Raw genomic sequence first — 138,422 nt, 5'->3', positions numbered from 1 at the left:
TCTTTGGTTCCTGATAGCAGGCTTAGGAAGGCACAGGCTTAGTCACTGAAATGCTACTAAGCTGACAGTGGCTGCTGCTGTGTCAGAGCCACAGTGCAGAATGTCCTACTGCTGCTTAAGGGAGATTTTGGAGAGAAGATTTGGGTTTTATACTCAGAGCCTTCTTCCATACCACACAAGACTGGTAGCACACTGCTCTCTTCGGTACTGGGAAGACAGGCTCAGTCTTTTTCCATAAAGACAGCAGGGCAGAGGAAACAGAGCACAGCTCCAAACTTCCATGCTGGCTACCACTGCACACGGCAGGACAGCACAAGGTGCCAGAGTTAAAACTAAGCAAGAAGCTGATGCTTCCCTATGCATCATTAGAAGTGCATATACTTAAGATCTAGGACAATCTTCCCAGATCTTCAACAATTCAATGTCTTTTAAATTGGGTCTTCCCAAGAGAAAAACAAATCTTATATCAGAAGGTTGTGGTTTGATAAATCTCATACTGTGCTTTTAGTACACCAAGTCTAATGTTTTGGTCATAATGACTTTAAGCTGTCATCAATCTGTAACAAAATGTGTGAAAGCAAATGTCATGTGATAACTACTGAATGTATGACATTCTTTCTGGACAGATCCAAGCAGGGAGATCAGACTGAACACATGCACTTGACTGAAACCGAACTGCGCAGTAAGTGAGCTTAGTATAGACAAACAAAGTCCTGTGCTACCCAGAAAGGGCAACGGCCAAGGTCACTTTGTGCGAGACCATGAGAAAACTTTGGTTAAATGAGAACATTTGGGATGTTGTTCTTGGTTGATGGAGTGCACAGCTGGGATCCTGTAATAATCCATAGCAACAAAATTCTATAAGCTTAACAGAGTAATATGTGTTGCTAACAGGAATTATACTTACATTAACCCATGTGGCAATGAAATGCTAAAAGAAAGTCAGCAATAACCCATTTTATTAAAGCACTTGGCTATTCAGAGTTCTCCCACACCTCATACTGCCAGACCCCACTTCACTCTGCTCAAGGCTGCAAGGTAAAGTAATAGTTTTCATTTTAAAAAGTAAGGAGAATAGCCCTATCTCCTGGCATCTGATTAAATAGAACTGTTTTGCTGTACTAATTTTACTTTAAGAGATAAGAAATGAGCCCAGCATAGATAAGGCAGTAATAGTTTCTATTTAATCTCAGCCTAATTTGCCATTCAACTCAAGTCTATTACACATCAAAATAAAAGTTGTTTGAAGCATTAATTTATTTTATGTCAACAAAAGGAAGGCTTATCTCCAAAAACTTGCTTCCAATTCTTTTCTCTTCCAAATAAAAATACACTCCCAGCTCACGGGAGGAGCAAAAGTACCTGAAGTAAGACAAACAGAATATTTAATACTCAACAAACCCTGCACTTCTCTGTGTTTCAGAGAATAAGTTGTATGAAAACAGCCCTCTGATGTGTTCTCAAGGGATGGGAGCAGAAACGCTAACTTAAATCTCATATTCTTCAGTCACAAAACAGTCAGATCCAGACAGCACTTCCCTGCTTTGATCATGCATACACAAACACACAGCTGATCTGATGTCAGCTGCAGTAACAATAGGTAATACTCCCTTTTATTTTTGCCACCTCTCCAGCTTTGTGCCGTGCAGCTTTTCAATAGCCTCCCAACCCCCTGACCGCTGTACTCCAGAACAGGACAAAACAAAGACAACATACCAAGTCAGTTCTTCCACGTGTCTCTAACAGTGACACTGAAAAACAGCCCCAAAAGGCTTAAGCTTGTCACAAAGCGTAGTTTAATTCGACAGTCATCGTAAGGCATCCATGTAAATTAAAAATTCCCACCAGGGTCACATACATTCTCCCACAAAACAAAACGTGCTAAAACAAGAGGCCTGGGATTCCAGAGGATGCTTGTGCACTGCCCACTGCCTGGGCCAGGCTGCCACTACCCACAGGGGCTCCAGGAAACACAGCACCAGCAGTGCAACTCAGGAACTGGAAAGTCAGCTCGCACAAATTTCTTTCAAGAGAGCAACAAACAAAAGCAGGAAAGAGATCTGTACAGAAAACGTCATTCTCTGTCCCTTCTGGGAGAACAAGACAGAAAGAAAAAGGTGAGCCATTTACCAAGCATAGAGGAGAGCTCGGAGTTCAGAAGCCCAGCCATGCTGATGGCCTGTTCTGAAAACTAATGAAGCACTATGGAGGCCTGAGTTCGTTATTGCTTCGTCCCAGTTCAGCCCAGGCTAAGGCCTATGGTGAAGTCAAATTAACTTAAAGCCAGAGAACGCAGATCCAGTAACAGCACCTAAGTCCCCATCCACACATGGGTGTAAACAGATTCTTTTGGTGAAAAGAAGTCTCCCAAATTTCCCCTCTCCCTGTGCTATGCAGATCCCCATAGCAGTGCTAGAATTTATATAACAGATTCTCTGTCACGTCTCCTTTAGCTGAGCATCTGCAGAGCGTTTCATTCTGCATTCACACTCATCCACTACCCTGCTGACACATCAGCTCAGAGAAGTTCACCGGGAGCTCACCGAGAGGCACACGGTTGGCCACATCTAAAGGACCTTGCACAGCGTCTAAGAATCATCACCTGCTCTGTGTAACAGCAATACCCAGCCCCCCTCCGCCCTCAGCTTCGGGGGCCAAACGGCGCAGACAAGAGCTGCTCTCCATCCTGAGTGCCTGGGCAGCGATCAAGAGAAACGGCGCGCTGTGTAAACAAAATGGCATCTTGCCACCACCACGAGTCAGAAAACAGACTCAAGTCAAGTGGGGCTTCATATCAAGAAACAGTGCTTCCCTTGGATTATCGTATGATGGGGCAACTTTTAGAGGCAATTATTATTTTCAAGGCAGTAGAATTTGAGCGTGGGTATCTCTGGGGCTGACTTACAGGCCCACCATATGCTAGGGATCTTTTAAAACAATTAAAGGTCCTGTTAATTCTTCCGAAAAGGACAGAACAGAGAAAACACAGTGTATCTGATGAACGCACACGCTAAGACACTACCAAAGCTTGCAGTTAGGCTTGTCAAAACAGTTTAAAAGGTTTAGGCATCCAGTTTGTACCAGAATGAATGGCATTTGGGCACCTAATTTAACTTTGTGAAAATTCGAGCCTGAACTTTTCTTTATTGCTTGTCCCATTGAGTGCAAAGGGAAAAGCGAGGGGTTAACCACAGAAGGATTTCAAATCCATCTTAAGGTTTCCCTGCTCTTCTGTATATATATAAAGGAATATATATATATATATAAAGCATTATTATTCTTAAGCCACCTGGAGTAGGGGGATGAGGGAAACAGGAGCTATTTCATTTCTTAGTTATCTGAGCATCAGACCCTGCTTCCCACATGATGATACCTCTGACACAGTAAGAGCATGACATGAAAACGTGTCTGCTGCCACTGAGAATTCCGAGTCTGCAAAATTTCAGCCCAACTATCAGGATAACGGCAGATTGACACGCACACACTCCTCAGCAACGTACACACAGCAAGTAGGACATGCCTCAGTGAGTGCAGATGGAAAGAAAACAAACAAGGAACCTCGGAGAAACCAACCAAAAGAGCCTCAGGAAAGAGAACTACCCACATTCCCTGCAAAGGCAGCTGCCCAGGAGTCCACGCGCAGCACAAACCGAATCCAAATATCCATCCCACAGCTGAAGATCTGTGAAGCCTGGCAGCGTCACACACTGGATACTTGAAGGCACATTTCCTATGTGTTTTGGAAGAGAAATCCAGTTACAACAACACACTGCAGCTGCAGGGCTGAGGGAAAGGAGGCGACACTTGGCATCTCTGATCCTGTCCCCGCATTCAAGCTCTGTGGCTGGTGTGAGCTGGTGATCTAAGCAGACACGTTAACATCCCTGAGTGAAATGGCACCGTTTGTGGCCTCTGAGACTTTGTCCTCAAGCACCATTGCTGGTGTGTCTGCAGTGCCTGCTGTAGTGTCTATGGCAGGAAGTGGATTTAAGCCCTGTGATAAAATCTGTTGGATGGTTTTCCTCAAGTTGGGGTGCAGCTGGTTTTGGGTCTGGTAAAAAATTTCTAAGGCAAAAGACTTGAGCGTGCCAGTGCAAAGGTCCTCATAAAGTGGAATTGTGTACATCCGAGACATCTGCAAAGAAGGAAAACGGAATAATATCATTCCAGTAAAAGCCAAGAGGTTCAGCTCTCCTGTAAGTACATTCCAAGAGACCTCAATGAATCCAAGCAACACACTTCTTCAATAGATGAGAAGCTTCTAACTAAGTTTAATGCAAAGTTTCATGTGAATGATAATCAAAACCCACTTGCTCTCTACGACTGAGCTACTTCCCCACAAATAACAGAGCTATTTACAAGGCCAGGGAGAAGAGGCCACAGAGAACACATGCATTAACCTTTTGCTCCCGCATAATAAAAAACACTGAAAGGAATCTCTTGAGCGCTAGCTTTGTCTGAAGGGTGCATATTCCAACAATCACATCATTTAGTATCGTAACAAACTCTTCTCTGAAAACGCTGGGGCTGCCATAAAGCAATGCAAAAACGCACTGGGCAGAGCTGAGACAAGGACATGGAGTTAGGCTGGAAAAGCACAGACTGTCTGTAGGCATTTCAAATTCCATCTGCCCATTCCTCCCCACCGCTAGCAGGTGAGCCGTGCTCGGCCCCTTCGCTACACACCTGGTCTACACTTGGCCAGGAAGCAGAAGTTCCAAGGTCTTTCACGTCGCATGTCTCATGCACATGTCTCATGCACTGAGAGGTGCAGTGATTTTAATCCAGCAGTTAGTACCTGGTTTTCCAAGAAGCGACGGACTTTGTAAAGGTCTGGGTAGTAGTCATTGCGGACTACAATCTGCAACCAGCGGATGCGGATTTCTGCGTTCATGGAGTCCAGCTGAGAGGAGTAACATTCCGAAAGCCTTTTTATCACCTCTGAAAAGAGCGTATACACAGAGGGAAAAACAAAACAAAACACAAGTGTGACCTGTTTTGTCAAGTTTGGAGGTCATCAGAAAATGAGTGATAGCACCAAGGCTGAGCAGGGCTATTTAGAATTCAATCTGCCATTCCAGGAATACTTTTCTACTCTCCTTACAGAGCACTCACCATGGCGCAGCGGTGACCCATCCAGCAACCTGTCCAAGAAGAGCACGGTTTGGAACGTTCTCCATTTAGTGAGGTCAGCACTGCTGGCAGCAGCATCAAAATCCAGAGGCTCAGCGGTCCAGAGTTTGAAGAGCGTCTCCACCGGTCTGGTCAGGCTGGATCCCTGAGATAAATCTGGCTCAGCTAACGGAGGTCCTGTAGCATTGAGCCAACGTTCAAACTCCAGTCCTGGAATGAGGAGCACCAAAAATGTCGAGCAGGAGTCTCTGCAGAAGGCTTGGCTGTCTCAAGGTTCGGGACTGCTTCTAGCACAGTTAAGAGAGGTTCTAACGATAGCAAATCAGACCAACCCATAGTTACAGTGATACAACAGTGTTAGTTTCATCAAGCCTGCGCTCCATCTGGAACAGGGACAGCAACATCTCTGCCAAATTTAACCATGATTCTTCTGGAGCTCAGCATTACAGTGAGTAAATAAAGAAAAACACACGTGCTCATTGGGCAGACCAGCTAAAAGGTATCTATGATCAAATCAGGTTCTAACATCAGATTTGGCACATTTCTCTTTTGTTGAATTTTGAGGAACACTGGAAAACGTGAAGCGTGTTTTCCCCAATAGAAATAAAAAAGAGGTGAGAGGACTGCCTAAACCCATCGTCATTCATGTGTTTATAGAATTGGTAACTAAATCCAAGACAAGCTTTAGCAGGATTTGGTTTCCAAATACAGTGATCACTCTGCAGTGTGAAAGGTGAGCTAATGAGAGTTAACCAAGGGCCACTCAGATGATCAATGCCAAAACGGTCAGCAACTTACAACGTTCTCATTCTCCACGACAGAGGGGGTAACTAAGATAAGAAAACCATTTGTACCATGGATGTATGGCTGTTGCCAAAGTGTTTTGTTTCCCTCGACCTTAGGATTTGCTTATGCATCTCCTAAGCCAAGTACAAAATTTATCAGCCAGACTTCCTAGTTCTGACAGCTAACTAAGTAAACTGCATCTTACCTGCTTTGCTCTCAACACATTGCTCTTTCAAATCTGGAAAAAAATTCAGGAAGGAATCCAGAAGATCCTGAGCCACAACACTGGTAAATTTGTACTTCTCAATGTAGGCCTGTAACAGTGAAAGGGATAAATGACAGTTAGGAGGAAGGTGGCTTCTTTTTGATGAAGAACTGTACATACAATTAAAAAATAGAGATGGAAAAGTGAGGACCAGTACTCAGAAAGGTGAAAGACAGTTTAAAAATATATATGTATTTATATATAAAAAACAATAAATCAAGAAAAATATTCTCCTCCTCCCTCTCAAATAAGGAAAGTGACAACTCTCAATCTCCAGCAGAACGTATGTGTATGCACACTAACTCTGAGGAAGGAGTCAAAGCGTCCTGGGTCACCACACAGCTGAGACAGGTAGTAAACAAAGCAGTAGCCTTTCTCATAGGTGAAGAGGTTCATTAAATTACTAGGATTTACACCTGGAAGGAAAAGATAATGTTATAAGACACTGTGCAACAAGAACACTGATTTCCAACCAGTCTAATTGCAAAGATACCCTAGAGATCTCAGATGTCAAGATGCAGTGACGTAAAAACAGAACAAGCCTGTGTCAGTACATATAATTTACAGCAGTAAAGTAACAGGAGCAACCTAAGCATCAAACTCACACTGCACGTTTTCAAATATAAGAACAGCAAGCAAGCAATACTATGCTCCTTTTCTGAGACCTCCAACAGTCTTCCATCCTGCTTCAATATCTCCACATGCATTTGGGGTTTATACATCATCTAAACTGAAGACTGCTTCACACCTCCAGTGGTGATGACAAAACTAGAGAACCATCAAGCCTGTATCTTGCTCAAGGGACAATCAAGCAGCCTTCACCAGCACGCAGCTCACTCAAGGGGAGACCACGTACACATCTGTACATGTATTCATAGTTAGACCATTTTGAAGAGAAATTCAGTGCCAGTTTCCTTGCTTACTATTAGACCAGTTTACACACAAGTATTTTGTTTTTCCTTATTTTATAAAGGACATTTTAAATTACATCATTTCAGTCTGCAATCCAACAGTGATGTGCAGATGTTTTGTACAACGGCTTTAGCCAAAAGAAATACCTGGCTCCAGTTTAACCTGAAGCTTGCTGACTGGGTTGTCCTCTCCAAGGAGCTTCATCTGTCTGTGGAGAGCATCGAGGCGGAACGCCGTCTCCAAGCACGTGAAAGCAGCCCCTGCCCAAGGAACAACATGGTAGTTGTGAGACTGTGGCTGGAGAACTAGCACAGGTACAAAGAAAAGATGACTGAAGACATGAAACAGCAACAGCAAGAGAGGATCTCAGTAATGTACTGTCATCACAATTTGAGTACAAGTTCCTTGCAACTCCTTGCAGTTCATCTCACAGGTTTCACCTCCACTCAGTAGGAGCTCTCTTACAGCTGCAGCTGGGTGTGCTGCTCTTCTAACTGCAATGCAGAACTGTGCTTCATGCCGAACTAGCTGCACTACACTGGCAATTCAAGTCGTCTTTCCTGTGCCTTTGCAGATGTGTTACACTGTGGAAAAGACATTCCCAGATGCAGCAGGTAAGTATCTAGGATTGTTATGGTTTTGGTTTTCTTCAGCAAGTCTTCAAGAATAGGGCTTGTTACATTGATACAAGCACAGAGTCTTACTGTATACAGAGGAATCTGATACAAACTGAATGAGAATTAAGGACCAGGACGCATCTGGAAGGTAGAAGAATCTGTACTGGCAGAAAAATGGGTAGATGAAACAAAAAGAAAACAAGAACACTGCAGAATAACTAGTGCTTAGGGCAATTACTTCAAGCTGTAAGCAGGGAAGGGGATTAAGCAAGATCCAAGAGGTGCAGTGGTCACTGGGCTCCAATTTCTGTAAACAATGTCATTACAAAAATGCCTTTTTATTAACTGCAGAAGATATGCCAGAAATGATGTCAGAAATGGCAAGATTTAGATCAGAAGTTTGTCCTTGGAACAAAACTGAATGCAAAAAGAGCTTGTTAGAGAATGGCATGGAGAAAAGCACTGCTTAGCTTCCTGAAGTGAAACAGCCAGTCCTGAATTCCAAGAGGACACAAATGAGGACCTTCCTTGCCTTATGTCAGAGACGCAGCCTGAGATGGGACAGAAAACAGTTCAGAATCTTCTGAACTATTCATATTGTTGCCATATAGAATACAACGTGAGGTACAGAAAAGCCCGAACCACTGAGAATTACTCAGCATGAAGCAGCTCACATAGAACAGAGCAAGATCTCCATAGCTGCTACGAGCACTTCTTTCTCTAAATTTCATTCTCATCATCTCCAAAAACAACGTACATGACTAAAAAGTAACACACTCTCCTAAGCATGCTTGCTGCCAGCATTTCCCAGAAGATGAAATAGAACAAAATCATTGACACAACACATGAAAATACACAGTGCAAGCTTTTCATGGGACAAACTAGAGAAACAAGCATTTCTATCATTCATCTCAGTTAAAAAAACAAAAAGCAATAGGAATGATTTACTCCTTCTAGTTGCTACAGATGGTGCCCATACAGTTGACCTATTAATTTCACTGATGCAAACAGCTAAAGCAGAGCTCTACAATTCTACAAGAAGCCTCTGGTAGCTCAGCAGACAGACACGTAGTTGTGCATATTGCATCTGATGGCTGTTACCAGCATTCCTTCCCACAGCAGCTAACTACCAAGTGCCCAGGTGTAGACAAACTGCAAGCATCCCCATGTTCAAAGCAGAGTTTGGGACTGCTCACATTCCAGAACAACAACAACAACAACAACAAAACAGCTCCCAACACATTTTCAGCTCCCAGGGAAGCAGCTCTCAGCTGCTGGTTGGACGCATCAGAAGGAAAACCCTCTCTTACCATAGGTCTCAGTGGTGATGCGGCGCTGCGCGTACGTGGCCAGCCCTTCGCTCAGCCACATCTCCTCCCACGTGGCGTTGGTGACCGCGTTTCCAAACCAGCTGTGGGCAACTTCATGAATGACGTCAATGATTAAAAACTCATCGCTCTCCAGAATGGAAGAAATGATGAAAGTCAGGCATGGGTTTTCCATGGCAACAATAGGGAAGGATGGAGGAAGAAAAACAATGTCATATCTAAAATTAAAGGGAGAGAAAGAGTACAGTGGTAAATTACACCTACTTCAAAAGACCTACATAGAAATACACGTGTATTTTTCCTCCTTTCAGAAAGTTCTTCTAGGAGTTCTTGAAACTTCAGGAACAACTTTCTAGACCACTGGTTGGGAACTACAGTTTGTTCCCTTGGCCAAATTGCTGCTCACATTTGCACATAAGGCTGGAAGCCTTCAGCTGTAGCATGCCCTGCCCTTCCCAGAAGCATCACACTCTGTTCACACATGCAAACTCACCACAAGTTGAGTATCTGACCACCAGAACCACGAACTTTACATACACTGCCCACACACACATGCAGATCAGGCCCCCAGGAAACAGAGGCCGGGAAGCAAGGAGGGAATGAATTGGTGCCTGTAGTGTCAGCAAAATGGCACTGGAACATGACTGTACTATTTCTTTGTTTTTCTGAATTTCTCCACCAATGATCAGCACTGGCACTTCGTACCAGGCCTCGTTCTCAGAGCATTTCAAACAACATTAAAAGGGTAACAGCCACACTTTTCCTGCTTACCTTTAGCAAATAAGTGTGGGAAGCCTTTGCAAACATTTGCTCCAATTTGAAGAATGAAAATACTTTCAAAAGCATTCTCTTTTAAGACAAAGTCAAGCTTAACTACAGAAACTATTAGTGTTGGTGCTAAGATTCTAAGTCCATAATGAATCATTTTAGCATTTTCAGGCACAATGCAGTAAAACAAGACAGCACTGCTGATTCTCAGGGAAGGCCAACTGTTCAGAACCCACAGTGCCGCTTACCATAGCAGCAAGATACCTCCATGCTCCTCGTTCTCATTATTTTGTTCCCATCACACGTTCCTAGGAGACTTATGAAACTCACCTTCCCCAAATATATGGGCCATACAGGCTCTCTGCAGCAGTCAGCCAGCGCTCGACCATGCCAGAAAGCTTGCTGATGGCGGTTGGCAGCAGGCAAGGCTCTGCCCACACTCTGCTCCTGTCAGAAAGCAGAAAACATCAGGTGATACTTCAACAAACGCAGTTATCTCTCCAAAATAATAGCCTGCATCCTCAGCACGTGGCCGCAATGGTCACAGCACTAAAAGATCTGGCATCAGGCTTCTGCCTTCTTTAGGCCAAGCTGCAAACCTTACCTTGGACCTATGTCTGCATGTATAAGGTCTCCTGCCACCAGGGCCACGAGGTAGGCAGGAACTGGATATTCCATGTAGAACTGATACACTCCTTTGTCTTCTAAGAAGGTGCTTTGAGTGGCGCTCATCAACACCTGCATGCCTGCTGGAGCCTGGAAGAGCGACATCAGAACACCAGCTAATGGGATGAGCAAGGCTGAAGGGCTGCAGCACAGATCTGTTCTGACGTATGGTAATGCATGTAGTTTTTTATACTGCTAAATATCCTAAGGAACGCTTTATATTAAACATAACTACACACAGACAACGTAGCCACGCTTTCACAATTAAGCTGAGCTCTCCATGCCCACACCATTTGTCACTGACCTTGACGGTGGCTGAATAGGTGCATTTCACTGCTGGTGTGTCAAAGCAGGGGAAGAAGGAGCGGTTACACACCGAGTGGCCCTGCGTGAAGACAAACGGCTTGGCGTTGCCGTACGTCAGCTCTGGGTCCAGCCACCAGATCTGTTGAAGCATCGAGAGAAGAAGCGAGGGAAAAGGATCGAGTTTGAACCGTCAGAGAGCAGAACCCCAACATCAAGAGGATCCAACACGAACAGGAATAGCAGGGGTCACGGAGCGCAAGCAAAAACCAACGCAAAACAAACGCAGGCTGAACAGTGTACACACTGTTATCTCCGACCCTGACTCTGCCCTCCCAGCTGCAGCACCAGCGATTCTGACACTACACAAAATGAGTCAGCGTATGTCAGGATATCTCTGGTCAGTGGCACCAAGGCTGCTTCGTATGGAGCAGATAAGGAGGTTCTGAGTGGTCACAGAAAAACCCACAGCACTGAGTGTGTCAACTTTCAGTATCAAGCAGTAAATAAATCGTGAGTCAGAGCCTCAGTAGATCATCAGAACTCACTAGGAATCATAGGAAGAAGGGCAGTTATTTGCCAGTTGGGTTTTCCCCGTTCCGAGTGCCATGCTTATGCTTTCAAACGCTCCCTGCCTCTAACTCTGAAGCACAGAAACAACCTCAAATCGCAGAAACAATTTCAAAGAAGTATTTTCTTGTAATCCTAGAGTTCTCAGGCTGAACTTGTACAGAAAATACCAAGCATTGCAAAATTTGCAATAAAGTCAGAACCGCCTGAAGTCCTGGGAACAGTCGGGCACACAGAATAAAGCTTCTGAGTCCATTGCCTTCTCAGATCAAAGCAGCCAATAAAACTGAACTTGGGGAATAGCAGTTAGTGCCCGCACTCAAGAGAAAGACATGAAGAGCTCACAGAGAGAAGCCAGGGTACTATCTCTGCTCTTATTTTAATGGCATATTACAGTTCTACTTCCTACTAGTCTCTCTGTGTTTTGGAAGGCAAAGCTTCCCCTTTCTCCCTTTGCCCTGTAAGGTTACTCTTTACCTTCTTCCCTTGCCTTTAGACCCTTCTCCTCTGATGCCAATGCGTTCCTCTCCCACATCACCCACTTCAGCAGAACCCCTGGGGATGGGGGCAAGGGACAGAAAGGAAACATACAGCTGCTTCTGAAGGGAATTAGGGACAAATGCCTCATTAAAACTCGGTTTGAAGACAAAGCTTCTCACCAGAACACACATTCACATAAATACACAAGTGCTGTGCTTTCACCCAGGTAACAGCATTCTAACCGCCCAGGAAGGAGGCCCAGGAAGTGACTCCTTCAGGATGTGCCCCAGTGTCAACATTGAAAAGCACTCCTCCCGGCAGCGCTCTGTGCTGGTAGCACAGGTGGGACCAACAACCTGTCACGTCAGCCTTGGAGCAGAGACTCACCTTCAGAAAGCCCCATTCCCTTCATTTTCTGAGCAACATTAAGGCCAACAAAGTGCACAGGGAGATAAGACATCGCCAGAACTAAGCCACAACCCCAGAATAGGGTGGAAAAAAGGTTGACAGCAAGGTCTGCAGAGCAGAGAGATAAGGGGAAGCACCCCGACCAGCACAGGAAGAAAACATAAGCAGGAAGCAAAGGAGAGCTAAGAAACGAATGCTTGCTTACAAGAAGCTCCAAGAATTTACGACACTTTCTCTTCAACGTGCTTCCCCTTCTGTGACATTTGGTTGAGGTTAAATGAAGCAGAGGCCTCACAGGCCAAAAGGAAAAAGTCTGCCGAGAGTGAAGTATTTTTTTCCCCTGTTTCCCAATGTCTGCAGCTATGCTGCAATCCTCCGCCTCTCTTTCCAGATGCACTTGGAACAATGATTAAAGTTATCCTGAAACAATATAAATAGACCTGCAATATAAATAGAGCGGCCATGCTGCTGGACGGGGCTGGGGATGAGGAGCAGAGGCTGCAGCCCAGAAAGGAGTGCAGTCAGCAGCCTGTGGGGGCAGGGAGCTGGGCCACTATGGGGCAGAGCAGCACATGGGTGCATCACCAGATCCCAACCGTGCTCCGCTGAGGAAACACGTGTGACAGCATCGCAATCTGGCAAGTGACAAAAGTAAACAGCTGAACCTCTTCCAAGTTTAAAGTCTTTCCATGTCTCCACCTGCATTATTGATGGAGGAGAGCAGCGGTGCCACAGTGGCGGTTCCAGTGGCTAGCAGTGACTGCCCACAGAGTGCGCTGTGCAGGCAGGACGTGGGGGATGTGATGGGGCAGGGAGCCCAACTGCAAGTCACGAGGGACTGGGAAAACTCAAATGAATTGCCAGGGAAGTTCCCAGCTCTGACCTTTTTGCTAAATCATAGGGACAAGGAAGTTCTCTCACTTTTACAGCAGGAGGGTTTGCACTGAAGGCTGTCATGGAAAGAAAACAGCACTGCATGGAGATGAGTGCTGCCAAATTGGAGGTGCAGCAAAGCGGGTCAGAAACGGGTGTGTGTTTCTCCCTCCGGGACAGGAGAGCAAAAATACTGTGAAAGAGCCTCTGCAGGGCCAAGAGGTCAGCATGAGGGGCAGCTGCTGCTTTCCCTTCACACCTGCACCATGGGATGCACAACGCTCAGCAAAGCCTCGCTCCTGAACAGAGGATGCCATGCATGAATGCATGGTTCCCTGCACGCGGGCAGCCCAAACCCTCTGCAGAAGGCAGGTTTAAGCTCCCCTCTGTCTCCCGGGATCCATCACACGACCAAAACCATCAGCTCCTCACTCCATAGGAACGAGGAACAGAAGTTTTGTAAGAGAGGCGTGACGCCGCGAAGTTGCTTCACCCACAGAGAGAAAAGGGACCGCACAGAAACGCGGAGGTCAGGCGTGTGCATGAGGTCACCGTCCCACATTTGGGGTTACTCATCACTGTTAACACAGTGCCAGGCTGGAAGGGCGCTGGCAGGCAGCATGACAATAGCAGCGCATGACCCTGGAGCTCAAAAGATAGCCCAGCGAGCCCCGAGCAGCATGAAGGGCTGGAGCAGGTGCAGGGACAAGTATTCTGCCAGCCAAAACCTGCAGTCCTGGGCAGGCTGTGAGATGCAGTCCTATGTCGGAGCGTGCCTGCTCCTGCTTCCCAGCACCACTCAGAAAGGGCAGCGTGTGGCCCTGCTCCATAACCAGCAACAATTCCACCAGCAGGCCTCGGAGCTTCGTTTCAGCCAAGCACTACATGCTATGAAAGCTACAGAAAAGACGCAGGAAAGAATGAGGATCGGCTCGAAATGGATCAAAGAGCAGCGAGGTGAACTGTAGGAATGGAAAAAAGGGTTCAGCTCCCAGCATCCTCACATACACGTGCATAGGACGGATGGTGAGGCAGTGGCAGGACTCCCTCTGCACACAGCAGGGCAGGCCGCCGCCTGGCATCAGCGCTGGGGAATCCCTGCAGGAGCCCAAAATAAAGCCACTCGTTCAAGAGGAGCAAAGAGCGTTATCGCGCACTGAGGGAGCTGCGGCTCGGCCAGGCTGAGGGCGATTACAGAGCACGGCAACAGCCAATGAGCTTCAAAGCCTTCCTGCCATAAATAAAGCGCCCGGCAGACAAAATACACCGGTTCCTTCATGAAACTTTCAGGGTTTCAAAGACCATCGACCCTTCCCCACTGACCGCGGCCCTCAGCGCCACATCTCCACCGCTCTACAACAGAGACAGCGACCCCCTCCCCTCCGCGCCCCTGGGCAGCCCCTGCCAGTGCAGCACCGCTCTTACGGAGAAGAAACTGTTGCTGACATCCAAGCCGAACCCGCCCCGGCGCAACTTGAGCCCCTCTGCCCCAGGCTGCGGGGCTCCCCCAAACCACTCCTTTTGCCCCGACCGGAGCGCTGCCTCCCCGCCTCCCCGCGGGGGATCCCCGTACTCACGGCGGGGCCGTCGGCCGTGGTGTAGCGGACGATGACCTGGAAGGGCTGGTGCGGCTGCAGGGCGGCGGGCAGCGACAGCGTCAGGGCCGAGCCGTAGTCGGTGAAGGGGTCCACGCGGAAGCCCAGCGGGCAGGAGGCGGCGGGCGGCCGGGCGAACAGCGGCAGCGGCGGCTCCGCCAGCGGCGGGGGCCCGGCGGGCGGCTCCGCGGGAGGCGCGGCGATGCAGGGAGCCGAGAGGAAGGTGGCGGTGGAGGGCGCGGCGGCGGCGGAGCACGGCGGCGGCGGAGGAGCGCAGGGCGGCGGCGGGGGCGGAGGGGGCGGCGGGTCCGGGGCGGCAGAGGAGGAGGAAGAGGAGGAGGAGGAGGCGGCGGCTTCGGCGGGGGAGAAGGCGAAGGAGCAGGGGGCTTCCCCCGGCGGGGCGCGGCGGTAGGCGGCCGAGAGGACGCGCAGAGCCGGGTGCACGTCCAGCACCAAAGCGCAGGGCTGCGGGCGCAGCGCGCACAGTTCCAGCACCAGGCAGCCCGCCAGCGCCCGCGCCTCGGGCCGCAGCTCCAGCCCCAGGTGCAGGTGTCGGAGGGCGAAGAGCTGCGAGCTGGAGGCCGACGCCACGTCCGGAGGCGGCGGTAGATCGGGAGGAGGAGGCGGAGGGACCGGCGGAGCCTCCGGGCCGCCCGCGGAGCCCTTGCGGCAGCAGCACAGGCCGGGCGGCCGCGGGGCCGGAGCCGCCATGGAGCGGCGGAGGAGGAGAGGAGGCGGCCGCTATGTGAAATCCATGGGCGGGCGGGGAGGAGGGAGGCCCCGGCGGCCGGAGCGGCCGGGGCGGGGAGCAGAAGGGGCCGAAGGGAGCGCGGGGCCCGGCCCGGAACAGGCCGGGGGGGAAGGGGCTGCGTGGGTTGGGCTGGGCTGCCCCGCCCCGCTCTGCGCCGCCCGCCGCCTGCGCGCGCAGACGCTCCGAGCCCCGGCACAGCCGCCGTGCCAGTCGTTGGGTCGCCAAGGCAGCTCCTCAGTGACACGCGAATGTTTATGATGTGGCTGTGGGTTTGACCAGTCCACAGCGTACGTTCCCAAGGGCCCCCAAACCTCACACCTCTGACAGCGGAGTCGCATCGTTTCCCATCGCACCGACGCGCCCGGGCGGCACGGCGCGGCACGGCAGGCTCAGCTGCAGGCAGCGCCGAACGGCCCGCAGAGTGAGCCCGGCCCGGCTTGACGCTGCGGACGCCCGCAGCACCTGGGGTGACTGCTCATAGCCAAACGCCATGCGGCCCCAGCACAAAACAACGTTCAGGAAAGCTGCTTGCCTGGCACGGGTACTGCAGCTGCCCGGCACTTTCTCATCGTATTCTTTGGACGCATCTTCAGGAAGCAATTCTGTCCTCACTCCATTCTAACTCAGAGGAACTTTTTGTCCTCCCCTCATTTTTCTCTACGCATTCTTCTTGTAAGTCTCATTTACTGCACCCATCCTTTCCTCCCAAAACCTTTCCCCGTGTCTCAGTCATCCCATTCACCTCTAGAAATAAATGTCCTTTCTCAGTTTATGTTTCTAGCACTGTTCTAAGGCTGCCCACTCTCCCTCTGGGTTTCCTGGAGGGCTGAGCAGCAGAGCACAGCCCCAGCGCTCTGCATCTGTCCACATATCTATCAATCTTCACCAGAGGTACCAGCGATGTCCCCACAGGCACTCAGACTGGCACAGCTTCAGGGCCCGACCTCAGATGTCATTACGCCCATCACACTGCAGAGCAATGTCGCTGGGTGGTTTTAGAAGCCTCCAGCCTCCATTTTGTTTGGTGTCCCAAGCGAGCAGTAACGCTGCACCAACCAGACAAGAGCAGACAAGCAGGAACACGTCCTTAGAATTTCCAACCTTAGGACAATCAGGACCTGTTGCACTCGGTGCCCAGAATGGATGAAATTCCCAAGGTCCATACAGCACACCTGAAAGCTATCTTAGGTACGTTCCTCTCAAATTGTGCATCTGTTGCTCTTGGACCACGTTCACCAATTCAGAAGAGCACAACTGGTGTAATGAATCCTGAGTGCAGCTCCCTCTCACAGCTATGCTAGTGTTAGCACCTACTGAAAAGAGCAGTCTCACTTTGCCTCCCCTCAGGTGTGCCTTCCTGTCTCCTTTGTACAGCATTCTGATTTTGGAGGGTGGACTTTCTGCAAGTTAGCTTTCTGGGTCACTGCTGGCAAGAGCCAGGGCTGGCATCGGGAAAGCTGAAGGAACTCCCAGCCTGGAAGAAGAAGGAGGACAAGGTCAGTGGCAGCCTTAGGCCACTTCATGTTCTCTCTCTCCCTTAAAAAGTATTCAGACCTCAACCAATGACGCTTTATGTGCTGCTGCCTTCAGGCCACAGTCTAAGCCCTGTGAATGGTATGGTTTACCTACCGTAGTGGTCAGAATGCTCACTGCTGTGACCCTGCAGTTGTGTTACTTTATAAACAGTAACACACGTAGGTAAAGAACATGAAAATATCCCAGCCTAAAAGATTTTCTGTATTCCACCTGGCCTCCCCATTGCTATGACTTGAGCACTAGTATTATAAATCGTTACTCTCTGTCCTGCTCAGCACAGACACGCACTGCCAGCCTCCTCCACACTGGAGGGCACAAGTTACCCACTGCATTTGCTTGAAGAAAAAAACCCCACTCTGAAGGAAAAAAAATGAGGCCGTGGTGCAGAGAGGAGAAGAAAGCCAGGCTGCAACAACTGACACAGGGCTCAGAAAGGTGAGAAGTGATTTACACGCTCAAAACAAACGGCTGAAGCCAATACAATTTACAAAACCCAAAATAGTTTTATTTACTTTTCAGATTTTTGCCTCGGCGAGACATTCTGCAAACATGCTAAGGCTACAAAATGCCCAAGTTGACAAAGACATGCAACGCTGACCATTCCATAAGTCACGGCTATTAGAGGAGCGACCGTGCCCAGCGGGCCGCAGGTCCCGTCGGACAGGGATGGCGTACAGTGATCATGGCAACGCACTACACAGGACCTAGTAACCTGAGGTAGGTCTCTTCACAGTAAGAAAACAACATCCTACACCAGTGTTACATCCTGATCAGCAGGAACCCGTCGGAAGTTCCCGGAGACGTGGAGTGGGGGACTGTTTCCTTAACAAGTGTGCAATAAAGAAACAGGAAACATTGGTGTTGTTTGACCTTAGTATACGTGAGCGGAACAAAGAGTTAGTGTTACTCATGCCAGTGAAAGCCAACCTAAACCTCTGAGGGGTGTTAGCAGCTTCAAGATAAAGGAGTCAGTCAGTTGGAGCAACTTGGAAAAGGCTTTCCTGCCAGCATACAGGGTAATGGTTTGAACCTTACGATTAATTTGTTACACATCATTCCATAAACAGTTACATTCTGGTTGTGTTAGATCAGCGAAGCAGAAAGAGCATAAACCCTGCTGACACAGTCAGAAATACTGCATCGAGACACTGAGAAAATGAGGCCTTAACGTGACCCAGGAGTGGTTCTCCAGTCAGGAGATCACTAAAAACCCTGCTTTGGGAAAGCATTATGGCAAGCAGCAGCCGCTGCCGTGTGAACATGAGCGATGCTCCAAACAGCTTTGATAAATTACAATGCTATAGAGTTACACCACAGTGCTCTTCTCCCCTGTGCTAGACAACAATGTGACAATAAAGGACACTATTGCAAAGCTTCACTTCCACTCAGACACGCAGAAAATCTGGCACTAGGAAAAGACGCCGTAGGAGACAAAATGGTGTCTGATACAGCCTGATAACAAAGCCAGATCTCGGGTACCATAAACTGTACAAAAATGATAGAAAAGAATATGCACTGTTATTAATACAGTGCTTATTTTAATATAAAATAAACAGCTTACATTTCCACTGTAAATATAGGCTATATACAGAATTATGTATAGATATAGCTACATGTATAAAGCTTCATTATAGGCCTCTGATACATTTATAACTATGGCTCCCTGAGCCATTCGTAGAGTGCATTTAATAACCAAAAAATTAGTAATATGATTATGGAATAAATACAATAATAAAAACATGAAGAATTCTTCTGACACGGGTTTAAAAACTCTCTGGCTTGACATACTGTGCTAAAAAATAAAAGATGAAAAGGCAATAATCTGCTTGGAGGAGGAGGGAGAGCTGGCCTGCCACAGGCAGGGAGTGTAGCTCTCCCAAATTAAAGTGACTTTGCCCTGAATTTTAGCCCTTGACAGCGACCTTGTTCTCTGCAGCAGCAAACATAGCATAGAAGCGCGAGTTCTCATTGGCCAGGAGGGCAGACGGCGTGTCGAATTCCACCACCTAAAAACAAACAAGGCAGGTAAAGCACGTCAGGAGGAGCAGCAGAAGATGGATTCCCACCCACGCCCCCTTGGACCTGTCACATGGCAGTGAGGAAGACGAAACTTGGCAGCCTTTAGGTGAGACAACAGTGAAAGCATCTGCCTTCATGCTCTGACGCTACAACCAGGGATGTTTAAACTACACTACACAGATGCTGGGAGAACCCAGCAGGCAGCAACCTCTGGTGGCTCTGGCAAGCAAACTGAGGCAGATGCTCTGGTTTTTACTTTCTTTACATTCAAGAGTGTTCTCAAGTGTTCCTACGTTTCCCTTTAAGTGTTTATAGCCTAAAAAGTGCTTATCTGTCACATGTCAGTTCGGTATCAGAATGCTTTGCAAACTGCTGCTGAGCTCCAGCAGAGGTGCTTACATCGTTACCCACACCAAAATTAAACCTACAAAGGACAATCAGAAACACTTTAAGGAGTTTGTTACTCTGTGGTATTTTCTTGGAATGTAAAAGAGATTTTTCCATCTTTGATCTTGTCATGTTGAGGCAATTACTGACGTCGTTGGAGAATTACAACCAAGGATGTGAAGGAACACACAGGATTTTCTACAGCAATGCCAGCTGTTCCTTCAGTTTAGCCCATACACGTGGCACCACCAGACTGCAACAGGAACTGAAGCCACAGAAGTCTTTCTGCTCACCTGTCCTTGTGTTAGCACCATGATCCGATCGGAACCCAGTACCGTATGCAGGCGATGAGCAATTGTTAACATCGTGCAGTCTGCAAATGCCTCTCTGATGGTCTCCTGAATCAGCAAGTCAGTCTCTGTGTCCATAGCAGCTGTTGCTTCATCCAGTATCAAAATCTGAAAGCAGTGCATAATCCTGGCTGTTACTTCACAGTGACTCTGTCCCTTTCTGAATATTGAAATATGCAGAACGGGCTGAATTGCCAGCTGTGGCAACTCCTGGTCACAGCAATCTTTACAGAGTTGTGGTCACAAAGGCAGTTTTGACAAGCACATTTCACCCTACACCAGTATCTGTTGGTGCAACACCTGTACCAGCTTGAATAAATTTGAATGAAAAAGAAAGCCATCTCTCAATGCTACCAATCTGATATCACCAGCTTTCTCCCATCAATCAGCTCACCTTGCAGCGACGCAGCAGAGCTCGAGCTATGCACAGTAACTGCCTCTCTCCAACTGAAAAGTTTTCCCCATTTTCCATTACTTCTGAGTCGAGTTTCATAGGCAGCTGGGCAACCTGCGTGGGAAAGGAGAGAGAAAAAAGCCTCAGAGCTGAACAGGCCTCTTGTGTCTCTAAGGCACGACTGCCACAGCATGGAGACTTGCTGCAGAAAGCCTCACAAAGGACAGATTTTAACTTCTGTATGAATATGCATGTGTGACATTTACACTTAAAAATGTAAATGCAGAATGCACATCTACCTAAGGCACACAGAACAGCATCACTTTTGAAATTCTGTAGATCCTGAAGAGTCTCTGTGATGGAGCAATGCTCTGCTGTGCTATGTACTAAAGAGTAGCTTTTGAAAGGTGGCATTCTCCAAACATTCCATCTCATCTTTAGAAATAAAGCACTGCAAAGGGAAAAAACTGCAGAGAAATACCTCTACAGGAGGGTCTCTGAATTAGCCACTAGTAGAATGTGTAGCTTGGAAAGCAAAACACAAACAGCTATCCCACAGACACCATAATACTTACACACTCCTTCATGTGAGTCCTCTCCAAAGCAACCCAGATTTGTTCCTCACTGTATTGATTGAAAGGATCCAAGTTTGATCTGGAGGGGGAAGCAGAAAGTGTAATCAGAATTTGTTTTTCAGCAATGAATGGCAAAACAGCAGTGCAGTAATCTGTCCAGATGGACAATTCCCATCTAACATCCACTGAGAGAATTTCCTTGCCAAGGAAATCAGATGTTCCCACTATATAAGTAGCCAAGAAATTACAGAGTAAAAACAGAAGACAAAGATGCAAAAATTTCAAGCAAATCTAAAGGAGAAGCAAGAGATCCACAAAGGATGATCACTGAGATGATTCCACATGGAGTCACCTAAGCCCATTTACCTGAGCTTTTTGCTCTGTTGTAAAAACAGAACAGAAGCCAGGATGCCTTTGGTCTAGTCACAACCATCTCATTCAGTGTGAGCTGGCAGCTGCCTTGTCCTTCCTGACTTATTATGGTGCACTGACCTTACAGTGCCACTGAACAGCACCGGTTCCTGAGGGATTATTGAGAGTTTGCTGCGAAGATCTGCCAAACCAATGTCGTTTATTTTCACTCCATCAATTTTAATGCAGCCTCCAGACAGTTCAACCAAACGAAAGAGTGCCATTCCAAGGGAAGACTTCCCTAAAAACGAGACAGGAAAACATACCAGTGTAGAAACTAGTATCAGAATCACAGCAGATTTGAGACGAGACAGCATTTCAAAACTTGTCCTTTAGTAGGAGTGGTGATTTAAAATAACCTGAAGTAAACAATGGTGTAAGTGCTGAGGTTCAGCATTTAAACTTGTAAGCAGCAACAACTGCATATTTAAAAATCCCAATTTGGAGCTGGTGTAAATCAAACTCCTGAGACAGCGTAGAGCCAAATCTACCTGCAGCACCAGCACAAACATCTTCCATGACACTCAAATAAGCTACAATGAGTAGGCAGCCTCCTGTGCTGCTCAGTGGCTTGGGGTGTTAAACACTGTAAGCATATTGGGGCTCAGGCACAGTAGGATACGCCTCTGTTTTAAAAGGAAGCTTGTTTTTATTGTTTAGGGATCCCACTCACGTGTGTGTGTGTGTGAACAGATGGCAGCTTACTGGACCACTCTTAGGCAATCCACTTATTCAAACACAGAAACCAGACCCACCAACCGTCCTGTAGCTGCAGTATGTTAGCTCTGCCTGGTGTTCCTCCTTACCCGAGCCCGTCCTTCCCACAATGCCAATCTTTTCCTTGGGTTTGATGGTAAAGGACACTTTTTTAAGCACCAGAGGGAGATTTTCTCGGTACCGCATCTCCGCGTTTTCAAAAACAACTTCACCTTCCTGCGGCCAGTCCAGAGGGGGAGCTTTGTTCTTAATTCGAGCAGGAGCTTCCAGGGACAGAGTCTTTAAAAAGAAAAGGAAAGTTCAGTTTCCAGTAAACAAAGCACTAAAAAGGAAAGCTGCAGCTTTCAGTAGCTCTCTGCAGACTCAGCCCACATCGGTGTGCAGCAGCTTTCAGATGAACGGTGTGGCTGGATACAGGACCAGTTCTCAGAAGCAGTTTCTCAGTCTCTCACTGCCACACTAGAATTCCCTGCTGCTGCCTCAATAATGACACTGGACCTTCTTCCCAGCAGCGTTTTTCATCAATAGAATTAAAGATGTATTTTAGGCCTATTTTTTATGTCCACAATCTTATTGAGTTTTCTGATCTTCCAAAAATTAGATGTGACATCTGCTATATTTCTGTGTCTCTTTGGCTGTGCTGTGCCAGGGTCTCCTCTGTTGATTCTGACACAGAAGAAAACACCTACGTGAACTATTGTACAAATATTATTCTCCTATTCCTCATTCTTTCCTGTTTTGTTAAATCATTGAGCCAGTCAGGCCCCTTCCAGCTCACTTTCACTGTTACAGCCCTCAGCAACAGTCCCTCATTTAAGCAGTTCACACCTTATGAAAAGCAGAACTTCTAAAAATCAAAAGGATATTTAACATGTTTAAAACAAGGATCACTTTCTCATAGTTGCACAACCAGCCTCAGAGAATGGCAGAAATCCTGTCAGGAGATAAATGTCACACAGCTTTAAGCACCTAAATGCAAACATCTCCACTGAATCACAACCCATCGACTCCTTCATGGTAACTACAAAGAAGTCAATATTTCTACAGTGTGATTTCTCTGCATTTTAATTAAAAACATTCAGAATGGTTAATAATTGGCCTGTGGAGAGACCCTTTTTCTTACACTGCCTATAGAGAGATCCCACGAGGATTTTGTCAGTTGTGGACACCTGCAGTAACCTAAGCCAGAGGCAGATTAGTTGCACCCTCAAGGGTTTGAGAAAAACAATGGTCTTCTGCCAAAGAACAGGCTATCTCTGAGTTTGGTGCTCAAAAAACAACCTCAGTGCTTACACTGAAAGAAGCCAAGCCTCAAATTTGGTAAGACACCCAGCCTTCCACTTTAGCTTCACAGTAGTTTCAGAGTTTCATAATAAAATGTCTGTCTGGAGAGATGAGCAAGACAAAGATAATTTCAAAAAGCATAACTTATTTGGGATCTCAAATGATAGCTTATAAAACTTGTAACTGTAGCCTACGACTACAGGCTTTGTCACTGAAGGCCAGGAGTGATAAACCATTTCACTTAGTGCAGTGAGAGGGATCAGGCAGTGCCTGGCACACCACTGTGTGGTACACATTTCATACTAAGGTGGACCATAGCTGGCCTCCTCTTCTCTTACCCTCGTGACAAACGAGAAATTCAGCTGAATGTGCTGCTGCCCTACCTTGATGTAGTGATCGATCCTCTCCACCGACGTGAAGCGAGCTTCTGTTTCTGAAGCAAGTCTGACTGTAAACTGGAATAACCCTGTTAACTGGATGATGGGAGGAAACAGAGAGAAATGTATCTTTTAATTGATTTAATGACTAAGCTAAAGGATACTTGCCGCAAGTACTCTTGTCTTGGACCCCTTACATTTAACTTCAAGATAACCTTCATTTATGAATTGCTTCAAAAGCCAGAAGCTTAGGAAGGTTTCCCACAAGCAACAGCCTTAAGTATTAGCCATCTGGATTCTGTAATGTTGTGTTATTACCACCAGGAGGCAGAACAGGGCAAACAACAGAACCAGTAACCATTCTGAGCCATGATGCTGACCCCCAATTGACTTCCCCCCATCTTTTCCCATTCTTGTATATTTAGGAAGCATTCACTGGTCTGTTACTCTCACTTATTACTGTGAGGTACATTCAATAAGAGAGTAAGTCATGCAGACACACTCACTTGCACAGCATATGAGATAGCCAGTCCAGCATAGGCTGGAGGAATCTGGCCATGCATCAGAACAATCATAAGGCCAGTGGTTGTGATAAGAGCAATGCTGATAATGTCCAGCCGTACAGCCAGCCAGCGCATTGCACAGCTGAACAGGTAAAATGGTGCCTGATTGTCATCAAGGAGCTCCTGATACCTGAAATACAGAAATAAGATGTTAGTATACCTTCCTGAGCTCGCAGTGCTACAGAAAACCTAGCATTCTGCTATCTGATCTTGCAATTCAGTTTCACACCAATCACAGCTGCACAGAAGAGTGCTTTCCTGCTCCATTTCATCTAAGCTGCTATCTAAGCACTGTCTTCCCAAAACCTCTGGGACAATTTTCTCTTGCTCCCACGCTGCTGGTCTCATGACACCTTGCACCTGCAGTATCTGACATCGTTACAGCAGGTTCTCATGGAAGCAAATACCACTCACAGGAGAGAGGTCTCACTTTCCCTCACTATCAGTTATTCTGCAGTTTTAGCTGACACCAGAGAAAACCAAACGTAGTCCATGACAAAGTGGATAATAGTCACTCAAATACTTGATAAATGTTGTCTAGGTATACAGGTGCACAGCTCACCAATAGGCACACAGGGGATTAGTTAACATGCCAAAAAATTGCCTTCACCATTATCATTGCCACCTGCTGCAGAGAAGCCCAGAAGGGGGCACTCATCTGGGACTCCAGCACTGTTCTTCCCAGTTGGCTACCAGACTGTTTTTCCTTCCCATTCTCCTTCTTGCCCTTCCTCATTTTTCCTCCCAAAGAATTAATTTTCACTGTTACACCCAATGTATGTCACCAGCTAAACACCAGTAAAGTCCTTCTGAATGTTAAGCTGTCACACTCTGCTTTTTGCTCCATCACTCTCAGCTAGGTATTCAGACTGACCTGTGCAGGAATTCCTGTCCTTTGTGGTATGCATGGATCGTGGAGAGCCCCTGTATGCTGGATGTAATGTGAGACAGGAACGGAGACTGCGTGATGTTATCCAGACGCTTGAGCTCTCGAATAAAGACTCTGGAAAGAAAGAAGCACTTTCAAGTGCCATGTACAACCACTGTACTGATGCATATTTATTTAAAGATCCCCGTTTCCCTACTAACAGGTCAAAGTATCTCTACTTTTAGTCACAGCAGCTGAAGCACTTACCTAGACACAGCATGCAGAACCATGAACAGGACGATGAGGGGACCCACTGCCACCAGGAACCAAGGGAATACCCCAGAAATCACCCCCACACAGAAGAACACAAGGATAACGTTCTGGATGAACATTTCTGCTTGAAATGGCAAACGAACATCCACTGGAAAAGAACAAGGGAAAAAAATTTGAGTACAGGAGGCTAAAACAACCCGTATAAAGCAATTCAGTCCAGCTGTGCATCATCACTGACAGGAACAGTGGTTTCTCATGGCTTTTTTTGAATGCAAAATGTGTCATCATTAGAGGCACTTTGATCTTCTTAAATGCTAGTTGTTCTTCCAATTATTCCCACTAAGAGAAATAGCACTGATGCAGCTCTGACCGAATTGCCACCTTTTCTGCTCATGAACTTCACTCTGATACTCCAGGTTCTCCTGCATTAACTGCTAAGACTGTCACATGCAGACTGCAGGTGCAAAAGCAGCTATGCATTTTCTTATAAGTGAACAGACAGACCTGAGATATCAGCTGCCTCCTACAAGCACAACCCTGCTATGTCCCAACTCCTGCTGAGTCTATTGCAAGTGACAAGAGAGACAGGGGTGGAATCTACACTGACATACCTTCATCCATGTCTTTGGAAAACCTGTTGAGAATCCGTCCAGTAGGCGTAGTGTCGAAGAACTTCATGGGGCTACGCAGAATCCGCCTGAAGAGCTCATCATGGAGCCTCGAGGATGCTCTGAGAGTTCCCTGACAGTGCAGCAGATGTTAGAGCATTATGAAAAGATGTCTGTCTGTCTGTTACTGACACTGATCTCTCTCTCCAGGCATGAAAAAAAAAATTCTGCCAATTTTCCCTCTTCAATTTTAAGTATAGTTTTTTTCCCCACACACTTTGCACTTTCAGTCAGTGAAAGGAATTAATTCAAGCAAAAATTTAACGGAAAGCATGATACACCTCCAAGAGATGACACAACAGAGATCTTACAATCCATGATCTGACTTTATCTGGCTCCAAAGTGCCTCTCGAAGTCACCAAAATCCCAGACAGCAACGTGCCAAAGCAGGGATGGAGGGGTAGGGATGCATGAGAAAAGCATCAGGCAGCACTGACACTTACCTTCACAAAAACAACACCACGAACAGCTTTCAGAATCAACATCACTGCCATAGACAGTGCATAGATGCCAGCATAGTAGTGCATGTGGGGGTTATCTTTCATGCTGTTACTTATGACGGTGTCATTTCCCAAAGTCACAGTGGTGTTCTGCAGGAAATTCAAGGTTTCAGTGAATAGTTAAGATAAGGATTAAGCACATACTTATTCCACATGGTAGAATTTAACTGACCCCCATCACTGATTGTTTTTGACACTTCTATTCTGAAGAAAGTACTTCAGTAATCTTTGGATACTTCAGAAAGTGGTAGGTGATATGTGCTATTTCTGTAGCATCAGAAACTCCCTAGAAGGTTGCTTCATTTGATTCCTAATCTCCCATTCATACCTATTGTTTCTTGTGCTCTGCAGAACGTCAGATACTTGTACATCACCAGTGCTTTTACAAAGAACTATTCACCTTGGATGCGTGTTCATTGTCTCCTTAAGCACAGTTATTTTCTGCCAGGATGCAGAATTGCTTTAATAACACACTGTCATACATTTTTTTTAAAGTATACGTCAGATCTCATTATTTATTTTAGTACTGCTGGCAATGTGCACTTCAATATCTATTCTCAGAGACCAGGATGTTTAAAGCCTAACCAAAAAAAAACAACCCACAAACCCAACAGTCATATTTGAATTTTTGAAGGCAATAAGACTTGCAATCAAAGCCCCTAGAGTGGAAAAGGCCCAAGCAATCTTCAGTCATTATATCCTTCAAAGCGGCTCCAGGAGTCATTTGACATAAAGCCATAAACCTAACAAGAGTCTCCTGCTGGAGGTAAGGTCACATTCAAACAAAAGGCAGCACTAAAACCAGCAATTCTTCCTGCAGCTTGCTGGGGCCTCTTTCACATTTTCACTTCCTTCTCTTTGACAAACCAAGGCAAGGAACAAGAGGGCAGTATAAAACCCCATGAGCTATTACATCTTTTTCATTACTGGAGTTCTCATTCTTGAGATGGAACTCTCTAGCAAGATCACCTCTTGGGAAGCCTTACAACTTCAGTTAGGAAGCCCCGTTTGGTCTCCTGGGACTGCTTGGGATGAGTCTGAGAGCAACTCCCCTGCTCATTAAGCAAAAGAGAATAGAAATGCTGTTTATCTTACTCCGCTGCCTTGCTTGATCCAGAAACTCAGCCACCAGTTGCTAAAAGCCGTGCTGCCCACATTCAGCACAAACAGTGCCATTATCACAAGGAATGCAAAGGGGCCTCCGGCTGCCTGAATGTAGATGCCATAAACAGACCAGGGGACAGAGCCTTTGCCTTTCTCTTCCAACTGAACCAGTTGGCCTGTGAAACAAGAGGAGGGAGGAGTGAGGAAAGTTGCTCTTTTGTGAGTTTGTGAGCATACACAAAACAAAAAGTGGCTTCCACTCTGTACAGAATGCTTTCAGAAACACTCATTATTTAATATGTGGAAAATAATGGTTGTTTTTCAAAAAGTCACAACTCTTCTGCAGAATCATTCAAGTCTGAAAAAGCTTAATCAGCACAGACTTCAATACTACGAGTCTCACCAAGGCTTCTAAAATCCTGCTAAGGGTCAAAGTTAACATTAAACAGATAACCCCACAACAAAGGTCAGACCTTCAGATTCCTCATACATAAACATCATGTCCTGCCTAGAAATGTGCGAGTGCCAAGCCACACACACTGCCTTCTTCAGATAAGAGGAGAGGTGGTGCTGGAGACAGAGCACTGTGAACTCCTTTGCACCAGTGGCATCTGATCCGTGGCAGACTGACCAAACTTCTCATCACTGTGCTGGCACCAACACTGAATGAATTCCTGAATGCTCTCTGCCCGCTGCCTGAGCCCCATCGACCGCAATGAACCGCCAGGACTTGAGAGAGCTTTCCAAACCTAAGAGGTGCATTCATAATGAAGTTTGAAAGCAAACATTTTGAGCTTATCAGTGTATGAATAACTGCAGTACAAAACTCAACTACGCAGTTACCCTCTTCCTTCTTCACAACCTTCTCCTTCTTCACAGAGCCTGCTTTGGTGCCTTTATCCTGGGGTCTTTTCAGTGAACTGTTTGTGTTCTTCTTTATGTTAATCTGTGGGAAAACAGTGACACAAAACATACAGGAATAATTTTCCTTTACATTTTCACAGCTGAACCAAAAGTTCTTCTTAATAAGCTGCCTCCTAAACATAAAAGCTTTCAAAAGCATAGCACTGATTTCAGGGGAGATATAAATTTCGCTGTTATTATGGATGATTGCCAACTCTGATGGATTCAATTCTCCTTCTCTATTGACCTGAACTGCTACAAATCTGCACTGGTGGTATGCAAGGTTTAGTTTTAAGCCATTTTGGAAATATATGCATACGTAGTAGAACTATACTTCTACTACAGCGAGATACAATCTCCCATGTCCCTTAGAATAATAACTCAATGTTATTAAGAGGCTTTGTTTTCCCCAGATGCTCCCTCTAGCCTTTCTCCCAGGAGAGCTCTTCGTGAAACATCCCTAAGGACTAAGTCAGGCTTCCAGAAATCAGATGGCCAAACACTAAACTGCTCACACAACTGCTGTTCTAAACCTGGCCACATTCCCACAAAATGGAAATGACTGTCTGGTCAGAGGCAGCTCAGTTTAACTGAAACCCCCTACACATCTTCAGGAACATCAGCCACCTCCCTGCACCGTAAGTGACAAGAGACACCTGGCACACATCAAACCACAGAGAATCCAACTCCAATCCCTTTCCTCTTATCCTGCAAGGAATGCAAATCAGTGCTCTCTCTGTGAGCTAGTGTTTATAGAGAGACATTGAAGGTCAGCCAAGCATGCAGGCTGGAGAATCTCATGTTAACTGTCATTGCATTCATCTTGAAACAGCAGTCCTATAATCTTCAAGTCTCACAATGGATATGCAGAGTAGTATGTGACATTCCTTTGCTTCTTTCACTAACATTCCACCGAGCACCTTCTATCTGTTCACTTACCACAATGCTAACTTCTCACAGAACTGCAGGGGTTGGAAGGGGCCTCAAAGATTGACTCAGTAATTCCTTTTTTTTTTAATCCTGAAACTTATGAGTAAGGATTCTTTCATCAATTGAAACAATAGGCTGCTGATACCTTGTGTTTCTTACTCCAAAGAATAACTTCCAGAAACAAACAGAACAAAAGTGGGAAAAATCAAGTAACTGAAAATTTAAACGTATATCCTACTGAATGGAGACAAGAGCACCACCAGAGAAAACAGTTTCTTACATCTTCAATACATGGGCTCACTGGTAGAGTCCCTTCTATTATGCGTTTCTCCAACTAAGAACTGTGATTGCAAATACAATGTGATAAAGCACAGATGATTCCACCACAAGCATACTGGTCAGACCAACACGCAAAGCTATTTTTCACTTTTCCATTTCATTGGGAAAATCAGAATGCTTTAGAATGGACAAACAAGTACCTCAATATGTGGTGTTTCTCCCAGTTGTAGGTTATTAAAAATGGCTGCATAGTCCCCACTTAAATTCATTAATTCCTCGTGACTTCCTCGTTCAGTGATGCAACCTTCTTTCATGAAGATCACTTCATCACAGTCAACAAGATACTGCAGAGAACAACAGCAAGAACAAGTCTTTATCCCTGTGCCTAATGAAGAATTAGATCACGCTCTGCACACACGCAGAAAGCTAGTTTATAAAGCTCAACTACACATTGTATAGAGACAGAGCTTTGCTATAACAAGTTGGGGCACAGCAGTCTGCAGTCCAAAGGTAACTGACCAGACAGCATTACAGGGGAGTCCAAGAAAGCAAGCATGAGAGATGTAGTTAGTACCTGAAGCTGATGAGTGATGAAAAGGACAGTCTTTGACTTCAAGTGCTTCCTTATTGCACTGTTAAAAATGTGATTTCCAACATGAGCATCTAAGGCACTAAGGGGATCATCAAGGATGTAGATGTCCCTGTCACTGTACAGGGCTCGGGCCAGACTGATTCTCTGACGCTGTCCTCCGCTCAGATTCGCCCCTCGTTCCCCGATCTGTGCAGACAAAAGCTTGTTACTTTATTTCTATGGCACTGTGATGCAGATATTCAGAACTCAAGAGATGACCGGAATGAAGCAGACTGCAGTATTTTGCCTCTACACAAACCACACACAGCTGGACACCACAGCATTACACATACATTCTATGTCTACACCTTTCTGAAATGCATTATGCAGTCTAACTCAAGGTTAACATGCTTCAAGTGTTGCAGCACTTTTTTGCTTAGCTATTTTAAATCAAGTTCAAATAGCTCCTGTTTAGGCAGCAAAATACACAGTGAAAACTCCCATAATGGTAACCTCTAAGCCAAAAACATGGACTACCCTCAATAGCTTTGGTGCTCAAGGTGCATCCAGCAGCTCGGCTTATTTGCACAGCATTATTATGGTGTTCCCCCTCACTCCAGTTCAGCAAATTAGAATTCTACTTTTTTTTTTCTGCAACTACTAAGTAGTTTATTAGAAGCAAAGTTTATACCTCTGTCAGGTCCCCATTTGGAAGGATGGCTAGGTCAGGTCTTAGACAGCAACCATTCAACACAGTATTATATCTAAAGAACATGGATTAGATAAGTAATAAGAACACTTTTCTTTCCCAAAGTATCTAACTAGCACAGCATTATTTCACTTTCTACACTAATAGCAGACATTCCATCAGTCTTAAGCAAATGATCTGCCTTCGATTCCCAAGAGAAAAGTTTGGATAATAATTTATTATCAACTTCTCATGTCCTGGAAAGGTGACGAGGCAATTTATTTTCAAGGATTGCTAGCATAGGTCCCAGGGGTGGCCTCCACTAGAAGAAGGTCACATAATGTGCCCAAACATAGCAAAGGGAGTTATTGTACTCAGAGGGCAGGGCCAGGACAGCAAGAGCAAATGTCATTTCAGTGCTGCTCCACAGCAGCTGCTACAAGCAGAGGTCAGATGGCACTTAAGCATGAGGTGCAGCCCTCACCGCAGAGGAGCAGTGACAGCCATCAGCCACAGCGACCACACACAAGAGATTCAGACTCTTAAATGAATCTTAAAGGAGTCTGACAGACAGATCTCCAAAAGCAGGGGTAGGTTTTAACTGCAGCACACTCTGCATTAAGTTTTCCTTCACTTGGGCCAGGAACTCCTAAGCTTTCGTGGAAATGAGCAAACATTTCTGACAAACCTTTCTTCATCGTACTCTCTGCCAAACAGGATGTTGTCCCGAAGCGTGGCATTGAGAATCCAGGCCTGCTGGGCCACATATGCAAATGTTCCACTTACTGCAATGCTACCCTCCAAAAGGGTCATCTGGAATTCAAAACCATGAAATTATGCCAGGCCATATCTATAGACAGTCTCCTACACAGGGTAAATAAGCAAAATGGGAGATAAGAAAGAAGAGCAGAAGTCAAAAGAGAACATCTCACCTGCCCTAAAATTGCTGAAATAAGTGAAGTTTTTCCACTCCCCACACTGCCACAGATTCCAACAAGTCTTCCCTAGACAGAAAAACAACATACGCATGGTAGTCATTACATTCATTAATTACATTCTCCATCCCTTTCAGGACTACCCTTTTATCTCAGAGATTAAAACCAGACAGTAATGACAACTGAAAAAGGACAAAATAGAAATGCAAGTGAGACAGTGTTCTAATTCTCCAAAAATAAACACTGAATACTATTCCACTGTGGACTAAAACCAGAGAGACTCCACAGGTGAAAAGGAATGTATCTTAAGATCAGTTTCCTTCTGACTGAGCCTGACAGAAGCCCAAGCCCACAGAATACTGCATACAGCCAAAGTTCCAAGGTCTGCCTGAACAGAATACACCAAGATGCTCCTGAGAGCCTGGTTTCCAAAGTCCTTTCGCTGTCTTCAGGGGGTGACAGACCAGATTAAGAAAAAAAGAATCTGTATCTTAGCCAGCAAATAAAAAAGGACATGACTGCTGTGAAAAGAGAAAAATCCACAGATCAATGAAAGGTTTCACACAACTGATTTACAACACCTGGTCAGTGTGATAAGAAAAAACAAAGAGGGGAGGACTGAACAAAAAGCAGATTTTCAGAAATACACATCCATTAGAAATCTCAGACTGTAAGATACAATTTGCTAAAAACCACAGACCAAGAAAAAGCTGGAATCCAGTCACTCTGAAGCAGTTATCCACAATAAAATGGGTGGGCTGATATCCACATCTAACAAGGAATACATTCAGCAAAACTGTTCTTCCTTCCATTAAAAAAATGTTAAAGTGGGCAAAAAGGGTACACAGCTGCTTTTATATTTGTAAAAGATACCATGTATTACTTGGAGGATTCTCTTTGAGTTTATACATGCTTTTACCTGTCTTGGAATGAGGACTCCAATTGTTTCTTGAAAATCTTTCTTTGTCCTTCTACCACATTAAAATTCTCAGTGAATTAGTTGTGTATTCTTCAATTAAAATCCACCTTTATATTCTATTGGAACACTTAATCAACTAAAACATTTAGCCAGAATATAACTGAGATGCTATGAAATTGTCAGATGGCTGCTGGAATTAACCATCCACCAATAGCTCACCTACATTTCTCTGCTGATTCTTTAAGCTCAATAGCTCAGATACTGAAAGCTACAGGTAGCAAAACCACGATATGAAGACTGCATATCCTGCAGCGTTCCATAGGCTGTTTGCAAAGATCCAGTTTGCTAAAATGTACAGCTGCTTATATCTAGATCAGACGCTGCATCCTAGATACTACAGTTGCCATGGATTTGAAAGCAGTGCACAAAAGCAATATGCTTCATTTCACATTCTTTATTCCAAAGGACGGCTAAATATGAGGCCTTCTGAGAGCTCACATTTTCTCCTTTCTTTTCTTACCTTTTCTATCTCCAAGTCAATGTTGTACAGAGTCCTCTGAAGCCGAAGGTTAACCAGGTGGATGATTCTGTTCTCCTCCTCGGGGCTAGGATGGTCATCACTGTCCACTAGAAGATGGCCCTTCTGTTCTGCCAGCACAGCTTGCTGTCCCTCATTCTGCAGCTTCATTTTCTCTTTCTTGCCCTTGGTTACTTTCTTGTCTTTTTTCACTTTGGGGGTCAACTTTGGTGAGCTCTGGACGCTGGCGTGGGAGAAGTCCCAAGCCAAGGTAGCATTTTTCACCTCTATCGCGGTGTGAGGATTGGCTGGTTTTTTCTTTATCATATGAACCTCTTCCATTAGAAATAAACTCTGATAGGAGTTGTGAGAGAGGTGTAAAGATGAGACACCTGATCAAGACTGGGAGACAAGCCTACGGCACACTCACGCAGCAAAACACATCAGGCTATATAGTGGGAGAAAGCTGAAGAGCAAAAGGTAGCTCATTAGTGTAAACTAACTCCAGGCGTGCTAAGTGGCTGGGGCATTCCTGGATGTGGTGGAAGGGCTCAGGTACACTAAGACTTTCAGAGAATCACAATGATCTGGGCGCCTTATGAGACAGTCTAATTCTATTCAGACTGCTCACTACTGCAGCTCTGTAATTTCCAGATACAAAACAAATAGAATGCATAGGTTGAAGAGGAGAGGACCATGACAGAAAATGACTGACTTGTCCTGAACACCAGTTCATGACAAAAGGAGATGGAATTACTTTTCTCTTCAGCCTTTATCCTTCATCTCTTCTGCTGGGAGAATGTCATCACTCACAAATTTAGCTGATCTATGCTTGGCTGCTTGACAGCAAGTCATTAAGTCCATTGCATCATGCCTTCCACCACATCCATCAGTACTTACAATCAACACAGATGAAAAAGATTTTTTTACACAGTTTAGTTAAAAATGAAAATCATTTTATCTTATATGACTTCCGTTCTGAACTAAGAAGCCCTAGTGATTAGATTTCTCAACTGCCACACTTCTTTACTTTTGAGGTTGCTCTGCCCAAATCACACGTTATTAGAAAGCCCATACTTCTTACAGAGCCACAACATCACTTACATTTCAAAGTGCTATGAGAGTATCCCTACCTTGTGTTACACTCCTTACACAAGTTAAGCTTCCTCTCTTCTCCTCTTCCCCCCAAAATTCCCTTCAGCACAACTCTACTTAGGAAAACTTGATTTGGGATAAATCAATTAGAAGATTGAATAACAAATGCTCAGAAGTAATGGGATCTCTCAGCCATTCTGTGGATTCCACTCTTTCATGACTATAATTTTCACAACTAAATTTGTTCCATGAATGCATTACACTATAAGCTATATATCATCTTTTAATATTTTTGGAAGCCCGTATGGAAATTTCTGCAATGTGCAATATTACTGTGCACCAGTGTTTACAAGAAGGCACAATAAAGGCTTGTCCTCTGAGCTCATACTGAACTACATGGTGTATTCACAGGGGTTGAAGGATGAGATCAGATTGTTTCTGTTATCTGGGTTTAATTTTCTGCCATAGATTTGTTTTAGTCAGGTCACAACTACATTTATTCCTATAATGGAACTGTTTTTTCAGTCACAATTTGCTCTGGAAATACAAAACCTGTTTTTCATGACTACAAATAAAACTCTAATCACTTGTGCAAAGTGTGCTGATGTACCACGTGACTCTTCCAAAAACAGTTTCACTACAGACAAGTTGCACTGCCTTTTCACATAGATGGCCTTAAAAGAGGCTGCAAGAATTATTATCCTGTGAACCATCTATCTCCATATTCCATCTTTAATGGTGACCAACGTCAAAATCCTGAAATCATTAAATAAGTCTATTTTGCTTCCCACAACAGTACTGTCTTTAGGCTCTAATACCTCCTGACTGGGTTTCTATCCCTTTTGCAGAATAATAATAACCTGGAATGCTAAATATACAGAAAAAAACTCCTCATATAGCAAAACAGCATTGCCTTCAAAGCGTTCTCTTAGCATCCATTGTACACATACAACACTCCACACTTCCAGTTAAAACTGCAAAGCTAAAGGCCTGCTTACCTTAAATCTGTCAACAGAAACAGATGCCTCAGATAGAGACTTCACTGAGAAAGGTGTTACTTTTAGAGCAAAAGTCATCGAATTAAAGACAGTGACCACTGTGAATGCCTGGAAACAAAACAAGTAAGAATCACATTTGGATGCAATGCACTCAACAAACAATTGCAGCCCTCTAAAGGTTGCACTGCCATAGCAGAAAGTTAAAACCATAGGAACGACCTGCAGACCACAAATAACCCTTTAAAGATTGAACATGCTCTGGAATGGTAGAGAACAGAGCTTTGTAACAAATCAAGACATCAACATTTGTAGGTCCACAGAACAAAGCAGATGGCAAAGTCTGCGTCGTTACTTGTGAAGAGCAATGTTCAAATTCTGTCTTAAGTCACAAGGGAGCAGATCTGTGCTGGTTGCATACAAGCACACTGTGAAATGGAAACACCCAGTCATCCCAAGGTTGTATCCAGATAGTGGAAAGGAGTGTTGATTCACACCCATCTTAACACCAGCCCGAGGAAGGTCAGGGCTGAAACAGCATGGAACATTTTCTGTGCAAAATACAAGACTACATCTGCTGCTGCTGCATCCATCGGACGCTCACTTCTGTCAGCCACACTGGCACACAGCAGAGAACTGGCTGAAGAGAAATGGTTTAACAGAAAAGTTACGGTAGCAGTACAATAAGGAACTCAACACTGCAATTAACTAACCACCTACCTGAGCTGCTGTAAGATCATAGCCAAGTATCATATGGACAGAAAAGGTCACCACGCTGGCAATGACTACAACTATGGGAGCCACTCCCACAGTGATGCTCTGGAAGTAGCCCGCACGCTCCAAGATTTTACGTTCTTCCTCACGAATTTCTAGAAATATAAATAGGGGAACTGAGTTTGGAGTATTTTTCAGAGGAGCACATACACAACATGCAAGTGTATATCACCACCTATGGTTCTATGCCAGGGTGATACACCGAGGTACTCAGCAATGGGACATCAGCACAACAGGACACGTTTATAACTTGTGTGAACTCACTTTGAACATTCTGAGAAAATGGTTTGACCCAGGCATACATTTTAATGAACTTTATGTAATTAAGAACTTCGTTCATCTTCTGTACACGTTCATCTGTTGTTGATACACATTTTCTTCTGAAATAAGCAGTGAGGCGTGATACAAACATCTGAAACAAAAAGTAACATGGTACACTATTAGTAAAACTCAGAAAGAGGTTATTTGACAGCAGAACTGGAAGCAGGAACAAGCGAGTGCACACTCCTCCAGGTGCAGCACTTCTCAACACCTTTCACTGAGCTCAACAGCGATACGCTCTAGGCTGAAGCACGTAAAGTTCAGTCCCCATACACAAGATGTCCAACCTCTGCCTGAACACTGCAGTTTAATTTAGCTACAAATACTTACCTGGAAATCCAATCTATTAGCTTTCCTATTTTTGTGGTGTCTTTTTTTTTTTTCTATCATTTTGAGTTTCCTGTTTCCAAATTTCTGTTTCTCACATCATCTTTAGGAACACCTTCAGTAACATGCAGCACCAAAAACAGCCTTAACTTCACACATTTCAACACTTTCTGTTCAGAACCACGCACATGTCCGGCCTGAATGAAGCGGATCTTAACTTTTCAACTTACCATTGCTGGGTAGAAAAGGATGAAGACAGCAGAGCCCAAGAAGCCAGTCGGGCCCAGAATAATTACATTGTAAACCATTCCTAAGATGGCCACGATAGGGCCCCCAGCCAACAAACTGCCAACTGCTGCAGCTTCGAACATCCTTTGGCCGTCATTGGAACACACATTAATGAGCTGAAAAACACACGTGACAGACGATGCGGGTTTCAGGCGCAGTCCATTCTCGAAGGAATACACTGCACTCCCTTTTCCGCCCAGCTGTGTCTCAAACGACACGGCAGCTCACCTCGCCAAGAGACTTCTCCTTGATGTTCTTCAGCTTGAGGATCTTCTTAAATGCCATGGTCAGGACAGCTCCTCGCAGTCTCACCCCCGTGCGGTAGTTCAAGGCCCACGTTAGCGCGAGGGACCAAGACCGCACTACTTCCGTCATAAAGATGCCAAAAACTAAAAACAAGCTGTACTGCAGGTTGGACTCACTCTGTTGGGTGTACTCCAAAAGATGTTTCACAACGAACGCCTACAGGAAGAAATGCAAGCTTGCGTGAACACCCCATCGTCCCAGAGGACCACCAGGCAACAACTTTATGTTAAGTTAGAAATAAGTAGGCTACTTTGCTTTCACAAGAGCCATCTGAAATAGAAAGCGTCTTCTTTCGAGAACTAAAGGATGACAAACAAGGAGCACTGTAACACAGCCCTGCTGAGAGCCAAGTGCTGAGCCAAATTTATTAAGAGAGTTCAATTGGCACCACATTCCTTGCAGCACGCTTCTAATCCCGTGTCTTCTAACTTAACATAAATCTGTCAGTTAGCTGAAAGCAATGCATCGTCACATAGAAGAGTTTTAAAATATAGTCACTACTTATACATCTGAGCACATTAATAAAAACATTCCTTTACGTGACATTAAGACCTTTTTACTTTATCTTTGGTCTGCTTCAAACGTGCTTATTTGATAAAAAGGAACAATGTACCTACAGTTGTGGAGGGGAAGAGTGAGAAGGACATTTGCAAAACATTCCTGGAAATAAACATCAGCAGTTTAATCGTAAAGAAAAAAACAAGCAGAAAGCACAAGGTACGCAATGCCACAAATCATCGGGGCAGGGAAAATAAAAAAGGAAAAGAAAACAAATTAACCACTCAATCCCTCCCCGTACCCTTTCCCCCCCCAAAACATGAACACTTTACCTCAGGAATCACATTGCAAATATGACCTGCAGAAAGAACGCAGCCCCCAGAACCACCAATTCCCACCTCGAGCTCTCTGTGGTCCAACGGCACAATGTAACATCATACAACTCACAATCATCAGCAATATTAAATACTATTGACTGAGAAACAACAGGTTTTTATTTGAAATAAAGCATCATCTTAAACGGTAACATCTCACAAACACGGTACAACAGGTAGAGAATTGTATAAATATACAATCTGCACATACAAGATAATTACGAAGGGTTAATATTTAACAGTTTTAGCCTCTAACATAAACTATAATTGAAACTATACACAATTATAAAATACAAGAACAGCACAGCGTGTTTTCATGAAGTCCAAAGGAAGTCAAATTTGCAGGTGCCAACAGGAGAGGCTTCTGAGGCTGCACAAATTCTGAAATCTGCTTTAAAATGTATGCTACTGTAAGGCTTCGTGGGTAACAAAATGAGCTTTCCTAGACAGCTTTTCAGCAAGATGCTTTAAGATACTGGTGCTTTTGATATGCTACTACAGAGCAGAATTACCTTTGCCCACAAGGGAAAGCAACCCAAAAAAATTTTAGACCAAAGAAAATATGTGAGAAGCCTTTTTCATCACAGTCCTTTGAAGTCCTCTTGACTAAATCACGTTTTGTAAATAAGAGTTCTGCATAGTTTTATAGTTTGAAGAGAGATGGAAAAAAACAAAACCCCACTATTTCAGCAAAGGTATTGAAAGCTATAGCCCAGCACCAAATAACAGGAAAAAAATGGAGATCGAACTCATCTGTTCTGAGGAAAATAATTCTGCGTGTCAGAACCAAGGAAACATGCTGGAAATAATTTTGCTCTTTCGTTTTCACAGGTGTGAATTAAAGCCAGATGTCCATTGGTTTCTAGAATGGCAACTGAGAAAATTTACATATCGATCCCTGCACAAATGTGAGGAGCTCACATTCACAGACCTATCGCACTCCAACTTTCTCCTTACTCGGATTTAGTTTTACATCCACTGTTTGGACGACAACTGCATACAGTTGGTTTGCAGTTACTAAGAAGATTACTGACTTCTTTTTTTCCAGTATTCAATCCAACATATGCAACCGAGTCACTGAGCACTGGGGTGAAAATCCCCCTTTTCCTCACGAGCTGTAACTCAGCATGGTCGCAGACTGCAAGCCTTTTCTCGCACACCACAGCATTGCTGAAGGTCTCCAAGAGAGGATGTATAAAGATAGCAGATGTTTCCTGGGGTCTCATTCCTCCCAAAACTTTTTAGTGCATTTTTTTTCAGCACTGTTTTATAGAATCAGCATCTCCCATGATGAAATAGAGACCAGACATTAAACCCCTTTTTTTTTTTTTTTTTTTTTTTTTTTTCTTCCAGGAGAAAGAAAGAGGAAAGAGCAGATTAAAGAATTTTGAAAAGGGAAAGGAAAGAAGTCACACGGAATTCACATTTACATACAAGCACATACTACTTGAATTCAAGCTAATTTAATGAAAAGAATCCAGCACAAAGTTATTTACAGAACAAGAAAGCTGTAGTACAAACTTAAAACGATCTAATGGAAACAAGGAATTCCTGCGACTATTACTGTAGCAGATGCTACTAGCTGCTCGGCTGTCTAAGCATTCTCATTGAATAAACATTACCTTACCTTCGCTCTTGGCGTTGGCTCTGCCCAGCAGGACTGCCTCATCCTGACGCAGAAAACAGCCATCCTGAAAATTCTAAAGAACAGCTTCTGTCACTGGTCCCACTGCAGCGCGGGCATCCCACCGCAGCCGGCGGGCAGCGGGGCGGGCTGCAGCTGGAGCCAACTGGGAAACGGGAAACTTACCTCCACCAGCTTACCACTCCCCCCTCCAATAACTGACCAAACTGTCAAGCTGTACTCCACTAAGATGGCAAGTTTCCCCATCTCCCAGACAGGAAGAATAGCTCTGAACAGTTGCAAATGGGTGCAACGTTCAGACCCGGAGTTAAACTACGTTCGGTCATAAACAAAACTTCTCTGCTCCTTCATCTCAACGTGAAGTGCTGGCAGCTGATTAAATGGCAGCGAATGTTTCTGGGAGATAAAAGCATCTCACCCATACTCATACATTCCGATGGTTATGACGAGGCAGTCTGACACGTGCAGCTATCTGAGCATCTTACAGATTTAGGTACTGTGTCGGATGAACGAAATAAAATAAAAGCAAGACCCTTGAAGGATCTGGTATCAACTGAAGAAGACAGAGGCCTTTCTGGTTATAACCATCACAATGTTCATTAGCGAAGCCACAGCTGTTGGCTGGCATTTCAAGGTCACAGACACCCCAAGTTTTTGAAGTTTAATATAGTTGTTTAACTCCATTTTGCCAGTTTTCACCAATATATGAAGTCAAGTGCTTTTCCTGATCTCCCTTTTCACCTTCAGGTGACTGAAAGGGCATAACAACACCAGAAAGCACTAATGTACCAGAGGAGACAGCACAGGCATATCCATGAGGCATGCCACTAAAAAAAACAGGGAGGAGGGATGGTAAAGACTCATTTTTCATGCCAAATGTTAGAAGTAAGAGGATATTGCTCCTTATTCAGAGAAATGAATAAGGTTGTCTGCAAACAGGCAATGTCCCCAGATGATTTTAAATTATCCAAATTGAACATCAAATGCAGTCACAGCTCCCAGCCTTGTCAAGTTCGTTTGTTTTTCCCTTTCCCTTCCCACTTTCATTCAGCAGTTTGGCTGAGAGAAATTGAGATGACACTACAGAAATTAGGGAACACCCTGCTGCAAGTTTGTTACTAAGCATAAAAGCAGCTGCAAAAGCCCTGCAGTGAAACAGTGACAGAAGCTCTTCTTGGGGAAAGCTAGTGCTGTGAAAATCTTAATCATGATATATTGTTAATTACCACAGTATGTTTGTACATTTTATAACTAACGTGAGACAAATTATTACCATGAAAACAAGACCACAGAAACATTTGTCATTCATTTTACATAAGAGAAGGCAAACTTTAAAAAGGGATAAAAAGCAGAACAACATTTTGATAAGACATTAAAAGCTGGAAAACATTTTAAAAAAGACATTCCACCTAACAGTGCACCCAGGTGTACTTACCCCAGAAATGAACCTTCAGCTTACCAGCACACTGAAACGTGTACTACTAGCAGTAATACTGCTCCTACTCCTCAAGGGAAATGTGTAGAGAATAAATTTAGTCAAAATTTCAACTGAAAATCTGCACAGCACGTGCAACAAACAGGTGACAAAGATGTTGTGAATGCCAACTCCCATATGTTGTTATCTTCATTACGACCCATAACAACAAACTGCAGCAGCTCCTAGAGGCAATAACATACTCTAACATAAACTCTACACAAAACCTGTCTGACCAGACCTGCTTAATTATTTTTTAAGTAGTGCTCTAACAAAATTGCTTGGTTCCACTTCTCGAAGACTGTGCTATTAATGCCAATAATCTAAAATCAGTGTTTCATTGCAAGATAAATTTACAGAATTTCAAAACAAAAGGAAAAAGCAACACAACACAAAAGACCTGCACATAAGAATTTTATGCAAAGAGATCACGTGTCAGTTAAGGAATAACTTTAAACTACACTGGAAAAAAAAAAAGAGAACAAAGAGGTGTGCATTTCCTCCAAGGTATCTAAAAGTCCCCTCCCTTTTCCAAGAACTTGGCCTCGGTATTCAGCAACTGATCCACAGCTGTAGGAAACCTATCTCGGATTATCGTAACGCTCCGGAATTTCACCCCGAAATTTCTAGCTAGTCCAAACATTTAAATGACTCCGCAATGAAACCTTCACATTTTGCACTTGGCCATGAGATGGAGCCCTCCGGGGTGGTTAAAGAAAGGATGGATATTACTTACTGGTCCACTGAAACCCGCGAGCTGCGTGATCATCAGACACACGATGGAGATGATGAGCCTGGTGCGGCAGAAAATCCACACAACCCTCCGCAGAGAAGCATCGTCGGGCCCGCTTTCTTTCAGCTCTTCCTGCCACAACCTCTCCAGCCTAATAGAAACAGGTGTCTTATGCTACCAACCTTTTGCCATGAAGGCAGGTTCAAGCTCACAGGTACTTCTTTGTGAAAACTCCAAATGCTTTCTAGCTCACAGCAACAATAATTCAGTAATAATTTCAAGTTAAATAAATGCAGGGTATATTCTGTGAGGTACAGGGAAATCTCTGCATCTTGAGATACCTATAGTTAGTACAAACAGTCCTAAAGAGAGGGACAAAAAGCAATGCATCAATGCTTTCTTTTTTTTTGCCAGCACATTTTTCATCCAATGCCTGTAAACTTACAAAAAATGAAACAAACAAACAAAAAAAACAACACAGAGAAGATGTTTCTACCTTCTACAGTTGACATCTGAAGACTCGTGCCTTGACAAAGACCATACATCATCCATGAACAACTCCCCTTTCTTGTATGCTCTGCGGGCCAAAGGAGTGAGCCAGGAGAAGGTCATGCAGGAGAAAAGCCCAGCATTATCAACAGGGTGCTGGTGTCTAAAAGAAAAAAATCAGAAACAAATGAAAAGGCTCTGGGGAACCTGATCCAGTCATGGATAGCCCTGTTCACTGCAGAGGAGCTGGACTAGATGACCTTTAAACGTCCCTTCCAACTCCAAGGATTCTATGACTCTACAAAAAGGAAGAAGAATTGTAAAGCCCTGAGAAAAACAGAGCCTCCTATTCAAAGCACTCAAGAGTTCCAAACGGCCCATGCAGGTCACACTGGCTGAACGCAATGTAACGTTCTCAGTACCAGACCCACAGCTGCAATCCCACTTTGTACAAGGTCTGAGAAGCAAATGCTGCATCAGCTCTCCTGCAGCCTCAGGACTTACTTGGAAGTGGTCCGTATGGGTTTCAGCGCATTCAGGCCATGGTGGTATTTGCCCTTGTGATGCTCTTCGTCCAGCATTCTCAGCTGGGAATGCACGGAGGTATCCAGTGGAAGCCCCTCTGCGCGAGCAGCTGCTTCCAAGGCATCCTGGCATTCAATCTGCTCTCACAAGAAAGACAGAAGAGTCAAAGCTGTGTTTGAAGTCCACAACTCCTGAATCCTGCAACTGTGCGCCTCTTTCTTCTATACGTCACTGCAACATCCTCCAGTGCTACTAAAATGTCGTAGAGGACAGATTTGAAAGTCACAGGAGGCACATACGTCTCAGATCTGCAATGGACTGCTGCATTCGTATAATAATTTAGCATCAGTCCGTGTCTGTGTATTCAAAGGATAAATGGAGAGATTAATCTCGAATACTGTCACAGGATCAGAAGTTTTAAGGAAAGGAAACATGATGGAAGAAATTGCAGAATCAGTTATTACATCAGTTCTCTGTAAATTCAAGGAACCAGTGACTGGCTTCTGCAGTGAGGTTAAGACATACATTCTTAATGAACTTGCCCCCTCTTAGTACAGTTTGGATATTTCTACCCTCAGAAAAGTCAGACTACTTTCAGAATCCTATTAAACTCTCCTCAAAAACACCTTAGGTTGGATCAACGAAAAAGACACATTATGCAGAATAGCACATACTTTATCACACGCCCCATTTTTTCTCATTCTCTCTGAACTAAAGGGAACAAAGACAGTAATTCTATCTGCTCCCAACCATGCTTCTCCACGGCTCAGCAACTTGATTAACAAGCACTTATAACACAAGATTTATCTCAGGAGAGTCTTCCCACAGCCTCAGAAAAATGCAGCCTTTAAAATCTAATCTTACAGGAGAAAGTAAGCAGCAGAGATATGGAGAAGTCAAAACTTTGCAGAGTTCAAACAAATATTTTGAAGTTACATGTGGCAAAAGTAGAAGATAAGCTTGCTATCTTCACTTGCAAAGGGCTCACTACTGGATCTGATGACTTAATGGACCATTTATTGCAGAGCCATGTTATCTGTGTGCTTTCTGGTTCTTTGAAATTTAGATATCCTGTGGACTCTGGTAGAAATCTTCCTGTGTGTCTTGCAAACACAGATACCAGAAAATTGTTACATTCAGGTCGGAAAGGACCTTTAAAGACCAGCCAGTCCTCCCCCCAGCCCTCTGAAGGTACCACGTTTACCCTTATCTGGTGCCTTGCCAGGGCATTTATTTTATTCCTTTGAAACTGCCTTGCAGCCTCCTAAAAACACAATACCCCCGAAGCCTTAAATGGCCATCATTAGCAAGCATTTGATTCCTAACCTTGTGTTACATGATTTGTGCTGGAAGTGCTACTCCTTTAAGTGAGCCTGACTGTATTATATTAACACCTAAGCATGTAACAAATTAACACAATTAGCTCCCATTCACATGAAGGACGAGAACAGGAAATTGATAATGACAGCATAAATCTGCCCTTCGTTTATTTAACCAAGTGCTTAAATGCTGCCTAAGCGTGGTGTCAGCAGCCCATGGTCCCGGCCTCAAAAAGCAATCCAAATCTAGAGCTGTGATTACAAAAACAGACAACAGAATGAGAAAACAAAAGAATGTTACAACACCCCGACACATGGAATAATCCAAAATCTACAGCGCCCCAAGTTGAAAGGCTTCTCAATTCTTACCGAACTACTGACCCACCTCTTACCAAATCCACCCTAACCAGCATTAATATGGGATCTGCCACAGACGTCTGCAAGGACTCTGCAGCAGAGGAAAGTTCTGCACCAATACTTTCAGATACTGCAGAGAAATTCACAGCCACTTTGCCACACCACCCATCTGCAAAAGCCCCAGGCAGCTCTGCCCAAGCATCCCATTTTGCTGACTGTATGCTACGTCGCAGCTATTTGTTTTTCACAGCACACAAGAAGGACCGATGAGTCCAAAACAAGGCTCCCAAAATCAAAAACACACTATTTGCCAGGATAAATGTAATGTTTTTCAGCACTTACACACAAGAACAGCTTTCAATAGGAAAGCACAGTTGCAAGACTGCATTTTTTTTTTAGTATTCTTAAATGCTCACTAAAAAACTAATTATTGAGCACTCACTCTGAAGCTGCTCAACAGAGCTGTCTCAGCAAAAGCAGGAAAAATAAACTAACAGAAGACCAGGGCACTGCCTGACAAAGGCCTGCAGAATCAGGTATATGAGAGGTCCATAGTCATGAATGGCACAAAGAGAACTACAGAATGACCACAGAAGAGCCAGGACTCTTGGAGAAAGTAAAGCTTTCCACACAAGGCACGTGTATAAACGGACTACAAATGGGAGAATTGAACTCACAGAAGTACATCATGGCTCTCTAAATACACGACAACAGAGGGCAACAGAGAACTCTGCCCAATACCTTATTAACAGTTGGTGGTCTGCACATAAAATCCCTGAAAGCACAGGCAGCTTCTAACAGAAGAAATGGCTCTGTGCTTGGCATCTGATGAAGCCATGCCACACCTGGGGGCAGGCTAGTACAGTTCAATAGACAGTGAAGAAAATCAAATGAGGAACGCATTCAGCTTATAATCCCTCTGCTGCATGCTGCTGAGAACACTCTGGAGCAGCATCGCTACACACCTGCCCCTCTCTGACTGCATGCAAACTACAGGCAACAAAACCCTACCAGCAGATGTAATCATCATTTCCTTGTACAAGGTCAACAAACTGCTCACAGTGATGGGAAGCACACACAGTGATGCAAGGCAGAGCCAGAAATAGCAGCTTTTATAGGCATATCCTCCTAAGCAGGGAACAAGGGCATTTATTTTGGCAGGGCTGATGAAGCAGGTGAAGAAAAAGGAGGCAGCTGTGCTGCAGATATGAAAAAAAAACCCAGCAAGGTCACAGCCCTTCACACAGGCAATCTCACGTTTAGCAGAGGCTGTGGCAATTTATTGGTTTGTCAATTGTAGCATCAGATGACAACAGCAAAACCAGACACGTTTAAAGGCCAGAGAAAGCAGATTTTCCATCCATTACTTTTCTTGCAGAAAGAACTGGATTTGTTTGCAGTCAACATGCAAATCAAATCCCACCAGTCAGACAATCACCATCTCCCGCAAGGCAGACCTTCCAGGGCTCAGAACGCTACAGAGAAGGAAGAAAATCTCTTCTTTTACCTAGAGATCTTCTGGCAAACTAGAGACACAAAGTTTTATTCATTAGTGCTTGCAGCTGACACTGAATATTAAAGCTACTGTGGTAATTTAACAGTACAGTTAAAATTGGTTTATTCAAGCAGTAAAGAACCAAGTTGGCAATACAGCAGAACAGCAACTCCCACCCCTCCTATTTACAAGGCAAAGCTCAGCAGGCCTCCTCACTCCTACATTCAAATTCCCAGTAAGATGAGGCAAGTGGGAAGCCAAGCACAGTGCAGCTCAGGACTTGGCCAGCACACCCAGAAGTGCTGAATCCAGTGATTACCAGCCCTGTTCAGTGATGCTTAGAACATTCTCTGTATTAGGACTCTGGGCTGAACAAAAGCTTCATATTTAAGAACCTGCATTAAAGGATCATTGTTTCAAAGCAAGATTAGTCACTACTTTCCATGGGATTGGGAAGAATAGGGCCAATTGATCCCAGTTAGCTTACGAACTGAAGTAAGAGCCTAGGAAGCAACTCTCTGAAGCGTGTCCTTCCCAGCAGTTCTTCTGACTCTCTCCAAGCATATCACAGAATAACAGAATGGCTTGGGTTGGAAGGGATCACCCAGTCCCAACCCCCTGCCACACACAGGGATGCCACCCACAACACGAGGTTTTAACATCCCAGGGAGGAAAGTTCTACAAGGTTTTAATACACCACTTTTACAGGCTGCACAAGCCATTGCTGAAGTACTGTTGCTTTCATCACCAGAACTAAGAGCATTTGGAAGTGAGGTATTAGTGTCAGTGCATGGGACTGCAAAACATTTGCTTTTGTATGGTAAAGCAGCAAGTGCTCTTTTGACTTTGTATTCCATTACTGCAATTGCCCCCTTCTCCTTTCACTGGATCTGATGCAGTGTATGATCTACAGAATTAAGAGGATTTGCAGCATTAGATTCCCAGCCTACTCTAAGTATAATGCTATATAATACGCTGCCTGATGAGAACATGAGCTTTTCAAGACTAGTTTGGTGCACCATTCATCCATGGCATCTCCTGGGAGAAGAAACAGCAATAGGTGTGAGAAAAGAGCCACTGATCCTTCGGACACGTGCATGCACTGATCACACAGCACAGGCAGCAGCAGAAATCACGCAGCACCAACAGGAGGGAGCCATCAGAGAGCTTCCAAGACTGCTTCAGTGAACTAAGGCAAGAAATGAGGGTCTCTATTCTTCTGCCTCCTGACAAGCAGAGGTCTCTGCCTGCTTCTCAGCTTCTGCCATAGAGAAGAACACCTCCTCATAGCACTGGCCATATATCCACACCTAGAAGAGCAGCTGTGCTGTCTTTTCCTTAAGAAAACAAGAACTGTTATGTTCTGACTTCCTACGAAAGCATAGTGATTCAAGAGCTTAAAATCCAGTCATACACTCTAACACTGCAATGTGACATTATACAAGAGCTCCACAGTTGTGTTTGTTTTTTTTTAATGAGCAGAAGCTGCACTAGTACTTGAGTCAGGATTTCAAAGCCAGTCTTGAGCTTATAAATCCTCCAGTTAGAGCAGCAGTCTCTCACTACCTAGACTATAGCCAAACAAGGTCATGGTAGGTATGGTTGTGATGAGTCTGAATAGTGAGTGTTTCCTTGCACAGAGCCCTAGCTGAGGACAAATACATCAGTTTATTCCAAGAACATTATTTATTTGACCTTGCCCTTGAATCCTCAATTAGCATTGAGGCAATACAGTCTAACCTCTGCCTTGGAAAACCCACTTATTTTAACAGTCCAGGAAATACATGGTTGGTCATATGACATTCATTTCAGTTTTTTTTTTTTAAACAGCAGCTGCTGTGTATGCACCTGATTAGCAGCTGTGCCCCTGTTCAGGTTTCTAGTGTACATGAATCCATGTGGTGTTTCGCATTCAGAAGAGCACTCACGATCCTGTAAACAAATGACATGGGATCCACTTGGATCTGAGCCTGTGTATTTCTTACCCAGCACTGGAGCTGCATACATCAACAGCTGAGCAACAGCAGACCCTGTTGAAGGAAAAAATATTGATCTGCCTGAACTCTGAGTTGCTTTACAGAACTAGCACCTCAAGTGTGCTCTGAGCACAAAGCTGGGCAGCCAGCTCCTCAATGAGCAACCACACCAGCACAACCTGAACATTTGGCTCCTGACTTGCTCAGCTGCTGAGATGTTCTTAGACTGTTATCTTCAGTCAGGACACACCTGAGCTGGGTCACAACAGAAGATATGCATGTATCAAGTCAGGAGTAGTCACTGAGTCTTAAACTCAATGTGCTGTGCAGCAAAACCAGCAGGGAATGACAGCACAAGCCCTGACACCATCACGCTTACCAGGCCTTATACAGCATTTACTCTACAATCCTTTCTGTACCAATACATGCTTCCAAACTCAAGGGCACCCTACTCAACTGGCAAATGAACCAGTAAGCTCAGAAATACCTCAGGGCTCCTAACATAAGTTGACTCTGACATCCTTTATCTTAGTCTCAAATCAGACTGAAATACAGACTGCTTGTGAAACAAGCGTGCAGTCCAGACCTCAATTCACCTTAACCCCAGGGTATGAGCACTGACAACCACCTCAGTATCTGAAAGTACCAGAACTCCTTGCAGAAGAGGTTTGACTCATTTCAAGTTAGGTTCTCCAGGTCCATTAGATCATCCTGGCAACTCTCACAGATCCGTATTAATGAGCTTCCATGACAGCCACAGGGCTGTGCCTAGCACTCCACCACCATTTTAGAGACCTATTCACAGAATGTTTCCACACACCATGCTGCATTTGGTCAGATACCACATAAAATGCACTGTAGAACTCCAGTGTATGAGTTACTGATTCTCCATCACACCTTACTGACAGCACATACCCTAGACTCTCCATTTAAAACTTCACCCTTGCTGGGTTTACAGCTGTCCAGCACTTTTTGCAGGCACAGTCCACAAACCTCATCTATTCAAAGCTACCTACATTCCCTGCTACATCAGTTGCTCAGCTACAGCACTACTGAGAAGGCTGTATCAGGTCTGGTGCATCTCTTAGTTAGTCATTAGGAATCACTTTATCAGTGTCTCAGATCTCATTACACATCTGTATCTGTCTCAGGTTTATTGCTTTAAATGCTTTGTGGCAACATTAACTCAGCTTTATGACCTTCTACATAGTTATAATCTGAGAAAATAAGGCATCCAATACTGCACTGGTGTGGGGGCTGCTATTAACAGTTAAGAAATCTTCAAGTATCCAGACAGTATAATGGCAGCTATTATAAGTTTCAGAAATAAGCACATCCAGATCTGCTCTGCTTTTATATGTGCCTACAGCCCAACACCAGTGACACGGACAAGTCCAACATTTTGCCAGCTTGATTCAGCAGTCAAATAGCTTCACCTTTTCATGCAGTGAACACTGGAACAGCCGAAGCTGCTGCAGTTTTAACTGCAACCTGTGAGTCAGTCATACAGCAGTGCCTTCTTGCGCAGAGACCATGAGAGCCTTCAGCCCACAGAAGCCAAATCAGGCAGCAATTCTTAGTTCTGTGTTTATTACATCATGAAAATATGAAGTGCTCCAGAAGATGTAGCCCTAGCTGTTGATTGTCCCTGCAACTAAAAGCTTATATTAAGCTGCCCAGAAGGCCTTCTCCAAGCATGGAGAGCCAAGGCACAAGGACCCAGGCTACATTCACAGCCTTATTTCTGAACATGTTCAGAGCTGTTCAGACACTCCAGACGTTGCAGAGGTTGAAAGTGAGAGATGATTTGACTATTGCACAGCCCAACAGTGATAAATCACTTCAAGGCTATTAGTGCTTGAAGGATTTACATCAACTCCAGCAAGTTCTGATCGCATTCTGCTGTCTGGAAAAAGCTATCAAGGACAAACCTGAAAAACAAGAGACCAAGATGAGGACAGGAACATTAGTAGGGTTTCTCTAAGTTAAAACTGCAATATGTTTTTTCCTGCATGTTTCAAGAGTCTCTGCAGTACAACACTACTCAGTCCTATCAAATTTTGTTAGGAATTTGAACTTTAGGCTTGCCACAGATGCTCTAGATGAAGTTATTATGCCTCAACAGCAAAAGCTAATCCTGAACACAGCCAAATTCAGTATCAGCTTTGAGCACACTTTTTACATTAGTGTCCTAAGATTAACACAGACTAGAGTTTCAAGAATTGAGTTCTTAAGTACTGTGCTTCGTGAGAACATATTTCTCATCCTCTTCTGTTGCTCCAAATGTGATGGGTAGGGGAACAAAGTACTCACTTGCCTGCTAATCCATCAAAAACATGCACAGAAGCCTCCGTTTGAAACTAGCTACTGCAAAACTACTCTCAGAAGAAATTATTTCCCTTCCTTATCTGTCATTTTATACTATATTTTATGGACACAATGAGGTCTCGTCCTGTTCCTCAGGGCACACTACTTCTGTTAGAAGAGCTGCAATTATTTCAGATACAACAAAAGAGCACAAAAGTGTTTGGGAACAATGAGTCCTAAAGGTATAAGAAGAAATCATTATGTGAAAGCATCCCTTGATTGCCATTCACTGGTAGGATAATAGCATCTTACAAGTGATGCCTACTGATTACAGTGCTAGGCAGCAAGCAAACCTAGAAGTTATCTTCATTCCAAAGAATGCCCCAAAGATAAAATAAACCTAATTAGTATGGTATTATGAATTGGGAACATGTAGTTAACACCCCATTTTATAAGCTACATTAATGTCTCCAACAAAGACCTAAAAATCAACTGCTAAGAGCACACTGCAGATGCTTATTCAGGAATAAGAACTGGGTTTTTTGAATTTCAGTTCCAGAGTGCCTAACTATTTCAGAGGCCCACATTTCTATAGCAACATCCTCATTAAGCACCAGGAAATGGGAGATCTACTTATACTGCAGCATAATTTCAATGATTCCAGGAAGCCTGCTTGAAAAGCTCCTGCCTTTCAAAGAAGCGATCTTTAAAGTTGTGACTGAACAGCAGTTGAGCTTCTAAGAAGTGAATTAGAAGTTCTCTTCCATTACAGTCATGAACACCCACTAATAGTCTTCCTTCAGCAGGAAACCTGAACACCACACATGTCAAGACAGAAAGACCTTACATAAGTTGTCTTCAGCTTTATTAAGATAAAGAGCAAGATACACGAAGGGGCCTCAGGACCTTGGCTTGGTAGTCAAATCAGCCTTTCACCTACCAAAGTTTTTTCAGAGAATCAACACATCTTGTTCACTTGTAGTCAGGTCTGCACAGAAATGCTGCAATACAGGCAACAACAGGAAAGCGAAGTCATTTTATCCTTCTTGTACCCCATGAGAGGTGGTCACCTGCAGGGGCCATTAACCAGTGCTTCCTGAGCACGGCCCTGTGTCTACTTCACAGGGGATCATGCAGCTCTACCTTCTGCTATGAGACACATATGCAACATGTTAGTAAGAACTCTATCTTATGCACTACGATACTGCAAAGTAGCCCCAAACCTTCACATCAGATTTTAAGGTAGTGGTGAAATAACTGCCTTAGACTTCTTGCAGCATCAGTTTGTTATTGCTACACAAGTCAAGCTTATGGCCAAGGTAGTTAAAAAAAAAAAAAAAAGCCTACTCTAGAATTTCTACAAGTAAATTAAGAGTACTAAGAGCTCTTTACATGGTGTGCTGGACTCAGCTGCCCCGATGACGGAGTTCCACCACAGCTTAAGCCCTCCATCTGCACTGCTGTGGTCCTACCCCTCCTTCTCATGTCAGCTCTCCAGAGGGTTCTGAGAACAGCACGTAACCAACATGTGCCCAATAAGCCAGCTTAAGCTGACCCAGTCCCAGGCTCATAAGGGATCAAGGACTGGAGGACACCCATTTTCCCCCTGAAGCACTGGTTTGCTTAGTAAGAGCTACGCCACGTACATGTCCAACCCACTAGCTTTATGTTTGCTGCCCTCTTTTTTGAATGTCTCAAAATAAACAGGAGCTGTTACTTACTTACATTATACAGTTTATACAGACAATTCCTCTTCACTCAATGCAGCCCATGCAAGCCAAAGGGTCGGACACTGACAAGCTACAGCATGTACCCTTTGTTACACACCTGGGCTGACTGCACAGGCAGAGGTCAATCCTACAAAAAATTCAGTCTTTGCTTACCTTTGATAAGGAACTATGAAGCACCCTAAAAAGTGGTAAGGCTAAGAACGCAGGAACTAGAACTTATTTCAGTGTGAAAGGAAGAAGCGTGGTGTGTGCTAATGCAAACATGTGATTTGGATGCTGTGTTACGACAACAGTTCCTCAGCCTTAACCTCAGTATTTTGCAAGTAAGCAGGATTTAGTCTCACCGACATTCAGCAACAAATTCAGCACTGTCTGTGTTTATTGATTATAAACATCCAAGCTACAAGCTAGCAGAAGAGAACAAAAGTTGGAGCTCAAAGTTAATTCAATACTTGACAACACTGAACCAGACAACTAGCAAGTGAAGTAACAGAGCCATTTGTAAGAACTTACATTAGTAAGATAACTACGTTCATTCTTCTACCCCAGAAAGAAAAGCTCCAGGTAAGAAATAAGCTATTTTCTTGCATTAGTAATCACAAGTGCTACAGAATCCTTGTTTTACAATCAGTTACCTGAAGCTGTCACCCTGCAGTTATAGGCACCAAGTCTGGTGGAGGTAAAAAAAAAAAAAGCTAACAAGACCACAGCAATCAAGTTAAGCTGATCAGAAGGACCTCCTAATCAGAAATGTTAATGCCACACTGTGCATGTACATAGGACTTGCTCTTTCTCAACTCTCAAAAAATAAAAATGCTGATTTTATTTCATTCATCTTAAAAAAAAAAAAAAAAATCAATTCAAACACATTTGCCAGCTCTCAGGATTCTGTCCATAGAAGTTAAACCAGGAAACAATTAGCTGGTGCAGACCAACAGGGAGAAACACCACACAATTACTGCTTAACCCTCCTCCACTGCCTGGGAAATAAAGCTGCCACCAACAGCATCACCATTGCCATCATTAATTTGACAGAGCAGATTTGCTACTGGATGCTGTTCGCTGGATAGCAAGCCAATGACATTAACATAATGAGCGCAGTTAAGAAGCCACGCTGTGACTCCAGAGGGCTCCCAGTTCTGCATCACTGCCTGCTTTAATGCAATCACTCCACCTTCCTCTGTACATCAGCAGCAAGAGTCTGCTGAGTCATAGAGCCTGTAGGGACACCAGGAGCTGCAGGGCCTGCGACGACAAACAGCCGCGCTCTGCTTTGCTGCAGAGCAAATCACTCCCATCTCAACAGCAGCAGTGCAGCACTACTAGCCTGCATTCAAAACACCTGCCCAAAAGCTTCAAGCCTGGACAAAACAAGGTAATTCTAGTCTGAAACAGACTGCATCTTAGTGTCCTGGACAGTGCAGCAAAATTTCAGCCTTTAAAAAAAAGCAATCTTCACAGTTCTTCCATACAAATACGTTAAGTCTTCCAACTTCCAACCCTTGCAGACTAGAACACTCACAGGTAGCCCGTATGAAACACCTAGAAACATTCACAAACATCCTGTCCTTGTGAAAATCTACACATAGGCAACATTAACCTCAGCTTCAGTCACATATACATTAGCATTACAGTGTTTTTTGAAAGGTTAGGAACAGTGTATGCAAGAAAATATTTCTAAATTTAAACCAGTTAATATCATTAGTTTTCAAGTGCCATCAGTTAATTAGTTCCAGACCATATTTTCCACCAAAGTGGAGTTTTCATTTCAATGAAATGGACATCTGCCCTTCAGCACTGGGGTAGCAGGACATACACTCTCATCAAGCTCCATGCTACATGTTTAAAACACCAACATACAAGCTTTGAGCCGGTGGTTATTTCAAGACTCATTTCTCTATTTAAATTAGAAGTAATTATGACTGCACCACATTAAGTGTACAGATGCATAAGGAACAGTTTTCCATCTGGCTGGAAGTAAGTCATACTGAATAAGAAAGAACCATGTTATTAATGCTTGACATCTGCTTCAGAAAAGTAATCCTTGAGGAAAACATGCCATGATTAAGGTTTTCTCTTCCACTGCCAGCACTAAATGGTGCATGATTTAAGCTGAGCTCTTCACTGTTCTTACTTGGTTGTGATGACTCTCTCAAGTACAAAAGCTTGGATTCACATCAAGATCTCAATGCTAGAAAAAAAAGTTATTCTGTTTATAGTCAGTGACATTTAAGTTAAAAATGCTTACTAAGAACTCGCATTTCTTATAAAGATAACTACAGTACTCCTTGAAATGACCTCTTCCACACAGAACATTCATCGACCTTCAAGGTAGTAAACCTATGGCAGAGCTGGCACAGCAGAAAGGTTGCTGCATGTTGTTTAATAAGCAAAGACAGCAAAACAAACAAGGAAGAAAATAAACCAACCTGGTGTTTAGCATGCTGAAACCTCGACCCCTCTTGCTCATCATGCTGCACTGAGTCAGCCCTCTCCCTCACACTCCTGTACCCAGGACTGGGTATGATGTATTCTTTTCCGATGTCGATGTCTTTCATCTTCTGTAAACGCCAGGGTTTACAGCTGTGTTTGCACCTCAGCAGTCTGGAAAGAATCAAATTGCACTTTGTTAGATGTCACACCCAGCACCTTAAAAATAGTTGAGGCAAAGTAATTAGAAGTAAAGAAAGCAACTGCAGAGCAGTTTTGTTACAATAAGGCTGCAATAACTGACTGTGAAGTCCCATAATCCCAGCTTCTTCTGAACTAGTTCAAACACACCCTGAGGTGCCTATAAATGGCACAGAGGCTCTCAGTGCACTGGAATACAGTCACAGCCCCCCTGAGAACTACCATTATGCGGTCTGACAGGTTAAATAACGGCAGCGTGGTGTTAAAACCTTCAGAAACTATGCTCAGCTCAAACCTGCCCTGAAGTCCTTCATTAACGCCGATAATGGCTCAAACCCCACAGCGCACAGCACCAAGTCCAGAATAACGCATCCCCCTGCAGACACATATTGCACAGTAAGATGAGTCATCCTACGCACCCTGCAGAAAACACTCCTTCCCTATAAAACCACTTGCTCACTCCAGAGGCCTGAGCCACCATTATGCACAGGACCACCCCTGAGCGCTGCCTCACTACGGGCCCCAGTGCGAGGCCGAAGAGGATCGAAGTCCCACACCAACCAACCGCCCCTCCCCGCAGCGCCGCGCTCAGCCCCCGCCACGGGCACGGCCCGCACTGCGGGCGCCGCGGTTCCCCTCACAGGGACGAGGGGCCCAACCCCCTCCACGCAGGGCAGGGAGCGGCCTCCTCACCCGCACCGAGCGCTCCGTCCCGCCGCCGGCAACGAGCGGGGCGGCCCCGCTCACCTCCGCCCGCCGACTGCCCCCACTGCGGCTTTTCCACTCAGCAGCCGCGCAGCCAAACAACATCCCTTATAGCGGTTCCGGCGCCCCCACGGCGCACGCGCGGAGAGAAGGGCGGGGCCGCGGCGGCCGCTCCCGCGCGGCGCCTCACGGGAAATGTAGTCCTCCGCTCGCGTGCTTCCGCCAAGTGTGCCGCGCGCTACGAACTACATTTCCCAGAATCCCTCGAGAGTGCGACGGCTGTCTCGCTCCCCCCTTCCCGCGCCCCGCCCTGGTCCTGCCGCAGCGTGGGGGGTCTGGAACGTTCGCCGCGGGCCGGGGAGGGCGCGCGTGGGGGGCGCGCGCCGCGGGGCTGCAGCGGGCGCGGTGCGATGCGAGGCGGGGCGATGCAGGGCGGCACGGCGCATCCCGCACCATGCCGTGCCCGGTGCCACTGAACGGCCCTGCCTCGCTCTTGGCTTTGTCAGAGGCTGCTAGTTCGGGGGTGATTTACAGCCTTTCAGCCGCGCGAAGGGGAAGTTCCCCGCCGAAAGGCTGTAAATCAGCCCCCCCCCCCCCCGCAGCAGCAGCGGCGGCGGCGGCGGCGGCGGCGGCGGCGGCAGCGGCGGCGTTGGCTGTGCGCTCACACCCCCTGTCCTCGTGTGACACCGCCCGGCCGAAAGGCTTTATGTAACCGCGCCCGGGGCTCGGCCCCTCCTCACGAGCGGTGCTTTTCCACTCCCACCGCTCGGAGCTCGCAGAAATGAATCGGACGGAGGCGTCCCGTGCTGTGGAGCGCTGGTTCGATCTCTCAGGGCCCTATTTCCCGAGAGCCGCCCAACGCTCCAGCAGCCATTGAGGGTGCGATGCCGGGCGGCCGCAGGCTGTGTGCTGTCCCTGCTCCATGCCTGCCGCCCGCGATTGCAGGACAGCGGTGAGCTGGGTTTGTCTCCTGGAAAGCACAGTACGGCTTCCTGCAAACAAAGGCGTGGATAATCAGCAATAATTTCGTTGCATAATTAGCGATAGGATGATTTTAAGAATAAATGGGTTTGGTCGTATTCCACATAAGAGGGGTTATGGGTCTGATGGGTTCTGCTGTGGTTCACACAGGAACAAGAAGTCACAGAGGTTTCCTGCAGGCTCAGCACTGCAGTTCTCCGCAGGGAGAGCAGACGTGATGGGCTCGGACCAAAGAAAAGATTAATCCTCCTCTCTTCTGACCTGCTTGAGGCAGGAGTTCATAAATCATAGGATCATTGAGTCACAGAATTGAGCTAGAAGGGATCTTTAAAGGCCGTCTAGTCCAGCTGCCCTGCCACGCACAGGGACACACACAGCTCGATCTGGTTGTCCTGAGCCTGGTCCAGCCTGACCTTGAGTCAGGGACTGGCAGTGACCCATCCTGCCTTCACATTACTGTTGCTGTGAACAGCGTTTGGGAGAAAAAGCTGTGCCCCTCCTTCCCTCCCCTGCAGCCCAGCTTGGCGCTGAGCCTTCACAGCCCAGCTGACACCGCTTCCCTCATCTCAACACCTTCTCCAAATAGCCATGCCTCTGCAACAAATGCCTTTCAGTGCTACGCTTTGTAGGTGTTGATCGTCCTGCCCTATTTTTGCAGCGTTTCTGCTTGTCAGAGTGCAGGAGAGGTGCAGTGCTGCACCACATGGATTAAATTTGGGCTGTAATTCATCATTCGGGTCGGGAGAGAGCACAGAAAAAGTTCACCATCTTGTTTCATATGCTGTTTATTTTGGGCTTTAGGAGAGTAAAATAGAAATAATGCTCAGCAGCAACCAACATAAACCTGCTTTTTTTTTTCTTACAGGGAGAAGCTTTCAAAGCTGTTGCAACGTTTAAAGCATAATCCAGCACAGAAAATCAGTTCAGGGCAGTTCGTATCTACGCTGATCGATCTTTCTTCCACAAACCTGGTGATTCAGAGGGCAAGATCAATCCAAGGGCAAAGCATTGCCCAGAGAGCAGAAGTTGAGGCAGACCTATGCACGCTAGCAAGTTGTGTGGCTCCTATAGCTTGCTCCACTCCCACAGTTAATGAGTAATTGATGGAAATCAGCAGCATGCGTTGCAGCATAGGTTGTGGCAGAGCCTGTGCGCGCTTGCTGGTGTGGTGAGGAAAAGCCAGGCTCGAGCCTGGGCTGGTTATGTGGCTGCTTACTTGACGAAGTCAGTGGAAAGGCCAAACAGCTCAACAGTAAAAGGCTGGAGCAGTGTCTGGATGAACATTGGAGACTGGGGCTCCAGCACTCAGCTTTGGGATCTGTACCCATACTCTGCTGTTAGCCATCCATGGTCTGCAGATGTGGAGCAGCAGCTTTGGTTGCTCTGCAGCAGTAGGAATGGGAACTCCTCTCACCGGAGAGGTGCAGCATTGGCCCCAGAGGGGAGGACGTGGCCCCTCAGAACACTGAGATCAGATCAGAATGTTAATTCTGGAGATGCCAGGGCTATGCAGCAGCGATGGTGACCAGAATGTGGCCAGTGTGACCTTCCCTTTGGCTCCCAGGATGCAGTCACAGCGTGTCACCAATTGCAGGCAGGCACCACCGCTACCATCACTAGGAGAACAAAGAGCCCACCATCAGCTGGGCTGTGGGACACCCAGAGGTTTGGAACAAATCCTGGGCCTCAGCATGGGTCAGGCGAGGTGAGGCTTGCAGGAACAGGAACCCCTGAGCAGTCTGAAACCTTGGGGCTGTTTGTTAAAGCTACAGAAATCCCAGAATGGGGAAACATATGTCTGGAGCAGGTTTGCTTTGCCAAATGGAGCAGTGTCACATGCCCATCCCACGTTCTGCATACAGGCAGTCCCCAGGCGTTTTGCAGCCTCCGAAAGGAAAATTGCTGCATGTGATCAGGGCTTCGTCAGGTCAGCTGGAAACAAAGCACTGTGCTGCCACGTGCTGCAGGACAAGGATTGGGATGGTGCTCAAGGAGTGGCAATGCTCAGGACAATAAGCCCAGCTTAATGCTGACAACTACAGACTGGCCCAGCTGTGGTCCCAGGACTGAGAGCACAGCACTGAGGGACGTAAGAATGAGAAGCACCAGCACCACGTTCTCCACTGCGTTGTTCCTGGATAGGATGGTGCTCAGCCACCAGCTTGTTCCATCATCCCATGTGTATCACACCTTAATCCCGTGGCTCAGTTTCTCATCTAAAAAACACGACTGCTGGAAACATGTGAGAGAGGCAAAGGAGAGTTGCTGCATATAAAAAGTAGAGCAAAGTCCCAAACCACTGCTGTGAAGAAAAACCTTCCCCATCAGTGAGCAGCACCAGGCTTCCTCTTAAAGGCAGAAGACTGAACCAATGGAAAACTGAAATAAAGGAAAATAACCTGTTGGCATTTTCAAGCAATCAGACCTCATTGTCTGAGGGAGGTAACATCAGCCACCATCTGCTCCTGCTCTGAAATAACAGCAGTTCTTCCTACAAGGGGAAGAATGACCCCAAGTGCTGCCTTGTGAATCCTGGTGCCATTGCTTCTGTCTGTACAAAAAGCCAAGGCCTGCTCCATTTCTCCATGCCTTTGCAGCATTTTACACAGAGGAAAGCAGAGTTGGTTTAAAGCACATTTTGCTTGTGAGCAGACACACATGGACAAGCCAAAGTTCAGATAAAGTTTCTGGCTGAACTCCAGCCTCACCTGTGGATAAGAGGCTCTGTCTGGTACCAGCTGTAGCGGATCTGAGTTGTGCCTGTGCATGCAGGGATCCAGGATCTGGGCTCTTCTTGCATCAGACTTGAGTCAGCTCAGTTGCAGTGCCTTTGGGCTCATCTTATTTCCATACCTACAGCACTGGCTGTGGCCAAGCATGCAGTATCATGTTCCTGCCCTGTGGAGCTCATCTCCTCTCAGGTGACAGCGTCAAGCCAGAAGCAAGTTTGATAACTTCCAGGCACAGGAATCAAGTGTTATGATTGGTGATGTGACCAGTGCTTCACTCCATGTTCAAAGGGTGAAAGGACATAGAAACTGTGCATCTTTTTAGGGAATCAAAGCCAGCATGTGAAGTAGCGCTGCAGCTGTGGAGATGGAGAAGCTGCTCCCAGGGACAATCCAAGAGATTTGATTTCTTTCTGGTTTCCATATATTCTGTTTTCTTTGGTACTACTGCAATTTGAGCCAGCACTTCTGCACTACCAGGAAAAGGTCATCAATCTGCTGCTTCCTTCTGCTTTTCTGCAATGTTATATTTTGAAATATATCCCCGACAAACAAAAAGAAGTGTTGGAGTGATTCCATGGGAAACATCAGTACAGTAACCAGATCTGTAGTGTACAACATCTGTCAAGATAATGTGACCTCTGGCTGGCTTTGATGTGATGGAAGCAGGCTGCACAGCTCTCCCTGAGAAAGTTCCCCTTCGCCTTCACTGGATCTTAAGGCAGCCCCAACACAAAGCTTTTCTAAAACAAAATAAGCAGCGGAATGGAAACACGAAGCCCTTGGATGGGGGGCTCTGATACATACGCCTTTCCTGCAGAGAACCAGCTGTGCAGGGAAGGAAGGGTTACAGGAAACGTGGGCTCTGCTCTGAGCAGCACACAGGGAGCTGTGCCTTGATCAAAGGCTTCTGGCACAGAGCTGCCTGGGAAGTGGGGCTGCCTCCTTCCCAAAGCGATGCATCTGGGGCTGCAGCAGGCAGCAGAGGGATTTCTTCTCCCCTGGCATCCCCTCCAAAGTAGAGCCAGGGCTGAACTCCAAGGGGATGCTGCAGGAGCCTTTTTCCTCCGCTGGAAGAGGTGAGAAATGAGGAAAAACCTTGCCCTCTGCACAGGAGATGGGAAGCAGCCCCAGCTCTGAGCAAGACAGCAAGAACAGAGCAACATCTGCACATGGTGTAGGGTGGGAGGGAGCTGGAGCCAGCCAAGCAGCTCTTCAAGTGAAGTCCTATGTTATCCTCAACCATCTTGGCTCTGTAAATCCAGGGAATTTCCTCTGTGTCCCTGCAGCTCTGACTTAGCACCAAAAATTCCTCTCTCATAATGCAAGTGACACCAGACCCTGCCTCCATAACACTCTGACATTTCCCTGCCAACCCCCCCATTCCCAAGGCTATGGTTGCCAAGCTCCATGTCTTGTTTGGCCCTTTGGCCTTCCAAGTGCATGGTAACTGTTAAGTCATGGCCTGAACCACTGATTGAGCACCTGGGGCTGTGAAGGCAATTCATCTGTGCAACCTGAAGGGGTGGAGTCTGGCTGCACCTCTCTTAGACCTCATTTAAGGGCTGACTGCCTCTGGGGAAAGATCTCTGGTTGAAGATCCCTCCTTTGTAGTGCCTTTCCTCTAAGCCTAGATCTTTGGAGATGAGTGGGCACTTTTGCTTTGTAGCACCATTCCGTCTGTGCCAGTTCTTTTATTGTTACGCTCTTGTATTGTACTTCCACCATTTAATCTTTCCTACTGTAGCTCCAAAGAAAATGCCTTTTTTCTCCCTGGCTCAGCCCCCAGGTTGCTTCCTACCAGCCTTTGCTGTAGTTACAAAGGGTGAGCCTCTCTGAGCTGACTTCACACACTTGCTTGGGAAGAGCTATTCTGCTTTAGGAATCTGCATGGGTCAGAGCTAGAGAAGGGTTAGATGAGAAAACAGGAGGCAGCTCTGCTCCAGTGCCCCATAAAAGCTGGAGGAAGCCCTTCAACTCATGTGGCCTGACCACTTCCCCATGAGATCTCCTGGTGTTGTGCAAAGTCCTCCTCCCTGTGACTGGGAGCACTGTTTCCCATGATGGCTCCAGCTGTGTCCCCTGATGGGAAACCCATCTCATCTTCAGCCTTGAGCAGCCTCTGGGGTCACACAGGGTGGCTGCCTCCAGGAGCACGTGCCAAGCCAGATGGCTGCTGACTCATTTTCCCCAGACAGGGTGTCCTCACTGAGAAGTGAGGAGGAGCCTGTGCCTGCTGTGCCTGGAACACCATCGGTCTTTGAGTGACCAGCAAGGTGAATCAGCAAAGGATGGAGCCAAAGTACAAGCAGCAGTACCAGAAGAACACCAGGTAGAGCATGAGTCTGTCAGCTGGATGTGAGCAATGTCACCCAAAGCTGGTGCTTCTTGGGAAAAGCAGCTGGTGAGGGTTGATGGAAGCAACATCCTGTGGGATGAGGCAGGGCATCCCATCACTTTGCTCAAGAGCCACGTTAGGAGTTTGTTGTCAGCTGGGACTATGTGGAGAAAGCAAGAATGCTGTAAGGTTTGGAGCAATGCTTGTGAAGGATTGGAAACTCAGCTAAAATATGCAGATTTGCAGGGCAATGTACCCTACAGCCCAGCCAAGGTGAGGGCAACTGAGGTGTGGGGAGCTGTGGCAGCAGTAGTGCATCTTGCCCATTGGTAGTATATGATGCCCAGCATCTTGCTAGTGGAAAAAGCTACCAAGCAGTTCTGCAGTCCTATGGCATGTGATAACCCCAGGAGGTGCTGACTGGGTGGCCTGTGGTCTTTCTGTCCACTTTTCAAGGCTGTGAACAAAGCAGCAGCAGGATGCTAAGAGTGGATGAAGCCCAGCAGTTCATCTGGCAGAAACCTGCATCTGAGAAACAGAAGAGAGGGGACAAAAGAGCAAAGAACAAGGCACAGCCTGTGAGTCAATGTTCCTGCTGCCAGCCTGGCTGGAGCCCAGGACGTGGGAGGATAGGGATGCAGAGCAGAGTCAGTCTGGGCTTCACCTCTGCTGACCTACTTGTGGTCTGCAGGTCTCTTTTTACCTGCAAGACTTGGTTTGGTGCTCATGCAAATCCTGAGGCCAGGAACAGAGCTGCTCAGGCACACAGGAGGGCTGGATGCATGTCCCATCACGTTTGGATTTTGCGTTGAGGGACGTGGTTTAATGAGTACTATTGGTGATGGGTGGATGGTTGGACTGGATGATCCTGAAGGTCTTTTACAACCTTGGCAATTCTGTGATCACCTGCTTGTTACTGAAGGGGTAGGAGCGGCTCTGGGCAGCTCACGTAGGTGAGCAAGTATCAGCCACTGTGAGTAAGCCCAGGTTGGCCCTGGTGTCAGACATCCTGTACCAAGCGCCCCATGTCACCTCTGACACGCACTGGCCACCAGGCAGAATGTGCCATCTAGTGAGGGGAAATTTATCCTGTGCTGCATACATGGTTCCTCCATGCAGACCTCCTGTCATCCTCACTGTGAGTCTCACCATCCTTGGGAATCCCTGACGCAGCTCCATCTCTAGATGTGGAGCCTCTAAGATGTCTAAAATAGGACCACATCTGGAGCTGCCTGACAAGGCTTAGCAATACATTGTAGAGCATCCTCTATGCAGAGAGAAAAGCCAAGGAGATACCAAGTGATCAGAGAGGAGGAGAAAAAGAGTTTCCTATGTAAGGGCACAGGCTGGGAGGAGGATCACCAGAAAGCAGGGCATCCCCACCATTCATTATTCCCAGAGCTGCTGGATGCTGCTCCTTGTTGCTCTAAGGGGTGAAGGAGTAGAAAAAATCCCTGCAGTTCATGGCTTCTTCCACATCCTGCCCAACCATTGCAGCATATTGGGCTTGGTGGATGTTCAGTCTAACCCAGTGCAGCCTCATCTCAGATTCCACGAGCTATTTTCAATTTTAAAAGCTCCCCTGCAATTATAATTGCTTTCAAAAAGTGTTTCATGTGAGGGCTACTGGCCTGCAGGTCCTCATGGAAACCGACTGGAAATGTTTCTGCAAAGCCTGAGGAATATTTATCAGGCTGATTTCGAGTTCAGTTCATTAGCAATTACATTGGTTTGCCTTCCTTTGCTCCTGCCAATTTACCAGGGCAATGTTTTGGAAATTTGCCTCATTTGCAGAGAACTGGGATGCAATTATACAGATAATCTGCTGATTGTCCCATCGAGTTCTGTGTGCCCAGTCTTGACATCGGCAGTGGCTGTGCAGGCTGGATGAGACCTGATTTCTGGTGCTGTTTATACCTTTAATGCTACAAAGGCAGGAAGGAAAATGCTGTCCTGCCCTCAGGCAATGACAAATCCACATCTTTGTTAATTCCTCAAGCTGTAACAATCTGAGAGCTTTTTTTGTTATTATTTTTTCAGGGGTTAGCTTCTTTGCTGTGGCAACAGAATTCCCAAGGGGATGCAGACACCTATTTTTGAAAAGAATGGGAACAATTTATTTCTCCGGGGCAGCTCATTTTTATTTTCTTGCTGTGTCCATCCTTGCCGCTTCATTTTAAACCATTGTCTAAGGTCAAGTAACGCAGTCACAAGGTACATAAGGCACAGCAGGAGCTCAGTCACAAGTACCTGGGGGCAGATGGCACCACATTTTAACAGCTAAGGGAAATGCAGGGGATATCCAACACTGCAGAGTCCTTTGGGAGATAGAGAAGAGCTGTTTTCTATTAAATCAGTCCATGATATGCAATTCAACTGGTGGAAAGAGATGCTGTATTTATTACTATCTTTTCCCATTCACAGCCCAGTGAAGACTGCTCAGACACAGGTGTTGCTCAGGCTGATGATAACACAGGGACAGCGCTGTCACTCTGAGTTGTGACTCCATTCCTTTCTCATCAGCAGAATGGGCAGAGCACACTGTGCATGGGCTGATAAGTGCGTGCTGTGTTTCACCCTGGAGACGGGCCCTATCTCAGAGGGAGTGGGTGCAAGTGTCCTGAGCAGACTGGTTTCTGCTGGTCAGTAAGTGGGTGGGTGCAGAGATGCTGTCAGATGAGAGCAGCAAGGAGCAGAGCAGGCAGCTCATCAGAGTGGGTTATAGCAAGTGAGAGAACCAGAAGCCAGGAAAGGCAGGCAAGGAAGAACAGGAGGAGCTGAATGTCCACCCTGGGAGAGCGGCACAAGTGCAGGACAGCAAGCGTGAGGTCCTGCAGCTTCCAGTGCTGGCAAGAGGGACAGAAGTGCTGTAAGTGGGCAGCAGACAGACGTGGAAGAGAATGGATTCAGCTGAGGGTGTGCTTTCCACCCTAAGTGCTGTATGCAGCAATTCACTTCTGAGCATGAGGCTGATGCTGAAGCATTTTAGAAAGGACTTCATAGAACTATAGATCCTCTGGAGTTGGAAGGGACCCTTAAAGGCCATCTAATCCAACTCCGTGCACTGAACAGGGGCATCTACAGCTCCATCAGGTGCTCAGAGCCCCGTGCAGACTGACCTTGGGTGTCTACAGGGGTGGGGAATCCACCACCTCTCTGGGCAACCCATGCCAGTGCCTCATCACACTTATTTTAATTTTCTTCCTGTATATTCAGTTTAAATCTCTCCTCTTTTAGTTTGAGCCCATTTCCCCTTGTCCTATCACAACAGACCCTGCTAAAATGTCTGCCCCTAACTTTCCTATAGCCCCTCTGTTAGATACTGAAAGGCTGCTCTCAGATCTCCCCGGAGCCTTCCCTTCTCCAGGCTGATCAGCCCCAGCCCTCAGCCTGTCCCCGTGGAGGCGTTCCGTCCCTCGTATCGTTTTTGTGGGCCTCCTCTGGACGTGCTCTAAGCCTCTCCTGTACCGAGGCCTCCACATCTGGACGTGCTACTGCAGGTGAGGTCTCACCAGCACAGAGCAGAGGCAGGATCGCGTCCTTCGACCTGCTGGCCGCCTGCGAAGTGCCCGCATACAGCAAATACACCCCACCATTTCCTGCCGTGCTGAGATGCGAGCAGTGCGCATGTGCCGCCCGCCCGCACCTCTCGAGTTCTGAGCCCGCTAAGCTCCCGTCGCTACTTCCGGCGCAGGACCGGAAGCGGAAGGCGGAGCGGTGGCAGCGTGAGGAGATGGCGGCCCGCGGCTCCGCGAAGCGTGGGGCAGGTGCTGGTGCGGCCCGCGGCTCCGAGCCGCAGGAGGAGCCACCGCCGCCGCTCCAGGCCGTGCTGGTCGCCGACAGCTTCAACCGCCGTTTCTTCCCCATCTCCAAAGACCGTCCGCGGGTGAGGAAACCCTCTCCTCCTCTCTGCCCGCTGCCCTGCCGGGAGGGTGCGCGGTACCCGGTGGGACTCGGGCTGCTGTAGGGCCCAGAAGCTTCCGGCAGTTCTCTTCTTTCTGAAGGGACAGGGGCTACATTCGGGAGGCTGCGCTGCGCTGGCGGTGATGGCTTTGCCGTATGTCAGGGAGAGGCGGGTCGCGCAGCGATGTCAAAGAAATAAGCGAAGTATTCGTCGTGGGTGGAATAACACGGACAGCAAAGTGGATGGGGAAAGTACTTTAGTGTCCTGGATCAGAAAGCCGTGTGTTGAAGGAAAGGAGGCTTCCAGAGAGCTTAGGTCTGAACAGTGCCCTTAGCTCAGTACCCTTAATTTGCTAATTAAACGTTTGTGGTAGTCATAATTATTCTCATAGTGTCAAGCCTCGAACAAAGCATCACGAAGAGAGTTAAAGTGTAGTAAGACAGCATTCAGTTGTAAATCAGTGACTTGGTTTAAAGGCATGAACTGAGTCTCAAGACAAGGGAATACTTACTTTGCATCAGACTGGGTCTTTTTTCTTTTTCCTACTGTTTTGTATTCTGCATACGCATAGTCCTGTGGCTTCATCACTCACATCTGACAGGTTTTTCTTGTAACAGTTGAAGCCTGAGTCAGGGAATTGGCATGCTGGGATTTTTTCTTTTTCTAGTCTCATTCAAATCTTCTTAAAGAGCTTTGTATGCGATAACTTTACCTTGTTCATGCCTTCCATTGTGAAGTGAGGATCTGACCCAACAGAACATCGGAAACCAGTTCTCACTGCTTAGGCCCACTCTGAATATTTTGGTTGAAAGGAGATGGTGCAGTTATTCAGGAATTTTTTTAATTCTTTTTGACACTGCTGATAGTCTTATGTCCTGAAGCTGGGAGGTACTTTCTTTTGCTGAGGTACAGTGTTCAGTTCTCTACATGTCTCTTTTTCTCAGGCTCTTTTACCTATGGCAAATGTGGCCATGATCGATTACACCTTGGAGTTCTTAACAGCAACTGGAGTAGAAGAAACCTTTGTTTTCTGCTGTTGGAAGTCAGCTGAGATAAAAGAGCATTTACAGTAAGAATCTCATTTTCTTTTTAGCTTTATCGTGGAACATATTCTTCTTATCCTCCAACAAATCTCAAAGGCTTTATATTACACTAATTCTTCTGCTAAAAACCACGTGCTACAGATTGCCTTTCAAGCAGTGCCTCCTGACACATTGCAAAAAAGACCATTCTTGGTGTAGTTGCTCAGTGTTTTAAAATGGTTGAGTGTTTGGGGACGCATTTAAATGCAGGAGTTGCCTGTCTAGCTGTGTAAATTGCAGTAGCAGCCCTTTCATTACGCCCTGTTTTGATGTGTAATGAAGTTTATGGAAGCAGGTGTGTCTGACAGCACCTTGGCTTTGCTTTCTGCAGCTTTGCATGTGGTCTTTTCTGCACTGTTTTCAGAGAAAAAAACATTGGGCTGTGTAACGTTCTTCATTTCTCCATTGTCAAACTTGGTTTTTAGCAAAGTCCAGTTTCTTAAATTCCCATAAGCTTCAGTCTTGGTCTGATGTCCTTCAGTTCATCTGCTGCACATAAACGGACGTGCCTAAGCGTGTGGATGGAGGGCTCACTGCCATGGGATTCTCTGTACATTCACTTACAGATGTGCCGTGCTCTGGAACTCTGTGTCCTACTGTGTTGTGTATGGGAAATAACGTTTTAATGCCTTTTTGATGTATTTCTGTCCTTCAGAAGGTCCAAGTGGTGCCGCCACACCTCTCCCAACACAGTGCGCTTTGTGACTTCGGACCTGTACCGCTCCCTTGGTGACGTGCTGCGAGATGTTGATGCCAAGTCCCTTGTTCGTTCTGACTTCATTCTTGTCACTGGCGATGTGGTATCCAACCTCAATGTATCCAGAGCCTTGGAAGAGCACAGGTAGGTGCTGGAAGAAGCTCATGCTTGTCTGGGCTCTGGCTGTCTGGAGAGTGATTTTAAAATTGTCCTCGTTTTTTGTTTTTCTTCTTCAGGCTGCGTCGCAAGATGGAAAAGAATGTTTCTGTGATGACGATGATTTTCAAGGAGTCCTCACCTGGTCACCATGCCAGGTGCAAAGAGGATGACATTGTTATTGCTATGGATAGTGCCACAAACCGTGTCCTTCACTATCAGAGAACCCAGGGGCTGAAACGCTTCCGCTTTCCTATGGTGCGTCTGGAAGCCGATGGGTGGAAAAGGGCTGCAGTAGCGAAGCAGCCCACCCCAAGGAAATCCTCCTTGAGTGAGGGCTGGGAAACTGTTCTTGCTGCTTCTTTTGGAGGAGCAGATGATAGGAAGTAACTCTTGGTAAACTGGCTTTTTTTCCTTTAACTTTATTTAAGGCTTGGTGAAATAGTGCTGGGACTCATTTCAGCATTTGAAGATGGGGCAGACATTTCTCAAAATTCAGTTTGAATCCTTTCTGCTATGTGGAATGCAGGAGGTGGATGATCTGTGTTGACAGATGATTTGTTTATGACTAGTGTATGGAGCTCCTATGCTACTGCCATACATAATTCATTTTAAGTGATACTGAGCCTGACACAGGGTGGAATTACAGGAGATGCAAGCTGTAGTACTCACCTCTTCTATCTGTACTGTTTCTTTAGAAAGCTTATGGGCTCTGCTAGTAATGTAGCTAAGTGCTCAGCTAACATCTCAGTTAACATCAACATACCAGTGGAGGTATTTTCCCCAGACAAATAGATGTTTTTCAACTCAGAATTAAGACTATGCATATATGGCACTTTCAAACTCAAGTCAGTGATCAGTGGACTGTTTTTTTTTACCTTCAAATGAACAAATCATTGCCTGAAATGAAAAGGGGAAAAAAAAAAAAAAGCTGTGAAAATCTACAGCAGGTATGAAAGCTATGAATACTGCATTTTGATTTATTAGTGTTCTTTGTATGTTTATAGTTTTTAGCAACTGAAGATAAGGAGCCTCCCGAAAGAAAAGGGGTTGTTTGTTGCACAAGCTGTTTCTTGGAGAAGTGCACTGTGTAAGGCTGAGGGCAGTCCCTGCTGACTGATGCACAGCTGTGTGCACCAGGCTGTGCCTGCTGAGCTTGTGTCTCAGTGTTGATTGTAGACTTGTTTGATCTCCAGAACAGCAACTTATTTAAGAATTCAATCACTGTGATACCTCTGGCCTGTAGAAGACCTCTGGGGTTCAGTACTGAGTGAGACACTCAGATCTTCTGAATTTTTTCCTCTTACAGAGTCTGTTTCAGAACTCTATTGAGAACGTTGAGGTGCGCCACGATTTGCTGGATTGTCACATCAGCATCTGTTCTCCACAGGTGAGTTCTGCCCATCAGAGAATCAGAATTCAATGGGCATTGCTTCCTTGGCTCTGCTGGTAGGTGGGGGGTGCCTTTGTCGTACTGAGTTTGGAAACCAGAACTGCCAGCCATGCTCAATGAGTGAGCCAGGATCTTGTGGAACTGCTGTGCTGACTGCAGGAGTGCCATTCCGCACTCAAGGCGAGCTAACCATATGTGCATCAGTAGATGGGTAACTGTGCACAAAATGAAAACGTGCTGGAAAGAAAGCAGTTTCACTTGGGGTGAAGTCAAGTATGGAGCAGAGTTGATGGCTATGCTGTGAAAGAGATTGTACTTGAGGGCTGGTACCGTGTTAGGCTAAGAGTCAGGGTTATTCCAGATTAGGCTTGGTAGTGTTTCCTCCAAATCTTAGAAGGCTGATTTCAAGGCTTGCTTTAGAAGTAAAACTACAAAGCAAGGCTAGGTGGACGGCTTGGAGGTGCTAAAGATATTTTTTGCCTATTCTAAAAACCAGAATTTGTTCATATCCTAAGATAGGAGGAAGAGATGGGAAGGTCAGCACTCCTACCAGCAAGAATCAAAGCTTTATTCAGGGCAAGAGCATCACTATCCTGTAACACATAGGTCATCTCTCTGAGAACCACTGAATAGCCATCAATTAATTGACTTCCCTGGCCACTGTTTCTGTAACTACATTTGTTCCTTACATTTTACTCCTGACAGGTGGCTGAGCTTTTCACAGACAATTTTGACTACCAGACACGGGATGACTTTGTGCGTGGTCTGTTAGTGAACGAGGAGGTAAGGAGAGGAATGTTACAAGGGAGATCCCGTTGCCTTGGACTAGAGAATCCTCTGACATATCCTGTTTCCAGATCCTGGGGAACCAAATCCATATGCATGTAACGACAGAAGAGTATGGTGCTCACATATGCAACCTACTAATGTATGAAGCTGTGTGCTCTGACATCATCAGGCGCTGGGTTTATCCTTTGACTCCAGAGATGAACTTCAGTGATGACAAGAATCAGAGTTATACCCATTCTAAACACAACGTTTACCGGGGAGTGGACGTTAGCCTTGGTCATGGCAGCATGCTGAAAGAGAACGTGCTCATTGGGCAGGGAACAGTCATTGGCAGCAACTGCTCAATAATGAACAGTGTTATTGGGCAGAACTGTAGGATAGGTGAGTACGAGACTGGGGGGTGTGCATGGCATGCCAGAGCAGGGCACAAGTTGCTGGGATTTTGTTTTTCAAGTGCATGTGGCTCTGGGGAAGGATGCTGGATACTGAAGGACTTCCAATGGGAAGAAAGGAGAAAAGCTTTGTTTTCTCGTGGAGGACAGATTTCAGGGTATGGTAGTGATGCTGAAAGGTGAAAGGCACTGCGTGTGAATAGGTTTTTTTAGCAGTAGAGAATGCTTAATGCAGTAGAGTGTGTTTAATAATGTAGAATTATTACCTGCCCAAATGCTACAAATAAAGGATATCTGTCCCTGTTTTTGTAAACTACACGGTACTCCTGCTTTCATGTTCTGGATCTGTTTTTCTGTGTGTGAGTTGGCTGTGATTGTACAAAACAAAGACGTCAGTTGGTATTGTCAACTTGTTTGCTCTCCACAGAGATCTAACTGATCTTTTAGCTTTGGGTAAGAAGTGGATATGGGCCTATAAGGCTGCTTTTTTTTTATTTTCATCCATCGTCCATTATGCATCAAGGGCATTCAGTCCTAGATTCAGTAAGATGCTTACCAGTGAACTCGATACTGTAGGAGAACAGCAGTCTGTCTTGCTCAAAGTATTTGCACTTGTTGATGTGTAACAGGTAATGAAGTCACGTTGGATGGAGCTTTTCTTTGGGATGGAGTACACATAGCAGATAATGTGCAGATCCAGCATTCTGTTATCTGTGATGAAGCTGAAGTGAAGGAGAAAGTAAAGCTAAAACCTCACTGTGTCCTCTCCTCACAGGTAAGTATGTTTCTGGTTTTCTTTCTACTTTCCTTGGCCATTTCAGAATACAGGCATTTTCTCAGAGGTGGTGTTATGTTGCTGCTCCCACTTCTTCTACCTTCAAGCACATATTGGCTAGGGTAGCTTGATATGTGGTCTAGCAGTGCTGTCTTCATTTATGCTTTTCTGACCCTCCCTTGCAATAGACTTTCTGGAGCTGCTGTCCTCCCTTCTGATGGAGGGATAAAGGAGCAATCAGGGTATTACTTTACTGAGACACATTGCATGTATTTTTCAGGTGGTGGTTGGTCCTGACATCACTCTTTCGGAGGGCACAGTGATCTCTCTACACCCACCAGATGAGGAGGAGGAGGATGACGATCAGTTTAGTGATGATTCTGGTGTGAACAAGGAGGAGAGCAAAGTGAAGCTGAAAGGTACGAGTATTTCTGGTTCCATACTCCATGAAGGACTTTATCCTTCATCTTTTGGGAGTCTTTTCCTTGTTCTATACTCTGCAGTTGCAGGCAGGAACCTAACGCTGCATTCAGCTTGGAACGTGTGCTTTCAGCAAGTCAAGCAAGGATATTTGGTGGAAGTTGGACTGTGGGGTGTTCTGCCTTGTATCCCAGCACTGAAATCTGTGTGGACTTGTCTGTTTTCCATTCTTCCTGAAGTTAAGCTGAAATTGAAAACAATGTTCCATTCAAGGAAGGTGTAAGATGTATGTCCTTGTACCTGGACTGTGTCCGAGGACTTTGTGAGATGCTGTTCCTACCAGTGTCTTGATGTGGGGTGTTTAGGAGCAGTAGAATGCAAATTTTACTAGTGTATTTTGAATACACTGGTATTAGACCTGCTTATGGGTAAACCTTCCTTCTAATTGCTTTTTCAGGCTACAACAAAAAGGATGTGGGCTCAGAAGGCAGAGGCTATCTCTGGAAAGCAGATGACAAAAATGAAGATGATGAAGAGCAGAGACAGAGTCTATGGGGTGAGAAGGAATTTAGTGTGATTAACCTGGGGATGGACAGACAGACTTTCAGTGTCAAGCAAAGTTACTGAGTGGAACACTGATTATAGTTCCCAGAATAAGGCTTGGGCTCCGTGAAGCAGTCTGGCTTCCAGATAATGGATTTGTGTGTGGATATGAGAGGTTACATAGAAGGTGAAGGGCCAGGTTCTCTCTTCCTGTGCTCTGTGAAAGATGGTTCACCTGCATGAATGCACACAGCTGTCTGTTCTCTGAAGGGCACACCATGGGCTACCAGATCTTCCTGTAGAGGGAATGGGCTTTCTCTGCCCTGGGTTCTGGTCTTCTTCCAGCTAGTGAGAGTGCTGACACTGCTCTGTAATGAGTCAGCAGTCTGCATGAGATGCATTTGCTTCTGTCCCTGTCCCTTGCTGTGTGCCTGCAGACTCAAATACAAGTCCCCTTGTCCCAGTGCCAGCTGTAGTGTTTCCTCTGCAGCAATTCGAACCATCTGGACCTGTAAGTAAAATATTCCATGCAAGGACAGATAATTGCTGACTCAATTGTGAATTCTCTGCAACACCTGGTTTTTTACACATGTGACAACTGCAGCTTTTGAGCACTGAATACTGTCTTCTTCATCAGGCCCAGCTATGCTTTCGGAAGAAGAGAGTGAGTCAGACAGCGACCTGAGCATGGGCTCTGAGGAGCCAGACAGTCGGGCAGCGTCCCCTCAGCTAGACGACATCAAAGGTGAGAGATGGGGCTGCTGAGAACAAGCTTACTGCTGCTGTACTCCATAACTTTCTTGTAGTAGCTGCCTCTTTTGGCAGAGATGCTTTTATTTTTTGTTTTGTGAAGTTAATGTGGGTTTGAAATGGGTTCAGACAAAATGGGGAAAGAAAAACTCACCTTTTTCACCTGAAGAAATCTGACCAAAGGAAAGTAATGAATTCTAGCTCTTAATTCATATCTTTAGGTAAGGAAATACAAGGTTTCTCTGAACAGGAAGGAATTGATTGTCGAAGTACAATAGAAACTGCTCTGAAAGATTGCAAAGATAAACAGATTTGTACTGATTTGCATGGTTAGATCAATGGTATCTGTCAGATCTTTTCCTTTATTTGAATTCTACCACTATTTTAAAGTATGTGTGGATTTGTGCAAACTCATGGTGAGCAAATAGGTTCCCAGAAGGCTTCCTTTGTCGAGACCATGCTTTCTTTGGAACAGTGAAGAATCTGTTCTTCCTTGACCTGTCAAACTACCTGTCCTTTCTTCTATTAGTTTTCCAGAATGAGGTTCTGGGTACATTACAGAGGGGTGAAGAAGAAAACATTTCCTGTGACAACTTGGTCCTGGAAATCAACTCTCTCAAGTGAGTGTCCCCTTGTGAAGATACTGTATGTTATCTTGAACAGTTGTGTTTTGCAGTGGATTGAGAAAGAGAACTCGCGTAGATAACTGTATTTGATTGTTACATATTAATTTTGCCAGTGTTGCAGAAGGAGAAATGTAGATCAGAGGTTATGACTGAATGTGGATAGGTGTTAACACACCTATAGCTTCCTCAATCATTAAGCTTTAGTAGCCCTAATTCTGTAACAGAAGGTGGAATTACGTGAAGTAACTAAGGACCGAAAGAGAGCAAGCCAGTTCTTAGCACCAATTTCTTGTAAGCCTGTGCAGGAACTGCAGCTCTTTGCACTGGAGAGCTCAACCAGCTGCCTGCAGCTGAAACTGTGCTGTGGTATGGCTTGTCTGCTGTCTTTATACAGCAGCAAGTCTGGAACATGTAATCAGAGTGCCTTTTACCTAATGTTTCTTAAATGCAAACCTGTTTTCCTTCTTTTGCGCAACAGTATTCATGCAGCACTCTAGTAAACGTCAGGGTGCTGTCCCTGCAACAGCTTGTTCCTCTGTGATAGCAGACTTTCAGGACTTCTGGTCTTACACAGGGTTAGTGCAAGCTGTACATTATGTGAATGTGAGGTAGGTTTTTTGTTTTGGGGGCGGGGGGCGGAGGGGGAGTGAAGAGAAAAAAGAAAAAGAGCAGAAGATTTGATTTATGTCTTCCACTGTATCTCTGTGAGGAACCACAATCCGCACAGATGAGATTCTGTGAAATGTTTAATTTTTTGTGCCTTTCTCCTTGCAGGTATGCATATAACATCAGTCTGAATGAGATGATGCAGGTGCTCAGTAAAGTGATTCTGGAGTTCCCGTTACAGCAGCTGGATGCAAACCTGGACTCCCAGAACTATTTCTCAGCATTACTTCCTGTGAGTGCTGCTCCATTTGACTCTACTTGGGGCTTGTCTTCTGGTGTGTAGGAGTCTGCCTGAGGTACTTCCTGGTTGCTAAGTCTTTTTTTCTTAAGCCTGAAGCCACTTGAACTCCTCGAGTTTGCGAGCCTTTCTGTCTTCTAAAGAAGTAAAAATGAGCTGAAATTTTTGTACCTGCTTGATGGAACTCTGCTCAGACTGCAAGCATGGGGAGCTCTACTTCAGTACCTCTGATTGTTGCCTGTTTTCTGTGTGGTAGTTGAACGTGTAACTTGTAGAAGAGATCAGAAAAGGACTGATAGAGTTGTCTTTATGGGCCTGTGTTCCAGGAACCTGATTCCAATCCATTGTAAGTCCTATCCTTGGGGCAGCAGGGAGCTCTCCTCTCCCAATGGGATCTTTTCCAACGCACTGGAAAAATCAGAAGTAAGGAAGTAGTGTGGGACCATGTCAAAGGCCTTGCATAAGTCCGAATATATGATGTCAGTTGCCCTTCTTTTGTCCATTGATGCCATCACTCCATCATGAGAGGCCACCAGACTGGTCAGGCGTATCAGTCCTTGGTGATGCTGTGCCGGGTGCCTCTGAGCACCTCCACATCTCACATGCTCCTTAATCTCTTCCAGGAGGATGTGCTGCATAATCTTCCTAGCATAGACATGAGGCTCGGTCTCCAAATGCTCCTGTTTAAAAAAACAGCCACCAAGTTTCTTAGAGCAGTGCATAATAAAAATGTAGCTGAAGTTTGTAGCTGTGCAGCTAAAATGGCCTCAGTCAATAGTTGTGTCAGGCTGAGATCTGCTTATAACAGCTTACATATGGCAAAGTGATTTTGTATGGGATGGGAATACTTGAATTTTGAGAGTCTTGAATGTTGGAAGCCTGCTGAACTTTGGAGATGTGTATCACATTTCTTAATCTCCTTGTAGCTCAGTTCTGGTGAGGAGATGCTGAAGGAAGGTGGGTTGTTTGTGCAAGAGCACCAGTGGAGCAGTCTCAGACAGCTCAGATGGGGAAACTGTGGAAATGCCATAGTTATGATGTATGATTTGACTTGAAACCACAGTGTGTGCTCTGAAGTGCTGGCTCCTGAACATGAAGCTCCTAAGTGTTGCAGCAACTTAAGAAATGACCATCTGTAAAGGGATATGCCTGTGGGTATTTTTCAGATGAGATGTAGAGGTCTGAGAAAGAGTTATCCGATTTGAAGTATGCCAGTTGTCTTGTTTGGCTCTTGTACAAGTTGTGAAGCAGAGGTGGTACAGAAAACACAACCCTTCCCAGACTGTAGGCACACCTTGGGTGGATGTGGCTGAAGTTGCTGCGTTTCTGTTGTTACCAAAGCAGTATCAAACAAAGCTATGTAGGTGAGGGTGTCTAAAAAGATCTCAGGGAGGCAATTTTAGCAATTCATCAAGCTAGTGCTTGTGCTTCTCAAATCTAAGTATTAGTAATTGCTAAGCTGGCTAGTGTTTGCACTACTGCCCAGCAGCTGGCATCTGTGGTGCGTCTCTTCGGGTTTCTGGTAGGGATCCTTGCTCTCTGTAATATCATGCAGGAGCACCCAACGTGGGGTTGTGCATTGAGGGAACAAAGGGATCTTTGCTGACTGGAAACTGGTAGTTTTCTTGGCACTCTCTTTTTGTTGTTATTTGCTCTTCTGCTTCAAAAGGAAGTTCCACTAAAATGTTAGCTGCTTTTGGGTGGAAAGTTTGAGACCATGTACATACCCCAGTGTGTCAGTCTGCTGCAAAGTGATGTGAAGGCTCTGTTAAACACATTTATTGTGATAATCCAGTGTTCCAGTAAGGAATCAACACCAAAAACACTAACACGTTCTCAAGGTTGTTTGGTAAAAGCAGGTCTTGTTATTATATCTCATGTGTGCAGGCATCTGTTTAATGGACAGAGGAGGGCAAGTACATTAACTGGTCAGCTGAAGAGTTTTGTGAAATGCTGTTCTGGGTCAGTTTCTCAGTGCAGCACAGCTGAGAAGCGGGGCTGAGCACACACATCTGTCTCACAGCTCAGGAACCCTTCTGTGCTTTCTCCCTGCAGCTGTTGAAGAACTGGACCCCGTTGTTTAAGAACTACATAAAACGTTCGTCAGATCACTTGAATGCCTTATTTGCCATTGAGGAATTCTTCCTGGAACACGACAGTCTTTGCACATCAATAGCTAAAGTGAGTATCCACTCCCAGCTCTGAAGACTTGTTTTTGCTGCAGTTGTGATGAAATCCATCTTGTTCACATCATCAGCTTGTCTGCTTCAGAGGAGGGAAAATTGGGGTCTCAATTGAGAGTGTGTATAGAAAATCTAGCTGTAACAATTGCTTTTTTTTTTTGTCTGCATATGACTCTGAGCACAGCTGAGGGTAATTATTAAATACTGGCATGAAGCCTGAAGTGAGCTGTTACTTTGCAGCTTCTAACCTAGGTGTCCTTGTGTGGTGCTGTGAATGGCCTCTACTCTCCACACCTCTTTATTTGTGGGCCTGAGATCTGACTGCAAATGATTTATGCTACTGTAGAGTGCAAAACAAGCAATGCTAGGAATAAGAAAAGAATTTATTATTGTGGCCAACCAAGTTGTGAAACTGGAAATAAAGAGGAGCTGACATGTGGCTTATTACCTGTCTCCCTGCTTCTAAGAACGTTCAGTATATTCCTACCTACAAATACTTTGTCCATGCATTCTTTCTGCCCTTTCAAACTGAGAGTATTTGATTTAGATTGAAAGTTTTTTCCCCATCCCAGTGTGTCAGGTAGCCCCTGTCTATTCCCTGTCTATATAAGGTTTGCTTAACTCCTGGTTTCCCAAAAAAAAAGTAATCCTAACTTCAGCTACCAGGGTTTCTGGCAAATGGCAAAGCGCTTAGCGTGGATCAGAGCCAAAGCCCTGAGGTTTGGTGAGCCAAAATGTCATTGAATTAGAGCAATTATTTGGCATGTGTCCATTGTTCTAGGAGCCTGGGTTTCCCTGGAGGCTGAGAATTGAAGTGACACTTTATGTTTGGAGCTGGCAGCCAGCTTTGTCAGCGCTCTGCCGCAAGGAGATCAACTGCAAAGTGCCTGCGCTGCCAGAGCACAAAGGCACCCTGAGAAAGAATGGTTGCATCTTACCCTCGCTGCACTGGGCAGGAGTTTGAGCTGTCAAACGACCAATTGCTTTGACACCTGCCATAAGGCACTTTTAAGAGAGAACTGTCAGGAAGAGGGAGCCTGGGGCAGGTCTGACCGGCTTTGTTGGATGGGTTTTTTGGTGCTTTAAAAAGACAGCCAAAGCAACATCTTGAACTGATGACACCCTCTGTGGCCTCTTGTTGCAGGGTATGCTCGAGAGCTGTGGGCAACCACAGAGCTGAAGCTGATGGGACTTGAGCTTTGACTCATCACGTGTCATAGCATCCAGCTATCAGGAGCATAAAGCTTAATAGGGGAAAAACAGTTATTTTTAACATCAAAATCAAATTGAAACAAAAGGATTGTGTTCTGTTAAGGATGGAGCTAGGAGCCATAAGTTACATGCAGGCTTGGAGCTTGGACATGAGCTCATCCCAAAAGAGTTTATAAAGAGCCTTGTTGTGCTTTTCTAATCAATGCAGGTGTTGATGACGTTTTACCAGCTGGAGATTCTGGAAGAAGATGTAATTCTCAACTGGTTCTCTCTGCGGGACACATCTGACAAGGGGAAGCAGCTTCGTAAAAACCAGAGGGTAAGTCCCAGAAGTGTGGAGTCTATTGTGCATGTGTGTTCCAACAGCTGCTAGAAGGAACTGCAGAGTTGAGTTCAATGCCACTGTCACCTTCTGTAGAGCAGCCATTGCACAGTAGGCCAGTAGTGCACCAGTGTATTCTATGCTGAACAGTGCAACTTTGCTGTCCAAAATGGATGTTTGTGTGCATTCTGCTGTAATCATCCTGTTTGATGAAGAATGGAGGTGGGAGAAGAGGAGCATGGTTTTTAGTGGGTTCTGTAGCATGAGGCCTGTGCTTTCTGGAGCAGCAGCACAGTTTCACTAAGTCAGCACCTATCTGAAATAGGCCTTAGGCCAGTGCCCCGTTTGCTGGTCCCATGCAATCCCTTTGAAGCTTTCATTCTTGGCTCACCAGCCCCTTTGCATATGTTTCTAAGCATCTGCAGTAGTGAGTGGTTTCATTTGGCTTACGCTGTGAAGGAGCATGTAACTTCCCCCCTCCATCAGACAGAATTTAATGCTGCAGTTTGGCTGAGCCTTGTTCCAGTCCTCATCCATGGATGGTAAGAGGAGGAAGGGAAGAAAGCAATCTCTGAGAAACTGCAGCTTTGTTTAAAGTCTTTGCAAAGTCAACTCGTGGTATAGGTCAGCAATGCTTTCAGCTGGTGATTCAAGGTAAAAGCAGGCTGCCTTTTTATAGCGTTCTGTGAGGGAGCAGGTTTCTCCTGGCAGAGCTTCCAATGTCCTAGCTAAGGCACTGCTGTCATCTCTCCTGCCTTGAGCTCTGGAAAACTCTCATGGTTTTGTCATCTGACAGAATGTTGTGGGTACTGGTTGGAGGAACCCAATGAACCTGTTCTTATGTGCAGCAGTAGTACTTACAACAGCACAATATAGTTTTTGAGTGTTTCCAGCACCTTGTGACCCAGTTACATTTCATTCTGTCTGCAGCTTCAGAAGTTCATCCAGTGGCTGGAGGAGGCAGAAGAAGAGTCGTCTGATGGCGACCAAGACTGACGTGGTGACTTGGCATGAGAAGAGGCACTCTCACTGCCTTTCTGGGCTGAGTGGGCAGGGCAAGATCAGTGCCAGTGCATGGTGTGTAGTTGTGGGGCCTGACATCAAAGTGACTGACAATCCCATCACTAATTGTGTTGTGCATTCCCAACTTTGCCACTTCCCTCCCTCCCTGCCACCCTTGCTTGCCTAGTGGCACGTTACGTTGGATGGTTGCAGCACAGTGTAAAAACAATATGGGAAAAGCAGGAGGCAATGACATCTAGAATCCCTGTGGGGCCTGGATACGGTGCACTGTAAGCTATCTTTTGGGAACTCCTTGTTACTAATGCAAAGGGAGCAAATAAATGCAAATGCATACAACATCCTTGTAAATCAAACCATTTGGGTCATGGAAGAGTGGTCATACAGCCCAGTTATTGGGAGTCATTGCTTCTGGAGCTAAGAGAACTCCTGCTGAAGAGACACTGGCAAGGTTGGTAAGTAGAAGCATGTGGATTAGGATCTGGAGTGCGGGAGTGGGATTCAAGAGTTCCTGTGCCTTGAGAAGATGCAGTTAGTTGTTTTAGGATGCCCAAGGCACTTTGCAGTCCAGAAGGCGTTTGTGATCTTTACAAAAGGGAGAACCTCTTGCCATCTGCTGTGCCAGTATCTAAAGAAGGGTTGCACGGCAGAGTTGGTAATATCATGTGTGTCCCCTTTCTTTAGAACAGGGGATGGTGTAAACTCAGCTCTCCTAACAGGGGTTGGCTAATAGCAGATGCACGCTGCTCAGTGAAATGCTGTACAGTTTACTACATCTTTGGTGCGATCTGCCTTCTGCATGTCCCCAGCTGAGCAGACACGTTGTTTTAGCAGTGTCTGTTTCTTTGTTGGTTTACTTTTTAACAAAAAGCGAGCAGAGATGCCTAGCTCCTCCTGCTGCACAGCTACGCCTGTGTTTTGCTCTGTGGGCACTGACTGAACCAGCTGCTTTCAGGGGCAGCTTCTGTTCATTAGGTGGATTATAAATTGGGTATTCTGACCTTGCCTCTGCCCCTTCAGGAGGAGCATGGAATAAACCCCGTGAGAGGGAGGGGAAATAAGCACTGGAGCTGCCCGCTCAGGATCTTTACTTGGCCGTTCCATGGTGCCACAAACGTCAGTGAGGGGACAGCAGTGGATGCTGGAGGCTGGGGGTGCTGCCTCTTCCAAACTGATGCTGCAGGGCCATCTTGTGCACTCACACTACCAGTTGCCAGGATTGTGCATAACTGCTTGTTTTCTACAGTGCAAACTCAGCCTTGTAAATGTTGGGGAAATGGTATCTGAGTTTTCTGTATCTGCCGTTATTTAATTCAGGGAGCAAATAAAAACTATGCTGGTGATACTGGCCTGCTTGGTTTGTTTGCATGCGTCTTTGTTGTACAGTTGAGCAAGGCTTACAGGTAAGCTAGGTAACGCATTGCTACTTTTTGCTCAACAGATTTCAAGCACATGTTAAGCAGTTAAAGATGTCAGCACTCTGAACTGGTATAAAGGCTCAATGATTGCTCGTGACCTCATTATTTGAAAGCAGAGAACAGTTTGTCACAACTGCTGAACTTAGAATCCTGACGTGAATGAGGTTTAGTTTTGTGCAGGCTTACGGAAATCCTATGAAATCTGCTTTTTCTTTGCTGTGAGGAGAGCTAGTGTGAATATTGGGTATGTACTGTGCCATGCCCTCCTGATAGTGGAGCGTAGTGGATTGTATTGGAGGTGCCAGTAGAACAGCAAAAAGGACTTGAGGTTCTCCAGCATGGAGTTCTGGCATAGTTCAGCATCCCTAGGGGCAGGTGAGTGCATACTTTTTTACAGAAGCATTAATTGCTTTGCTTAATCAAGGGGGCAGCTTGATGGTTTCTAGTGCTTCCTGTCAAAGCTTGTGTTTGGTTGGAAGGTCAGAAATGCCTTTGAGATCAGGCTTGGCTGTAGAGTTGCTGTGTTACTTTGAGCTGTGTGAGCATTAAGGCCACAGCACTCATCTTGTGTGATGGATGCGTTTCTCCCGGTGTTTCAGCTAACAATAGCACACAGCTTAGAACGAGAAAATAGTTCCCTGCTGCTTATCTTAAGTGGAGAATAGGGCTGATGCTGGGACCCATGCATGGCTGTCAGGGAGGCTGTGAGGCGCAGAGGGGATCGGCGCAGCTGCCCTGCGGTATGGGGGCAGCAGAGAGATGGGGTACGTGCAGCATCACGAAGAGCAGAATACGTCCCGTATTCCGTAAGGTGCAGAAAGAGGGTGCGAGGAGCACGGGAAGGGCGCAGAGTTGCGGCACAATGGTGGCGTGGGGGAGCGCAGAGCCCGTGGGGAGCGGGGATGGCCCTAGGCGTGAAACACCGCCGTGGGGGTCGGGGGGAACAAAGCCGAAAGGGGGGCGGGCGGTTGGAGACTCTGCGCCTGGGGGTGCGCGCGGAGCGCCGATCCTTCGCCGGGCGCCGCGGGACGGGGCCGCGCCGTGAAGCGACCGGGGGCTCGCGGGGTCCCGGGCCGCAGCGCGGCCCCGTGGGGCGCCGGTTCCGCTTCCGGTGGGGCCGGGGCGGCGGGCGGGGGGCGGGGCCGCGGGATCGGAGCGTGCGCGGTGCGTCCGGGCGGCGCTGGGACCCGCAGAACAAGGGGCGAGGGGGGAGCGGCGCGGGCAGGCCGCAGCCGGGCCGGGCCGAAGCGGGAGGGGGCCGGGCCGGGCCGAGCGAGACCGCGGCGGGAGGCGGCCGGGAGGCGGCCGGGGGTCTCGGGCCGGGCCGAGGGCGGAGGAGCGGTGGGCCCGGCGGCCGGGCAGGGGCGCCATGGCGGCGGCCGAGACGAAGATCATCTACCACCTGGACGAGCAGGAGACGCCGTACCTGGTGAAGCTGCCGATCCCGGCCGAGCGCGTCACCCTCGGCGACTTCAAGGGCCTCCTCAACCGCCCCAACTACAAGTTCTACTTCAAGTCCATGGACGACGACTTCGGGTGAGCGCGGCCCCGGGCCGGGCCCTCCGCAGGGCTGGGGCTCAGCCGGCTCCGCCGCGCCCCGCAGCGTGGGGGTGGGACGGGGCGCCGGAGTCCCCGCCGTGCGCATCCCCGCTCGCGTCGCGTGGCGCGGTACCCTGGAGCCCCCCCGGCCTCGGCGGTACCCGGCTGGCCGCCACGGCCCCGCGCTGAGAGCGGTGGTGGCGGCCCCCGAACGTCGCCGTTCCTTTCCCCGAAGGCCGGGAGCCTTCCTTTGTGTGCACCTGGGGAGGGTGCGAGGGCATGGCTCCCTGCGCGGCCCCTGCCCGGGACGGCGTGGCTCTCCTCCCATCCATTTTGGGGAGCACCGTCCATTTTGGCAGTCCCTTCTCCCCTCCCTCGGCTCTGGGATGGGGAATGGGACCAGCCGTCTCCCGCCTTCGTGCAGGGGGATTGAGAGCTCTCCATGTGCTGCCCAGCTCTGGGCAAAGCATACGAGATGTCCCCTGCTCCATCTCTAATCTCTGGTGACTCCAGTGAACGTACAGAGTCCAGGGTCTGTGTGGGAGAGGGGAGCAGCCCTGCTTTGTTGTGTTGTTGTGTCCCCTGTTGGGGCAGCTCTCCTCCAGCACCTGTGTTTTCATGGTTTCTTCCTTGCTCTTTCCATCACGTGTGGTTGTTTGGATGCGAGGCAGTCAGTCCTACCACGGACAGTTGTGTTGACTGATCTGCTCTGGAGCTGCTGCCTCCTGTCTCCCTGAGGTCGTTGACTGACTTGGGGAGCCCTGTCAGATCAGATCTCAGTGAGACCCTTTGTTTGGTCCTCATTTCTTGGTGACACCTCTGGCTTTGTTGTGGAGCTCCCTTCCCTTCACAGCTTCTCTTGGCCTCCACAGCACGTGACCCGTCACCATCCCTAGCGCTTTGCCGTTTGAAAGAGTTGCGTGATCTCCTTCCCTTTGCATTTTTTCCTCCTCTGAAGATTGAGTGTTTACAGTAGGTCTTGTGGATGGAGGCTGGGACTGCAGAGAGCTTTCAGTTTTATAGCCTTCCCAGTGTCTTCGTGCTGTGCCAAAATGCCTCCCTGGGCTGCGATTTTGGCTCCTGCCGTAAGTTACACAGGGCTGGGCCTGTTTGGGGCTTGGATGGAAAGCCGTGTGGCTGCCTCAGCAGGGGGTGCTCTCCACTCTGCAGCCAAGCCATCCCAGTGCCCAGGTTCCCGTTAGCTCGGGTGGTGCCAGCTTTCAGATGAGGCTTGGAAGTTGGAGTCACTCCTATGACCACAGTCTGGGACGCTTCGCCTCCCTGCATTCCTCCAGGCCCAGCAGAGAGCTGCAGCCCTCGACAGCTTCCCCCTTCCCTCCATCCAAATAGAAGTCCTCAGCCCTCATTTTCCATAAATCTCCCCTGTGCTATCAGTTGTTGGCCGATGGTTTCCTGTCCCTCAGCTGTTGGGTGCTACGGAACAGCTGTCTCTCCTCGGCTCTGAGGGGACCGTGACTCAGTGGTGGGAGAAGTGAATTCTCCATTCTCAGCGCACGCTGTTTGTAAACAAATGCTTGGGGATCCTTTGAAATGTTCTTGAAGTGAATTCAAACTTGTCTTGAATGAAATACTGCCATGTGGGTGGGAGAGTGTCTGCGCAGCTATAAACAAAGTTTAGTAATAAGTAGCAGTGTCTTGAGTTGGGAAGAGGGGTCTGGTGGCAGCAGTGTTCTGCCTTGTGCCTTTTCATCCTCCTCTGTGTCTTTAACGCTCCGTGAGAGGAGGCAGATGGTGGATTAATGAAAGTTGAAGATAAAGCACATAGGGTACGAGGAGGGAGAAGGAAGAATGGCTCAGGAAGACCCGGTGAGGTCAGATGCACAGGAATGTGGGAAGATTTCAGCTAGTTCCTCTGGGAAGAAGTGACTTTGGGAAGGAAAGGTGGTTCTGCAGCTGGAAGAGATCCGTTGGGATGTAGGTGAGGTCGTGCCCCATTGTGCCAAAGCACTGCGTGGAATGGAGGGCAGAAACCTCTCCTGGTGACACCAGGGCTGCCCCATCAGGGTAGAGCTGTTTGGGTCTTTCCTCCTTTCCAGACAGCCCAAGGAAGCCAGAGAAGGGTTGGAGCAGTCCAGCTGCAGCATTGTCTCCAAGATGCTGTGGAGCCCCAGGAGGCACTGGAAATATTTTGGGATCCCTGCTAATTGGTGTCCGGGAGAAAGCAATCAGTTGGTCTGCAGGGACAGGCAGGACAGAAGGACAGAAGGAACGTCAGCTGCTCCATATAGGCCTGTAAATATTGGAGCCATTAGTGAAAACCAGCAAGAGATGAATGCTGGCTGTGCTCAGCAGCTGTGTGCCAAAGAAAGGCATTGCAGGGCCGTGCGTTCATCCCTCAGCCCCTTTCATGGAATCACAGTGTGGCTGCTTGGTTGGAATGGACCTTGCAAGGCTTAATTCAATGTTTCCTCTCGCCTCTGGTGCTCAGATTGAATAGGTTTCTCCCTCTTCCTCCTCTTTGGAGGTTGTGCATCTCCAGCCCAGCATTCCCTGCAGCTTGCCCATCCCCAGGGCAGCGTTTCAGCTGCAGTCTTGGTGTGTGGGATTTTTTGTTCTTTTGTTTATCTTGTTAATATTTGTTTGCCCTAAGAATCAGGGCAGTGATGGAGCAGCTTCATTGTTTACATCTCCTTGGAAATGGGAGGCTTTCCAGGGTGGCTGTGCCAGGGGCTCATCCTGGTCAGCCCCAAGTTAAGAATGGTGCCATGCCCAGGTGGGAAAGAGGAGAAACAAGAATTCATCTAATTGAGGGGAGAGCAGTAGGAGAGCTGCAGTGCTTCTTTGCCTCAGCACAGAGAACACAGCCTGAGCGCAGCTGTGCGGAGCAGTGATTTCAGGTGTGGACACTTGTATAGCCATGCTGACTTCATGTTTAGCTAATCCAAGAACTGGAGACAGCAGGAAGAGCTGAGCACCGATGGTGGAAGCTCGGCAGCGCGTAGATGTGGTGTATTCTTCTTGGACCTGAGCTACTTCGTGTGCGTGTGCTTTGCTGTGAAATAGGAGAGTATCCTTTGCCCTGCTCAGACAAGGAAGGTTTTGTCTCTTGGTTTAAGTCTTTTCATCCTGTGCTTTCCAGGTAAGATCTGTGTGCTGGTCAGCAGGAGAGAGGGCAGTGCCGTGCTCTGCCCACTGGTGAGCTCTGTGTTCTCCACCCGCAGCCTTTCAGGGACCTCTGAAGAAGCTGTTTGATTTCTTTGTTCCTGATCCATGCTGCGGATGTGCTTGCAGTGATCGTGTGGCTGGCGCTGTGAGTTCTGCGGGCACGAGAATGTCTGTATGGATCTCAGAGTGTTGGCTGCTACAGCTGAAGATATTCTTATGCTGATTGAATGGTGATATCCCATGGATTGGTTTTTTTCTTGAAACTGATGCTACTCAGTGCTGTCAATAAAGGGGTTTCCATAGGGGCACGCTGAAGTTAAACTTTTCAAAGCAGTTTCAGTTAAAGCAGTGTGATTTATGCATCTCAGTACGTGGCTTTAAGTTCTGTCTCCTTGTCCATAAACCCCAGAGCGTCTGAAAGCCTGAATTTCTCCACTGTGTGGAGAAAGCGCTTGGGAAAGCATCCTTTGTGATGGCTTTGCTTCTCTGTGCCTGGTCAGGCTGAGCTGAAGGGCCACTCCTCCTGCATGGGGATCTCAGCCGTGCGTTGCTGGGAGGACCTGGAGCTTTGGGGCACAGTGTGGGGCGGTGCTGCTCTGCTGCTGCCTTCTCCCTCTTCTCTGCAGGACTCAATTGCAATTTGAGCTTCAGAGCTGCCATGATTTGAGGTCTCAGCTGTCAAGTGGAAATTGGTATTGAACTAATCTCTAGCCCGATGTCTAATCCAGACCTGCTTAATTATCACCTGCCCTGCGAAGCCGGGTACGAAGCAGTGATTAGGGCAGCGTTCTGGAGGCAGAACAAAGCGGGCGCTGCTGGAATTCCCAGCACAGGGGTCAGATGCCGTTGGTATTTGGCGACCTCACCACATGTGCATGGGGAAACGCATTGACGCTCACTGAAGGGCTGAGTGATTTATTTTTATTGCAGGATCTTTTTTTGAGATCGATGCCAGGAGCGACTGTCCTTCTGGCTGGAATCGTTGGGAGCTGGGGAAGGGATCCTGAGCTCAATAAGCAGTGTCAGTCCCGAAGCCTGCTGGCAGGGTGCCCCTGCCTTCCTGCCAGGTCTTTGTAGTGCAAGCCTGGGGGAGTTGCTTCATTTTTACTTTGTTTTTTTTTTTGAATTGGAAACTTTACTGTGTGCAGAAGACCTTTGCCTGTCCCATGCTCCCATGGTGATTCCATGTCAATGTGGGTATCACACAGGGAGGGGATGGCAAGAAGTCTGTGCTGAGACTGTAAGTGAGCTGAAGCTCCTCCAGAACTGTGCGTGACTCTTCTGTATGCTCAGTGCTTCTGTCAGCAGCAGCACTGCCCCACTGCGCTGTGGCCATTGCATCTCAGCACCCAGCCAGTCCTCAGTTCTGTGCATGGTGGGACAGCAATTCGAACCTGAGCCCTTCAAAGGACTTAAGACTGCATCAAAACACCTGTGTTCTCCTGGATCCAGAGATGATGAGAAACATTCCCATACTACTTCAGGGGGAGATGGGGTGACCTGTGCTGGCTGCTCCTTTCTGTCTGTTTGGAATTATGAAGGACTCAGCTTTCAGGTCTGTGCCCACAGTGACTTGCCTTCTGGCGCACAGCGGGTGGAGGTGGCTTCATACCCTGCACGTTTCCTTCCTTGGATTGAAAGGTAGCCTGGAGATCAGACCAGTGAAGCTGCTGTAGAGCAGCACTAAGGCACATGAGCAGCCACAGTAGTTTTCCTCTTTTCTGCTTCAGAGGAACACGGTTCCCTGCCTGCTCATGGAAAGGGCTCTGACCCCATAAGCAAGGCTCTTCTGGAGATGGTTTGGGGCCATTTGTATGAGGTTAATGCAACCCATGCCTCTGTCTCCTGGGCTAGTAAGGGGAGCTTACAAGCAGGAGGAGGACAGATTTTTTGCATGGTCTGATGGTGATAGGACAAGGGGGAATGGCTTTAAACTGAAAAGAAGGGAGATTTAGGTGAAACACTAAGAAAGAAGGACTCAGAGGGCGGTGAGGCACAGGCTGCCCAGAGCTGCGAGTGCCCCATCCCTGTTGGTGCCCAAGGCAAGGTTGGATGGGCCCTGGGCAGCTTGAGCTGCTGGGGGCAACCAGCCCACAGCAGGGGCTGGGGGTGTGGGCTTTAAGGCCCCTTCAGCCCAACCATTCTGCGATTCAGTGATTTTATGATCTGCTCTTTCTGTCCCTGCTCAGACCCAGCTGGGCTCTGGAGGTGGAGGTGCCCGGCTCTGTCTGTTGTGGTTGGGGCTGTGCTCATGAAGGCCACGTTGGATGTCACAGCCTGGTTTCTCTGCCCAGGGGTGGTGTTCTGAGAGCCAAGTTAGCCAAATTGGGCTGCAGACCAATTTCCCTAAGGCCTTGTCTGTACTATGCAAACAATGGAGCTTTACAGCAGCTATTGAACTTGTTTGCAGGCAGAGCTGGTCAGGATTTTTTTTTGTTTTTTAATTGAATGCATTTTTACCAAAATATGGTGTTATGTTGAACCAGCATTTTACTTGGAGAGGTATTGTTTTCAGTTATGTTTTTGATTGAAATGTTTCTTACTTTTGTTCTTGGCCAACTTGGGGAAAAAGGAACTGAGTATTGACAGAGAAAATTGGATTCTGAGGGTCTCTGCCATAATGAACTGCTGCTCCTCCACCCTTGGCTGCATCCAAGTAGATACAACAGTGTTGTGGTTTGGGTTATTTGTGTGAAAGCCCACGGAGAGCTATGCCTGCAGGAAATCGCCTTCATGTTGTCACACAGTTTTGCATCACACCGCACAGCTGATGAGACAGCAGTGAGGGCTGTGTTTCTCTGGTGTTTCCTATGGATTTCCTCCTCCAGCCATCCCCTGTTTGTTGTTTGGAGCCTGCCCTGTGACCCCAGTGGTTTTCCAGGAGGGGATGTGGCACCACGTGGCTGTGTCACTGTTTGTCCCAGCTGTTACACAGCAGAGTGAGCCCTAACTTTGTCTGTATGCTCTAGGAGTATAGGGTGCATGTGAGCTTTTGTGCAGTACTGCTGTCTGCAAAGAGCTGCACTAAAAATCTCACACAGCTGCTGTGCAAGTATCTCCCTGAGCCTCTGATCTGAAGCTCTCAGTACCACTTGTTTCCGTCACTGCTTTTGTTGGGGTGTTTTTTGGTAGCAATAACATTGAGCCCATCTGACAATGGTCGAAATTCTCTGGAGGGTTTGGCAGGCAGAGATGCCTGATGCTGACCTTCCTGTTGTGCAGTCCTGTATCGCGGGGCAGGGTTGGGCTGTCGTTGCTATATTGGTTGTTTATTGAAGATGTGCCAGAGGCATTGTTTCCCCAGGCTGACTACTGAAGGCAGCAGAAGCAGTGGTTGGTACCCTGCCCCACTGAGTATTCTGTTGGTTATCTCCTGGCTCGTCTGCACGTGGCTCTCTCGATAGAACTGGAGGACAAGAAGATGCAGCAAGCAGTGACCAAATCACTGCAGTGGGAGCCCAGTCCTGGCTGAGGACAGGAGCTGTGAGAGAAGGAGAGGTTTGCTTCTGAAGAACTGGCACCAACTGCTGTGCTGAAAGGCTTTCCTCTGTTTGTGACCTGCCCTCAATGTCTAGAGAGGAACTGGTGTGCTGCGTGGCCCCTCTGGTGGTTGGCAGCTGTTTCTGTGATAGCCTTGGAGCTTAGGGTTTGGCTAAAGGAGGCTGGGGTGCTCCTCATTTCCTGGTGGCAGGCTGGGCAGGGTGAAGGCTGCTGTACTGATGGTTGGTTGCTATATTGGCTTCAGGGTGCAGCAGCTTCTTACACTGAAGCTTTTTTTTTTTTTTTTTTTTTTTTTCTTTTCCAGAAGCTGTGATGGATATGCAAACTCCATCCTGCTGTTTGCATGCAGCTAACAAGTTGTCCCAGTTCATTCAGTCCTGCCCAGCCCAGCCAGTATTTTTGGCCATTTATACAGACTTGCCCATGGGCCTGGCTGGGGCTGTGCTGTGCTGGAAACCTGTGCAGGAAGCTTTGCCACTGCACTGCGTTGGGTCATTTGAATGTATTCTTAATGACTCCTGTGGCTCTGAGGAGCTGCATGGCCCTGTGACAGGCCTCCCTGTTGTCTTAGGGAGCTGGTAAATGCACCTGAAGGGGCTCGTGTGAGATAATTTTCCTTCCAGAGTGAGCTGTGGAATGACATGAAACTCTTTAGGTTACATAAATCCAGTTATTCCCTGCCCAGGGATCCTGGAAGGGACAGAGGAAGTTCAGGAGGCAGCACCTGCTTCAGCCTAAGGTACGCTCTGGCTGGGTTTCCTTGGGGCAGCTCAGGTACGTACTGCACAGGTATGTAGTATCCATATGGGGCTGTGTACTGAGTCCCATGTGCCAAGCTGGCTCAGAACCACTGCATGTTCCCCATACATGAGTCTGGGATCCTGCTGCAGCGGTCTTCTTGGATGGGCTGGTATTGCCAGCCTGGGATGCTTCCAAATCTTTTGGTCTCTTCTTACAGCATTACCTTTGGTGCAGTCAGTGCCTGTGCTCTGGTACAGGGAGCTGTGTGGTAGGTGTGTTTTCTGGAGGTGGGGACTGCTTGTGTCACCTGCAGGCTGTGCGAGCTCCGTGTTGGCTGACATGGAGTGCTTTTGGTGACTTCACATGTGAGTGAAGGAGAAGTGCTTTGTGGAAATCTGGTATCGATATCACAGAAATCAGTAAGCTCAAAACCAAGGTCTTGTAACTTGATTTATCAGCAGATCCACCGACCCAGGAAATGGCCCTATTTGCAGTAATGATGCGTGGTGAAGGTGACTGTGTACAGTGACCAGTTAATGGCTGTTACTGAGCTCACAGGATATTTGTAACTGCAGACAGATTGTGCTGCCTTCTGTTACGCTTCTCCATCCTTGCAGGACCTGGTTGCTGGCAGCCTTGGCTCTGAGATTCTCTGGAAGAGCAGTGTTTTGCATCACGTGTGGCAGTGAGTCCTGGAGGCCGCTGGCCACTCTCCAGCCTGCGGTGCAGCTGTTGGGGTGGCAGGTGGGAAGGTTGGCAGTGTTGTGCAGCAGGGTCAGGTCAGGCTCAGGAATGTGCAGTCAGAGAAAAGCAGCTCTGAGTTGTGTTTCTTCCCTCGGAGGTGGGGTATGTTGCTTCTAAATCGCAGGGAAACCTTTCCTCCTGTTGAAGAGGCTTCTTGGTGGGGAGGCAAGTCCCAGCAGGCTCCAGGCTGACTTCTGTCCGTGACACCTTGCTCGGAGTACTGACTAATGCCAGCCATCACTTAGACAGGCGGCTGAATGGCACAAGCTGTGCTGCTCGCAGGAACGCCTTCCTTCCAGATTGTCCCTGCATCCTGTGCCAGGAATGCTCTGCAGCTCCTTTGGAGGAGTCTTTGGCAAACAACCATCTCCTGGCTGCCTGGAGAGTGCTTTATCCAGCAGAACATCCATCCAATGTCAAGAGGAATCCTCTGGGCTTTCATAAAGACTAGAAAGAGAAGTGGGAATTTCCACTGCGGAGAATAAACCAGCAGCAGGGTGGAGACAGCTCGCATTTTCCCTGCTTCTTGGCTAATCAGATTCCTTTCAATTTACAGTAATTGATTGGCTCCTGCTTTACAACTAGCTGTCACCCGATTTCTGGATCTTGAGCTGAGGATTGTGTGCCAGCACACGCTTGGTTAGACTGGAATGGGAGCATCTCATCTTTTCCTTCCAGCAGTTGAACAGAATGTGCCTGTTTGCTGGGTGCTGACTGCAGGACGAGCTCGGCTGGCTGGGGAAATGGAGCTTGGTAGGAGATTGCTCTGCTCAGTGTGTTGCTCATCCCTGTATCTTCAGGGGAAGGTGGTTGGTATTAGCTAAAAGAGGTGATGTGTATGGAAGGCTGCTTAAGTACTTTCCAGTTGCACTCTGGTTGTACAGGGAATACTTGTACCATTCCTTCCATCAAAGGCAGGAGGTCAGGTGAAGCAGCCAGCCTTCCTCTGCCTTGAAATGGTGTCGTGTACCAGTAGGCTGAGCCTTTAAAGCGTGATTTTTATGTTCTGCTTTCCTCCAAGTTCTTTCTGGCCTGCTGACAACTTCCTGAGAGTTAATATTTTGTGTTTTGCCAAAGTTATTCAAGTTCTGGAGGTGAAAGAAAAGGATGCGTGTCCCTGACCTAGTGATGGTCAGAAGTGGTTCTGACCATTCAGGCCCCTTCACACTCTCTCCTTCCTTCAGCATTTCATGACTATAGGGATGTAGTGTCACTGCTTGCCCTTTCTTCATGGTGCTGCAATAACCTGTGATCAGCGACAGCGTTCTGTCTTTGCTACTATGCATCTACCACAGCTTTGAAAGGCTCTTCTTTGCATGAATCTTTTTCGTTGTATTTGGCAAAAGCCTTGTGATAGGATGTCAAGTTTGGAGCTTTAACTCTGTTGTTTTTATAGGGGTTGTCTGTGTGGTAGACCCAGTCAGCAGAGCTGTTGCTGCAGGTATCCCAACTGGGTAGGCAGAGTAGGAGCATCATTATCCATTATTCTTCTCAGTGCCTTCTCCCACCAGCTGGGAGGTTGGGCAGGTCTCCTTGGGACACCCCCAAAGCTGTTTGTGGCAGGAGAGGGTAGGTGTGAGCTGGTCAGCCCTTGAGGGAGGGACGTGAATAGAGGCTGATTTGTCACCTCTTAGAGAAAATGCGTTATTAAATACAAAATAATTGTTAGTACACCAGGAGAAATGAACCTTGCTGTTCCCCACAGAGGTCTGCTGAGGTCTGTGCCTTCCCAGCCCAACTTTAACCAGCAGAAAGGTGCTCCAGAAGCTTGGCAGGGCTGCTGTGTGGGACCTGGGACCAGGGAGGGCTGGCATGCAGGTTGTCATGGGGGCAGCTCCCAGCCTTCCAGGTGGGGAGGTCTGGGTGTTCAGACCTTGTTTCCCACCCTCCCCCTCTTCCCTTTTTTCCCCTCTTCTCCTCTCCTTGCTCTCCCACTGAGTTGATGCTTTTCCAGGAATGAGCTGTACTGCTAGCCCAGCACATTCCACAGCAGCAGCACTTTTTTGGCAGGAGCTTTGCCTGCTGTTAAGAAAAAGCAGGACTGACTTGGCGTCCCTCCGCCAAGGGCCAGGATAGGAAGGAAGGCCCAGTCCCACCTTCCTCGCGGTGCGGGCTGAGTTTCCCCTGAACCATTCCCTGCCCCAGCACCCAGCCTGGGGCTCCTGTTCTCTGCAAGGAAGGTGAGGAACAGCCCACCCAACATTTGAGAGCAAAGCAAGGGGTGTAGGTGACCCTCGTGCTGGACTGTGCAGACAGCTCTTGGAGTTCCTGGGGAGCTGAAATCAGAAGGAAGAGTCTGGCTGGGCTTCTGCAGGCAGGTCCGTTTGTCCTGATTTCCAATTCAAAGGGCTGAGAGTGTCACCCAAGCTTCAGGGCCCTGCAGAATGCTTCCTTTGATGGCGGCTCCCAGCGTCCTTTTGGGATTGAGAGCTCGCTGGGCAGGATGAATTAGTGGAGGTGCCTCCTGCAGCCCCACACAGCTTCCCCCAGGTCAGTGAAGGCTGTCCTGTCGGCCTTGTTGCAGCCAGATGGGCAGAGCAGGAGGGGCTTGTCGGCTCGCTTTGAAATCCAAGGCTTTAACTTCTCTTTGATAAGGAGTGCTGCAGGGCAGGCCTGCAAGGTCAGGCAGCTTGTTCTCAAATGCCATTCCTTTTCCAGTCTTTGGGCTAGGTGAGCACTAAGCCTGTCATCTGCCATCTGGTGAGTGAGCACAAGTCCTGCTGGAGCCAAGCATTTCCTGGTGTATGTCCAGTGGACTGTAAGAGTGGACTGTAAGTGTGTTGGTAGGAGTTCTTGGGGAAAACAGTTGCCATTTCAGATGTCACGGGGGCAGGGACTGCTCGGACTATCGAGGGGATCGCATGGGGATGCTTTGGGAGTGTGGCTGAGGGAGGCTGAAGATGGAAGAAGTTGTTCACGTGTTTTTGCTCTTAGGCACCATGTCCCTGCTCCTGAGTGCAGGCAGTAGCTTGAAATGAGGTGATGTGCCGCCTGAGGAATCCTTGTAAACTGCCCTGTGTTTACAAGGAGAGCAGAGATGGCTTCTCCTGCTCCACGCAGAGCTGTGTGTTGTGTTTTTGAACAGGAGCCCACGTACAGACAGTGCTGTGAGGGGTTTTGTCCTGGCACACGGGGCAGGGGCTGTTAATTGGCAGGAGGAAAACAGCAGCTCCCTGGGAGGGGTCTGATGGAGCTCAAAGACTCACCCATCTGCAATTCCTTTTTACCCTCTGCTGCTATGACATAGAGGCACAGTGGAAAATACTGTGTCGGGGGGGTTGAAATGGGGAATGTTGGTCTTTGTTTACAGAGAAAGACCTTCTCACCCCAGTGTACCACACCTGCACGAGAGATAAAAATACAGTGAGGAAGACCCAAAGAATTCCCCAGCTTATGGAGACAGACACCTCCAATCCTCTAATCCTGTTTGATGCACGCTGCTTGCTGTGAAGCCCAAGGTCTCACTGCTCCACTTACGTATTCCTGGGTAGGACCTGCAGCCCTGGAGGGGATTGTATCCCTGCAGGAAGCGCATGTGCTGTGTCTGGGCTCGACATAACAGGCGAAGAGTTTCCGTCCGACATCTCAACTCGGTTGGAGAATTGCCCTGTCCAATTTTTTCTTCTGGCAGTAGGACTGCAGAGCTCATCCTCACAGCCCCAGTGCTTGATCCTGGAGAAGGGAGGATTTTGCTCCACAACTCAGCAATGCTTGCATTTGGATACTAACACATGAAGGTGTTTCCTTGTGCTGTTCAGCATCATTAATCTATACAATCGTTTGGAGACAAGACATCCCTGCCCTAAGGCGTGTGTGTACTACAGGACTTGAAAATGAGATTGCATTTTTTGGTGTGCAAATGTCTGAAGCTTGTGCTATTAGATAGGAACGTCTCCTGACTTAATTTTTTTTCCTGTGGTTCTGCAGGAGATGGGGGCTGGCAAAGTCAGAGGTGCGATCTGCCTAGACTGCACTTCTGGGGAGTTACAAGAGGGGATTAATGTCAGCATTTAATTTCTTGTCTTTATGATCTTGGAAGAAATATCACTGTTCTGTGAAGGGCTTTCAATAATTGAGCTAAACAAAGGAACAGATCTTTTTTCCTCTGCTCTATTGGTTTTACATCTTCTTTTTGACGTGCAATTGTCAACACTTAATTGTGTTCTCAATGCCTGCGCCTCCCCTAGTGACAAAACTCCTTTTCATCCTCACCATCGAGCTGTCTGACATGGTGAGGGGTTCCCTTCTCTCACGTCTCTTTTCGGTGCTGACCGAAATGCAGCTTTTCTGATCACTGCTAGGTCCTGTGATTGCTGTTATCTGAGCACCCTGCCCTTAGGTTGGCAAACTGGGGGACAGAGCTGCTGGAGAGGAGCAGTGACTGCTGCTGAGCGTGCAAGGCTGAGGCTCAAACCCTCCCGGCCGTGCCTTGGTTTGTGCCTCCGGGCTTCCTTCTCTCCCCAGGCAGTCAGCTGGTGCTACTCCATCTTAGCTCTCTGTCAGACCCACTGTGGTTGGCGGGCCCTGCTCAGGAGAGACCTGCGCTGGCTGCAGCTAGAAACTGCCTTGCATCCGCAGCCCGGGCTGGGCTGGAGGCCACCGAAGGGAGGGGAGAGAGGGAGGTGGAAGACTGGATGGAGCTCAGCAGCTGTGTGCTGGTAACCTCAGCGCGGCTCCTAGCGCAGTGCTCTGCGAGACGGCTTTTACTGCCTCCTCCTCTCCTGTGCGCACTCTCCCTCTTTCCCCACCTTCCCTTCATTCCTAGGACATGACTGCGTGGTATAAAATACCCTCTAATTTCCTGAGCTGCTCTGGGAGTCACCAGAGAAGGCAGCGTCTGCCTGCCCGTCCCCGTGTCCTCATTGCTGGCTGCCAGCAGAGCAGGAGGGAAGCTGGGAGCATGGCACCTTCCCAGCCAGCGGAGAGACAATCTGCTGGCTTTATCCAGAGTGTGGGGATGGGGTGAGGGCCGAAGCTGGGCTTTCTCCCCTCCCTTTTCACCCTTCCCCCAGCTGCATGGGAGCAGATGTGCTGCTTGTGTCAGCCTTGGCAGGCTCCACTCTCCTCTGCAAAACCCGAGCCCAACTCCTGCAGCAACCAGAGCCTCGTCCCCTCCTCCCCCTCGGCCTGGCCCCGCACAGCCGCCCCCGTGTCGCTGGGGATGGAGGCTGAATCATCCGCCCACTCCGCCTGCCTCCCCGTCACCCTGCCTCCTTCTGTCCCTCCTTCTTTCCCTCCCTCCCTCCTGCAGGTCTCTTTGTTGGAAAATTCAATGCAGATGAGCACTTGGGAACGCTGGGCCGGGCGCCCAGTGCATGGTTTGTCCACGGCACATTGGTGTGGAGTGAAGCTTTTGTCGCCCAGGGGAGGTCAGACACAGGCTCGCCTGGGCTGCAGCCTTCCAGCAGGGAGCTTTCGCCATCCCTCACTCCCTGCCGCGTTGCACACACCCCCAGCAGGGCTGCAAACCTGGGAAAATCCCAAATTGGGCTGTCCTGATGGTAAAAATAAAGCAGTCCCTCTGCCATCAGCATGGAGCAGATGTTTTCCCCAGGCTCCTAAATGAGAGAGCTGGAACACCACCCGGGTTTGCCTTTTGGGGATTCCCAAAAGACCCTGCAGTTCAGGGCCGATCCATGGGGAGGTTTCCCTGCATGGCCGCCAAGGAGAGACGTGGCACCGCACACAGCTCCCCCAGAGGCTGCTCGGCCAGCTGTGGTGCTGAGAACGCAGGCAGAAGTACAGCTGTGCAGCTCAGGGTTTGGAGTACAGCATCCCAATAGCTGGGGTTGGTTTGAGGATTGACAGACAGGAGCAGAGCTGCAGGGAGATCCCTGTGCCCTGTCCTCCACTGTCAGCTTTTGCTCTGCGTAGTCTTAAGTGTATAATTCACCTTGCTGTGGTGACAGTAAGGAACGGGGCTGGGAGAGGGGTGCTCTGTGGAGGTGGGCAGGGAGTGCTGACCCCAGGGTGTCTGGGGCTGGAGCGAGGTGATGAAGCGCTGAGCGCTCGGACAGAGGCTGCTTGTTCTGCCCTGCTGAAAGAGGAACAGTTCGTTTGCACCCAGCGGTTGGTCACCTTGACCCCGCAAATATATTGCCCCGTCCCTGCAGCCACAGACCAGACTCTGTGTCCCTGAGCACGCAGCGTGCAGTGCTGGAAGTTGGCTCTGCTTGGAGCTCTCTCTAGGAATTGGATGGGCTCCAGGCTACTGGCGACAGCATGAATGGATGCGAGCGCGGCCAGGCCGGGTGCGTACGCACCGGGAGCAGGGAGAGGCAGCTCGCATGGGTTGGCCTGCGTGCCCAGGGGGCTGTCCCACACTTGTATCCTCATTGTCATGGAGCATAGAGGGAAATCAGCTTGTTGAAGACTGTTTTGCCGTTAAATCATCGAATCATTTGAGTTAGAAAGGACCTTTAAAGGCTATCTAGTCCAACTCCCCTGCAATGAGCAGGAATGTCTACACCTCAGTGTATTTATCAAAGATGGATTCACTATGTTTAACTAATACTACAAGTTGGTTCTGACTGGAGAAAAGCTTTAGGTGCCCAGAGATATTTAACAGAGAAGAAAACGGATGTTTGCACTGTTGGGGGGAAAAGAAATCAGTGCTCCTTCAGTGTGAAGAGTGATAGCAGTGCAGCTGCTTGTGTAATGCAGGAAGATGACATCCCAGCACAGCTACAGAGCTTGATGCCGTGTTGAAATATTGTGTGTGTAATTTAAAAGCAACAGTAACATTTGGGAGGCTGCGTGTTTCATGTATTTTGCTTTCATCTGTTGGATGATTCTGGCACGGGCTGTGATGATTTCAGATCTTTTTAAAAGAGGTATAAATTATGCATTTCTTGAGAAGTAAGCGGAAATGTGTATCTGGGTGGGTTTTTTTTTTTTATTAGTTTGTTTTGTTTTACTTTTTTTTTTTTAACTGAATCCAGAGCAAGACAGCTGGATGTACCCAAAGGGAGTCTGTTCTGCCTTGGTCTTCTCCCTTCCAGCCTGGCTGTTGTGGCTGTGACACAGAGGGGATCACACAGCCCCTCTCTGTCCCCTCCCAAAGCCTGGGCTGTTGGCTGCATGCTCCCCACAAGGAAGGTCACCTTTTCCCTGAGGTTCTGGGTCCCATTCTAACAGTCTGCTCTCCTTCACAGGGTGGTGAAAGAGGAAATCTCAGATGACAATGCCAAGCTTCCCTGTTTCAATGGCCGGGTGGTGTCGTGGGTAAGCATGTCCCTTCGTTATCTGTCTGCTGCCTTCTCTCTCTGAAAGCCACCATTTGATTGCATAGCACCAACTAAATCATGGGGACTGCTCTGTACTGTCGAAGTGCTAACTGCTCATGAAGCTGATAACTGGATTACTGTGCTCCAGACTCTGCTGGAGGCTGCGCTGTGTGGTGCTGGGTCTCCTGTGCCAGGCAAGACGTGGGATACCTCTGCCAAGAGCTGGCTGTAAGGGCTGCTTGGCAGAGGTGGTGGTCCCAGCCTGTAACCCATGTGCCCCTATGGCAGGGTCAGCTTTCCAAGGAAAGTCCTGCTCCGGTGACAAAGGGCTTAAGTGACTCTAGTGCTGGTGAAGCCGACTGGATTGGGCTGCCCTGAAGACTAAAGGTACTGCCTGGGCAGCTGCAGAACAAGCTTCTCGTGCCGTGCCATGCCCATGCTCTGCCCCCTGTCCGCATGCCTGCCTGTGCCCCACGGGGGACCCTCTGTTTGCAGGGGGGAAGAGGGTATTTGGTCTCCACAGGTCATCATCCCTTTTTCCCCTCTGCTGAGCTGCAGTTTGTGCTGATTGGGTTGCGTGAATCCACTCCAGAAATAGAACCAAGACCCAGGTGCTGACACATAGTCCATTAACAGTGGAAGATATCCAGGCTCTTGCAGATCGGGCTGGATAAGACCTAAATTCTTATACCTGCATCAACCAGCGAGGCACAGTGGTGGCACCAAGGAGTGCTGAGCTGCCTGCAAGCTGCAGGACAGGGGGCTCAGGCTCCCACACAGAGCAGCTAGGCTGTGCTGCCCTCCCTCTAGTGGCTGCCCAAGCCCCAGACATCGCCCCACTCCTCCATTTCCAGCGGCCTTTTGTTTTCACGTGCTCTGCCAGGGTAACCCAGAGGTTCTGAGCCCTTTCCATCGCTAATGTTTGGTTTTTTTTAACCCGTTGTGCCTTTTGTTGTGCTTCATATCTCTGTGCAGCCGCAGGCTTTCCTTGCAGTGGCTCTCAAGGGGACTGATGGGTCTCAGCTGCCCATGGAGCATTAGCATGAGCTCTCATCCTGCTGGAATGCTGTGCTGCTGCAGCCTCTGAAATGTTGGCTGTGTGTAGGCATGGTGCCCGGGGTCAGCACCTCCACCAGCACTCCTGCACAGAGGGTAACAGTGATCTTGGAGACCTCTGTGCACATCTGATGAAGACTTTTTCTCTCCTTATTGAGTCTCACTGAGTGGTTTGGGACTGGGAGAGCATTTGCTTTGCTGCTTGTGCTAGACAGACTGGAATGAGGCTATTTTAGGAACTTGGTACTAATTTTAGCTAGAAGAAAAGATAGGGACTGGGATCTGAGTGAATATTTCCTGACAGTGAAGAAGGCAGGAAAAGTGTAGGGTGGTTTTCAGTACCTTCCCTGCAGGAAATCCCAGCCTCAGGAGTAAGGCAGCAGCATTCCCCCTGCTCCCAAACACCCCCTCCCCTCAGGGCTGTTTGACAGCTGCCTGCAGCTGGCTCCTTCTGTCCACATTTATTTGCCTGGTCTTGACTCAAGGCCTTCAAGCACAGAACACTATCAGTTTTCCCTAGGCAGTGTTGACCACTTGTAGCATCTCTTCTCCCATGTGCTTCCAGGAGGTGGCAGCCGGAGCAGGGATGCAGCCCTCAGGCAGTGGGATGTGTCCTGGGAAGATAAGAAGGGGCCAGGAGCAGAGCTGGGCTCTGGGTGTGTGCCTGGGGCATGCTGGAGGCAGGGAGGGCTGAGCTGGGTGTGAGAGAAGAGCTGGTTAGACACTTGTGAGGGCAGGAGCTGTTGGGCTTGTCCCGGGGCCTGTAGGACGGGCTCTGCAGCTTCTGGCACCCCAGGGTGTTCTCTGCCCTGTCTGCTCCCTTGGCTGAGGGTTTTCGGGGTGCTCTGTCTTGGCATCCCTTTCTTTGTTCCCAGTGCCTCCCTGGCAGCAGACTGTTCTCTCCCTGCTCTGATGATGTGCTGCGGGGTCTTTGTCATGACATCCCAAGTCCTCAGAGGGATGGTTTGCACTGAGTGTTACAGTTCAGGTAGCAGCTGTCAGTTCCTTTCCAGCCCATTTGATGATCCTTCTGTCCTGACCCAGACAGGAGCAGATCAGGGTGCAGAGCCCTGCTGCCCCCCCAATACTGGTAGAGAGTCATCCCACTGCTTGCCTCTGCTGTGCAGGGAACATCATGGTGCACACAAATACAAGAAAGAAGAGGTGTTGGAAAGCTCTTAAAGATGGAAATTGATCTTCCCTTGCTGGCAAGCTTTAGCCTTTCCTCAGGAACTCATTCCCTGGATCCTCTCTCGTCTCTGCTTTGAAGGTCCCAGAATGTATCTTGCAAGGAGAAGGCTATTTGTTGCTTTACTGCCCAGTTGGAATTAACCCAGCACAGTGCAGCTCAGAGGTGGGGAGAGGGCAAACCTGCATAGGGAATGATTTTGAGGAAACCACTTTCCTTTGAGCTCAGCTGGGCTTATTGATTTCATTTGATTTCTCACCCATTGGCCATGTCATTCCCCAGGAGAAGCTCCATCTCATTCCCTGAGCCCTGAAATTGGTGATTTATCTTAGATCCAGAGGCAGAGCAGTAGCTGTGCTTGGTCTGCCTCAAAGCATAGTTAGTATGAATAGTTCCTGGGTTTTGACTCTGTCTAGGGAAAGTGCAGCAATTTTGACACCTCATCCCTGAGCTCTGGTACCCCCACCTCCCATTAGTGGGGGATGTGAAACTCCTGCTGGGTCCCACAGCCTGAAGGCCAAGCTGTAGAGGCTGGTTAAAACAGAGGGAAGGAGTGACTGGTAGCTGCCTTCTTCTGACATAAGAATAACTAAGGGGAATCCACTCTTTGCTGCAGGGTATGTGTTAAGGTTACCTGAGCTTAAAAACTGTGCAGTGTGAGTGTGGAGGTGATGTCAGTCTCTAAGCTGGCCATCCAGGCTACCCTGCTGGGTCAGGAATTCGTGAGACACAAATAGCCAGCGTCTGGGAGGGCGTTGAGAGGAACATTGCTACATGCTTGGCCTATTCCATACCCGATCCTGGGCCAGACAGGCTTTTAGCCTACTTGTTTGGCTGCTCTTGCAAGTGTTCTCCTGCTCCCTCAGCCACTTCATCCTCTGTCTCTCATCCCTCCAGCTGGTATCTGCAGAGGGTTCCCATTCAGATGCTGGGTCAGTCTGTGCCGATAACCAAACAGAGCTGCCGCCCTCCATGGAACGCACGGGAGGAATTGGAGATTCCAGGCCACCCTCTTTCCAGTAAGTTACCTGGTTTCTGAGGGAACTGTGGTGGCTTTGCTGTAAGTCAGGGTGGGAAGAGCAAGATTTGGGACACTCCTATCCAAATGGGCAGGAATCATAGCCAGCCATAGAGCAGGATGGTGGGACTGGGAGCAGATTCAAAGTGGGGCTGTGTTATTCAGTAAGCAAAGGCAGGCTGAAAGTAGTGCAGGGAAGTTGGCAAAGAGCTGACATCCTCCCACAGTCCCTTGCCCTTTACTCCTAGATGTGCTGTGATTGCTCTCCACTACCTCTGCTCCTGCCCATCTGAGGAGGGAAACAGTTGATGAGTACAGGCTTATGCTAAGTGGTAGAGAGAGCCTTCTTGGGCTATTTCTGGACCTATTTGTCCCTTTATTTCATTGCAGCCCTAATACTGGGGGCAGTCGGGAAAACTTGGACAATGAGACAGAGACAGACTCAGTGGTGTCATCACAAAGGGAACGACCTCGTCGGAAAGATGGACCCGAGCATGGTGAGTGCTAACAACATGGCAGGAGCTTTGCTGGGCATAGCTGGGGGCACCAGCTGCATATATGGGGTGGGTCTGTCTGTTATTTAGGACCTTCTCAGCACAGAAGGGCTATTCAGTGGTCTGAAGCAATAGCCGTGTTGCATCGGAGCTTGGTGATAAAATCTTTTGGGTAAAAGAGACATCTCCTGTAAGAAGTGCTCCAGAAGCGAGAGAGAGACAGCAGTACCTCACTCCTGAGTTGAAAAGCAGACTGTGCTGTAGCCTTGTCACTTTGTGCTGGTCCATAGTCTACCAAAGAACCAGCTGCAGTGGTTTTATGCAGTTTTAGTAGCCTTGTTCTTAGTGGCCCATCAGCTTTTTCCTCTTTCTCTAGTGCAGTGGAAGAGGTATCCCACAGCGAATGAACCTGATCCTTGTGTGTGCTCAGAGCTGGCCTGTATGAGATGGGATTTTGAGGAGGATTCATTTTGAGAATGTTGCCATGAGCCCTGCAGAGGGGATGGGGCTGTTTCCCTGTTCTTGTCTTAAGCATGCTGAGTCTCGTTGTTTCATAGCACCCAGAGTGAACGGGACAGTGAAGGGAGAGCGGCGCCGAGACCTGGGCGGGTACGAGAGCTCCTCCACGCTCATGAGCAGTGAGCTGGAGACCACCAGCTTCTTCGATTCGGATGAAGATGACTCTACCAGCAGGTATGAGAAATTAGGTCCTGGCAGAACACAGGCTTCCAACCACCTCTCAGCACTGAGATGCCACTGCAGGGCATAGTAATGCTGGGTGCCAGTGTCCTTGCACAGACCTGCTGCTGTCTTGACTCGACCAGCAAGTCCCTGTGCTGTTGTCTGTCTCCCACATACATGCTCTTCTCCATACATGCAATCTTCTATTCCACATACCCTTTTCTGTGACTCTTGCTGCCAGTGCCATCATCCCAGCAGCAGAAGAGCTGACTCATACTTTTGCCTCTAGGTTTAGCAGTTCGACAGAGCAAAGCAGTGCTTCCCGTCTAATGAGGAGGCACAAGCGACGCAGGCGGAAACAGAAGGCTCCACGCATTGAGCGGGTACGCAGGGGCTGGCTGTCCTGGGGAGGGAAATGCAGGGCAAAGTGGGCTGCCTACTGGATCCCTTCTCTTAGTTCTTTGGGGCTGAATGCAAGCAGTGAGATTTCATACGGTGCTGTAAACCCTTCAGTGGAGCCAGTGTAGCACAAAGAGATGGGACCACAGACCTCCTGGCAGTGGAGTGGTTGTAAGGGCTGTGCCTGATGCTCTCTGGCTCTACAAAGCTATCAGCATGAGGCTGGGGTTGTGGGTTGTGACTGTGGTGTCATGGGGGCATGAAAGGAGTACAGGTGAATGGAGTTGGGTCTGGGAATGGTAGCAAGGCACCAGGTGATCTCGTGTTTTCTTTATGTTGCAGTCATCATCCTTCAGCAGCATCACAGACTCTACCATGTCCCTGAACATCATCACTGTCACGCTAAACATGGGTGAGTAGGAGGTGTGCCTGGAACTTGCAGTCTTTGCAGCGCAAGATGGGTGGTGGAGAGGGAACTGGGAAGGGGGCAAAGAGAACACGCAGGAGTAAGTGTGAGGGGATGGATTCCTTAGGAAAATAGCACGTCTTGGAGCATTTGGGTATCTCAAGAGTTTTTCTGCATTCCAGGATTTTAGGAGAGAGGGGTAGAAGTGACTATTAGCATGTGGTTTGTCTCATGCCTGCTGCTTCACTGTGTTTTACTTCTTTCTTTTTCCATCTCCACAGAGAAATATAACTTTCTGGGCATTTCCATTGTGGGACAGAGCAATGAGCGTGGTGATGGAGGCATTTACATTGGCTCCATCATGAAGGGCGGTGCTGTGGCAGCTGATGGCAGGATTGAGCCAGGAGACATGCTCTTGCAGGTACTTCACACCCACATGCCTCCATCTTTGAGACTAGAATAGTAGTAAGAAAAGACCCAGAAGCCTCCCTGTGCACTTAAGCAAGCTAAACTCAGGAAGCTGCTCTTGAAAGAGGGAAGCTGAATCACTGCTGAGCAGAGTGACGAGCTCAGCCTCTGGTCACATCTCTGAGATTCACCCCTTTGTGTTGTTTGCAGGTGAATGACATCAACTTTGAGAACATGAGCAATGATGATGCTGTGCGGGTGCTGAGGGAAATTGTGCACAAGCCGGGGTAGGTACTCAGGTTTCTCCTCACATCCATGAGCGAATGCACAGTGTGTGCTTGGGGTGTGTGTGAATCACGTCTTCCAGCCACTTCTGCCAGCAGATTGGCAGGAACTCAGAACTTAAGATTTGGTTGTTGCTTTGCTTTCTGGGTTTTCATGCCCAGAGCAGGAATTGGAGCCATCACAGTGGTGGTGTGTGTCCCTTTTTCTGGGTATACTGTGTTGTCTTTTTGCTTTGGCTGACTAGCAGTGGGATTATTGCTGCCATGTTGTTCTGTCCGTGCTGTTAAGGAAACCTGTAGCCAAAGTGGAGGGAGCGGGAGGGAGGGAAGGAAGCAAGGGCACTGAGCTGGCAATTTCTCTCTGTCTGTCAGTAGAGAGCCAGCATACAGCAAATGCCATGGATCACACAGAGGTTTGTGCCACCAGGCTCTTGTTCTAACTTATGCCTTTTTTGCTGCAGGCCCATCACCCTGACGGTGGCCAAGTGCTGGGACCCCAGCCCCCGGGGCTGCTTCTCGTTACCCAGGAGTAAGTGGATAGCTGACTCACCCTTAACGCTGGTGCCCAGCTCATGTGAGAGCCCTGCCTTAAGCACTTACTTGGTTGTTGTCTTGTTCCTCCTGTGTGTGTGTGCGTGGCTCCATATGACACTGAATTGGGTTTTGATGGGGTTTCAGCTCTCCTGTAGGGAGGCTGCTATGCATTTCCCAGTCCAAAATGCCCACAGGCCCAGCCCTCATTCCCACATCACGCTGGGGACGCGTTTCACTGGGTCAGGGAGGTCACTTGCTTGGAGCGCCAGAGGAAAGAGAAACCCCTCCCTGAGCCATAGGGGGATCTCTCCCTCTGCACCTCTCCTGCTGACCCTCCCTCTCTTCTTTCTCTCCCAGTTGCTCCCCAGCGGATCTGGGCTGGGCCAGACTCTCCATGCTCCGATCCGGGTGAGTCCCGGCAGATACTGGGGATGGAATGGGCTGTGCTGAGTCCCTGTCCCTCCCGTGAGGTTGAATGAATGAGGAGATAATTTCTTATAGTTGCTAACTGACTTCTTCGCTGCAGGTGAGCCTATCCGGCCCATTGACCCAGCAGCCTGGGTGTCTCACACGGCAGCGATGACTGGCACCTACCCAGCGTACGGTATGAGTCCATCCATGAGCACAATCACTTCCACCAGCTCCTCCATCACCAGCTCCATCCCAGAGACCGAACGTAAGTCCTTGTGCCTCCGTGCTCCTCCCGCTGCACGGCTTCCACACCTTCACTGTGCTCTGAGGGGAGCAATACATCTGCCTGGGGACAGCTGGGCTGGGCACGGTCTGCGCTGCCAAGGAAGAGGGTGGGAGATGGCTCTCATCAGGGAGGTGCTTGGATCAGTGGGAGATCTGGCTGGGTGAATTTAAACCACGTTCTTCAGTCTTCTGCTTAAGGAGAGTAGAAGATCATGGATGCAATCCAGGAGCTGTGGCAGAAGCACAGAGGAGCAGTTGGGGCCTTCCACCTGGCAGTGTGAGGCCTGAGGGATTAACCTTGTCACTGGAGCAAGGCCCTCCCAGAGGGCAAATAGGGCAGGACAGTCTTGTAGTGTGGGAGGGACCTGCAGAATACAGGGCTGTTTTGGTTGCTTTCTCAAGATTTTTGGGTAATTCTAGTCTGCAGAACCCTGAAGCAGGGGTCTAAAGAGCTCAACTGGGCCAAAAAGAAAGAAGTTTAAGTTTATGAGGAGCAGTGAATTCCCGTGCTGGGCTCTGTTGGCAGTTGCTTGGGATCTTAGCTGATCTTAGCTGCTTGGGACTGGCTGGAAGGAAGGAGACTTTTTCTGCACGTTAAGAAATGACTGATTTGTGAAGGATAACATGTGAAAACTGGAAGGGGGTTATGTTGCTGTGCACCACAGGGCTGTCTATGATGTATTGTTCCCTGGCCCATTCCTTCCATGTGTGTGATTCTTCCATTTGGCGCTGTTGTCTTTTCTGTCTTTTCTCATCTCTGCTTCCCTGCCCTTTGTCACAGGCCTCGATGACTTTCACCTGTCCATCCACAGTGACATGGCCACCATTGTCAAAGCCATGGCTTCACCAGAGTCAGGCTTGGAGGTGCGTGATCGCATGTGGCTGAAGATCACCATCCCCAATGCCTTCATTGGTAAGAGACTGTGCTGCTTCCAGCAGAGGCAGGGAGATGGGGGGTGGGTGGTCTGTCTCCCAAGAAAACATGAATGAAGGGAGCATCTCTTCTGTGTAAACTGACTTAACAAAGCCATTGTCACAGGTTGAACCGTTGGCTGTGAAGTCCCTTTTTTATGCTTTTAACCAACTTTGTGGCCATCTGCTTCAAGGGCCACTGCCTTCCTCTTTCTCGTATTTAACTCTGACATTTGGTGGCAGGTTCGGATGTGGTGGACTGGCTGTATCACCACGTGGAAGGCTTTACGGACCGCCGTGAGTCCCGCAAATATGCCAGCAATCTGCTGAAGGCTGGCTACATCCGACACACCGTGAACAAGATCACCTTCTCTGAACAGTGCTATTATATCTTCGGGGACCTCTGCGGAAGTATGACACTTGACTTTTGGCCTGGGTGGGAGGGAAAAGATGAAGGGGGACAAAGCCCTGCAGGGCTCTGCTAACAACATAAGAGCGCACCTACAGTTATTACCACCAGACTGAGCTCCTTGTTTTGCAGACTCTGGTAGGGTGGGATGAAGAATAGCTAGCTCAATTTGTGAGGTTGGAGGCAGCATTGGCAGTGTCACGTGCTTTGTGATCATTTCACCTCCATAATCTTAGTCTTTTCCTACTCTGTTTCAAGGCCCTGTATTGTCAGGGTTGGAAAGGGCTGGTGCTCAGACAGCTGAGATCTACTTAAATGAGACAGGTAGGGGGAATTAATTGGTGAGGTAGAAGATAGCTGTGATGTGGTCCTTTCTGATGTGACAATTCTGTTTTGATCAAACTGTTTTCCAGTCAGGAAGTGCAAATACTTGTATTTCATGGCAGGGAGAGTGCCAAGTTCTTTAATCCCCTTTCGTGCCCCATCATTATCACCTGTGAGGGTGGACATAGAGCTTCAGCATCACACGCGGCTGTCTTTCCATTTGGCTTAGCCTCTCTTCTCTGTTTCTTGCAGACATGGCTAACCTGTCCCTTCACGATCATGATGGCTCCAGCGGTGCTTCAGATCAGGACACTTTGGCTCCGCTCCCACACCCAGGAGCTGCACCCTGGCCCATGGCTTTCCCATATCAGTATCCACCACCTCACCCATACAACCCCCATCCCGGCTTCCCTGACCCAAGCTACAGCTACGGAGGGGGCAGTGCAGGCAGCCAGCACAGTGAAGGTGAGTGGAAAATATCAAAATGTGCCTGTGTGGGCAGATGCAGCAGGAGAAGGCTGCTCCTTTAGGCAGCACCTTATGTTTGGGGGAAGCAAGCGTAAAAGCCTTAATTTTGGTGCAGTCCAGAAGGGTTATGTGACTCAGCATTGAGAGACTGAGAGCATGGAGTGTGCAGACAGATGGCAGTGCTGCAGTGTGCTCAAGTCCTCTCTTGGATAGAGGAGCATCCTTTCTTTCTTCCTGGCTTGTCCCCGCCGATTCCTAACGTCGCCATGTGTACTTTGTAGGGAGCCGGAGCAGTGGTTCCAATCGCAGTGGCAGCGAGAGGAGGAAGGAGAGAGAGAAGACCGGGGAGTCCAAGTCCGGCGGCAGCGGGAGCGAGTCAGACCACACCACGAGGAGCAGCATGCGGCGTGAGCGTGCGGCCAGCGAGCGCTCGGTGCCTGCCAGCCAGCACAGCCAGCGTAGCCAGCACTCTCTGGCTCACAGCATCCGCAGCCACCACAGCCAGCAGTCGTACGGCCCGCCCGGCCTCCCCCCTCTCTTCAGCCCCCCCATGTTGCTGATGCCTCCACCGCCGTCAGCCATGGGGCCCCCTGGGGCGCCACCGGGCCGTGACCTGGCCTCTGTGCCCCCCGAACTGACAGCCAGTAGACAGTCCTTCCGAATGGCCATGGGCAACCCCAGTGAGTTCTTTGTGGATGTAATGTGAAGCGCCCGTCCCCTGTCTGTCTGCTGCCCCTCCTTTCCCCCTCCATCCCCATCGTTTGTCTCCTAGGACCAGCCCTGGCTTCACCCCTTGTTTTTTGGGATTTTTTTTTTTTTTTTTTTTTTTTTTTTTTTGTCTTGATAACTAAAAGAAAAAAAAAAAAGGGAAAAAAAAAATAAATGGAACTAAACCTTGATTCTAATCCCTCCTTAAGTGGGGTGGACAGTCCTGGCAGGCCTGCTGCATACCACCAGCCCATCCCGCCACCAGACTCATGTATTGCTGATGGTTATTCCCTCTGATGGTAATTCCCTCCTGCCATCCTCTCTAACCCCATTAATCCGCATCCATCCCAGCACCCTGTGCTGCTTGCCCGTGTGTCGCTGCTGCCTCACTCCTTCCGCCCTAAACATCTCTTCTTTCTTTTCACCCTTTTGTGTTTCTTCTATCAAGCAGCAAAGAATTACGGGGTGTTTGACTTTCTCTGAGCCTGCCGCCCACAGGGGGGAGAGCTGGAGCGTGGTGTGGCCCGACAGGAGGACACGGAGCTCCAAGGGCGCTGGGCGCGCATGGCGCTGAAGATGGCTGCTTTTCTCCCCCTAGCGGAAGACGCCCTGAGAGGGGAGCCGGGCCCAGCCTTACATGAATTTTAAATCCCTTTGTAGTTGCCTTTCAGCCAATGCTTGAATGTTCCAGGGCTTCAGTGCCTGTGGGGAATGGGGAGATGCTGCCCTTTGCTTCCCCTTTGTGCCCCAGCCTTGGGCCAGGCTTGCCTGGGGCAGAGCCGTCCTTCCCCTTGCCCTGTCCTTGGCACTGGGGCCGTGCCCCCTGCCTTATGGGACTTGTGGGACATAGGGCCATGGGGCGAGTGCTCGCTTGACCTGAAGAAGCCTACAGGGGGCCTCTGCCCTGCTCTTTGCCCCCAGTCACTTGCAGGGGCGGTCCTTTGGGCAGCTGTGGCACCGCCATCGCCTTGCCGCACAGCAGTCAGACCTCTTTGAGAGCTGAGAATGCAGCCAATGAGTGAGGGAAGGCACACCTGGGGAAGCACAGAGGTCCCCTGTGTTTGTCTGCAGAGAGGGACAATGCTGGCCTTACCCTGCTCCATTCCCTGTGTATGATGCCTGGGAGGGATGTGAGCTTTGTGGGCAGGGGCTGCAGCTCTGCTGGGCCACACAGTTGCTCCAACCCTCCTCATCCTTCTTCCTTCTCTCATGGGTGCTCAGAGCCGCTCCTCTCCACTCCTGCTGGGTTATGGGAAGGAGGAGTGTGGCCATGGCTGCCTGCACCCTCAGTGCCCTCCCGTCATCTCCTTCACTCTTTCTGTTTGCGGTTCTTTTATACTCCAGAGATGAAATGTATTTTGCTCCTAGGCTCTGCCTTGTGCCCTCCTGCCCCATGTCCCCCCCCCCCCGCGCCCTCACGCCTGTCCCCGTGCCCATGGGACGCAGTGTGGTGGCACTGCCCCGCTGCCCCCTGCACCCCCCGGTCCCGCTCGCTGCCTTGCCTCACCCTGCCCTGCCCGCTGGGTTTTATAAAAACAGAACCAATCTCCTTGTTTTTATTTATAAACATAGTTTTATTGGACTGCTGCCTTGTGTTTTGTTTTGTACCAGCCTCCTCCTTCCCACTCTCTTTTCTGCCCCTCGCTCTGCAGCCACATCCCTCTGGGTAGGGGTGCTCAGGCCGTTCTCCATTGGGCTGGAAGCAGGCTTGAGCCTGGTGGTCTGTTGACCGTGCATGGGTGCCAGCCCTATAGAGGGCAGTGAGAACCAGCGGGGCTTCAGGCCCGCAGGGTGGAGGGCGGTCTCCCCTTCACCGTCCTACAGCCCCACGCACAGGCCTAACGGCTATCTGCAACCTTCCCCCCCCCCCCCCCCCCCGAACTACAACTCCCAGCGGTTTCCCGCGCCGCAGGACTACAGCTCCCAGCATGCACCGCGCGGCTCAGCCCTTCCCGCGCCCCAGCCGCCAAGCCCCTCCTCCGCTCTTGACGCTTGCGCACTGCTAGCGGGGCGTGGGCGGGGCATGCGCGGCGGCGGCTCTGCAGTGATAGGGGGGGCGCTGAGGGAAGGGGGGGCGGCAGCCGCCATCTTGGGCGCTGGGCGGCGAGCGGCGGCGGGCGGCGGCAGGTGAGGCGTTCCGCGCCGGGGCCGGGCAGCCCGCTTTTCCTCCCCGCGCAGTGGTGGGACTCCGTCCCCGCGCTGGGTTGGGGGCCGGCCGGGGCTCGGCTGGGCGTCGGTTACCTTGGGGCCGGGGGTCCGCGGCCCTCCGCGGTGCGGCTGTGACAGCGCCGGGCCGCCTCCCCTCAGCGCTAGGGGTGACGGCGGGCCGCGCCGCGCGGAACGGCAGGGCTGCGAGCCGGGCTATGCGGCAGGGCTTTTCTCGGCCCTGCGGACGGGGTGCGATGCGCTCTGGGCTCGGCCGTTTGTTTTAGCGGCGGGGCCGAAGCGGTGGCCGCGGGGCCTCGGGTGGGATCGTTGTGGCACGCGGAGCGTGGGGAAGGGCTCCGGCTACGTGCCGGGTCAGCCCGAGCAAAGGTCCTCTAATCGGATCGGCGGGAACTTCCCGGGAATCGTTCATCTGCGCCGCTGCTGGGACGTAAGTTAGCTTGGCCGCGGCTTGTCAGCTTCGGCTTCCCCTATGGGAAACCTGCTGAGACGCAGAGCGGCTCTGCTGATGCTGTGCCGAAGCATAAAGTGGGCCCCTATCCAGCAGCTCCTATGGATGCGTTTCCTCTTCCTTCCTTCCCCGGGCCGGGCTTTGGATCCTGCAGAGCTGCAGGAAACGCAGCCTTGTTTGTTGCTCGGTGCAGCTGACTGCTGTCCCCACTGGGAAACGACTATGCCTATCGGCTGTGTGGTCTCAAGATCTGCTTTCTCCCCACTCCAGGATGACAAAGCTACCCTGAAGATTTAGCCTAAGGCTTCCAGAATCTGAGCCTGGAACTTTCCCAGATAAGCACATCTGAGTGGCTTCAGTGGCTCAGAGCCTGGTTGTGTTAGATTTGTATCCACGCTTAGGCTTATGCGGGTGTGTGAGTCTTGTTGGGCAGCATTAGCGTGAATGCCATCAGAACTGCAGTAACTGCTTTTTTGTTGTAAAAGCTAGACTTGTTCCAGTGAGTTGCTCGCAGGGACAATCTCCAGTCTGATGAGGCGCTGCCAAGCTGCCTACTTCCATATTTTCCCTGTCAGAGCAGGGACATCGTTCCTCTTCTGTAGGCAGTGCCATGTTACTGACGTCTAGTGACAAAGATACCCGGCATTCTTTGGGCTGAAGGTGGGCCATATTTTCTTCCAGCCATTTGTGATGTCTCTGAAGGATATTGTGGCTGGCTTCTCCCCTCTTTTAAGACAGCACATTCCTAGTCTTTGAACAGTTGAGTCTTGAGGGTTCAAAGGATTATACCTGCAGTTTTTTGAAGCAGAGAGAACAGCAGATTCTTTCTGGGGCTTGACAGTATCTCAGGGTTTGTGTGTCCTTTTTGTTTGTTTTTTGATGAAGAGCAAAGCCTTTATTCGTCACTTCACGTGACCCTGGTTAAACTTTTCTTGGCTTCAGTACTTCTTGGTGCAGAGGTAAGATGAAGCTATCTAGTGCAGCGCGGTGTCTTGCATCAGTTTCCTGAGCTTGTACAGTTAAAGGCTGTGAATGTGTTTTAAGGTGGAGGGGGTGCATGGTGCTTGAATAATGGAGCCTGTCGTGTTTCCCTGCATCAGGACTGCTCTCATTCCCCCCTAGGCTGGTGGCGTGCAGCACGGCACGCAGAGGCAGGCTGTAGGAGGGGAGCCTGCTAAGAGTTCAACGTGCTTCTCTTCCTGCCCACTGGCTGTGGGGATTTATGGGATTGGGTTTAAAATAGGAACGGTTCCTCTGAAACCGATGGGCTTATCTCTGGAGCTCTTTAGCTCACGATGTGTGTCTTAATTAAATTACGCAGCCTGTCTTCCCCAGGATTGCAGCTACTCTTCTTTAAAACCAGGTGTGGCCCATGGCCTCCTGGACAGTGGCTAATGCATCACTCTAAGCAAAGCTTAGGTGCTCCGATTAGCTGGTGCGTGATGACATCGAGGTAAGCCTTAAGCCTTTGGGTTTGATAACAGCTAGTGTTAACTTGAAAAGACTAGTTTCCTAAATAGCTTGTTTGCCAGAGCAGCCTGACTAATCTGCCTCCTGCTTCTACTGCTGTCATTTGTCCAAGATCATAGCGACTGCTGGAATGCAGAAACCGTTACAGTGGGTTTGCCCTTGGTCCTGTGAGAGCTGCAGTACCTCTCCTGGCTTCTTCCTGGATGAGAGCTCCAGCGGCTAATGTACCTCAAACTGCTTAGCTGGATAAGCTCATTAATGCACAGAAGTCTTACTTACTGTTAAGTCAGAACCCAAACTTTCTTTTAATAGACTACTAAATGGGTTGGTTGCTCTCTGCCAGCTTATTGACTGATTTGTGGTTGCTGCTTCCAAGATGGACTCTGTACGTAATGAACACTCCTCTTTTCATTCAAGGTGATGTCAGTGCTGCGAGGAAACCTAGCCCTTTAATAGCAGTGATGATCCCAGAGTAGCTGGTTCCTGAGCTTGCTGCTGATCGTTTCACACTATTCATCCACTGTCCTTGATGACACAGGAACCTCCATGATGCTCGCAGCTTATCAGCCACAGCCCTGCTCCAAGACGTGGGCTTGTCTGCAGGTGTGCAGAAGCCCACATAGATCTGTTGGTCAGGCTTCAGTGGTTTGCTCTGTCAGTGGCTGAGTGGAAGGTAATTAAGCAGGCCACGTAGCAAGCTCATTTTCACACCTGTAGTGCTAAGCCTCTTTTTCTGGAGAGATCTCGCTGTAGCAAGAGTGGCAAATTCACAGCTGACTTAGTGAAATACAGCAGTTCCTAAAGCTGTCTTTTAAAATCAGTGGATGAACACACTCGTGTGATCACAGAGCTACCAGGCTTTCCAAATTCTGAGGCTGCTGGTGCTTGGCTGGTAGTGAGAAACTGTAGCTGCAGTATGAGAGCTGTCCTACTGTCAGGCTGCTCCTGAGCACTTACTCTTTGGCTGCAGTTACCTCTGTGCCTTTTCAGAGGGCACTTAAGGGTTTGCTACACAGACCTATGCTGCAGCAGCAGATTGCTGACTGTGCTGGGGGGGCTCTGAGAAGCTGTTTTGGAGGCTTATAGACAACCACATCTTTTCCTGAATGAAAATTGCTCATATTCTCAGTTTTTATGTTTGTTCCACCACTCGTAAGCTGTGCTGTTGGCACATTGCTGTTGATAGGTTTCTTCCAGGCAGTGCCTTGTTCTTTTAGGGCTAGAACAAGCACCTCTTACCTGGGAGAAATATCCTGCTGTAGGAAACTGAGTAGCAGTTTGTTGTTTTTCCTGAGCAATGAGTTTGAGCAGGTCAGCTTTTTTTGTGCTCAGTTCTGTGCACGCACTTTCAGAAGTCAGGTGACAACGTTGTGACGTCTGTCCTGTTGGCTGAAGCTGGTGCTGTTCTAAATGGTGTCGCATGGAAGACTTCAGGCTATGGGACATCAGTTTTGGAGAAAATCACTCGTTTGAATGTCTGTGTGCATCCAGGGTTCAGGCTGAAATTCAGCTTTGTATTTCCTTCCCTAAAGAACAGGCAGCTGCAGAAAGGTGTTTTTCTTCTGGTGCGGATGCTGCAGTTAGTGCCTCGTGTCCATGGGCAGCTCCCAGGCCAGCCATGTGTTGCATCTCAGAATTGAAGCTACTGACAGCCTGGCATCAGGACGCTGCTGCACCGAGCTGCATTCCAGGTGTGTGGCACAATGTAGGTGTGAAAGGGCAAAGTCTGGCTTTTAAAGGAACTCCTGGCATAGGTCTGACATGCATTTAAATCCACATCCCAGTGGTCTGCTTTTGTACTTACTGCTTTTTGTAGCAGGCTTTTAAGATGGTAACTTTGCTACTAAGGTTCCCTTAAGGCATTTCCACACAGCCTTGACTCCGGTGGGTTTGTAAGTGCATGTAAGTATGTGGTCCGGCTCTGATGCTCTTCAGGATGCTTCAGCCTTCTATTTATGGTCTGGAATAGAAACGTATTGGAATGTGAGCACTTGGCAGCAGGGCAGGAAGCAAACTGGCCGTAGGTATTTGTAGGAACAGCATTCAGTCAGATCTCCAGCCCCAGCCGTTAGCTGCTTGGAGAAACGGGGCTCTGTTGGAAGAGGACTGTTGTTCTAAATCCATCTGATTAGTCACCAGCTGGTGCAAATTCAGTATTCAGATGGATCTCCTCTGCACCTTAACCAAAATAAACCCGTCTATGTTATAACCAGAAAAATAACGTGGTAACTAGCAGTGTGGAGTGGGTTGCCGTATGTTCAAGCTTGTGAAACAGAAGGAACGTAGCTCTGAAAATGTGGTTGACAGACCGTTAAGCCAGAGGCTTCAGCTAGTCGCCTTGGCTTGCAGGCACTTGGAAGCAGTCAAAGAAGCGCTGGGCTTTGCTCTTCAGCTGTCTTGCAATGAGCTGTTAGCCCGAGGAAACTCAAAAACAATGCAGCACAACCTCCCTCCGAAGGGCTGGCTGTGGAGAGGGGCAGAATGAGTCACTGGAGCCGATTGAGCAATGCAGTTACTGGGAGCTTTCTGAGTCATGTTGCCAAGCACTGCGAGCCGATGAACCCATCTCCAGTGGTGGATTTCTTGTTCTGGGGCGTTCTGATTTCAACAGCCCTGAGTCACTGAATGTCAGTTACAAATTAATCTGAGTGCTGTTCCCTGCAGTTCTTAACCGTGGCGGGCTGCTGCTTTTCACATCAGCTTTGGAAATGAAACTTGCTCATTATTTAAGAAGGGGTGGAAGATCTTCGTGGGTCAGAAGTGCAGCACTAAACTCCTTCGTTACAGTAACCTTGAAACAGCTGAAACAAGTATCTCGGAAGCTTGTTCTGAAGCTCAAAGGAGAGGATCAAAACAAAGCGAGCTTATTTTCACTGCAACTGCTTCAAGGAGGGCCATTGTAGTCTTTAAGAGCCGTTCTCTTTGTTAGGCTTTAAGCAACTTCTCTTGCATGGTGCTCTTTGTGTCGCTTGCTTCTCATCTGTTCATATGTCCTTGGGCCAGTCATTCCACCTCTTGAGTTTCCCAGCTGTGCAGATCTGAGCTGATGGAAGTCGTTGTAGTGGGGAGGGAGTATGGGCACCGATCTGATCAGGAAAAGTGGTGGTGCTGGGGTGTCCTCAGTGCTTCTGAGCTTCCACCGTGAGCACACTGTGAAGGAACAGCTCCATTGCACCAAAATGAAAGAAAAACAGCAAGCCTCCTGGCAGAGCAGTCCTGATTCTTTGGCTGCACCTGTAGTAAGTGAAACATTAGCCAGGGATTCACAGCACAGAATTCTTCAATGCCTGGTCGTGTTGCCTGTATAGCACAGCTAATGTGCATCAGCTGATTGGGAACAAATCTCTCTGCGTGCTCCTCTTTGATAGCAAGTGAGGATTTGCAGTAAGAGTGATCCTGTTTTCTTTTAAAAAGTACAGTATGCAGATGTGAAGCTATTTGGAGAAGGAAGAGTGAAGTAGGTGAGGATGACAGGCAGTGGTGGGACTTGCACCCTGAATTTAGTGTTCCACTTTATAAAAGGTATAATGATACATAGAGGAAGTAGGAAGGTTAGGGAGTTGAGGTACTTCTAGCTTTACCTGCAGTGTGATCCACCATCCTGAAGACTGAATTCGGTGTGATCTGCTGGGTGTTTGCTTTTTGTTTGTTTTAGGAAGCCAAACTCTATGAACCACCAAGAAAACAGATCAAAGCAGAGTGATGATATTGTCTGTGCCATGGTTTGCTGACATCCTGAATAACTTCTGTGGTTTTGAGTTTCCTTCCAGAAGGAAAACATTCAGAGGGAAGCGCTGAGAAAGACCAAAGCATGGAGCAGCTTCCTTGTCAAGAGGAACTGAGTTAGGTAGGAAAATGCCTTTCTGGGAAAGAGTTGATTGAAGGCAGTGGAGAAGATCTGCAAAGTCGTGAATGGCTTGGAGGGATTTTTAAAGACTGAGAATGTTTGTGTAGCTGTATCTGCTCGTCCTCTAAGGCGCCTATTCTAAGTACAGGCAAGCAGTTGACTCCGCTGCCTGGGACTGCAGTGCAGTTAAAAATGCTGATGTTCAACTTTGTAACTTAAGTGAAACTATTGCAGAGTGTTTTCTCATCTAATGTAGGAGAAGGGATGGCCTCCTTATCTCAGTCAACATCTAAAACACCTAGATTTCCCCAAGAGAAGGCTTCTGGTTTCCAACAGGAAGCTTCATCAGCGATCTCCTGTGTGTTCTTAGCACAGTAGTGAACATTCATACTTTTTTTCAGAAAGTACTTGGCTTGCCATGATAGCAAGATGCATTGTCTTGTATGTGCTGATCCTGTTGCTCATCAAAGCAGATGTTTCCTTTCTGCTAAAAATAGTGGAACAAATAACTTAAGCAGCATTAAAGCCCAAGAGGGAGATTATATTTAAGACTAGGATGTGCTTTCTAGGAATCTTCTGGAAAGGGTTTGTAGGATTCATATGATCCAGCTTTGACCAGTTGCATAAGCTTCTAGGATACTCTTCTCTACAGGTCTGAAAGAGGATGTGAGAACTCTGCATCACTTTTGGGAGCAATGATACATACCCAGAGTGGAAGTCAGTGCTGCAGCAGCCTGAAAGGAGATCATTGTCTCTTATCTGGAATGAATGTTGATGTCAGTGCCACATGAAGCCACTGACAAGTGGCAGGAGGCAGTCTTAGTAGCCAGGGATGCAGCCAGCAGGGTGTGTTGAGTAAAAGCCATGTGTGAGCCTTGAGAGCTCTTCTGTCTTTCTCACTGTTTTGATTTGAGAGGTAATTTAAAAAATATTTTCTTTCCTTGTGAAGCTGAACACCAGTAGTGGAAAAGTACGTGTAGCATGGCTCTCTGAGAGCTCATTGGGTAGCTGAAAGTGTTGAAGTTCAAGCATTTCTTTCTGAAAGTAGAAGTAGTTATTCACTATTATATATATATATATATATATATATATATATCTTGTTTTAGGACAGAACTCACAGCTACAGTCCCATCAAGTAGCTCCTTTATTTTCTTAAATGTAAGAGTTAGAAGATCCTCTTAATGCTGCAGGCTTTTGCACTGGAGGCCCTTCTAGTTCTGATGTGTTCATTGCTTTTGTGTTCTATTTCTCTGACCTTTGAGACTATCTGAGACAAGGTCATTTTGACTTCATTTTTGCTGTTCCTGAACAAACAGTATCAGTTTGCCCTCAGCATCTGTTTCTAGGCTCACCCTCCCTATCCTTTCCACCCACCCCAGACAAGTGGGTGGAGGCTAATCTCCCAAACAGCAGTGTGGGCATGGTTGGTTATCTCGTGTTCTAGGTGATTGTCCCAAGGCCTGGTTACATGACCTGTCCTGTCACGTGTGCAGTGCTCTTCCCTGGGCTGAGCAAAGCAGCCACGTGTGTGAGTGGGCATTGTGCCTGGGGCTGAGGTGAAGTGGGAGTGTGTATGACTACAGGAATGGCTCTGGTAAAGTAACTGCGCTTTGGAGAGGAAGAAGAAGAGGCTGTTTGCCTTTGTTGGGTGTACTGGCTATGCAGATCTCCTTAAAGCAATCTACAGAAAGAGAAGGTTAGCAGTTTGAGAGGGTAACTTCAGGCACCACCCCTGCTTGAAGTGCCTCGTGACTGAGATCTGCTCTCATGGCTTGTTGTGCAGACTATGTTTTGACTCTGAAGCAAAGCTCACAGATGTTATTCAGCACTGCTGCTAAGGTACAGGAAAGGCTGTAACACTGCTAAATCATAGTATTCTGTAGCTTAGTTTGAGTGACTCCTCTCCTCTGCTCATCATAGTTTGTACTGCATCTGTCTATCTTGAGGGCAAGTTGCTGATGCTTTTAGAAATTAAGTCCAAGAACCCAAGCTCAAGATACCAATTCTAAGCTGTGAAAGCAGTTGGAACAGCACATAGACTCCACGTGCATTGTGACAGTTCCCTATCACCTTTTGCTTTATTGAAGTAACATACTACTTACGGTCTTGATGTGCAGTGTTGCTAGCTTATGGATAAGCAAGACTCTGAACAAGCCGTTGCCATTAGCCAGGCAAGCTTTTTAGACAACTGCTAGCTTTTTGTAGGTACTAAGACAGCCTGTCCTATGGGGCAGCTGTGATCCCAAGCAGGGGTGTGTGGAGCTTGGTCAGGATGCTGCTTAAATAATCTGCAAAACTGAATGGTTAGAAAAATCTTTCTAGGAGCTTGATTGCGTCTTGTCCAGCAACTGGAGCAACTAGATCAGTGGCTGCTGCTGTGGAATCTGTTATCTCTTCAAAGTTAAGCAGTCTTCCTGGGCAAGCAATGATTAAACCAATGTGTACTTGCTGTGAAGATCTCCCTGCTGTACGGTGATGTAATTTGTATCTCCACTGCAGGGATGCATGCTTTGTAGTAGAAATAAAGAGTCTGGCTTGCTTGCGGTTCCAGGCCCTGCTGTTTGTCATCGTGCAGCCTAACGTGTGTGCTCTCTTGCTCCAGGTCTTAACCAACATGGGAAGAGAAGATTAAAGTTCCATCATGATTGGAGGCTTATTCATCTATAATCATAAAGGAGAGGTTTTAATCTCTCGAGTCTACCGGGATGACATTGGGTAAGTGCTTCCATTGCATCCTTGCTCTTTGCACTTCTGTCTAACTTTGGTGCAGACAACAACCTAGAGCTGCTTTGTTCTGCATTAGCTGTGCATGCATGTAAGACTGCAACTCAACTTGCTGCTCTAGGCCTAGTTCTGAAATAGCTGAGCTTACTAAGCCCAGATCACCTGCCAATGGCAGTAAAGGATAACCTGCAGGCAAAGCCAGGACTTCTTTCTGTATTTAGAGACGTGGCTGTTAGTCCAAGTGCTTCAACAACATAGGCTGCCATTGCAGGAGTCTGCCAGCCTCACTGTAATTGTTAAAACGTTAAGGGAGGAGCAATGTGGGAACTGTCTGCCATGCGCTGTAACCAGGGCTCTGAGTGAGTTTCCAGCTCAGGTGTCCAGTACTGAGTGCAGGCAGAAGACTGCCTCTGGTTTTTGGCACTTTGATGCTATCAGCAGTTTCATAGTAGCCACCCTTGTGCTCCAATGTTCTGTGCCCCAATTCTATGCCAGCCTGGTGTGCATCAGGTAACTAAAGCTGTGGGAAGCTCTGAAACACTTCAGTAAGCGTAGATACGTCACTGCGCTTCACGTAAGGGCTGACATTGCTCACTTAGGTTCCTTTCTGGGTATGAATTGTCTAGTGGAGGTTAAAGCTGAGTAAAAGTAGCTCCTGCAGGGTTCTGTAGTTTCACTGATGGGACAGTAGTGGTCAGTGGTATCTGTAATAAGGCTTCACCTAGTGAGCTTTAAGCATCTCTTGACTCGTTCTAAGCTGACTGAAGCAGAGCAAGGTAGCAGTTCAAAGTATGGCCAAACTACCTCAAATCTTCCACCGAGAGCTGAGCCGAGGAACGTTGGTACTGCTGAAGCAGAGAACTGCTGGCTATGGAGCTTCTGTCTCTGCTGTGTTAACTCTTAACAGTCTGTTGCCAGTCTGTTGGCTGAAGCTCCTCAGAGCAATTCCTGTACCAGATCTGTGAGGTTCCCCTAATTAATGGGTATTATGGTGACTGAATGAAGGTAGGTTGGATTATTGATGAATTTTGAGAATGTGCTGTATGTGGGGCTAGAGGCACTGTTGCTGCAGTTCCTGGCAGTGAGGTCTTGGGTTTTCTGTGGCTTGCAAACTTAAAGCACTTCGATTGCTCTGTACTTGAACTGACACTTTTAATTTAAAAGGCATTCTGTCCCTCTAAGTATAAGCTGAAGAGTTAAATATTTCAATGTAGTGATCTTCCACAACTTTTGTCTTGGCTCGTTCTCCCTCTGGAGTGACTTAATAAGAAGTACTTTATTACATATCTGGTGGGGCAAAACTAGAAAATTGGATTTCCTACTTGACCCAGTCTTATCTTTTTCTTTCAGTTATAGGTGCCCAAAAGATCCGAATGTTCTCTAGAACTTTAGGAGTTAGTGTTGCTTTCAGTGAATCTTTCATTCAATTTTTGTGGAAGTGTCTTAGTGTCAGTCTTGTGACTCAGGTGGAGCAGGAGCTGGCTGTTAACTGAGCTTCTTCCTTCATGTGTTGGACTCCTTCTGAAACTGGCCTTCAAACCCAGTTTGTGATTTTTAGGTTCATAACCTTATAAAAGCAAGTGCTCCTAGAACAATTATGACTTGTCTTACTTTGATACCAAGTAACAGTATCAGAGCTCTACAGCAAGCAAGTGAAGTTGGATATCCACTATTTCCTCTTCTGAATGTGAGCATCAATACCAGGCATACTTGGAAGCTTTTAAGTGCCCTACCTCACCTTCAGAGGGAGAGCTTATGCTCTCCTCTGTGGAAGTTTGTCTCTAAGGCAAGCATCTGATAGATTTCTACAATGCTTCAGTCTTTTAATTCTTAATTGATGGATCTGAAGTGCAGGGAGTTGAGCCCATCTGGCTTGCAGGGAGGTAGGTTGAATGGGACATAGGCAGAGCTGCTGTCATCTTCGTAGGGGTACGGAGTGAGTGACCTGTAAGACTCCCTGGTCTTGGCACTTGCCTTTGATGTTCTGAAGCCTCAGCCTGTGTCCTGGGAGAGATGAAAAGCTATCCATGGTAATGAGAGCATCTCCCATTGCGTAGTTAAAGGGTCTAAATAAGCACATTCTAGCTCAAATGAGCAAAGTGGCAGTCAAAGAAGTCCTTCCCTTGACTTTGATATAGGCAGAAAACAGTCCCCACAGAATTTGGGCTTTCTTTGCTTGCAGCTTAGGAGAATGGCTTCAGTGCATGTAGTGCATCTATCTGTGCAGCAGCTAGTTGCATGCATGAACAGCCTCTTAAAAATATGAGCAAAGTGCCATGCATTTAATTCAGGATACCATGGAGGGCTCTATTGTGACCATAAACGTCTTGATTCTCAGTGACATTGTCTCTGGGAGAACTCACCTGCTTTTAAAAATGCAGCTATTTGATTTAAAGAAAAAAAAAAAAGCCATTTGAAATTGAGCAGCTTACATGACAAACTGCATGCACTTTAAACAGGAATTTGGTTTCTGAGCTTCTAATACATCATTTCTGCTTCATGGCTCTTGATCCTTAAGGAAAAAGTGCAAGCTGGATGGAGCAGTGTCTGAATCTGAGAAACGTGCCGTATCTCTCCAAATGTGCTCCAAGCTCTGTCTAACTCGCTGTGTTTCCTGGTGGCTGGACCAACCCAGGAGGCATCAACCCAAACAGCTTCCAATGAGAGCACTGCCATAGCAATGCCCGCTCAGACTGCAGCTGTTATGAGGCACACCAGAAAAAGGAAGCCTGGGACTCTGTGATCTCTAGGCTGTGCCTCACACTGAGGGTTCACTTCTTATTTTTTTCCTTTTTTTCCTCCCGAGGCATGCCCCGTGTTAGCAGAGCAGCCTAGATATCCGAGCTGTGACGTGGACTAAAGGCCCCATTAGTCCTGAAATCCAACCAAACGCCAGTCTGTGACACTGGCAGTCTGACCATGGCGTGTCTGTGTTGTGCCATGCGAGGGCTTTGTTGCTGCCACAGCTTGTTACTTCCCAGCCAGTACTTCCTAGGCCTTCTGTGCCCAGGGGGAGGGGGTGCTGTTTAGTCTCTCCTTATCTCTTTGGATTCATTGTGCCTTGTGTGTGTGTTTCTAACCCTTTCTCTTGTTGCTGTCACTCCTCCTTTCTCCGCTGGCGCCATTTCTGTCCATCCCATCTCATTGGCTGCTGTAGCAATAGGTAAGAGACGCGTGGTAGGCCATGACTGGCATTGCAGTGGGCAGTCAGTGTGCTAGAGAAGCTTCACTGACCCAAGGCTTCTCCTGTAGCACACACCAGTCTGACTGCTGGTTCTGGCACTAATGCTAGTGGGCTAGGACCTGAGGCTGGGAGGGCTGCCACTCAGAGAAAGCAGAACTTTCCTTGAGAAGCTTCCTGGAGGGGAGGAATGGGACTTCCAGATCTTGTTCTACAGTAGGTTAACTACTTTCTTGGGGGGGGGGGTAAGGGAGGGGAGGGAAGCAGATACTAATTTAAATCAAATTTACAAGCCTTCTGGAGCTGTGAAGCCTGGGAGATATTTGAACACCAGAATTTTGCATACAAGGGAGAGTGTTTACTGAAGAGGCTTCTGCTAGGAAAGAATACCTACTATGATAATGTATGTTCTTCTGAATATCCTTTGTTTTCAAAGTTGGAACTGCCTGCTGGACTGTGATGAGCATTTGCGTGCAGCCTTGCTTGCAAGGGTGTTACTGCTACCTGCTCTCAAACATGGTGTGGGTAATTGGTACCATGCCCTCGACACTGCAGTGAGGAGAGCCCCTGTTGTACTACGTAATCTAAAGGAAGGATATGAGTAATAAAGCACTAGATGTGTCTTGGCTTGGTATGTGGACTACTGCTTTTAAGTCTGTCCTGTTACATGAAGCCCTCAGACTTCCTTCCAATGTTCTTAAAATCAGTGGATTTTGACTTAGTTTGGGGAGCTTATCCTGACTTGTAGCTACAGGATGAAAAAACTCTATAGTGTGGGAAAGCTGACATCCAGAGTATCATGCAGACATCCATGTTTAGCTGGGACTGATTTGTTCCCTGTCGGTGGTGTATAGTGAAACTAGCTCAGATTAATGATGTTAGTGGCTGGGGGAAACTTGCACAGCACCTTTTCTGCACTGTGCTGGGCTCCTTCCCATCAGAAGTGGTACCAGATCTTCCAGTGCACATAATGCAGTGCTGCTACTGTCTGCAAGAGACCTGCTCTGAGGCATAGCAGGCTAGAAAGGACACGTAACTGGGAAGTCAGAAACGTTCCTAATCCTGCTTGCTGCTTTCAGCCTGCCCTCCATGGTACCTGGGATGTGGAGGTGAGATGAATCTGAGAATTAAAATTGCCCTTTGTGGTGTGTGCAGGCACTGACATCTATCGGGTGACCTGGGCAGCTATCCTGGTTTTTTGAACTCAGAGGTGTATCTGGGGGAACTGTCCTATCAGGGGAGACTACGGCTTTGTTTTGGGGCAAGAGTATGAAGGCCTGGGCGTGCAGATTAGATACTAAGTAGCCCGGTCAAAACCAGACTCTTCTTTGAGCCACAGCCTTTTTTAGTGTTCATTCTTGGCTATGGTAATTGATCAGCAAAATAAGCAGAAGGAAGGTTTTCTCTGCCATCTAACTCCAGATGGGGTTAGCTTCTCTTTCTGCCTGCAATTAGAATTGTCATACAAAACTGCAGAGACCACTAGCTTTATTTCCCCGAGTCCGTACAGAGTTTTAACGTCCAACTCTGCTCAGAGCCTTCGTTTGTCCCTGTCGGCTGTGACATCCCCAGGACTTATCCAGAGTAAGCTGGGTGCGTTAGCTCGATGTCTGACTGTATTCACGTACGCAGAGCTGTGCAGCTGCCTGTTTCTGTGCACGTGGTGGTGACTTGTCTTTGGCCTCGTAGGCGCAATGCCGTGGACGCCTTCCGCGTCAATGTCATCCACGCGCGGCAGCAGGTCCGCTCGCCGGTCACCAACATCGCCCGCACGAGTTTCTTCCACGTCAAACGCTCCAACATCTGGCTGGCTGCTGTCACCAAGCAGAACGTCAACGCTGCCATGGTGTTTGAGTTTCTGTACAAGATGTGTGACGTGATGACTGCTTACTTCGGAAAGATCAGTGAAGAAAACATAAAGAACAACTTCGTGCTGATCTATGAGCTGCTGGACGGTGAGATGTTTCCCTTCAGCTTGCTGTGTGATTTTGCACTTGGTTCTTCTGTAACCCTTTCCTTACTGTGGTTGTTGATGTTGTTGGCGTGTCTCTGTTGCGCTTCTGGCTGGTGGCTCTAAGCTAATTGTCTTTTACTCTCTTGTAGAAATCCTGGATTTTGGCTATCCTCAGAACTCTGAAACAGGGGCCCTGAAGACCTTCATCACTCAGCAGGGCATCAAGAGTCAGGTAACCAGAGGGATTTTGGGGTACAGCATTGCTCTGCTGGCTAATCTTCTGTAAACTCGTTCAAGAAAGTGCAGCTAACTACCCAGCTGTTTGACCTGTACTGGGTGGAGGTGCCAGAGTCACTTGAGAAACACCACGCTGTCTGACACCTGATGAGATGTGAGAGGAAGGGCCCTGTGTTAGGGTGGTGACAGTCCCTCGCTTGTAAATGATGACTGCCTTCAAGTACTGATCTGTGTCACCTTCTGACACAGGATAAACATATCTGCCTGCTGAACCAGAAATAGCTGTCCTGTGCATGGCTCTCACTGAGCAGGCCTGTTCTCTGCAAGTCTTTGCTGCTTTTAGCTATCAGGCTTTCATGCCTGTCTTTGAAATGAAGCATTCTTCAGCCTTCTGGATCTTGCTGGCAGTCAGGAAGGTGATGTTACTCTGTTGCTGAAGATGCATCCTTACAGTCTGGGATCTCTGGTGTTAGAGGTGAGATTCTCCACTGCACATCTGTTACGATAGTAATTCTTGCAGCAAAGCTTACGTGGGGCTAGAAGATAAATTGCTCCTGAGGAGAAAAAGACACAAGTTGACTGTTGAGGGAATGTTTTTCAAACTAGCTCTTATTGCTGCAGATTACTCCTCAAAACTAGGTTTCTCATCCCAACTCATGTTCAACATCTGTGAAACAAAAGGACTGCTGTAGTTACTGTTTCTTGTGTTCCTGGGGCACGTTGCTTGTTCTTCTAACAGAGCCATTCGACTCATAATGAGGACTTAACCTAATACTCAGTTCTATCATCTATTTAGTAAGTGAGTCAAGGAGAAGCTGGAAGTCAGTCTGAAGCTGTCTGCAAAGGAGATCTGTATGAAATTTCAGCCCCAAGGTGTAAGCAGAAATGAAGTGTTCAACAGGAGGCTGCCTGGTGACTGAGGATAAGCAGAGGTCAAAGACTGTAGGCTCTGTTTTAGCTTATTTTATTAGCACTGACTTCCTAAGAACTCCTTTTAGTCTTCTAAGTAAGACTCAGTATCTCAAGAAACTGAGGGGAAGAGAGAGGAGCTGCCTCTGAGCAGCATATATTCTGCTAGAACAGCAGTGTTTTGCAAGAGGGCACGTGTGTATCAGTAGCCAGATGTGAGTGCATCCGGTCCCAGTCTCCTATTCAGAACCCTGGCATAAATCTGTTTGGCCTTTTGCAGTCTGACATTTTGGATGGTCAGCACTCAAGGCAGCTGAGTCAGCTCCTGTTCCTAGCAAAGCTCTACCACCCTCACTTCCTTCCCTATTTATTTTGCTGTTGTCTGTTTTTGTTATAGGCCTTTTGTGTGCACATTACTGCCAGGGCACCTTACCTTGCTCAACAATAGGCTTGGTGTTTTCCCTTTAGAGAGGAGTTCTGATCTACGGCTGTTGATAAATCACAGCCCGCAGCTATCTGCTCTGTTGGAGTTTTGTGCATCCCAGCTCAAAAAGAGCAGAAGCAATCCTTTCCAGACGTAGTATTTCAGGGGGAGCAATGGAAATGGAATTTTCCATGTTTCCATGTCTGCTATTTACTCTGGCACATCGAGCCTCAAATTCCTCTTTCACATACAGCCAATTTCTGACAGATAGGTCAGGCTAAAATCTGGGACCAGGTCATCTGTTATCCGTGTTCTTTTATCTCTGCTTAGTTCATGATGATGTTTTCCTTGGCCCACTGACTTAAAGGAGCAAAATCTGCATTTGTGGCAGAATTTCTAAACTCAGCTTTTTTCCTTTTCAGTGAAGAATTGAATACTCCACGTTTTGTGGTTACAGTGGTCTTTCCAGAGCTGGTGGTCTGGGGAGAAGTATTTCGTACTGCATTGAATACTTGCCTAGGCAGCTCCCAGTGGAGTACAGAACACTCTCCCTTGTCAGTGTTCTGATAATGGCTCTGTTTGCTCAAGGAGTGACCGACCCTGGCGAGAACAAAGCCACCACTCACTTTAAACTGTGGTCGTGTACTGCCACCCTGTGGGCCCGGTGCAAGGCTGCTGGGGAAGAACCCACCTTGCCATTCTACTCCACTCCACAAGGACACAACTTCTTACAGAGCTGGGTTTTATTAAGATGCCTGCAGCCCTGGATACCATGTCCTGACATCAGGCATCTGTGCTGTGGTAAACATCCACAGCTTGCTTTAGGAGTGGAGTCCACTGCTGGGAGTGGTATTTGGCTCGTTCCCTCTGTCCTACTTTGCACTGGGGTGGTATGTCATGGGCTGTGTCTGAAAAGACTTTTCACTGCTAGGAAGGTTGCTGTGCTTTCTGAGCTAGAGGTTAAAGCTCCTTGTCTTGTTTGTGCTGACTTGCTACCTAATTAGCAACGAGCTGGCCTGCTTTGTTCCTGCCCTGAGGTAGCCTTAAGCCTAACCTGCCTCTTTCTCCCTTCCTCCTTCTCTTGCTATTGACCTGCTTGCCTGTCTAACCCTGTGTACACCACACTTGCTGCTCTACATCTACTTCTTCACTTTCTGCGTGTGATTGGACCCCGCCTATAGCATCAGGTAGGAAACCTGCTGGTGCCTCTCAGCACACTCCTTAATGCTCATAGGAGGCTTAGAGCACAGATGCTGTCAGGTGTGTGTTAGGCTAGTGCTGGAGCACAACTGTTGTCCCAAATGGCATGATAATGGCTGCAGTCATTGGTACCAGCTGCCTCATGGCCCTTGGGTCTTACATTGGGTAAGGGTGCAAACTGCCCTGTCTCTCTTACTTATAGATTGATGTGTCAGGTGTGGTTTGAATGTCATCAGTTTAGCCCAGTACTCCTCACACCGAAATGTGGCCTAACGTGCAGCTAACAAAATGGAAGCAGCTTTCCTGCTGTCTCTGACTAATGTTTAGTTTGGTGTAGGATTCCTGTGCCGAGGAAGGAATGCTTTTGTGACACTGTCAGGTGTGTCACTACACTTAAAATCTTTATTATCAAAAGTATTTGTGTACTGTAAATGGCAAGTGCTTTCTTTTTGGTTTATGGCAAGCTTTCTTAGTCCTTCAGTTTATCTAGAGTCTTAAGGTGTGATTCTTTCCCTTCAGACTAAGGAAGAGCAGTCCCAGATCACCAGCCAGGTGACTGGACAGATTGGGTGGAGACGTGAAGGGATCAAATATCGTCGCAATGAACTCTTCCTTGATGTGCTGGAGAGTGTGAACCTCTTGATGTCCCCCCAAGGTAAGTGGGAGCTATTAAGCTGTCTTTTTTTCCTGGTTTGAGGAATTGTTGAGTGCTTAAGTATTCTGAACTGTGTTCTTTTCTACTCCAGGTCAGGTTTTGAGTGCCCACGTCTCTGGCAGAGTGGTGATGAAGAGTTACCTGAGTGGGATGCCAGAGTGCAAGTTTGGCATGAATGACAAGATTGTCATTGAAAAACAGGGCAAAGGGACTGCGGATGAAACGGGGAAAAGGTGAGAGGCATGTGGTAAAAGGTATTTGCCACCTGGGACTCTTACGAGAGGGCAATGCTTGGTAGCGTGTCTGATCTGACAGAAGCAACTTACCTTTTTTCCCTTCAGCTATCACTGCTGATTTTTCTGTGAGTAGGACTGTTGCTATGTGAGCTACTGAACTTAGGGGCCCAGATCAGAAGGTTTTTGTAAAGCAGGACTCGTGTGAGAATGTGGAATGACTTCCATGTCTTGGGTGACTGACTTCGTGTCTGTACAACAGCAGCTCTGGGCTGTCATCTTTAAAATTCAAGCGTAATGATGAGTGTGGGCTCTTTGTACCTGGAAATGTTCTCTCAAGGTGGATTCTCCCAGAGCTGGTCTTTAGCAGCTGTAGTCAGTACAGAATCCTCTTATAGGTTGTAGCCAGCCTTCCCAAGGAACAGCGAAGGAGCCCCTCTGACAATAGCCTGTTCCACCCAGATTGTTTTTATAAATCAGAATGGTGGACAAGCTAATATGCAAGTGCCTGCTGCTGTCACATGGGTGGCTGTATGGGCTGGAGACTCAGCACTTCTGGGAGCCCAGCTGCCTTCCTTCCAAATATGCCTCAGTCAGTATGTACCTTAGAGCTGAAGATGGGTCTTATGCCTTCTTCTCGAACAGGAGGTCAGGGAAAGAGGGGGAAGCAAAGGGACTCACTTTTCTCCCACTAACCATTTTTGACTGAGCTGTTTCTTTTGTCATTTTGTTTGTTGTTTTTTGTTTTTGTTTGTTTGTTTGTTTTTGCTGACCCCCCAGTGAATTGGGAAGGTAGATAATCTGCTTCAACTGTGTGCACTCTGCTCTTCTCCCTGTCTCTTGCTTTGTGTGACTTGTGCATGTAATTCAGACCTCAGGCACTTTCCTAGATGGTTCCCATAAACAGCTGAGCTGCTATTTGCCTTTTATCTCAGAACCAAACCAAGAGCTATCACTTCACTGTCACTTTTAAGCTGTCTTTCTTGTAACTGAATCTAGCTAATAAAATGAATGAGCCTCAAGTGGGTGGGGGAATACCCCAGGTAAAATACCTGTGTAGGCCTCTGAAGAGTCAGCAGCACTGCCTAGAGTTCCTGTGCTAATTTCTTCAGTTACAGAAGCAGAACAGACAGGGATTCTTGCTGGGTGGTTCTGCCCAGTCGTGGTCCTCCAGCAGGCAACAGGCAGGAGATGTCACTGTCTAGAAGTATTTAGCAGAGGTGACCCAAAGGAGCAGCTGCTGCCAGTTGCTTTCTGGCTTGTGGTATGTGGCAGTGTCACATCCCGACTAATGCTGCCTGAGACGTGGGCACTAGTAGGCAGTGTGGCTTTCCCTACAGTGTTCTGTAGAAACCAAGACAACAACAACCATCAGCTTGTCTGCTGATGTTAACTGGGCAACAGAGCAGGAACGACTGACTCCCACTTGTGAGGCACAAGCTACACCAATGGCTTGTGTAAACTGATCAGACAGTCAGCCTGGGGTAAGTCTGCTTCCCACTTGTGCAGGTAATGGTGGCTCTTAGGAACCTGCCTGTTATGTATACTGTCTGCACACTGGCACGGTCACCCTGTTGCTTGTAGCAGTTGAGGCAGCCTAGATATCACAGCACCATGTTGCAGCACTTTTCTGTACTTCTACCTCTTCTGCTGCCAGCTAAATTCTCATTTTTATGGTCCCTTTTAGTAGATGAGATGAGTTCTTAGCTAATTGTAGAACCTAGCCCTGAGAATATCTTCCTAGCTACTGGAATTCAACACAAGCTGAGTGCTGTCAGGCTAAACTAGTGAACCTAAATGCATAGATGATAGCTGGGTAGATTAGATACTATAGCACAGGTTACAGTCCTCAGCAAGTTGATTATTGTGCTGGCCTGAGAACAAGGGCTTCCCTCTGGAATCAGATCACTTGCTAGTAGTGTAGAAATCAACAGCTCTGCAGAGATTTCCAAACAAGAAGAGCCTAAGCTTCGCATCTCCTAGCTTGTGGCAGTGGGATAGCTTTGTGGACAGGAAAGTGTTTTCTTGTTACTGTGCTGCAAGAAGACTTGGGCTAGCAGAGTTCCTTTGCAGCACCGAGGTGCTGCTGGCAGGCAGACCTGAGCATCGTGTTCCTCTGGCTGCAACAGAAGTGTCTTGGCTTTGGGGAGAGGAGGGGGAGAATTGTTTCAAGCAATTGTCTTGAAATATGACTTTAGTGGTAAAGCAAGGGAAGTCTGAGCCAGGAGGCTGCTGTCCCCTAAATCTCTCCCTGCCTCCCCATTTCCTGGACACCTGCAATGGCAACACGCTCTGTAGAATAGTTTCTGCCTGAGCAAATTTCAACTGTGCCAAGGTACAGGGGCTGTAGCTTGCAGCTGTTTAACTCTGTTTTGTGTTTTAGTGGCAAACAGTCGATCGCCATCGATGACTGCACTTTCCACCAGTGTGTGAGGCTCAGCAAGTTTGATTCTGAGAGGAGCATCAGCTTCATTCCACCGGATGGAGAGTTTGAGCTCATGAGGTACGGTGTGGGGGATGGCCAGGCTGGCATTGGCAGCTTGCTGCTGCATTGGTGCTGCTGGTCTTGGGCAGACTTGCAGTCCTCGAGCACTAGACCATGCTACGTTTGCCTTCTCTCTTTGCCAAGTGCAATCTGTAGGTTGTTCTGTAAGTTCTAATCTTACAGATGCGGTAGAAACATAGCTGCGTGGTTTTCTTTGTTTGCTTGTTAGCATGCTCAGCGTGCAGAGGCTGTCTTTTTAGGAAGTTGGTATAGTTTGAGAGCTTGAGGGAGTTTGACTCCTCCTTTTGTACCTGCAGATACCGAACCACTAAGGACATCATCCTGCCTTTCCGTGTGATCCCCCTGGTGCGGGAGGTGGGTCGGACCAAACTGGAAGTGAAGGTGGTGATCAAATCAAATTTCAAACCTTCGTTGCTGGCCCAGAAGATAGAGGTAAGCTGTGGGCCTATTCTGTCTCTCTGCTTGTTGTCCCCTGCTGTGTTGTCCTCACAAAAGAGTTTTCATACTTGCACAGGACTGAAGTGAACTGAGTGCTTACGGATGTGTGGTGGTGCTGCTGTGCTGTGGAAGAAGAGAGTGCCAGTGCTACAGTATGATTTCTGTTCTCTATCCTCTGCCTTCCAGGTCCGGATCCCAACACCCCTCAACACGAGTGGAGTGCAGGTTATCTGCATGAAAGGGAAGGCAAAGTACAAGGCTAGTGAGAATGCCATTGTGTGGAAGTAAGTGAGCATGCTGATCAGGGTGCTGTGTGGGGAGGGTCTGGGAAGGCAGTCTGTTCAGTCTGCTCAGTCTTCATCTGCAGTGAGCACGTGTCGTGGAGAACTACCTTGGGCACCTTGTCACTTCTGTGCTTTCTCTGGTAGGATAAAACGAATGGCTGGAATGAAGGAATCCCAGATCAGTGCGGAGATTGAGCTGCTGCCCACCAATGACAAGAAGAAGTGGGCTCGGCCCCCCATCTCCATGAACTTTGAGGTGAGTCCCTGTTTCCTTCCAAGGTGCTGCTAATCTTAGAGAGGCTTTGTCAGCCCAGCCCCTTTTGGCCTCCTGGGAACTGCACAGCTCTGAGTGCTCCCTGTCCCCAGCCGTTGTGCAGCTCTGCCTAGCGTGAGGTCAGCCAGGTGTCAAAGCTAGTGGAAGAATATTGTCCTTACAGCCACTGGGGTTTGTCACCATGCGTGTGGGGAGGGGCGGCTCTTTGAGTCCTGAGTTTCTGGATGCTTAGCCTAGAGGTCCTCAGTGGCTGTGTATGGAGAGTATCTTATCGCCGTGTTCCAACTTGATTTGCTGCCTTTCCTTTGTTCATTAGGTCCCATTTGCGCCCTCTGGGCTGAAGGTGCGTTATCTGAAAGTCTTTGAGCCAAAGCTGAACTACAGTGACCACGATGTGATAAAATGGGTGAGGTACATTGGCAGGAGTGGCATCTATGAGACCAGGTGCTAGCCCCAGCGGGCTGGCAGGCTCCCTCTTCTCCAAGCCATCCTCCACGTCTCCTCAGTCTTCAAGTACATTCAGAGAACATCTGCCTGGCCCCTCTACGCAGATCGGCTGACCCCGTGGCTCACCTGGGAGCAGACTCTCCTGCCTGTGCTCAGTTACCACCCGCGTTGCAACTGAAGTTCAGGATCAGGTTGTGTGCAGGGGTGCAGTCAGCCTCCTGCTCCCTGTCCCGGGGTGGGGAAGGGCTAGTCTAACTCCCATCCTCTCGTGATCTTTCTAGGGAACGTCCACCATTAAACTTCTCTTCTGTTGGTGTCTCACTACTTGCATCATATCCTAGTATTTTTGAAGTTCTTGTGCATATGTACTCGTAGAATAGACCTAAACATAGACTGGACAAATCTGAGTTGAAGTTACCCTGGCTTCTGTACTAGCTATTGCTGTTGTGGTAGATGTTGCTGGCCAGTCTGGGATGCCTGAGGTGGTGAGTTTGTTGGGCTTCTGCCACAGGAGGCGGTGGGCTCCCTGGATCTTGCCGCCTTCTTATTTCTTGCAAAGTCTTCAGTATCGAGTCCTGCTTTGGGAAGGTTTGTGACCAAACAAGGATGAGGGTTTAGACTCTTGCTGGTGTGTATGTGGGTGGCACAGCATTTCAGGTCCATAGAGCACTTACCCCAACCCACTGCTGGCTCGAGCCAGTCGTTCCTTTCCAAATGAATTGGAAATAAGGCCACCTCCATCCCGGGGGGTGTGGGTCAGCTGAGCTCTGTCAGGATGTGAACAGGGTCTGTCCTCTGGAATCTAAAATGCAACTGGCACTAAGAGCCCCCTGCCCCAGCCTGCCCTCTCCGCACTTCTACCAAATGCTTCTGGGCCATAGGAATGCTGCTGCTACCCACAGTCCCGCTTCTGGTAGTGTGGTCTCCATTTTGTACACTTTGTGATTTGTCCAGCTCTGAATCTAATAAAGTATGTAGAACGGAGAAGGCTGCCTGTGCTGCTCTGTGGGAGGAGTGGTGGTACAAGAGGCGGGCTGTGCTCTGGGGCCGTGCTTCTGTTGCTTGCCCAGCTCTGGGCTGCTGTAGGGGTAGATAAGTGAAATGAAGGAGGAGTACCTGTATTCCTAGTGTGCCCAGGGCTTATTTCCAACTGTGCTGGTGCTCAGTTCCAGCAGTGGCTTCCATAGCAGCCTGGTATATGCTGGGAGGCTCCTAGCTTCCTGAAAGCTACAGTGTTGCTGAACCTGCATTTCTTACTGCCTGATCAATGCGCTTCCGGCTGCCTGCACGTATTAGCAGCTGGAAGAATCCAAGGTTTTGCTTTTTCCCGTGCTTTTCGGCAGCTGTGGGGAAGTGCTGTGCTTGGAGTGCTTGAGCACGGACACAGCGCCGCAGAACGAGGAGGGCAGCTCCGTCTTTTCTGTGAGCCTGCTGCCGGAGCACGTCTGTAAAAACGAAAACAACAACAAAAATAAAATACCAGCGGCTGCGCTGCGAAACTCCATCGCCGCTCCACCGGCGCTCGGTGCCCAGCGCCCCACGTGGCAGCGCGCTCCCGTGCTCCGCACCGCGCACGCGCGCTCTTAGGACTCCATTTCCCAGCACCCCCCGCGAACATGGCGCCGCTCTCCCGGCAGCCCCCGCGCCTCGCCGCCGCCGCCGCTCCTTCCGCCTGTGCCGCGGGGCCGGGCTCCGTGCGGCAGCACTGGGGCCGGGCCCCGCTCCCGCCGCGCTATGGCGTCGTGTTCCGACATTCTCCGCAGCGAGTTCCCGGAGCTGGACGGCGAGGTGTTCGCTTACGTGACGGGTGAGCACCGCCCCGTCTCGGAGGAGTCGCGACAGAGCCTCTCGGGGGAGGGGGGCCGCCCGTGGGTTGTAGCGCGATAGGAATAGTGTCGCGATAGGCATAGCGCCGCGTGCCCGCAGGGATCCTGCACAGCAGCGGCGCGGACTTCGAGTCGGTGGACGAGCTGGTGGAGGCGGTGGGCGAACTGCTGCAGGAGGTGTCGCGGGACGGCAAGGACGAGCGGGCCATCCGCGAGGTGTGCCAGCGCCTCTTCAACTGCCTCCAGCTGTAAGCAGCGCCCGGCCGCGCCCCGCCCCGCCCGGCCGCGGCTCCGGGGCCTCCCGACCCTCCTCTCTCCCGCAGGGACGAAGCCCGGGCGCAGCGCTGCAGCCAGGTGCTTCTGGACGCCCCTATCCAGCTCTCCCAGATCACCGACGGATACGGTGAGCGGCGGCCGGGGGGTGGCGGCGGGCTGAGGCTCCTCCGCAGGGCTCGGGGGGGGGCTCGATGGGGCAGCTCAGCCCCGGCCCTGGCTCCCAAACTCCGCACCCCTCTGCCATGTCCTGGGGCTGAACTGCTGGGATGCATGGAGGCTGTCCTTCAGTCCCTTCGTCCCTGGGTTCTCCTGGCCTTCGGTCCCCTGTCATTCAATCCTCTGTCTTTCAGTCCTCCGTATGTCCCATTCTTCGTTCCCCCCAACCTTTAACCCCCTCCAGTTCCCTAGAAGAGGGAACCCCACCACTCACCCCCCCATCCCCTCACAGATGCCAACACGGACCTGCTGCCAGGGTTGCTGCTGAAGAGAGGACAGACGTCGGTAAGCAGGGGCTGCAGCCTGTGGGTGGGCTGCTGGGATAACCCTTGCATGGGGCTGCAGCTCTGTGGCTTGCTTTGGACCCCTCACGTGCTGGGGTTGGCCAGAACCAAAGGTAGCAGTGGAGCATGGAGGTACAGGGGAGCTTTGCCTTTGCATCATTGGTGAAGCTCTTGGCCTTGATTGTGGAAAGGTTCAGAGGGAGCTAATAGGTCATTAACTTGGTGAGCTCCATTTTCCTCTATCTTAATGAGTTTCAAAGCATGGTCAGTCAGGCAGTAACGCTCAGAGTGCAATGTCTCTAACTTTGGGAAGGACTTTGGCTTCTTCAGTACAGCTTTGATTGAGTGGCTACAATGTACAGGAGTGCTTCTTGTCCTGCTCAGTGAGAACTGAACCCAGTGCAGCGATTCGATGTGAGGCAGGTTGTGCTCTGCATTGGGTGCCCCCAGGCTTAACTATGGAGACAGTTGTGCAGATACAAAGCCAGGGCAGCAGCAGCTGTGTGCGGTGCGTTGTGGTGCTCTCCCTCCCTGGGGCACACGTGGAGCTCCTCGTGTGGAGGATGAGATCTAATGCGATATCTGTGCGTGTGAATGGGAGCCTTTGGGGGGAGCTGGTGACTGCTGCTGCTGTTGGCACTGGAACTGCCGCTCCCAAGCTCGCTGTCTGGTTCTCGTGTCTGCAACTCAAAGATAATCTTCAGAGAAATTGGGAAAGATTCAGAGGAGGCCTTGGGAGGCCTCCCAGGTATTGGAGGACACGTCCTGCTTGGGAGATTTGAGGAGCTCTGTACTGCTTACAGAGTGACTCAGTGTGTCTGTAGGTACTGGGCTACAGGCGCAGTAACAAGATGCTCTCAGCCAAGCGTGCAGGTCTGTAGTGTGCTCCTGTGGCTGGGAGCTGCCTAGAAATACCTGGGAGTGCTCTTGGTCAGCCACAGCTATGTGACTGGATGCAGGAGTGAGCTGAGAGCCTGGCCAAGATCGCAGGACAGGTTAAAACACTGGGCTGCTTCTTGCCTCTGGGTTTAATTAAATGTTTTTTGGCTTTGCCATGATTGATCCACTGCATAACTTGAGTTAATTCCAAACTGGGTAAAGTTTAACAGGGGAGGGGAAACGCCACTTAGTGGTGCTGGCTGGGGTGGGTGTATGGTGAGTGAAGGAGGTGCTGGGATAGCTCAGGATCGCAGAATCGTGGGGGTTGGAAATGAACTCGAGATCATCTAGTCCAACCCTCAGGCACGTTGGTGTTGTTGAAGTGCCTTGGCTGACTCAGGTCCCTGAAACCAGAGAAATGGGTCATGGGGAAGAGCCATACAGGTTGGGGTCAGCCAACTGCTTGCTGAGGTCGGACCGTTGCATACACGCTGTTGGTTTAGGACTGCATTCCTCAAGTGCTGTAATGGCCCTGTTTGCTTCCTTGAGTCTGTCCCAGTTCCCCAGTCCTAGCTTCCTTCTGCCTTCCATTCCTTCCAGGAACAAGGGACTGACAGCTCTCTTTTCACTTGGAGTTGGGTTTTTGGGGCTTTTGCTGAACATGGGCTTTCACACTTTCTTTTGCCCCAGATGGTGAATGCCAAGAAACTGGAGAAGGCAGAAGCCAAACTGAAAGCCAAGCAAGACAAGAGGATGGAGCGGGATTCTGTGAAGTCATCCGGCCCTCCGTGAGTACAGCGGTGCCTCCAGCACCCCCAGGCTGCTCTGGCTGGGATGTGAGCACACAGAGCTTTCCCATTGAGCCCCTTCTCTGCATTCTGCCTACTGCAGAGTCCTCGAGGAGGCAACTGCCAGCCAAGCTGCCAGCAAGAAGGAGACCCGCATGGAGTCATCAGGCAAGAACAAGTCGTACGATGTACGCATCGAGAACTTCGATGTCTCCTTTGGTGAGCGGTGAGTGCAGGTGGGGAGGTGGGATGGACCCTGGCTGGGGTCAAGGTGAGGTCCACATTTGAGAGTGGTGGGGAATGACTGGAAAGATCAGCAGGCCACGTGGCCCACCTCAGCACAGCCTGAAAGGTGCTGGGGCAGGTGGCCGCTGGTTGCCTCTCTCTCCGTGGGGCAGTCTGAGCAGGTACCTGCCTGTTCCCTGCTCTAGGGTCCTGCTGGCAGGGGCAGACCTGAACCTGGCGTTTGGACGGCGCTACGGGCTGGTGGGCAGGAATGGGCTGGGGAAGACCACGCTGCTGAAGATGATTGCCAGTCGGAGCCTGCGCATTCCCTCACACATCAGCATCCTCCACGTGGAGCAGGAGGTGGCAGGTGATGAGACGCCAGCCCTGCAGAGCGTGCTGGAGTGTGACACCACTCGTGAGAGCCTGCTGAGGGAGGAAAAGGAGCTGACGGCCAAAGTGAATGCTGGCAGGTGAGATGCTCATCGCTAGGTTTCCAGCCCTTCCGTAGCCTTTTATCCATGAGGTCTTGCCTGCCTTTGTCCTGCTTGGGGTGATCAGCCTCCTCAGCACTCAGATCCTGACCTCTTGTTGTCTCTGCTCTGCTCTGCGCCAGGGGAGAAGGGACGGAAGGTGCCAGGCTATCGGAGATCTACGCCAAGCTGGAGGAGATTGAGGCAGACAAGGCCCCGGCGAGGTGAGACTGCCCTGTGGCACTGCTGTCTGTTGGTGTGGCCAGATGTGGTTTGGATCACAGAAGGGCCATGCTGTGGCCCTGCAATCCTGTGTGTGGGGACGGGGACTCTCCCTGCTTCTGTTCTCTACTTCTGTCATAGTTCTTCTGTGTTAGAGATAGTTGAGCTTCCCCAGAAGCTGGAGGTTTTGTTGTTGCTTTTTTTCCTCCCAAATGGCATTGTTACTGCTGCTCCACTCAGACCTCCCCAGATTCCTGCTGTCTAGGGAGTAGCTCTGGAATACTGGTGATAGTGAGCTGAAAGCTTCTTGTCAGTCTCCTGGGACTGAGTGTGGATGCTGTGTTTTCCTGGGCTGCGTTTTGCAGCCAAATGCTGCTCTTGGGCCTGCAGGGAAGTTTTCCTGCACCATGGTAGCCGTAAACTACATAGCAGAGTGCCTGTGGTGACCATGGGTCTGGGAGCTCAGACTGAGCTCTGCAGACAGATGGTGTATCTGTGTTCCAGTTCTCTCTGCTTTTCCCCAGGGCGTCTGTCATTCTCGCTGGGCTGGGCTTTAATGCAAAGATGCAGCAACAGACAACCAAGTAAGTCTCCAGGCTCTGGGTATCGAAATTTGAATGGACTTGAGTTATTCTGATTAAATTGTAACCTTTCTCTGCAATCTCTGCTCTTCTCAGAGAGTTTTCTGGAGGCTGGAGAATGAGACTGGCCTTAGCCAGAGCCCTGTTTGCCAGGTTGGTGTCTAGGCTTTCACTCTGTTGGTTCACCTTCCTTGCTATCTGTGCTGCAGGGGGCTGGGGGACTGCCTGGGGGTCTTCTCAGACTGTCAGGGTGGGGAGCTTTTGAGGCATTGCAGCTCTGTGTGTGGTGAAACGTGCTTTGCCTTCACCCTGTGCTCTTTTTGCTTCTGATGCCCATGTCTTGGTTTCCCTAGGCCAGACCTCCTTCTGCTGGACGGTAAGTTAATACCACAGGTCCCTCTAACCCTGCTGCTGGGCCTGCCCGTGCCCTTGCTGCTTTGGGAAGGCAGCGTGGCCTTTAGCTGCCTGCTCAAAATAGCTTGAGTGACAGGGCTGTCAGCGCTCCCCAGCAGTGGCATGGAGCCATCCTCACCCGGGAAACATGCTTGGGCAGCCACTTGGGCTGGTCACTGGTCTTTCCCGTGTAAAAAAGCATTATCCAGACATCCCAGTCCCTCCTGACCTGACCTCAGTGCCTTTTTCCTCTTCCCTCAGAGCCGACAAACATGCTGGACGTGAGGGCCATCCTGTGGCTGGAGAACTACCTGCAGGTAGGGGTGGGAACAGGGTTAGAGGTGTGCTGGACATGCATCAGGGAACGGGGACATCCTCCCAGGCTGGTTGGTGTCCTGCCTTGCTGGGTGGTGGCACTCGGGCTCCCTCAGCTCTCCCTCTCCCTTGTCTCCTCCAGACCTGGCAGTCGACCATCCTCGTGGTGTCCCACGACAGGAACTTCCTGAACACAGTGGCCACGGACATCATCCACCTGCACTCGCAGCGCCTGGACGCGTACCGTGGGGACTTTGAGAACTTCATGAAGACCAAGGAGGAGCGGCTGAAGAACCAGCAGCGGGAGTACGAGGCGCAGCAGCAGTACCGCGAGCATATCCAGGTACTGGGAGAAACCAGTAGGCCTGGGGCACTTCTCCCAGCCTTGCCCCTTTCTCCTTGCTCCCAGCAAGCATCCCAAGCTTCCTGTATTCATTGCTGCTTAGTCCTGCAGTGATCTGTGGCTGTGGCTCTGTTGTTGCAGAAGGCTTAGCGGCGCTGGGGTGGCTGTGGCTGAATGGGGTTTTGTCATTTGTAGGTTTTCATCGACCGCTTTCGCTACAACGCAAACCGGGCGTCCCAAGTTCAGAGCAAGCTCAAGCTGCTGGAGAAGCTGTGAGTGTCCTGCTGCTCTGCAGAGGTGGGGAGGGGGCAGTGCTGATGGGAAGAAAACAATGTTCCCAGGCGAATCTGGAGGACACTGTGTCTGCAGGGATGGGGTGGTTCAGGCTTTGGGTGCCATGTCTGGTCTGGAGGCTTTGGCCAGGATGAGGCTCTGCAGAGCTGAAGTTTGTGGGCTTCTGGTGTGGGGTTCAGAGCAAGGCGCCTTAGTTACACTGTGGCTTTGCTATTTGCAGGCCAGAGCTGAAACCCGTGGACAAGGAGTCTGAGGTGATGATGAAGTAAGTGTCGCCTGAGCCTTGCTTGGATGGGACCCAGCTTCCCTTCTGAGCAGAGTTCTGAAGTTCCTGGCCGTCTCTCACCTCCTCCTGCCTTCCCAGGTTCCCCGATGGCTTTGAGAAGTTCTCCCCTCCTATCCTGCAGCTGGATGAAGTAGACTTCTGCTACGACCCAACTCACTACATATTCCGTTCCCTGTCTGTCTCCGCTGACCTGGAGTCCCGCATCTGCGTGGTACGCGGGATTGCAGAGTGACAGTGACCTCTGGGCTCTCCTCTCCAAGTCCCTGCTCAGAGCAAGGCCAACTTCAATGTCAGGGGTCCTTGTCCTCAAGCTGTGTGCTTGCAAATGGGGGGCTGGGCCGGCTAGTCCTTAAGCTCAGGGACTGGGGAACGTGTTCCAGCAGTGCTGTGTGATCATCCGAGAGGGCTGAAATTCCCTAAGCACTGCCCCATCCCCGAGGTAGCTCTGTGGGTTTCATGTTCTCCAATGTTGCTGCTGCTTCTCTAGGTTGGGGAAAACGGAGCTGGCAAGTCAACCATGCTAAAGATCTTAATGGG

At 48.3% G+C, this 138,422-nt stretch overlaps 6 protein-coding genes across 17 annotated transcripts; 4 read left to right on the top strand and 2 right to left on the bottom strand.

Moving 5' to 3' along the window:
* Positions 1-942: 942 nt before the first annotated feature.
* RNPEPL1 (arginyl aminopeptidase like 1) lies at positions 943-15,430 on the bottom strand. Its single transcript, XM_042878149.1, has 11 exons — positions 14,687-15,430; positions 10,780-10,920; positions 10,414-10,565; positions 10,140-10,256; positions 9,024-9,259; positions 7,243-7,356; positions 6,488-6,600; positions 6,125-6,233; positions 5,116-5,343; positions 4,799-4,941; positions 943-4,135 (listed from the first exon to the last, which is right to left on the bottom strand). The coding sequence occupies exons 1-11, from the start codon at positions 15,413-15,415 to the stop codon at positions 3,863-3,865; spliced, it is 2,355 nt and encodes a 784-aa protein (XP_042734083.1). The 5' UTR covers positions 15,416-15,430; the 3' UTR covers positions 943-3,862.
* A 2,044-nt stretch (positions 15,431-17,474) lies between these two features.
* Positions 17,475-55,709, bottom strand: ABCC5 (ATP binding cassette subfamily C member 5). 2 transcript variants are annotated; one of them, XM_042878603.1, is made up of 30 exons: positions 55,630-55,709; positions 54,681-54,855; positions 43,047-43,204; positions 42,550-42,705; positions 42,057-42,204; positions 37,252-37,485; positions 36,966-37,139; positions 36,352-36,499; positions 36,034-36,182; positions 35,317-35,424; positions 33,227-33,577; positions 31,785-31,856; positions 31,541-31,665; positions 30,856-30,928; positions 30,168-30,371; positions 29,794-29,937; positions 28,325-28,427; positions 27,473-27,657; positions 26,321-26,467; positions 25,821-25,950; positions 25,204-25,357; positions 24,943-25,071; positions 24,012-24,198; positions 23,512-23,601; positions 21,934-22,123; positions 21,209-21,368; positions 20,717-20,795; positions 20,142-20,255; positions 19,691-19,855; positions 17,475-18,997 (listed from the first exon to the last, which is right to left on the bottom strand). In XM_042878603.1, exons 2-30 carry the CDS (start codon positions 54,807-54,809, stop codon positions 18,896-18,898), a joined length of 4,308 nt encoding a protein of 1,435 aa, XP_042734537.1. In that variant the 5' UTR covers positions 54,810-54,855; positions 55,630-55,709; the 3' UTR covers positions 17,475-18,895. The 2 variants fall into 2 exon arrangements, with proteins under 2 accessions (XP_042734537.1, XP_042734538.1); XM_042878604.1 differs by lacking the exons at positions 17,475-18,997; positions 19,691-19,855; positions 20,142-20,255; ... (16 more) ...; positions 33,227-33,577; positions 35,317-35,424 and having other exon boundaries at positions 36,095-36,182; positions 36,390-36,499.
* Positions 55,710-65,352: 9,643 nt separating this feature from the next.
* Positions 65,353-80,148, top strand: EIF2B5 (eukaryotic translation initiation factor 2B subunit epsilon). Its single transcript, XM_042878331.1, has 16 exons — positions 65,353-65,521; positions 66,484-66,608; positions 67,277-67,462; positions 67,555-67,732; positions 68,784-68,864; positions 69,573-69,650; positions 69,725-70,037; positions 70,678-70,823; positions 71,104-71,242; positions 71,701-71,799; positions 72,424-72,531; positions 73,066-73,156; positions 73,937-74,060; positions 76,122-76,247; positions 77,670-77,780; positions 78,714-80,148. Exons 1-16 carry the CDS (start codon positions 65,369-65,371, stop codon positions 78,777-78,779), a joined length of 2,124 nt encoding a protein of 707 aa, XP_042734265.1. The 5' UTR covers positions 65,353-65,368; the 3' UTR covers positions 78,780-80,148.
* A 1,415-nt stretch (positions 80,149-81,563) lies between these two features.
* On the top strand, positions 81,564-108,666 carry DVL3 (dishevelled segment polarity protein 3). 6 transcript variants are annotated; one of them, XM_042878455.1, is made up of 17 exons: positions 81,564-81,757; positions 97,027-97,096; positions 100,241-100,362; positions 100,752-100,858; positions 101,413-101,548; positions 101,826-101,919; positions 102,278-102,347; positions 102,623-102,762; positions 102,960-103,036; positions 103,495-103,562; positions 103,925-103,975; positions 104,094-104,243; positions 105,045-105,176; positions 105,419-105,586; positions 106,161-106,373; positions 106,658-107,056; positions 107,536-108,666. In XM_042878455.1, the coding sequence occupies exons 1-17, from the start codon at positions 81,591-81,593 to the stop codon at positions 107,565-107,567; spliced, it is 2,196 nt and encodes a 731-aa protein (XP_042734389.1). In that variant the 5' UTR covers positions 81,564-81,590; the 3' UTR covers positions 107,568-108,666. The 6 variants fall into 6 exon arrangements, with proteins under 6 accessions (XP_042734389.1, XP_042734392.1, XP_042734390.1 ...); XM_042878458.1 differs by lacking the exon at positions 103,925-103,975; XM_042878456.1 differs by having other exon boundaries at positions 106,658-108,666.
* Positions 108,667-109,154: 488 nt separating this feature from the next.
* Positions 109,155-131,468, top strand: AP2M1 (adaptor related protein complex 2 subunit mu 1). 6 transcript variants are annotated; one of them, XM_042878190.1, is made up of 14 exons: positions 112,711-112,862; positions 114,942-115,018; positions 117,621-117,733; positions 120,900-120,905; positions 122,613-122,878; positions 123,027-123,109; positions 125,629-125,634; positions 126,167-126,302; positions 126,394-126,535; positions 128,919-129,038; positions 129,338-129,473; positions 129,666-129,763; positions 129,908-130,019; positions 130,354-131,468. In XM_042878190.1, exons 3-14 carry the CDS (start codon positions 117,660-117,662, stop codon positions 130,486-130,488), a joined length of 1,314 nt encoding a protein of 437 aa, XP_042734124.1. In that variant the 5' UTR covers positions 112,711-112,862; positions 114,942-115,018; positions 117,621-117,659; the 3' UTR covers positions 130,489-131,468. The 6 variants fall into 6 exon arrangements, with proteins under 6 accessions (XP_042734123.1, XP_042734126.1, XP_042734127.1 ...); XM_042878189.1 differs by lacking the exons at positions 112,711-112,862; positions 114,942-115,018 and adding an exon at positions 109,155-109,211; XM_042878191.1 differs by lacking the exon at positions 114,942-115,018.
* A 686-nt stretch (positions 131,469-132,154) lies between these two features.
* Positions 132,155-138,417, top strand: ABCF3 (ATP binding cassette subfamily F member 3; the record flags this gene model as incomplete). The annotated part of the gene is made up of 17 exons (XM_042878264.1): positions 132,155-132,291; positions 132,411-132,558; positions 132,634-132,713; positions 133,035-133,087; positions 134,656-134,753; positions 134,857-134,979; positions 135,185-135,451; positions 135,595-135,675; positions 136,198-136,257; positions 136,351-136,407; positions 136,608-136,630; positions 136,909-136,964; positions 137,105-137,305; positions 137,501-137,577; positions 137,820-137,864; positions 137,964-138,096; positions 138,373-138,417. Coding segments are annotated over exons 1-17 (1,620 nt in total), but the record flags the coding sequence as incomplete, so codon positions are not given.
* Positions 138,418-138,422: the final 5 nt, after the last annotated feature.

The sequence above is a fragment of the Lagopus leucura genome, unplaced genomic scaffold (genome assembly GCF_019238085.1).
Source record: "Lagopus leucura isolate 7727_CA_CO unplaced genomic scaffold, USGS_WTPT01 Super-Scaffold_100021, whole genome shotgun sequence".
NCBI lineage: Eukaryota > Metazoa > Chordata > Aves > Galliformes > Phasianidae > Lagopus > Lagopus leucura.
Note: the sequence above shows the minus strand (reverse complement) of the source record. Positions and strands in the feature narration are given on the sequence as shown.

What these genes read in the sequence shown, in the direction of transcription:
- RNPEPL1 (XM_042878149.1), bottom strand. Translation starts at nt 15,415, where the DNA reads ATGGCGGCTCCGGCCCCGCGGCCGCCCGGCCTGTGCTGCTGCCGCAAG. An exon ending in CATCACCACTGAGACCTATG is followed by an intron (nt 7,357 to 9,023) that starts GTAAGAGAGGGT and finishes TTCCTTGGGCAG; the next exon opens with GGGCTGCTTTCACGTGCTTG. An exon ending in GCTTTGACTCCTTCCTCAGA is followed by an intron (nt 6,234 to 6,487) that starts GTTAGTGTGCAT and finishes TCACTGTTACAG; the next exon opens with GCCTACATTGAGAAGTACAA.
- AP2M1 (XM_042878189.1), top strand. Translation starts at nt 117,660, where the DNA reads ATGATTGGAGGCTTATTCATCTATAATCATAAAGGAGAGGTTTTAATC. An exon ending in GATCTATGAGCTGCTGGACG is followed by an intron (nt 122,879 to 123,026) that starts GTGAGATGTTTC and finishes ACTCTCTTGTAG; the next exon opens with AAATCCTGGATTTTGGCTAT. An exon ending in GCGGATGAAACGGGGAAAAG is followed by an intron (nt 126,536 to 128,918) that starts GTGAGAGGCATG and finishes TTTGTGTTTTAG; the next exon opens with TGGCAAACAGTCGATCGCCA.
- DVL3 (XM_042878455.1), top strand. Translation starts at nt 81,591, where the DNA reads ATGGCGGCGGCCGAGACGAAGATCATCTACCACCTGGACGAGCAGGAG. An exon ending in CTCCATCCCAGAGACCGAAC is followed by an intron (nt 104,244 to 105,044) that starts GTAAGTCCTTGT and finishes CCTTTGTCACAG; the next exon opens with GCCTCGATGACTTTCACCTG. An exon ending in CTTCGGGGACCTCTGCGGAA is followed by an intron (nt 105,587 to 106,160) that starts GTATGACACTTG and finishes TGTTTCTTGCAG; the next exon opens with ACATGGCTAACCTGTCCCTT.
- EIF2B5 (XM_042878331.1), top strand. Translation starts at nt 65,369, where the DNA reads ATGGCGGCCCGCGGCTCCGCGAAGCGTGGGGCAGGTGCTGGTGCGGCC. An exon ending in AACGCTTCCGCTTTCCTATG is followed by an intron (nt 67,733 to 68,783) that starts GTGCGTCTGGAA and finishes TTCCTCTTACAG; the next exon opens with AGTCTGTTTCAGAACTCTAT. An exon ending in ATTTCTCAGCATTACTTCCT is followed by an intron (nt 74,061 to 76,121) that starts GTGAGTGCTGCT and finishes TTCTCCCTGCAG; the next exon opens with CTGTTGAAGAACTGGACCCC.
- ABCC5 (XM_042878603.1), bottom strand. Translation starts at nt 54,809, where the DNA reads ATGAAAGACATCGACATCGGAAAAGAATACATCATACCCAGTCCTGGG. An exon ending in ATGATCTTACAGCAGCTCAG is followed by an intron (nt 35,425 to 36,033) that starts GTAGGTGGTTAG and finishes TTTTGTTTCCAG; the next exon opens with GCATTCACAGTGGTCACTGT. An exon ending in GGTTGTGAAGAAGGAAGAGG is followed by an intron (nt 27,658 to 28,324) that starts GTAACTGCGTAG and finishes CTTGTTTCACAG; the next exon opens with GCCAACTGGTTCAGTTGGAA.